The 141,807-nt window shown below is 52.8% G+C and overlaps 1 protein-coding gene and 1 non-coding gene across 3 annotated transcripts; both read left to right on the top strand.

The window, feature by feature from the left end:
• The first annotated feature begins 18,091 nt into the window (after window positions 1-18,091).
• LOC125117842 (U6 spliceosomal RNA) lies at window positions 18,092-18,198 on the top strand. Its single transcript, XR_007132747.1, has one exon. It is a non-coding gene; the product is annotated as a U6 spliceosomal RNA (small nuclear RNA).
• An 11,530-nt stretch (window positions 18,199-29,728) lies between these two features.
• Window positions 29,729-107,182, top strand: VIPR2 (vasoactive intestinal peptide receptor 2). Of its 2 annotated transcripts, none has more exons than XM_047763482.1 (13): window positions 29,729-29,901; window positions 32,550-32,649; window positions 59,946-60,053; window positions 60,296-60,393; window positions 84,486-84,583; window positions 92,453-92,594; window positions 97,115-97,265; window positions 97,909-97,969; window positions 99,508-99,577; window positions 100,093-100,184; window positions 104,388-104,517; window positions 104,587-104,628; window positions 105,884-107,182. In XM_047763482.1, exons 1-13 carry the CDS (start codon window positions 29,839-29,841, stop codon window positions 106,055-106,057), a joined length of 1,329 nt encoding a protein of 442 aa, XP_047619438.1. In that variant the 5' UTR covers window positions 29,729-29,838; the 3' UTR covers window positions 106,058-107,182. The 2 variants fall into 2 exon arrangements, with proteins under 2 accessions (XP_047619438.1, XP_047619439.1); XM_047763483.1 differs by lacking the exon at window positions 29,729-29,901 and adding an exon at window positions 32,386-32,410.
• Window positions 107,183-141,807: the final 34,625 nt, after the last annotated feature.

Below are 141,807 nucleotides of genomic sequence, written 5' to 3' on the forward strand. Positions count from 1 at the left end.
CAAAGCAAACACCCCCCCAGCCACCCACCCACACACAATCCCACCCACACAGGACATCGCCCGCATCCTGAAAGCCCGGGGTCCTCAGCTGACCACCCTTGCGCCATTCCTCAAAGGACACCCCTCCCTAAGCCAGCACACTGGTCCAGCTTTGCCTGCCTTCGACCTCTGTGGGATGGACCAGCCTGCATGCTTTGGGGTCTGGCTTTCTTTCGGCCAAAGGGCTGTCTGCTGTGACCATCAGCTCAGATCTTTCCAGAGTCTTCCAGCTGCTGGACGTGCGGAGCCCAGGGAGGACCCACAACTATCAGCTCCACGCAGGGATTGCTTGGCAAGCCCGAGGTCACAGCTTTTCCCCAGGGCACCTCCCAGCTGTGGATGGACCCAGGGATGGGTTGGGAAAATGGAAAAGCCCCCACACTCACACCGGGGATACAGCCTTTAGGAGCTAGACAGCAAGACAAAATGGTCTGTGGGAAACAACTGCCTGCAACAATTAACCCCCTGTTAGGATTACCCACCCCGGTACATGGATTCCTGTTGCTATGCTTACAGGGTCATGAGACTCAGACCCACCCCATCTCCTCTCACTGATCAAGCTTTTCCCTTCCCTGATAATTTTCCTTGCCACAATCCTTCCCCACATTGTGGGACCTGCCTTGCGTTGTCCTGGCCACAAATTACCATAGGGCCCTTTCTAAGACTAACTTCTCCTCGCAGCCGGGGCTAATGCCCCCTGGAGCTCAGCCCATCCGTTTCGGATGCCTCAACAAATCTCTCTTGCTTTATTGACTTGGTCTCATGTGTTTCTGCTTCGATGACTCGAGCATCCAGGTGGGGTAAAAGTCCCATCTGAAGAGCTACTGCAGGAGTTCCCGTTGTGGCACAGTGGTTAGCGAAGTCGACTCGGAACAATGAGGTTGCTGGTTCGGTCCCTGGCCTCGCTCAGTGGGTTAAGGATCCGGCGTTGCCGTGAGCTGTGGTGTAGGTCTCAGACGCGGCTCAGTGGGTTAAGGATCCGGCGTTGCCGTGAGCTGTGGCGTAGGTCGCAGACGTGGCTCGGATCCCGCATTGCTGTGGTGTAGGCTGGTGGCTACACCTCCGATTGGACCCCTAGCCTGGGGACCTCCATACGCCACAGGAACGGCCCTAGAAAAGGCAAAAAGACAAAAAAAAAAAAAAAAAAAACAGAGAGAGAGAGCTACTGCAAAGGGTTCTTCCAGGCTCAGTGTCTTCCCGGGGTCAGCTGAGGCCTCTGTGGAGACAGCCCCCCAGCTCAGATTCTTCCTTGCCTAATCCTGCCTCCTTCCTTTCTGCAGGTGCAGACCCCAGACCACTCCCAATAAGGCTCCAGCATGACTGTTTCCATCTCATGGGCCACCCTGGAGCCCAATCCATACTGTTCATGCCAGCCGTGCTGAAAGACCACAGATCCTGGGGTAAAATTTTGGAGCTGAGGGACCTACCCCTAGGGACAGGTTGCTTATTTTGAGGTGAGGCAGAGAATGCCCCGTCCTCGGGGATCTGTGCCCTGGTGAAAGCCTGGACCAGGGATCACGTGCCTGGTACACAGGGCAGATGACAGAGCTGAGAATTCTCTAGAGAGTAATGAGAAGTAGGACAGTGGAACCAGGGAGTAACGTCTGGCTTCAATGCCTGGTTCGAGAAAGGTAACAAAAGGGAGTGAGCTGTCAGTCCCTCAAAGCTGACTGAGGCTTTTTACTCCAGGAGGCTCCCGGTGGCACAGAAATTGCTCTCATCTCCTGCAGGCGGAGAGCAGGGAGAGATGACCCAGCCCAGGACTCAGTCCCAAAAGCAGTGAACTCCCGAGAAGGTTCATTCTCACCCTCACCAGGTTTGCTCCGTCAAAGCCAGGGTGGGGATTAGGGAGAGTTTTTCGATTGGCAGGTGCGCTCATGGAGTCAAGAACCTCCGGGAGATGGTCGGATGCTGATGGCGCTGGCTCCTAGGAGCACGGACAGAGGGAAGGGACGTCAAAGTGCCAGAGTTGCCATGGACAAGGAAGAAAGGGATAGAGGGGCCCAGAGAGGCTGGCCTGCCAGTGCGGGAAGGCACAGGGGGTTTTGTCCTCAGGAGGCCCCGGGCACAGCGCTGCCCAAAGCAAAGGGGATTTGCTGGTGGAAGGAACAGCGGTGGGCTTCTGTGCGGGCACTGGGCTCTCTGACAGCCATGGATGGGGACCAGGCAGCTGCCCTTCACCTCCCAGAGCTCAATGCCATTCTTTCAGTCTGTGACGAGGCTGGAGGGGCCTGACTCAGAGAGCGTCGGGAGAGATGGTGACAGCCCAGAGTCCCTACATGCCCAAACAGACGGGCAGTCAACCGAAGTACCAACCACTCTGTGTGATCAAACCTGTTTTCTAAAGAAAACAGTTAAAACTTATGGCTAACATGCCCCGGGGGAGCATGCCTACATGGTTGATTATAAGGGCATCTCAAATAAGATGGTACTTGGTAAGTGACAGGAGAGTGACAGTACAGTATACATACTGTGAAAAGGAGACATTTAGGGTCCTGGACGTTCCCTGAAGGGCTAGTAGGAGAGGAAGGATTTGAGTTTCGCCTGGGAAGACGGATGGGAGTTATATACACAAAAAGGTATGAATGCAGCAATACGCAGATTCGAGACACGTTTATGATCAGGTAGCCAACCGAGGTGGCAGAAGAAACCACAGGATTCTATTTGGGGAACAGTGGGGAGATGTGGCTGGAAGAATTCTTTGCTATGCGATTGGACAGGCCCTCGAGAAGAAGCCACAATGACCAGACTCTATTTGCTGACAATGTAGAGACAAAGCGCAAAACGCATAACCACTCATTGTTCTGAGAAATGAAGTCACCCAGGGACATATCCAAGCCAGGAATCACCACCAGAGTCACCATAATCTAGTGTGCCCTGTATTAACACACCTGTCAAGAGTTTGAGAGGAGTTCCCCTCGTGGCTCAGTGGTTAACGAATCTGACTAGGAACGATGAGGTTGCAGGTTCGATCCCTGGCCTTGCTCAGTGGGTTGAGGATCTGGCGTTGCCATGAGCTGTGGTGTAGGTCACAGACACAGCTTGGATCTGGCATTGCTGTGGCTGTGGTGTAAGCGGGCGGCTGCAGCTCCACTTCGACCCCTCGCCTGGGAACTTCCATATGTCTCAGATGTGGCCCTAAAAAAAAAAAAATTGAGAACCAAGATAAAGTGTTTCCAGATCATGATATATGAAAACAGCTCATAGGAATCCCTTAAGAGCTGAAAATTGATGAGAAAAACAGTCAGTGGAAACTCTTGCCTTAGGGGGAGTCAGACACCAAACCAAAAAAATTTTTTTTGATAGGCAAGAAATAGATTTATTAAGATAAGACGCTTGTGAGAGATGCAAGCCGGCAGGCACCGAAGCTCTGCCCCAAATTTTTGATGCAGAGGAAAATTATGGTTATTTAACCTTTTTTTTTTTTTTTTTTTTGCTATCTCTGCAACAGGTTTTATCTTAACTTTGCCAGATGGAAAAAGTATTCACCACAAAATGTTGCTTTTTTTCCGAAAAGGAAATTTCATGAACGGAAACCTGGCTTAAGAGAGGCAAGGAGAGACAGGTCTGCTCATCAATTTTCCTCCAAGCATCATCTCCCATCACTCACGATAACTGTAAAAAGGGCGCCATAAGGAAGCCAACTCTCCACATAAAATATGTCTATTTTATGGAAAGAATTTCAGCCTGGGGTAAAGCGCTAACAGAGAAAGAAACGGAGCCTCAAGAGAGGAGGGCAAAGTCCACACCAGGACGCCAGTGGGGAGGGAAGCCAGGGAGAAGGTGAGGACGCCTAAGGAGCTCTGAGCTCCCGCCATGCTCCACAGCCTCTCAGAGACTCAGTTTACCAGCCAGCTCCAAGCCCTCCAAGCTCATGGTCCGCAGGAGAACTGCAAAGCTGGGGAACTATGGAAAGACCAAAGCTCGGTAAAAATGCCGGTTTTTCAAGTTTGCAGCTGTGAGCCCTTTACTGTTCGCCGTTGCTCCTGAGCTGGAAGAGCTTAGCCTGATGATGTGGGGCAGCTCGTGTATAAATCCGTTTGGCTGGGAAATCCAAACATCAATGAGACCTTTATGGAAAGCTCCCTCTTCCAAAAGAAATCCGCACTTGCACCGTGGGTTCCTCTGACAACCCCTGTCTAGAGGACAGCAGCTCAGACACCGTCTATCCCAGAACAGAGGACGGGGCAATGCTGCTGGAACCGACGGCTAGTGGTGGGGCTGAAAGAGTATCAGGGAGTTCCCGTCATGGTGCAGTGGTTCACGCATCCGACTAGGAACCATGAGGTGGCGGGTTCGATCCCTGGCCTTGCTCCGTGGGTGAAGGACCTGGCGTTGCCGTCATCTGTGGTGTAGGTGGCAGACAAGGCTCGGATCCTGAGTTGCAGTGGCTGTGGTGTAGGCCGGTGGCTACAGCTCCGATGAGACCCCTAGCCTGGGAACCTCCATATGCCGCGGGAGCAGCTCAAGAAATGGCAAAAAGACAAAAAAATAAAATAAAATATAATCTTAAATTAAATTAAGTTAAATTAAAATAGTGTCAGGACCCAAACTGCAACCCCGGCTAACCCGCCTTCTCAGTCTGGTTGGCTGAAAGGCCCTTGACTCTCATGCCATTTTCCTAACATAAATTTGTCAGGCGGTCTGGTCTCCTTTGATTGCAGCCCATATGGTTTAAATAGAGCTTGAGGTCTGCTTTTCTTCTACGGTTCCGTCTAAATGAAATTCCACTTTTATTCAAGTGAACATTTCCTGGCAATCAGCTGTTCCAAAGATGACCTTCCCTGCCCAGAGATGCCATAGGTGGTCTCGCCTGGAAGTGGGGTGTTAGTGGGTTTCCCTGTGGGGTCCCTGAGCCTTCCAGGCGAATGCTTCAGTCAGATCTTGTAGGTTGTTTCTTTTCAACAACTGGGGAACAAGTCATCCCGGGTTAACAAAACAAAATATCCTGTTCAGACCACTTACTTCCTTGACTTGATGACAACCGTGTCTGTTTTCTGATTCAATAGCATAGTCGGTTTTCCTTTAGGCAAAAATGCTTTTTTTTTCCTTGCTATGCAATATTGTACATATAGTCAATGGTGACGTGTTGTGACTTAAAAACATATTAAAAGGGTAGATCGCATGTTAAGTATTCTTATCACAATAAAATAACATTTTCCTTTTTTTTTTTTTGCCTTTTCTAGGGCCGCTTCTGCGGCACATGGAGGTTCCCAGGCGAGGGGTCGAATTGGAGCTGCAGCCACCGGCCTACACCACAGCCACAGCCACTCAGGATCCAAGCCGCGTCTGCAACCTACACCACAGCTCATGGCAATGCCAGATCCTTCACCCATGGAGCAGGGCCAGAGATCAAACCTGCAACCTCATGGTTCTTAGTCAGTTTCATTAACCACTGAGCCATGACGGGAACTCCAACATTTTTCTAAATGTTTTTTTTTTTTTTTCAACTCAATGGGAATGTCTACCCTTCTCTGTCTTTAAATTTTCTCAGAGTAAACTCGGGAGCAACACATAAATGGCTTTTGGCTTTTTTGGAATACAATCAAATCTAGATTTTGAACTCTATCCCATGACAGTGAGATTTTGCAGCTGACTGAGCACTTGAAAATGCAAATGTGATGTACATGCAAACTACACACCAGACGTCCGAAAACGTCATTTTTATTATAATGATTCCATGTATGTATGCCTTCCTTAATTTCTATCGCTATCTTTTGTAGGTTTCGTCATACAAATCTTCACCTCCTCAGTCGAGTCAGGTTCTACATATTTAATACTTTTCGATGTTATTGTAATGGATTATTTGGTAATTTCCTTTTCAAATTGTCCTCTGTTAGTGTACAGAAATGCAGCTGATGCTTGCGTGTTGCCTTTTTATCCTGCTACTTTAGGGAGTTCAGGAATTCATTCTAACAGCGTTTTTTGGTGGAATCTTTAGGGTTTTCTACATATCATGTCATGTCAGCTGCAAACAGAGATCATGTTACTTCTTCTTTCCAATTGGGTGGGCTTCTATTGTTTTTTCTTGTATAACTGTTCAGGCTAGAACTCCGAGTACTGTGCTGTTCACACACTGTTTTCCTGACTTTTTCCATAGCTTCTTTTAGTTCTTTGAGCACCTGTAAGGCCATTATTTTAAGGTCTTTGGTGTGTCTGCCCTCAGGTAAAAGTACGGTCCATTCAGGGATGGTTTCTGTTGATGTTTTTCCATTTGAATATACCACACTTTCTTGTTTCTTTGCACGTCTTGTGATTTTTTTTTGTTGAAAACTCAACATTTGAATCTCATAATCGTGTAACTCTGAAAATCCGACTTTCCCCTTCTCTAAGGTTTGCTCTTTTTTTTTTTAAATCGTTTTTACTTAATGCTTTTGTTTAGTTTGGGTTGTTCTAGGCTGTCTCGGTGCCAAAGATCAACTTGAGATGCAAACTTAAGATCTTCTCGGCATTCCCGTCGTGGGATTAACGGATCCGACTAGGAACCATGAGGTTGTGGGTTCGATCCCTGGCCTCGCTCAGTGGGTTAAGGATCTGGCGTTGCCGTGAGCTGTGGTGTGGGTTGCAGATGCGTCTCGGATCCCTTGTTGCTGTGGTTCTGGCATAAACCAGTGGCTGCAGCTCCGATTAGACCCCTAGCCTGGGAATCTCCATGTGCCGCGGGAGCAGCCCTAGAAAAGGCAAAGAGACAAAAATAAAAAAAAAAATAAAAAATAAGTTGATCTTCTCAGATCTTTTCTGAGCCTGTACGTTTCCCTAGGCACCTGTGGTCACCTTCCAACTTACCCTACATATGCAATTGGTTTTGAATGTCCTCATCTTTAATATGTCTCCCAAAAAGGGAAAAAGAAAAAAATGTTCGAACCTTCAATGGCCCCAGAGCTCCAAAATAGTTACCTCAGACAGATTCTGCCAGAGCAGCTGAGGTCCAGGTGGGAAGGGCTTCTTGGTGCTTCCTGTTCTGCCTTCTTCCCAGAATCCTCCTTGAGTCGTCTCTGACACTTTAAGTCTTTCTAGGAAGTTGATAATGTCCCCTGAGCAATCAGTTGCTCCTAGCACCTCTCATTTCATAGAGTCACTAGTGCTGTCCTCTCTTTCCTTCTCGGTGTCAGTAATTTGCATCGTCTTTTTTCCTTGGTCAGTCTAGCTAAAGGCTGGTCGCATGGATGTTTTCAAAGATCCAGTGTTTCCATTGTTTTCCGTGTCATCTGGTACTGCCCTCATCTTTGTCATTTCCTTCCTTCTGCTTCCTTGGGGTTTATTTTCTCGTCTTTTCCCAGTGTCTGAAGGTGAAAGTCCAGGTTATTGTTCTAAGATCCTTCTTTTTTAATGTAGGCATTTACACCTGTAAATTTCCCTTTAAGAAGACTTTTAGCTGCATCGCCTAAGTTTTGGTATTTGGGGTTTTCATTTTCTTCATCTAAAAGTGTTTCCTAATTTACCCTCTAACATCTTTCTTGATCCAGTGGTTATTTATTTTTTAATAGTTATTTCCCCAATACAATTTTTTTTCTACTGTACAGCATGGTGACCCAGTTACACATCCATGTACACGTTCTATTTTCACACATGAACTTGCTCCATCATAAGTGACTAGACGTAGTTCCCAGGGCTACACAGCAGGATCTCATTGCTAATCCATTCCAAAGGGAATAGTATCAATGTATCTATTAACCCCAAGCTTCCCAACCACCCCACTCCTTCCCCTGGCAACCATAAATCTATTCTGCAAGTCCATGATTTTCTTTTCTGTGGAAAGTTTCATTTGTGCCTTACATTAGATTCCAGATATAAGTGATATCATATGGTATTTGTTTTTCTCTTTCTGACTTATTTCACTCAGTATGAGAGTCTCTAGTTCCATCCATGTTGCTGCAAATGGCATTATGTCATTCTTTTTTATGGCTGAGTATTATTCCATTGTATGTATGTATGTATATATATATATATATATATATATATATATATATATATATATACACCACATCTTCCTAATCCAATCGTCTGTCCTGGACACTTGGGATGTTTCCATGTCTTGGCTATTGTGAATAGAGCTGCAATGCACATGAGGGTGCATGTGTCTTTTTTTTTTTTTTTTAGCATTTTCTTTTTTTTTAATTTTCCCACTGTACAGCAAGGGGGTCAGGTTATCCTTACATGTATACATTACAATTATATTTTTTCCCCCAGCCTTTCTTCTGTTGCAACATGATTATCTAGACAAAGTTCTCAATGCTACTCAGCAGGATCTCCTTGTACATCTATTCTAAGTTGTGTCTGATAAACCCAAGCTCCCGATCCCTCCCACTCCCTCCCCCTCCCATCAGGCAGCCACAAGTCTCTTCTCCAAGTCCATGATTTTCTTTTCTGTGGAGATGTTCATTTGTGCTGGATATTAGATTCCAGTTATAAGTGATATCATATGGTATTTGTCTTTGTCTTTCTGGCTCATTTCACTCAGTATGAGATCCTCTAGTTCCATCCATGCTGCTGCAAATGGCATTATGTCATTCTTTTTATGGCTGAGTAGTATTCCATTGTGTATATATACCACCTCTTCCGAATCCAATCATCTGTCGATGGACATTTAGGTTGTTTCCATGTCCTGGCTATTGTGAATAGTGCTGCAATGAACATGCGGGTACACGTGTCTCTTTTAAGTAGAGTTTTGTCCGGATAGATGCCCAAGAGTGGGATTGCAGGGTCATATGGAAGTTCTATGTATAGATTTCTAAGGTATCTCCAGACTGTTCTCCATAGTGGCTGTACCAGTTGACATTCCCACCAACAGTGCAGGAGGGTTCCCTTTTCTCCACAGCCCCTCCAGCACTTGTTATTTGTGGATTTATTAATGATGGCCATTCTGACTGGTGTGAGGTGATATCTCATGGTAGTTTTGATTTGCATTTCTCTTATAACCAGCGATGTTGAGCATTTTTTCATGTGTTTGTTGGCCATCTGTATATCTTCTTTGGAGAAATGTCTATTCAGGTCTTTTGCCCATTTTTCCATTGATTGATTGTTTTTTTTTTTTTTTTTGCTGTTGGATTGTGGAAGTTGTTTATATATTCTAGAGATTAAGCCCTTGTCAGTTGCATCATTTGAAACTGTTTTCTCCCATTCTGTAAGTTGTCTTTTTGTTTTCTTTTGGGTTTCCTTTGCTGTGCAAAAGCTTTTCAGTTTGATGAGGTCCCATGGGTTTATTTTTGCTCTAATTTCTATTGCTTTGGGAGACTGACCTGAGAAAATATTCATGATGTTGATGTCAGAGAGTGTGCATGTGTCTTTTTTAAGGAAAGTTTTGTCTGTACATATGCCCAGGAGTGGGATTGCTGGGTCATATGATAGTTCTATGTACAGATTTCTAAGGTACCTCTATTCCATTGGTTATTTTGATATGCGCTATTTCATTTCTACACATTTGTGTGTTTCCCAAATTTCCTTCTATTACACTGATTTCTAATTTTATTCCATTGTGGTTGTAAAATATAGTTTCTGTACAAGTCAATGCTTTTAAATGTGTTGAGGCTTGGGTTAGGGCCAAGCATGTGGTCTATCCTGGAGAATGTTCCATGAGAAGAATGTGTGTTCTGCTGTGGTAGGTGGTATGTTCTAAAAATGCTGTTAGGACCAGTTGATTTATACAACTGTTCAAGTCTTCTGATTCCTTGTCCATATTCCACCCTGATGTTCCAACTATTATTTTTGAGTTGTCTCTTTCCCCCTTCAGTTCTCTCAGTTCTTATTTCACGTATATTTGGAGATACTCTGCTAGGTGCATATATGTTATATTTTCCTGGCTGGTTGACACCTGAATCATTTTGCGATATCCCTCTAGAAACTTTAATATCTAATACCTTTTTCTCTTCGTTTTAAAATTTATCTTGTATAATATTAGTATCACTTCTCTGGTTATTTTATGTTTATTCTTTGCATGGCATAGTTTTTCCATTATTTTACTTGTAGTCTGTATTTTTCAATCTAATGTGTGTTCTTATGGACAACTTATAATTGGATCTTTTTTTAAAATCCAATCTGATAATTTTTGCCTTCCAACTGGATTATCTAATCTATTTAATTTGAGTGCAGTCATTAATATTGTTAAACTTACATATGCCATTTTGTTTTTTGGTGTTGGGTTTTTTTTAATTTTTTGTTTGTTTTTATGGGGTTTGTTTGTTTGTTTGTTTCGCTTTTTAGGGCTATACCCGAGGCACATGGAAGTTCCCAGGCTAGGGTTCGAATCAGAGCCACGGCTGCCAGCCTACACCTCAGACACAGCAACGCAGGATCTGGGCCAAATCTGTGAAATACACCACAGCTCACCAACGCTGGATCCCCGACCCACTGAACGAAGCCAGGGCTTGAACCACAGCTTCATGGATACTAGTCGGGTTCGTTTCCACTGTGCCACGACGGGAACTCCCCGTTTTTTGTTTTTATATGTTCCATATTTTTTGTTCAGGTATTCCTCCCTTACTGCTCTCTTTTGCATTAGTGAATACTTTAGAGTGTAACATATTTTCAATTCTTTTAATTATTTTTTACATATAGTTTTTATGTTATTGTCCTAGTGTTTGCTCTAGCATTTATACATCTTTACTCATCAAAATCTGCTTCAGATTTGTACAACATTTATTCCAATGACATATGGAAGCTTTATTCCTATATAGCTCCCTTCCCTCCCCTTTCTGTGGTATTACAAGCCCCACAATACATTTGAATAATGATTGCTTTATGTCTTTTATCAAAGCTGAGAAAAGAAAGGAATGTACTTGTGCATTTGTTGAGTCGGTCACATTAACCTTTTAATTAATTCCTTTTTGTTTTCTTAGGTTCTTCCTGAGGAGCGGAGTTAGTACCTTTTGTTCCACATGCTCCCTCCAGTCCATCACGTATTTATAGTCCAAAATATTACATTTCGGTGCATATTGGCCTCAAAATGTACTATATGCATATTGTTTTATGTAATTATTTTTTAGCCAATTAAAAGAAAAATGGATAAAGTGTGTAATATTTTTTAATTAACTGCATAATTATCATCTCGGGTGCTCCTTTTATGTGTGTATGGATTTGAAATGCTGTCTGGTGTCACTTGTTTTCAGCCTGAAGAACTTATGTCTAGATAGGCAGGTCTTCTAGCAAAAAATTCTCTCAGTTTTTCTTTATGCAACATCTTTGTCAAATCTTTATTTTGAAAGATAGTTTTGCTAAACATTTTCTAGTTTTCACTCTTTGAATATGTCATTTTGCTTCCTCTGGCCTGGATTGTTTCTGATGGTAAGTCATCTGTTAATCTTAATATTTTATGATGAGTTGACTCTCTCTTGCTGCTTTCAACATTTTGGCTGTCTTTGGCTGTCAACAGCTTGGCTATGATGTATCTATATTGATTTCTTGGCTTCAGTCCTTTCTTTTCCTTTTTTTTTTTTTTTTTTTTTGATGTGTAGATGAATATTTTTCATCATGTTTGGGAAGTTTTCAGTTATTACTCCTTTGAAAAATTTTTAATTCTTTTTCTCCTCTCCTTGGGTACTTCCCTTGCATCTATGTTGCGCACCTAATGGAGCCTCAAATTTTTCTACATTCCCCCCACTCTGGCCTACAGTTATATGATCTCTATTGCGCTTTCTTCAAGTGTGTCGCGTCTTTCTTCTGCCAGCTTGGATCTTGTTGCGCCTCTCTACTGAAGTTTTCATTTTGGTTGTTGTAATTTTCGTCTCCAGTATTTTTACTTTACTCTTTTCGGTAATTTCTCTCTTTATTCATATTTTCTGTTTAATGAGACTTGTCATCATACTTGCCTTCAGTTCCTTAGGTATGGTTTCATTTAGTTCTTTCAACATCTTTATAACAGCTGCAGTGAAGTCTCTGAGACCCTTCAAAGGCAGTTCCCTTGCCTGCTGTTTTCCCTCTGTACGGATCACATTTGCATACCTTGGAATTTTTTGTTAAAGAAGAGGATTTTTGGAGTTTCCACTGTGACTCAGTGGGTTAAGGATCCAACTGCAGAGGTGAGGGTTCAATCCTTAGCCCAGCACAGTTGGTTAAAGGATCTGGCATCGCTGCAGCTGCATAGCTTAAAGCTGTGGCTTGGATTCAACCCCAGGCCTGGGAACTTCTATATGCCATGGGTGCAGACATACATTTTTTTAATAATTTTTCTAAAGAGACTATTTCAGATACTATATTTTAGCAACTCTGAATATTGATTTCCCCCTCCGTGGGGTTGCTTGCTTGGGTGGTTGTTTGTTTAGTGCCTTGGCTAAAGTCTGTCTCCCTACCAGCTTGCCCCACGTATGCAACCCCTGATTGCACTATACAACATTGTCCCTAGTTTTATTTCTGTCGTCTATGCTGGCTTCCTAAGTTCCACCTCTGGGTCAGTTCACAAGTCACTTTTTGTCAAAGGCTGTGTTTAAGCCCCTTAGTCAGTTGAGATTTTTTTACCCTTTAACGTGCTGTGTGTGGGATGCTTGGAGGCACCTAGGAACGTTCAGTAAGTTTACCTTTTTGCCTCACATTCATTCAGAGAGCAGAGCTTATATGTCCCCTTCTGATCCTGCCTGAGAGACACGGCACAGGGCATGATTGCAGTCTTCCAGATGCTGGGATCGACTTGCTATTACTTACAGGCCTGGCTCCCTAGGAGTTACCCCTGGGCCAGACAGCTTGCTGTTTGGTCACTTTGGGCCACAAGTCCCACCAGCCTGTGTGACTTCCTCCCTGCATCAATGGTCTGTGTGGCTGGGAAATGCTGTCCCATCGGCTCTTCTGCTGCCCTTGACCCCAAGGAGTTGCAGCCTTGACAACCCAGCGTTGGTGTGACCCCAGCAGAGCCCGTTCTCTTCCCGGTTCTCCCCTCAAAACATCTGGCTGCTCTGCCACTTTGCTTACGTCCTGGAGCTCCCCTCAGACGTCTTCCTTTCTCTCTACCAAGATGTCCCTTGTCGTTGACAGCACCCTTGGTCACAGGGTCTGCCCCTCAGCAGGACAGCAGAGCTCCAGCACTGTGTCCTGCCCTCCTCCTAGGAAAAGCACCTGCACCATCTCACCAGAGCAGGGTGGGGGGCAGGGACCCTCTTTTCCTGAGTGATACTTAGGCTTTACAAGGGCCTGCGGGATGGGAGGAGGCAGGCCCTGGTCTTCCTGCTTGGCTCGCCCTCTCAGCATGGCATCTCTGCCCTCGAGTGAGCTGGGGCCCAGCACCGTCAGCCTGCTGTGCCTGGGTGGAGCTGCCCTCCTACAGATGGGCACTGAGGGGAGGAGAGACCAAGTCCTCTTGGCTGCACCTGCTTCTGCGACACGGTGCAGGAGGGAGGATGAGAAATGCCAGCAGCTGCTCCTTCCTAGGATGGGGCCACAGCCTGGAGCTGGGTAGAGGGCAGGATGCACCTGCCTGTGTGGAAGCTGGAGCAGATCGTGGCTCAAGTGCCTGTGCATTAACACGGTAAGAAGAAGGCAGAGAAAGGTTGAGTCATCATGGCCAACGTCAAATGAGGCTCAATCAGAAGTCATGGTTATTAAGTCCCTATGGTTGTACCTCAGTAACCAGTGTTTTTGCAGAGCTTTAGTAAGCTAGTCTCAATTTTCTAAGGAGATGAGAGTTTTGACAGAACACCAGAGAGGCAAGAGGGAACATGCAGGGCAGGGCAGGCTTCCCTTGGAGACAGTCTGAGGCCCCCAAGGCGACTCTGTGTGCACAGGGGTCCCAGACACTCAGAGAGGAAAGGCAAGAGAGCCAGAAGTCACAATGACCTCTTCAAAAGTGTGCCTATGATTTGACTCCTATAAATCAAGCTTCTCCTGCATTCTTAGACAAAAACGAAACAAAACAAAACACCCTGCAAATGTTAAGAAGCTAAAATTTCTTCTGTCTGGAAAATAAAATCATAAATCCTGGTCAGGTATCTCTGTCCACCCACAGGAAATTCAGAAGCACTCTCTCAGCTTGGTGTGTGGGAGCTTCTCGCTTAGATGAAGCTTCAAGCCCAGGAAGAGATTGCTTTTCAGGGAAGATGGAAAATACCAATGCCTGGGCCTCTTGTCTTATTAACAGGGCCCAGAGAGGTGAAGAGATTAGCTGACCACACCCCAGTCACAAGGGACAGTTCCAGCTCTGGCCCCTCTAAGACCAGAAGCTGGAGGACACAGCATCCTGCCAGCAGCACGCGGCCACGAGGCTTGAACGTTGAGAGGTCTGCTCTCCAGCAGAGGCTGTGTTGAACTCAGGTGAGCTTGCTGGTATGAGAAGTTTTCCAAGATCAAAGAGAACTACCATATGATCCAGCAATCCCACTCCTGGGCATCTGTCTAAAGAAAGCCATAAGGCACCCCAGTGTTCACCACAGCACTATTTACAAGAGTCAAGACATGGAAGCAACCAAAATGTCCATCCACCAAGGAATGAATAAAGATGTGATACGTATGTACAATGGAATATTACTCAGCCATGAAAAAGAATGAAATCATGCCATTCGCAGCAACATGAATGGACCTGGAGATGATCATATGAAGTGCAGTTAAGTCAGACAAAGACAAACATCCTATGATACCACTTATCTGGGGAATATAAAATATGATACGAACGAACTTGGTTTCAGAACAGAAACAGACTCACAGACTTTGAAAAAGAACTTGTGGTTACCAAAAGGGATTGGTGTGGGCGATGGCCTGGGTGTGCGGGACTGGTATATGCACACCGTGGTCTATGGAGTGACTGGCCAATGGGGACTTGTTCCATAGCACAGGGAACGCTATGCAATATTCTGTGATAATCTATGTGGGAAACGAACCTGAAAAACTATGAAGGTTGTACATGTACAGCTGAATCACTTTGCTTTACGGCAGAAATTATCACAACATGGTACATCAACTATGCTTTCATAAAACTTTAAAAATAAAAAAAAATTCCAAAGCATAACACATCAGCAACGTCGCCACATACTCTCCCCCCCTTAGGTTGAATTTTTTTTTTTTACTCACGCCTTTGGCCTAAACCCTTGGAAGCTGATGTGAAAAGCCCAAAAGGCAGGTCACCGGAGCGGCTTGCCACATTCACCCATGACCGCCACCGTTAACAGCTTGATGTCTAATGCTTCAGTGGATCGAAGCTTGCCTAGCTGAGGAACATTCGACAAAAGGCTCAGTGGGAGGAAACCCCAGGCTGGGTGGTCCACGTGGACGACCCTGAGCAGGTGAAGAGGATGCAGGGGGCGGGGAGATAGAGTAGTGCCGTGAGCAGAAGCAAGGCCACCTCCAGCAACTAGCTACTGCCGAGTGCCAACGCCGTGCCTGGAGCCATTCGGCATGATCTATGTTTCACCTTCTTTAATCTTCACAGCAACCTATGTCAATGATACTATTATTATCCATATTTTATAGCCCACGACCTCTGCTGCCAGGTAGTATTGGGAAAACACTGAGGTTAAATTCTGGGTCAAAAGCTATGCTCCACCCCGCAGCCAAAGCCAAGCAAACACGGCGATTTTCCCTAATAGCAACTGCACGGATTATTACCTCCCAGAGAAAGATCTTTATAAAGGACTCTCGTGGAGCTCCTGTCGTGGCTCAGTGGTTAACAGATCCAACTAGGAACCATGAGGTTGCGGGTTCGATCCGTGGCCATGCTCTGTGGGTGAAGGATCCGGTGTTGCCGTGAGCTGTGGTGTAGGTCACAGACGCGGCTCGGATCCTGCGTTGCTGTGGCTGTGGTGTAGGCTGGTGGCTGTGGCTCCAATTGGACCCCTGGCCTGGGAACCTCCATAGGCCACGGGAGTGGCCCGAGAAAAGGCAAAAAGACAAAAAAAATAAAAAATAAAAAAATAAAGGACTCTCAAGCCCCCCGCCCCCAAGTTAGAGCCAATAGCCTAAGAAAGGCAAGGTGAAGGAATATATTTGACGGTGTGCAAATCCACATCCACCACTAGAAAACTGTACTAAGACCCAGGCTTAGCATCAGATCCCTGGTTTCATTCAGTAGGTGGAATGGAGCTTTATCCTTCCCTCAAAGTTTATCCCAGGATATGACAATGTCACTTTGGGAATCGGTGACAGCAAATCTCCCAGAGCCAAAAACTGCACCCCTGTACAGTTTCCAGCCAGCCAAACAGCTTCTGGAAATTGGCCCGAAAGATGGGAATTTTAGATCAGTTGCTTGTCGTTCCTGGTCTTTTGCCCTCAGCCTGGCTCCCAGCCAGACCTTCGGCAAGGAGGGCACCGGTCCACACAGCGTGTGTGTTGGCAGCCTGAACCGAGTCTTGGCTGTAAGAGCATTTTATAAAATCGGAACATTTTTTTAAATTTTCAAAAAGTTTCTCAAACCTGGAAATAAATGAAACTTGAGCGTGAGAGGAGGTCTCCCCTGTGTCCTAAGAGTTTCCCCTTGTCTTGAAAAAAAGGGGAGAGAAAAGCAATCCCCTCCCACCCCATAAATGGAAATTTATGAAATTCAGAAAAGGCTTCATTTTTGCACCAAAATCTCTTACCTTTTCACATCAGGAGTATTGCCTGCAAAACCTCAGTAATTATCTGACTCCATTTTAGTGGGGTTTTTTTGGGGGGGGGTGTTGCTTTTTAGGGCCATACCAGAGGCATAGGGGAGTTCCCAGGCTCGGGGTCGAATCAGAGCTGTAGCCGCCAGCCTACACCACAGCCACGGCAACCCCAGATCTTTCACCCACTGAGCGAGGCCAGGGATCGAACCCGAACCCTCATGGATCCTAGCCGGGATCATTAACCACTGCGTCAAGAAGGGAACGCCCTCCGTTTTAAACACCTCATGTGTGACCCGAGAGTAACTGCTGAAGGGAAAGGAGTCTAGTTTGATTTTCAGCTGTGACTTGGGACCACTTCTGGAGTCTGAGGACAGGGGGCCTGGGGAGCGCTGTTGCATCGCACTGCACCCCCTCGGCACCCCCTCTCCAGGACGTGCCCACTCCAGCCACGCCTCCACCTGGGACCTGGCAGAGGAGTTATGGCCCCAGGAGCCTCCCCGTCCCATGGGCACTGGAGAATGAAGGCTTTGGCATTTGAGCCCCTCAGATGGGACAATTCTGGGGCACGTTCTGTATCACCTCCCAACAGTCCACAGCGATAATCTGCTTATGAATGAGACTCCCTTCCTCGTCTCTCCTCCCCACGGCCCCATCAGCGACGCAGGGGCCACCTCCCAAATAAGCCCCTTGCTCAGGATCAGCTGCATAGCGATTTAAGACACAGAAAGAAAGGTTTCCCACTGATGGAGCCCAGACTGGTATGGGTAAAAAACAGCTGTTTTCTTCAAGGAGTATTTTCGATTGGCTTTGTAGCATTTTCACTCTCCCTTAAAGTCATGTGACATGTCTAAAAATTTATGAAATACAAAAATATTTTACAAATCCATCAACACACTGGCAGAAAAAAAAAAAATCCAAAAAGTTGGAGTTCCCGTCATGGCGCAGTGGTGAACGGATCCGACTAGGAACCACAAGGTTGAGGGTTCGATCCCTGGCGTTGCTCAATAGGTTAAGGATCCGGCGTTGCTGTGAGCTGTGGTGTAGGTCGCAGACGCGGCTTGGATCCTGTGTTGCTGTGGTTCTGGTGTAAGCCAGTGGCTACAGCTCCAACTAGACCCCTAGCCTGGGAACCTCCATGTGCCACAGGCGTGGCCCTAAAAAGACAAAAAAAAAAAAAAGAGTATCATTCTTAAAAATTCTTAAGGTGATAAACTCACATGCACTCAAATGAGCAGAACTGTTGCATTACTGCATCCAGTCAGGCAGCTCCTCCCAGGCCGGACTTCTGGACCGCACTCCGGACGGTCACGGACAAAGGCTCCGTTGGTGCAGCGTGAGACGGCTAGATCCTGCTTTGCTGAACCCCACAAAGGAGGCACCTCGGAAGGAACAGGAGGAAGCATGAGGCAGATTTGAGTTACGGGCCTGAAAATCAGACACTGGGATTCCACGGCCCCCACCTGGCTCCTCGGTTCCTTGTCTGTTCCTGAAACAGGAACGGTGGTCGTATCCTCGGTAGGGGTTTCATAAAATAACCAGGCAAGTACCTGAGGGCAGCGCTCACGTTGGTAGCACATGTACTAAAACAGAAGCAATACAGACAAGAGTGGCACGGCCCCTGCCCAAGGCTGCCATTTAAATTGGTGAAGCATTGCAGATTTTTTCTGGGTCACTTTGGCGAACCTCAGAAATTGGCACAGCCTTGTAGTCAACTAGACTTGAAAGAAACAAAGAAAGGGAGAGAGAAAAAAGGAAGGAGAGGAAGAAGGAAGGAAGGAAGGGCCTCCCAGGAGACGGGAGCTGCTGTGCCTCCAGGCAGGGGCCGTGGTGCAGGAGGGATGGGTCCCGTCTCGGAAGCTGCAGCCCCTCCGGACTCTAGCCTCTCCCGGAACCAGGAGCTGGACTGGACCAAGCTCCCAGCCCTGATGGAGATGAAGATGGGTGACCCAGAGCAGTCCTGCTGTCCTGGGATTGCTCTCCAAATCCTTTCAACACAGACAGCGGGGCAGGAGGCAGGCCTGGGGCGGGAGGGCACGAGGCCGCAGCACTGCCGGTGGGGAGAGGCAGCGCAGCCCCCTACCCCAGTCCCGTCTGCACAGTGATGAGGTGGTACAGAGAACACCCCAGCCCTGCGGTAATCCGGGAAGTGGGGGGAACCGTGCCCAGGTGACGACACCGTGCAGCCCACGAATCTCACGCAATCCCAGTCCGCCGCCCACACCTGTGCCAACCCATCACCTCCCATGGCCCCGGCGATGTCCCCCTGCCCCCCACGTGGCGCTTTCCACTTCCTGTTCCAGTCCCACGTTCCCGTACTTGACACGCTGGAAGGAGAGCACAGGCCTAAAGAATCAGAGCAGGATATGCACATTGGAGAAACAAACTTCAGCAGCCGTCAGCTAGGCACCCTCGATCACAACAAGGCAGCAAGGCGGCCTCCCTGGAGGAAACGTGGGCTGCGCGCCGGCTTTGCAGAGGCTCGCGGGCAGCCGTCGCTCCAGGTCCCATCTGATGTGGTTACTCTACGTGGACCCACACAGGCATTTGAGTTAAAGCTCGGTGTATTTCATGGGGGATCATCTGTATAAGCTCTGTGTGATCGGCTGGTCGAGTTTACGAGAACAAAGCAGGACATAGATTTTCCCATCATGCCCGGATGCCGCCTCCCCACGGGGAGGCTGATGACATGTCTCCAGGTGTCAGGGATGTTTCTTCTCACAGGTCAAGCCTGCCCTGCAAGCACTGGGTGCTGACGGGTCCCTAACCATCAGCTGAACATTCTGGTTTTCTAAATTGCAGGATACTCTGAGGATGGGCTGCAGGTGGAATGATGCAAAGCAATACGCAGCAAAGACTGCACAGGCCTGACCCTCACCCCAGGGCATGGCAGAAATGTGGGTCACCCCCACATGCCCGCCAACCTTTTTCCCAGCTGAGAGGGGCAGACATAGACCAATCAGACAGCTGCCCAGATCGGCATGCGCCTAACTGTCCAAACAGCCAGGGACCGGCCATCACCTCTGCTGGCCGGCCAGTCAGACCAGGTCCTAACCCTGGTCTCTTCATGGTGTGTGGCTTTGACACAGGGGTTTGGGGCAGTGAGATGGGACAGGGATGGAAGGGGACCACAGAGCCCGCAGGCCCTGGAGGTGCCCTAGAGCTGGTTGTGTATGAAAAACACAGCAGCTGGACGCTTGTGCACTGTGCCTTTGCTGTGTGTGGTTTATGCCTCAACTTTTTTTTTTCATCATCTTTCTGCCTTTTCTTGAGGTTCCCAGGCTAGGGGTCGAATTGGAGCTGTAGCCACTGGCCTATGCCAGAGCCATAGCCACGTGGGATCCAAGCCGCGTCTGCGACCTACACCACAGCTCACGGCAACGTCAGATCCTCAACCCACTAAGCAAGGCCAGGGATCGAACCTGCAACCTCATGGTTCCTAGTCGGATTCGTGAACCACTGCGCCACGACAGGAAGTCCTATGCCTCAACATTAAAACGTGAAGAGAGAAAGGTTTTTTGAAGCACAGCCACGTGCACCCTTTAGTGGAATCTGGAAAGCTGTGTCTTCCTGGCACCCAAATCCTCCCCCCAGCAGCAGCAGCATCCTGAGCTGGAGGAGGCGGGAGGATAGAGGCCAGCCTTGACAATGCATAGCCAGGCCAGTGGCTACTTGTCTGAAAAGCTTGCATTTGTTTTTCTCCTGTCCACCTCTTTGTGGTGTGAATTTTCCCTCTGATATTTTAAACCTCAAACCATGTCACACATGCAGTCATGAAATGCTTGAAAGGTGAGTCTGGTGAGGTCTCATGCACTGTTCTGTGACCCTTTTCATCCACGCCCTCATGTTTCACACCGTTTGAGGCTGAAGAGCAGGGTGTCGGTAGCTGAAAATGGATGCCCTGAAGTCGTACAAAAATCTTGGCACAAAAACGAGGGAGAAAATTGTCTGTCTTCTCAATGACTATGTTGTGTGCGTGTGCGTGTTCGTGTGCGTGTGCGTGTGTGTGTGTGTGTGTGTGTGTGTGTGTGTCTTTTCTTTAAAGACGCAGCCACACCAGGCTGCTGGGTTGTTCCTGTCTGCTCGGACCTGGCCCAACACCTGACACCGTGGATGTGTGGGTACGTCTGAGGCTCAGCACAAGCAGAAACTACAGGAAAGAGTTAAACTGGAGAAGATGGACTTCGACAGACGTTCCATTAAAAACCAAAAAATGACTTTCTTGTTTATAACGTCATGGCCGGCAAATTTTAGCCAATGCAGAAAAACAGAAGAAACCTACAAACGAGCCACCAGAAAATCAGGTGATCCAGCGTCACAGCATGTAGAATGGAGCCAGTGGAGCTGCACAGAGGCCATGACTGGCTTTCCCCACGGTCACCGTCCTGGAGGAGCCACCCACCCACCCCCACCCTGGGAAGGGACTGGCCACGGCCAGACACGACTTCTTTCAGGTGAAGCGCTGACCCTGGATCACAGGTTGTGGGTCAGATCACACCCTGAGGGTACGACCCTGCTTGGATGACAGGCTTTTTTCTCTGCTTCCAGGTGTGACAGCAGTTCCAAGCTGTTGTCTTTTAAAGATGCATAGGAAAATAAAGTATAATAAAGGAACTATTTTTTCCAGCTTTGACAGTCTAGCCGTTTAAAAAAAGCTTCATTTTGTTCTTCTAAAGACAACAAATAAATATGAAAATGCAGCTACATCGAACTCGCAATGTGGGTTTAGCTTGCTTCCAGAATGGCGCAGATGGTCAGAATTACCTGTTAGCCTATCTGCCAGCTCACTGTACAAAGGAGGAGGCTTTTGCATCCAAGAGGTAAAATGATAATGCCAGGGTCACGTGGTAGGACCCGCAAATGCCTAGATTCCAAGGCCCTCTTTTCTCAGCTCCCACGGACCACTTAGGGGGTGGGCAGCTTTGCCAGAGGAGGAAGCGCCAAGAAGTCACTGGCAGTACGAAGTCTCCAAAGAGACGTACCTGGCTGTCAGCCCTGAATATCACCGAAATATTCTGGGTTCAGCACGAGACTCGCAGGGCCCCCCCGCCACATCCCCAAAGAGCCCTGGAAGGACCTCATGAAGGAGATCCGAGGGTAGGAAAAAGGACCGAGGGACAGAGAATACCCAGCAATCTTTTCATGAAAGGAACTAGGGCAAACCTTTCTGATGTTTTTATTCCTACCTCTGGTTTTGTGCAGAAAAGGCGCCAGGGATAGAGACTAACTCGACACAAAACCCTGCACGGGGCCTTCAGCTGCTCCTGAGAGAGCAACGTTAATTATCCAGCGGCTCTTGGGTCCTTAATTATTCTCCCGTCTTCGTTGGAGAAGCCAGCTTCTAAACCAAGACCCGTTTGCCAACTTACTCCTCCAATTCTCATTTCTGCTAATGATGCGGTTACAAACAGGGGTCCTTTGTTTCGTGTGCCTTTAAACTTGTGCATTTGCTTTTCTTCTCCGTAAAAACCAAAAACAAGCTATTCTGAAAGGTAGCAGTGGGAGTTCCCATCTTGGCTCAATGGAAACAAATCTGACTAGCACCCATGAGGACACAGGTTCGATCCCTGGCCTCCCTCAGTGGGTTAAGGATCCAGCGTTGCCATGAGCTGTGGTGTAGGTTGCAGACGAGGCTCAGATCCCGCATTGCTGTGGCTCTGGCGTAGGCTGGCGGCTACAGATCTGATGAGACCCCTAGCCTGGGAATCTCCACATGCCGCAGGAGCAGCCCTAGAAAAGGCAAAAAGGCAAAAAAAAAAAATTAAAAAATAAGTAAAAATAAAAAGAATTAAAAAAAAAATAAAAGTCAATAAGGGAATTCCCATTGTGGCTCAGCAGTAACAAACCCGACTAGGATCCACGAGGATGTAAGTTCGATCCCTGGCCTCGCTCAGTGGGTTAAGGATCCAGCGTTGCCGTGAGCTGTGGCTGTGGCCAGCAGCTGCAGCTCCACTTTCACCCCTAGGCTGGGAACTTCCATATGCTGCACATGCAACCCTAAGAACCAAAAAAAAAAAGAAAAAAGAAAAAAAAGGTCAGTGGAATATCTGAATAGACCCTCTGCCAAATTAGATAGGCAGATGGCAAATAAGCATATGGGAAAATGTCCCACCTCAAATGTCCTCGGAGAAATTCAGGTTGAAAGAGTGAGATAGTACTACGCAAATGTTGGAACATTCAACATCCAGAACACAGACAACAGCAACTGCTGGCGAGGCTGGAGCAGTAGGAGACCTGCACTCTTGGCTGATGGGCGTGGGACATGGAATAGGCTCTTTGGAAGAGTTGGAAAGTTTCTTTTTATAAAACTAACCATGCTCTTACTGTATAACCCAGCAGCTACACCTCCAGGCATTTACTCAAATGAATTGAAAACTTATGTTCATATAAAAACACGCTCACACATGTTTTTAGCAGCAGTGCAGTTACTTTTTTTTTTTTGTCTTTTTGCCTTTTCTAGGGCCGCTCCTGTGGCACATGGAGGTTTCCAGGCTAGGGGTCGAATCAGAGCTGCAGCCACCAGCCTACACCACAGCCACAGCAACACGGGATCTGAGCCACATCTGCGACCTGCACCAGAGCTCACGGCAATGCCGGGTCCTTCACCCCCTGAGCGGGGCCAGGGATCGAACCTGCAACCTCGTGGTTCCTAGTCGGATTCGTGAACCACTGCGCCACAGCGGGAACTCCAGCCGTGCAGTTACTTTGTAATGTTGTGTTGGTTTCTGGTGTACAGCAGTGATTCCGGTATACACATATATATATTCTTTTTCATATGTTTCCCATTGCGGTTAATTACGCCAGGTTGATATGGACCCTGTGCCGACAGCAGATCTTTGTCCTTTATCTTAGCAGCTTTATGTGTAATTGGAAGGAACCCAGATGCCCCTCAGAGGGTGCGTGGATACGGAAGCTGTGGTATTACTCAGCGCTGAAAATAAATGAGCTGTCAAGCCTCCAAAAGCCAGGACGGAACTTTAAATGCATATTATTACGTGAAAGAAGCTAATCTGAAAAGGCTACGGACTGTCCGAGTCCAACTTCATGCCACTGCGGAAGAGGCAAAACTGCAGCGACCAGAAACCACAGGTGTTAGTTACCAACACGGGCTCCTCGGTTTTCCCTTGTGCTTGTGCAGATCAAGATGTTAATAAAGGGCTAATGTGCGGGCGTTCCCGTCGTGGCGCAGTGGTTAACGCATCCGACTAGGAACCAGGAGGCTTCGGGTTCAATCCCTGGCCTTGCTCCGTGGGTGTTGGATCCAGCGTTGCCGTGAGCTGTGGTGTAGTTTGCAGACGCGGCTCAGATCCCGCGTTGCTGTGGTTCTGGCTTAGGCTGGCAGTTACAGCTCCCATGAGACCCCTAGCCTGGGACCCTCCATATGCCATGGGAGCAGCCCTAGAAAAGGCAAAAAGGGAGTTCCCGTCGTGGCGCAGTGGTTCACGAATCCGACTGGGAACCATGAGGTTGCAGGTTTGATCCCTCGCCTTGCTCCGTGGGTTAAGGATCCGGCATTGCCGTGAGCTATGGTGTAGGTTGCAGACACGGTCGGATCCTGCGTTGCTGTGTCTGTGGTGTAGGCCGGTGGCTGCAGCTCCGATTGGACCCCTAGCCTGGGAACCTCCACATGCTGCGGGAGTGGCCCTAGAAAGGGCAAAAAGACCCCAAAAAAATGTTTTTAATAAATAAATAAAGGGGTGATGTGCGTGGCAGGACGAGGGATGTGGGAACTCAGTGAACACGCAGTGCTCTCAACCGTGAAGTCCTCTTAGAAAGCCACAGCTTTCCAGATGTGTCTTACTTTCCCCACCTCTCAGGAGCCCCGGAGACACAGGTCTCCCTCCAGATGTTTCCAAAGGCCTCCAGCCCCGAGACTGAGAGCTGTGTCACAGACAACGGAGGCACCGCAGCTGGTTAGGTCAGCACATAAGCCCAAAGGCCGTCCCACTGATGATCTGGTCTCCGAATGAGCTAAACGGTCACCCAGAGTGTGACCCACCTCCAGGCCAAGGCAGAAAGGGCTGCAGGAAGGGCACAGGGCAGGGTTGGGGGGGGTTCCCTCCCCCGAAGCAAGCCACACTGCCCCAAGGTCAGAGATGCGCTCAAGCTGGGTCCTCGGAGGGCAGGAAGGGCTCTGCCTCTCGCTGGGGGTCTGAAGGTGAGGCCGCCGCTGATCAGCTGCCCCCCTGCAGAGTCTGGAGACTCTGTGCGGGCAGCCGCCTGTTTCTCCAACTGGCAAAGCAGAGGATGGATCTTTACTCGCATGGGCCTGATGCTGACCATCTAAAAGTCTTCTCCCAAGAGGACCACCACCAGGAAAGAGCCCAGGACCACGGTGGTCCTGCCGCGTTACAATCGCAAGAGAACTTTGCCCTGGTGAATCCATCTCCCTGGACAGGTAGGTTGTGGCTGAAAACAGGAGGGACGGGAAAGCACCAGAGTGGACGTGCCGGTGGGACCAGGGCCCGGGCTCTGCCTGTGTTTGCCCGGCAAGGGGCACCTCCCCAAGGCAGCCCTTCGCATCTGTGTATTTTAAAAATGTGTGTGGAGTCTTTCCGTGGCTGGCGTTTGGTGTTATCGTCATAATCAGCTGGAGAAGTAGGCCAAGCACATATTAGGAAGTCTACACCACAGCCTAGGGAACTAATTCAATCTTATGTAACCAGCTCTGTGCCGGGGGCGCCCAGGGGCCAGGAGGCCACGTGCCCATATAGGCGCAGGGACGCAACCTCGGGAGACGTGCTCTGAGTTTGCTTCCAAGAACCCGCGAGGCACAAGGCTGGGGTCCAAGCTCCCGAGAGTGCTCCCCTGGCCACCTACGGCTCCCCCAGCCAGAGCCATGTGTGGGTGAAGGCCTGAAACCTGACAGCATCTGCCAACACGCCTGGCTTTGTTAGGGGAAGGAGTAATTTTTTTTATTGAAGTCTAGTCTCCATGCCTTCAAAAGACATGAAAAGAGGGACACAGGCAAATGCCACCTCTCTTTATTTTATATATTTTATTTATTTATTTTTTATTATTTTTTAATAGTTATTTCCCCAAAACAATTTTTTTTTCTTTTTCTTTTTTGTTTTTTTTGCCTTTTCTAGGGCCGCTCACATGGCACATGGAGGTTCCCAGGCTAGGGGTCCAATCGGAGCTGTAGCCACCAGCCTACGCCAGAGCCACAACAACGCAGGATCCAAGCCGTGTCTGCAACCCACACCACAGCTCACGGCAACGCCGGATCCTTCACCCACTGAGCAAGGCCAGGGACCAAACCCGCCACCTCATGGTTGCTAGTCGGATTCGTTAACCACTGCGCCACGACAGGAACTCCACAATTTTTTTTTCTACTGTGCAGCATAGTGACCCAGTTACACATGCATGTACATGTTCTATTTTCACACATGATCTTGCTCCATCATAAGTGACTAGACGTAGTTCCCAGGGCTACACAGCAGGATCTCATTGCTCATCCATTCCAAAGGCAAGAGTTTGTATCTATGCATTGCTTCACAGGTTTTAAATGGCTTTGGGGGCTGTGGGCAAGGCCCCTCCAGCCAAGCAGATATGGTCCCAGCATCCCCCGTCTAGACAGATGAGCCCAGAGGGTCCTGGACCTGAAGTTTGTGTCCTCTTCTGGGCAAAGTATAAAGCACCAGCCTGGCATTTCTCTCCGAAGCAACTTCACTCTCCACTGAGCACCAAGCCCCAAGGCCCCCCTCCCTGGATCACCAGGTTTCCCAGCTTCTGACGGGGGAGGAGCCCATCAGCTTCCATGTCAGAGATCTGATTCCCCCCACTCCCCTCTCAGAGGTTGACCACAGGTGTGGGAGCACCTGAGAACTCGTGGGTGCCCAGGCGGGAGGATGGGGAGGTAGCTTTGCCCACGGCTGTGTGGTCCTGGGCAGAAGAGCCCCCAGGATCAGGAGACAGAGGTGGGGTCCTTGTGACCAGAGCCCGGGTCAGGGACCCAGGCTGCTTGCAGAGGTGAGCCCAGCAAAGCCAGGGGGAAGCCCAGCTTGGGGGCCAGTGCCGGGGTGCAGATACAAGACCACCAGCCCTCCCGCATCTGGCACCAGCAGAGGAGCCCCCTCTCCCCAGCCCTGGGGACACAGAGGTTCGTTCCCTGCAAGAGGGAGTGAACAAATTCCTGGAAGAATGGGCATTTAATCAAAAGACACAGGGGAGCTTAATTGACAATATAAGACCTGCCCACCGCAACGTGAGTGGGAAACGTGAAAAAGGAAGGACGTGAGAGTATGTTGAGACCCTCGTGCTGTGCATCCACAGCGTGTTAAATTAAAAAAAAATTTTTTTTGTCTTTTTTAGGGCTGTGCACATAGAGGTTCCCAGGCTAGGCGTCCCATCGGAGCTGCAGCTGGCAGCCTACGCCACAGCCACACCCGATCCATAACCCACCGAGCGAGGCCGGGGATTGAACCTGAGGCCTCATGGACACTAGTCGGGTTATTTACCAAGGAGCCACAACAGGAGCTCTGAGATGTGTGACATTTTTACCCTTGTGTAGTCTGCCCTCCCCTGGGTCCGGATCGTTTGTCAGGCCATCAGGTCTCCAAACTGGGCATCTTCCTTGCTCTGATGCTTGAAGGACAGTCCTATTCCTTGGCACTTCTGCCAAGGTCTTGTCTCTGGTTGAGACGCTTTCACCCCCCCCCCCGAGTTTCATCATGATTTGTCACTGCTACCATTTTCCAGCCCCATGGGGACATTCACTCTTTCACGATCGTCCCAGGAAAAACGGGCTCCCCCTTCTCCCGCTTGCCTGTGTCTTGTTATTGCCTAGCTCTTCCACCACGTGGCAGACCCCAGCTGCTGGCCTACGAACTCCCACTGTGGGAGAGAGACCCTGGGTCTTGCCTGCTCCCATGAAGCTAAAGTTGAGAACATAGGATTTGCTGAAATGATTTTTGGAGTCTTTTACTTTTGGGTTTTTTTTTTTTTTTAGGGCTGCTCCCGTGGCATATGGAGGTTCCCAGGTCACCTCGGAGCTACAGCTGCTGACCTACATCGCAGCCACAGTAACACAGGATCTGAGCTGCGTCTGCAACCTACACCACAGCTCACGGCAACGCCGAATCCTTAACCCCCTGAGCGAGGCCAGGGATCGAACCCGCCACCTCATGGTTCCTAGTCAGATTTGCTTCTGGGGAGCCACAAGGGGAGCTCTAGGATTTGTCTAAATGATCTTGAGTCCCTCGGTGATCCGCCAGGTGAAGGGTTGGCATCGCAATTCTCATTTACAAGGCCCTTGGCTCAAAGTTCATTGTTTGTCCAGCTTCAAAGAGTAAGTCAAAGAAATTGTTTGTTAAGGTGAACTCAGAGTCAGTGAGCTTCTGGATCCCAAGCTGCATACTCAGAGCCCTGATCTCACCCAGGGTCCAGATCTTACTCAGGGGCTAGATCCTGTCTCTACTACTGTTCCCACCAGAAAGACTGATGATAGACAAATGAGTAATAGGTGATAATTGATGGATAGACAGACAGACAGACGGATGATGGACAGATGATAGATGGTTGATAGAAAGATACTAACGGATCTTTTGGGGGGTGAGGTTGGGCAGAGAGAATACAAATGATAAAGCCAGGGAGGTAGGAATTCCCGTCATGGCGCAGTGGTTAACGAATCCGACTAGGAACCATGAAGTTGCAGGTTCGATCCCTGGCCTTGCTCCGTGGGTGAGGGATCCGGCGTTGCCGTGAGCTGTGGTATAGGTTGCAGATGCGGCTCGGATCCCGCGTTGCTGTGGCCCTGACATAGGCCGGTGGCTACAGCTCTGAGTCGACCCTTAGCCTGGGAACCATATGCCACGGGAGCAGCCCTAGAAAAGAACAAAAAAAAAAAAAAAAGCTAGGGAGGTAAAACTTTAAGAGCCGAATCTAAATAACTTTTGTCCTATCCTTACTCTTATTCCTCTTCTATCTATTCCTATTCTTATTCCTATCCTATTCTTACTCTAACTTTTATGTTAGTTTAAACTTATTTCCAAATACAAAGTTAAAACCGGAGTTTCCATTGTGGCACCAAAGAAATGAGTCCAACTAGAAACCATGAGGTTGCGGGTTCAATCCCTGGCCTAGCCTGATGGGTTAAGGATCTGGTGTTGCCATGTGCTGCAGTTGTGTAGGTCGCAGCTGCAGTTCAGATCCTGCGGTGCTGTGGCTGTGGCATAGGCCAGAAGCTGCAGCTCCAATTCGACCCCTAGCCTGGGAACCTCCATAGGCCGTGAGAGCAGCCCTAAAAAGCAAAAAAAAAAAAAAAAAAAAGTTAAAACCACAACAAAATGTGCTGTTTGTTCATTTTCAGTGCTTTTCCATTTGTTAGGTAACACTTAGCCCCCTCTGCTACACTGGGTCTTCCAAATGTTTTGAAGCAGGTGCAGGATGAGGCAGGGTCTGGGCTCCTGCAGCCCGCACCCACCCACCTCCCACTTCCGAAGCTGGGGAAGGATGAACTGCGGGTTTGACACAGGCTGGGGCTGCCCCCACCAGGATGCACGCCAGTCTTCTAAATTTTCACGCGTCCCAACAAATCCCACTGGCTTCCAAGGCTCCCCCTGCCTCCCCGCCCTTTCTGCCACCTCCGTGGGATCTTTAGGTTGTTTAACGAAGACACGGTACCGGCAAACCGGGGTCTCTGATCCCAAAGTGGGTCACTTCAGAGTCAGTCGCTCCTCTGGACCTGGGAGCCCACTTGTGCCCATCCCCTCACTCTCTCTGAGAGGCCAAGAGATGTGGGGAGGCGGGTTCGGGGTTGGGGGCTGCGGGAGGAGCGGAGGCAGGGGGAACCAGAGTGAAGCGGGATGGGGGAGGTTGGGGGGAGAAGGGAGCGTGGGGCAGAGAGACTCCGGATGGAGGGAGCGCGAGGGGAGGGGGGCGAAATGGGGAGGCGGGGGGCCTGGGAAGGGGCGGGAACGGGGGGGGCCCGGGAAGGAGCGCGGACTGGGGTGGGGGGGCCGTGGGAAGGGGCGGGGACGGGGGAGGGGCCTGAGAAGGGGCGGGGACGGGGGCGGGGCCTGGGAAGGGGCGGGACGGGGGAGGCCCGGGAAGGAGCGCGGACTGGGGTGGGGGGCCCTGGGAAGGGGCGGGGACGGGGGAGGGGCCTGGGAAGGGGCGGGGACGGGGGCCCGCGGAGGAGGAGGGGGCGGAGCAGCCGGGGCGGGGTGCATCCCCGCCTGGCGGGCGGGGGACCAGGCAGTAGCTCCTGGGCGCCGCGCGCAGAGCTCGGGAGCCGGGGAGCTGGCCGGGGAGCCGCGTCTCTGCGCACCGGCAGCCAGGCCCATGGTGGTGCCGCTGAGCCGGGATGAGGGCGCCCGCGCTGCTGCCGCCTGCGCTGCTGACCTGCTGCGGCTGGCTGCTCGCCCCCGTGAGTGCGCCCCGACCCCCTCCTCGTGGCGCCCCATCGCGTCGTCCCTCCCAAGAATGGAGCGCTCCCCGCGCCGGGCTGCGTGCGCTCCCGAGTCCAGGCGCGGGACTGGCCCTGGATCCCCACCTGCCGCTGGTCTCAGGGGAGAGGGGGCAGAGCCCCCGGGAAGCTCTGGACCCTCGCTGTCAGGGCGCAGAGAACAGAGCTCTCTCGGCCGGCCGAGTCTAAGACGGGTTGGAAAGATGCATCTGCCCCCTCCGCTCCGCCGTCCTGGGTTTGGTGGGAACGGGATCCAGTTTCTTGCTCGACGCCCTTTAAAGTGGAACCGGTCAGGTCGCCTCCTGCCGGAGGCTGTAGCCCGCGAAGCGGCTTCACGGGTCCTGGGACTCTTCCAGGGGTCGGCGACAGGGCTGTGGTCACCGGCGCAGGCTTCGCATTTCAGAGGCAAATTGGAGTTTGCTTGGTCCTTAAATACGGTCCCCTTCCACCTTCTAGTACTGTTACTGCTTTTTGTTTGTTTTCGCGTGTGTCAGGGAGATGGGATGTGGCTAAAGAAAGTTTTTTGGGGAAATAGTCTGCTTTGGTTTTAGGGGGTAGTTGTTTGGGGGTTTTTTGTTGTTGTTTGTTTTTAATCATTGTTTAAGAGCATTGGAGAAACAGAAGATTGTTGAATGACTGCATTTATAGATGCCTTCATCTCAAGACTTCTTCCTTTTATTTGAAGATCTTTAATAAAATACCAACCCTATTCCCTGCTTTCTTTTCTCAGGGACTGGAGACAGTGTTGGCCTGTGTGTAGGCGCACGCATTTTATGTCTTGGCCAAATCACTGCCTCTATTGACTCATAGCCTGGGTAAGGTTGCAGAGTCAAGGATGGAGCTATTTAGGGAAAGTTGTAATTGATGGGGATATTTCGGTTCTAGGAGCAGCAGCAGGGACCTAGCCCACCCCCAGGGCTGCCAAGCTTCTTTATCTCTTGTGAAGGCCCGCCAGGTCTTTCCTTCTCGCGGGAATCATTAGTGCCACCTAACTCATGCTTTGAAAGAGCGAGTTTAACAGCATCGGGAATTATTATGGTCCATGCTGCTCTAATTTCTAGGAGGCCCCCAAATACATCATATTCCAAGAATGTCAGGTATTACGGTGTCTCTCAATACCTTACCAAAAATCCGTTTTTCTTTTTAAGAAGTCTGTATAACTTCCCTAATTCTGTAAATGTAAGCTATTGCCTTTTCGTGTGTGCAAAATCTGGCCTGCCTGAAAACCAGGCGTGCGTGCGTGCGTGCGAGCGTGCGTACACCGCTGGTTGCCCGGGGATGAGCCCAGTGTGGGGACCCGAGCTTCAGATCTTTTTTAAAAAGGAGGAGGAATGTGGCAAAAGTCTTCAGCATTACGTTTCTTCTCTTCATTCCGTTAGGAAATGTTATTCCTGGTTAGCGTTCTAATAAGTCTAGGATAACTCAACCTAGAGGGCCAGGATATATGCACGAGTATGCTTTTCTTTAGTAACAGTAATATTTTGTTCAAACACGACAGTGGGGGGCATCGCTCCAGCCTCCAGTGTGCATGTGTCTTAGGGGTGGGAGGTGGCCATAAAAAGAGAGACTGTCAGACTTTGGTGAAAATAGAGACCCGAGAATATTATCTTTTCAGACGGAAACAGCATGCGGTTTTGTCTCTTGCAGGCATTCATAAACAATATTACTGATCGTGTCCCCTCCTCTTTACTACTGTGATGCATCCTGACATGAGGTCCCCCCCCCGCCCCAATCCAGTGCTGGGGCTCTCCCCCAGGCCCCTCCCTACAGACCCCTCAAAGCTTTTTGAAAAGCTCCTTCCCACCAGATTCTCAAGTTCAGTTTTGAATGTGACCTGCAGCCTCTAAAAATAAAGTTATCCTATTAGGGCTTTCCAGCGAAGTCAGAGGCTGCTCTTCGACAAAGTGTGCTGGCGTCTGGGCTTGTATGCAGTCATTAAGGGCCGTCCTGGACTAAACATGTATTTACTTTGATTAAATCAAGGGCTATGAAATGGAGGACTCGAATAGTGAAAGATTATTGCATTAAAGACCTCTATGGCCGCCAAATTAGTCCTCGCAGCCTACCGTGTGTTATGTGAATGTTTATTTTCCTGCCCCCCAAAAAGAGTCTATCAGGTTTCATACTTGTTTAGTAATTCCTATACAAAGTAAGTAGTGAAGCTTTTTTTTTTTTAAATCACCACACCAAAAAATCAAGGTGATACCTTTAATTTTTTTTTTTTTTTGGCTTTTTAGGGCCGCATCTGTGGCATATGGAGTTTCCCAAGCTAGGGGTCTCATCGGAGCTACAGCTGTCAGCCTACACCAGAGCCACAGCCACGTGGGATCCGAGCCATGTCTGCCACCTACACCCCAACTCACGGCAACGCCGGATTCTTCACCCACGGAGCAAGGGCAGGGATCGAACCCGCAACCTCATGGTTCCTAGTCGGATTCGTGAACCACTGAGCCAGGACGGGACCTCCAAGGTGATTAGTTTTAAATGAGAGTTAGTTTGGAAGCAGTTTGGGATGGTGAGGTTCGTTGGGCTTTTATGTAGAATTTTTGCCTGACTTTCCCCTTAGAGTGGCATTTTTCAGGATTCCTCTCTCTTTCAACCTTGACCAGGTGAACAGCATTCATCCAGAATGCCGATTTCATCTGGAAATACAGGAGGAAGAAACAAGATGTGCCGAGCTTCTAAGAGCTCCCACAGAAACCTACAAAGGTAAGGCAGACCCGTGATGAGTGACCTGGGCCCAGGACAGAGAAGCTGACCTGCAGGCAGCTTGCCCCTCCCTCGGGAAACCGGCGTGGAAGGTCACCCGTGTCTATAAAAGGAAATCTGTTTCCACTGTTTTTAATGAACTTCTGGCAAATAGCATCGGGAGGAGTGGGCATGGGGTTCGGGGGTAACAGAAACTTTTTAAAAGAAAGCCTCATCCTGAACAGAATTAGCTTCCGTGTTTTGAGATAATAGCAACAGTTACTAAAATAATTTCATGGGCATTGCTATAGTTTGCAAAAGCAACTCCCTTGTACACGCAGTGAATATTGATGTGATTTCTTACATTTTCACTTCGTAGTTACATTGTGGATCATTTTGATCCAGTTAAGCAGGGTGGAAATTTATTAGGACATGAGACTTTTGTTTTCCTAAAGAACAGACCTCATCTGAGTTCAGTGACAGGTGCTGATTTTATTTCTCCAGGTCCCAGAAGCAGGGCTGGGACAACACGCCCTCACCCTGGGCACCTTCACATGCTGTAAACGCTGAAGTTTCTGGGAAAACACCCAGATTATAAACAGTAGCAAACCCTTTTTGTCCTTTAGCTTTCTTCTCTGGTCTGTGTCATTTTTTTTTTTTTTTTTTGGTTCTCGCCAAGAAAAAAATTTCGAGTCCAAGTCCGATCATGTGTTCGAAGTGGGGTGTCCTGCAGAGGGCCTCGGGGAGCAGCCCCAGACGTGGGTGTTGTTCTGGACCAGTGCTGCCCGGTAAAAGCAGGATGCCAGCCTCCGGGGTAACCTTGACTTTCCTAGTAGCCACATTGAAACAGGTGAAAAGAAACAGGGGATTTCAATTTTAAAAGTATATCTTATTTATCCAGATATGGCCAAATTGTTATCCCTTCACCTTGAAGTCAATATAACATTTTGATGAGAAATTTTCTCTTTTTTAACTGCACATCTGTTAAAGCCAGTGTGCATTTTTGGGGTTTTTTGGTTTTTTTTGTTTTTTGTCTTTTTTGCCATTTCTTGGGCCACTCCCATGGCATATGGAGGTTCCCAGGCTAGGGGTCTAATCAGAGCTGTAGCCACTGGCCTACGCCAGAGCCACAGCAACTCGGGATCCGAGCCACGTCTGCGACCATCGGATCCTTAACCCATGGAGCGAGGCCAGGGATCGAACCCGCAACCTCATGGTTCCTAGTTGGATTCGTGAACCACTGCGCCACGACGGGAACTCCAAGCCAGTGTGCGTGTTGCACTCACATTCGGACCACATGTTTCAAGTCTTTCGATGCAGCTCTAGACCGGCCCTGAAATAGGCAGCCTGGGCCCCTTAATGTCATCCCCCCTGGAGCCTCCACTCCCTCAGCTGAAAATGCAGCCTCGGGCCCTAGGGCTCCTTCCAGCCCTCAAGATCTGTGGTTCTGCTGCACACACGTGTCCTGAAAGTCGTGTCTTCCAGAAGGTCTGGTGGGACTCTGTCCAGAGGAGGGCAAGCAAGGTGGCTCAGCTGCACCCCCAACACGTCCATCCTGTGCAAAGCCACACGGGACCCCTAGCCAGCTGCTCGTGGATAGACGGGTGTGGATCTTGCCATGGCAAGGACAAGACAGTTGGCATGGCCCCTGAGATCTGGTCCCTTCAGAGAACGTTCAGAGGCTTAGGGGAGCCAGATGCTGAGAGGAGACGGGCTGAAACCCTTAGAAGCATCTGGTCGGTGGCCAAGGAAGCTGGGTCCTGTCAGCACAGCCGGTAGCACCACCTGCGAGGCCTCGGCAGGGAGAGGGAAGGCAGGGCGCTGCCCGCCACATCCACAGTAGGTGACCGCCTCATACCACTATCGGGCAGTCACATCGTGGGCCCTCAGGCTTCTGCCCCCGTGGCATCTGCTCGGGGCGTGAACTTGCAGAAGCAGTGGACACAACCACCTCATGTGAGGGCATTGGCAGCTCCGCTTTTGCTCCCCAGGGCCCAGCACTTCCAATTCCCGCCACCCTCTTCAGGACAGGTGTCTCAGGCCCTCTGCCCCAAGCTCTGCATGCAGGCAGACACCCCCATGCCAGGCAGGGGAATTGTACCACTGACATTCTGACCTCAGACTGTAAGCGGGCAGTTTTATTAGTGATGCCCCTGCACCCCCACCTGGCCCTCCCCTGGGGAGCTGCTCCCAATCCCCCCCCCCCCGGCCCCGTGTAACTAGTGTTTTGGGGAAATGATCCGGAACTATTTATTGTCCTGGTGCGTCTGTCTTGTCCCCTGTTCATCAAGAGCATTTTGCTGACAAATAGAAAACTGGCACAGCAGGCTGCAGGGAGCACTTAACTTCTTGAAAACGGAGTTTGGCCCTGACTTTCCCTCCAAGGAGCGCCCTCGTGCTTGGTCAGGGTTGACTAGATGCACGTGGAGCACCTGCACGTTTGTGTCCAGGACTCACCTGGACGGCCTGCTGCACCAGGAGAAACAGCAGGTCCAGGGGAGGCTAGTTCTCCCTGTGACCCGGGAGGGCCTCAGCCAGGTCCCTTTGGTAAACAGATTCCTTGCTGCTGGTCAGCTCACAGAGGTGGACTGTGGCCTTAATTCGCTCAGACCGATGCCTTTTAGGAGTTCTCGTTGTGGCGCAGTGGTTAACGAATTCGACTAGGAGCCATGAAGTTGCAGGTTCGATCCCTGGCCTTGCTCAGTGGGTTGGGGATCCTGCGTTGCCATGACCTGTGGTGTGGGTTGCACATGCGGCTCGGATCCCATGTTGCTGTGGCTGTGGTGTAGGCTGGAGGCTACAGCTCCGATTGGACCCCTAGCCTGGGAACCTCCATATGCCGCAGAAGCGGCCCTAGAAATGGCAAAAAGACAAAAAAGAAGAAAAGAACAAGGCCTTTTAGTTCCACTTGTTCCAAAGGCATGAGTCAGTCCCTGGTCCCTGGCCAGTTGTTCACGAGTGTAAGCTGTTGCCCTGCGGCTGGACAGGGATGACACTTGGGTGGGGATGTGGGGGAAATGCAGGCACCGAACCTCCCAGCTCCCTGTTTTTACAGAACGTTAGAAACGCAGACTTCGCAGTTCCTCCTGGTGACTAATATCCATGAGGATGTGGGTTCGATCCTTTGCCTTGCTCAGTGGGTTAAGGATTCAGTCCTGCCACAAGCTGCAGTGTAGGTCACAAATGCAGCTCAGATCCAGTCTTGCTGTGGCTAAGGCATAGGCCAGCAGCTACAGCTCCAATTCAATCCCTATCCCGGCAACATCCATGTGCTGCGGGTGTGTGGCCCTAAAAAAAGAAAGAAAGAAAGAAAGAAAGAAAGAAAGAAAGAAAGAAAGAAAGAAAGAAAGAAAGAAAGAAAGAAAGAAAGAAAGAAAGAAAGAAAGAAAGAAGAAAGGAAGAAAGAAAGAAAGAAATGCAAATTTTAGGAGTTCCCATCATGCCTCAGCAGTAATGAACCTGACGAGTATCCATTAGGACATGGGTTCAATCCCTAGCCTCGCTCCGCAGGTTAAGGATCCGGCGTTGCCGTGGGCTGTGGTGTAGGTCGTAGACGCGGCTGGCTCGGATCCTGCGCTGCTGTGGCTGGGGTGTAGGCCGGCAGTTACAGCTCCGATTCGACCCCTAGCCTCGGAACTTCCACATGCTGTGGGTATGGCCCTAAAAATGCACACACACACACAAAAATGCAAATGTTATATCAAACATGCCACTTCCTAAAAGTCTGCAACTAGTGCTTTTTACAAAGTTCTGCGGGAGCCAGGCAGACCTCCCATGTGGGTGCTGCCTGGAGCTGCCAGGTTGCTTTCCGCGTGGGGGCTGCGCCAGGCTGCCCCCACCCCGTGGAGAACCACTCGAGATGCCGGATGGGCTGGGACATTGCGGACACTCACTGGGGTTCCTCGCAGGCTCTTCTGCCTGGTTGGTGTTCCTCGGGGTGACCTGCGTGTGACCCATTCTGACGTGCTAGATGACAGGACGGCAGGATCACTGGCACAGCCTGTGAAGATCTTGGCATCAGCTTGAGCAGAAAGAACTTGGGGGGTTAGATAAAGGCCACCCAATGACTGCCCTGCTTGGAGCCGTGGAGAAAGGTGCCAGTATTTTTTGCGATGACACATTTAGTCCTTGGACATTTTTTTTCTTTTTTCTTTTTTTGCCTTTTTGCCATTTCTAGGGCCACTCCTGCGGCATATGGAGGTTCCCAGGCTAGGGGTCTCATCGGAGCTGTAGCCACCAGCCTACACCACAGCCACAGCCACGCAGGATCCGAGTCGCATCTGCAACCTACACCACAGCTCACGGCAACGCCAGATCCTTAACCCATTGAGCGAGGCCAGGGATCGAACCCACAACCTCATGTTCCTAGTCGGATTCGTGAACCATTGCGCCACGACGGGAACTCCATGTCCTTGGACATTTTCTTATCGTGAAGGCTTTCTTAGTACCACGCTACAGCTAAAATACCTGCCCCCAAATCATGTCACCTTCGCCCCATAGGAAGAGCTGGCTGACACCCAGCAGCCCTTCAGAAGAAAGAGGCAAGAAACCAGAGCCTGGCCTGGCCACCCTCAGCTCTCGGCAGAGAAAGGCACCCTGGATCCTAAATTCCCTTTATTTCTTTTTGCTCTTTGAAATACGCGCCTGCTCAAATGCCAGGGATATAAATAGGCGTGAGTTCCCAGAGCGAAGACCCTGCAGAGGAGCTAAACTGGCCACGCAGAGGCGGGTGCTGGACACGACGAGTGACCACGCGACCAGTGATCACACCCTGTACCCTTAGCTTCGCGATGTTGAAGGCGAGATGAGCCCCTGCGGGTCTGTAGGAGCCACTTTTACATTCTGAAGGGTTAAGAATTTGCTGTGAAAGAGCATCAGAAACTCAGAAAAACTGGTTCTCGGTTCTAGTGAGGTGTGCGTCTCACACGGAATTCTTTTTATTACACGTTGAATCGAAAACAAACGGAAGGAGTTCCCGTCGTGGCGCAGTGGTTCACGCATCCGACTAGGAACCACGAGGTTGCGGGTTCGATCCCTCGCCTCCCCTCGCCTCGCTCCGTGGGTGAAGGATCTGGCGTTGCTGTGAACTGTGGTGTAGGTGGCAGACGTGGCTTGGATCCCTCATTGCTGTGGCTGTGGTGTAGACCGGCGGCTACAGCTCTGATGAGACCCCTCGCCTGGGAACCTCCCTAGGCCGAGGGAGCAGCCCTAGAAAAGGCAAAAAGACAAAACAAAAAAATAGAAACATGCAAACCAACACCCGACTTCAATTCTAAATCCCTCTAAGGGATTCACTTCGTAAAAAAGAAAAGCCTGGGAGGCAGTTAGGACTTTGTGACTTAGTATTGATTCATTGCTAAGACGGACTTAATCCTGCCAAGGAGAACAGCTAAGGCAGGCTGTCCCTCCCGGGGCTCTGCGGGAGGTTGTGAGTCAGCTCTCCAGCCCTTCCCCGTGTTCCCGCCTCACACAGGAACTGCCCTGGGACAAGACATCATTCCGACCTAGATCTGAGGGACGGTGGCCCGCACCCCCGGGGAGCAGGGCAGTGTCTGTGTTTCCTCGACGGTTCTGCAGTCTGAGCCGTGCGGTGAGGTGGGTGGCCAAGGTGGGCCTGACAGTGGACGCTGGCTTAGGACCAGAGCCCTGGGAAGGGCTACACTGCAAATTTCCTCTGCTTTGACCTTTTTTTTTTTTTTTTTGGCTTTTTGGCTTTTTGGCTTTTCTGGGGCCGCTCCCTGGGCATATGGAGGTTCCCGGGCTAGGGGTCTAATCGGAGCTGTAGCCACCGGCCTACGCCAGAGCCACAGCCACACGGGATCCGAGCCACATCTGCCACCTACACCACAGCTCACGGCAATGCCGGATCCTTCACCCACAGAGCAAGGGCAGGGATCGAACCCGCAACCTCATGGTTCCTAGTCGGATTCGTGAACGACTGCACCACGACGGGAACTCCTGCTTTGACTTTTTAAACCAAGGGTGCTGGGCTGATTTTGATCCACTTGTCAAGAGCTGTGATGCCTTTGGATTTTTCACGCCCCCACCCCCACCCCAAGGGGACAGGTTCACCTGCCCCAGCTTCACGGGTGCCTGCAGAGGACACAAGACCCTGGGTTAGAGACTGTCAGTTTTATTGCTCCTGGCAGAGTAAGCGCTGCAGGCTTCCCTTCCCCGAGTCCACAGGGGCTGTGCAGAGAGACCCACCGTGCGTTTGTGTCCTAGCTGAGGAGATCCCAGTGTCACCAGAGGCTGCCGGTGCTCCCGCCCAAGCGTGGGTCCCGAGAAAGTTGCTGTCTCTGTCCCCGAGGTCAGCCCAAGGGCTTCACTGCCTGTCTGCCAGGCTGTTGGCTCTACAGACATCCTCCAGAGGCATCTGAACAAAGCAGTCTGTGCCTCTTCCCACGACACGGCCGTGCAGTGTCCCCAGCCCCGGGAGGATGACTCTCAGTAGGATTGGACATCCTTCTCCTCTTGTCCAGGGCTTGCAGTGGCCCCTGGGCCACAAGTCCCTGCTGTGTGCTGTTGGTCCCTTTACCCCATTGTCCACTGTCCTTGGAGCTGCAACATCCTACACCGAACTTGGCAATGAAAACACACACCAAGGACGCTTTGGCTAAACAAATCGATGAAAGATGTCACAGCAGGTATCAAAGCAACCTAGGCACAGAGAAAATATGCCATACATGACGGCAGGTGTGTCCCCCTCTTAGAGTCCTGTGTGCATGTGTGTGTGTGTGTTCCCCGCCCCCTTTCACTGTGCAAAGGGAAGCCAGCTCTGATCTGCTCTTTGGAGTTTGCTTTTTTTTTTGTCTTTTTGCCTTTTCTAGAGCCGCTCCCACAGCATATGGAGGTTCCCAGGCTAGGGGTCTCATCAGAGCTGTAGCCACCGGCCTACACCACAGCCACAGCAACGCGGGATCCTTCACCCACTGATCAAGGCCAGGGATCAGACCTGCAACCTCGTGGTTCCTAGTCGGATGCGTGAACCACTGCACCACGATGGGAACTCCTGGAGCTTGCTGTTTAACTTTAGCCATGGATTTGCAAACTGTTCTGTATTGGTGTACATATTACCTTTAAGAGCTGTGAGGTATTCTAACCTGTTCCCTTAGCCCGTCCGAGGCGCCTGGGCTTTTAGGGAGCAAGCGCGTTATGCTCTAGCGGCTGCATTTCTTCATGCGAATAAAATATTTCACCAGCATTTGAGGGTTGACTTGCAGCCACTAAAAATGAAATCAGAGCACCCTTCTTGGGGGACCCAATCGCTGCGTTTTAAGCGACGGTCTTGTCTCTGTGACGGTGATGTCACCCAGAATCCACTTGCCTCCCCCTTTATGTCGCGTCCTGCATCTCGGCCACAGCGGGAAGTCAAGGACCTGCCTAGTCCTTTGCACCCGGAGCAAAGCCCCTCCTCCCAGATCCTCCTCAGGCTGCAGCCTGTGCCCCAAGGGCGTGCTGCTGCCGCTGGGTGCTTATTCCTCTCCCGGAGGCCCAGACCCGGGCTCTCTGTTCCTGGTCGTTCTTCCCTTTCGGGTTTCTCTCGGCTGGGGTGGGTCCTTGTTCTAATCCAAAGATCTCTTTGGGCTGGTAAGGTAAACAGCCTGATCTGTTGATTTCCATAGGATCGGTGGGGCATTTTGTTTGTCTGTTTGTTTCATTTCTGGCCTCACCCGCAGCATATGGACGTTCCCAGACCCAGGATTGAATCTAAGCCAGAGCTGTGACCTGTCCCACAGCTGCAGCAATGCCAGATCCTTAACTCCCTGTGCCAGGCTCGGGTTCAAGCCAGAGGCTCCACAGCCACCCAGCCTGCTGCAGTCAGAGTCTTAACACACAGTGCACAGTGGGGACTCCAAGATTGGTGGGTTTTGACGAGATTTCTTCGACGTTCTAAACTCAGTAAGATCAGCGACTAGCTTTGGATGTTTAAGTCATCAATAATTATTGGTTTGAGTTTTATGAAAGTAATAGCTTTCGCTTTACTTTTTATAGGAGACAACTTTCACTTAAAAAAAAAAGTTCCACCTTGAGTTAAGTTTTTATGTGTCGACTCATAAAAGGACTCTGAGTGAGAAGGCGGTTCTCAGCAGGTGGGTGTCAGCACACAGGGAGGCCAGTGGGTTCGCCACCGTGGTCGAGCAGAAGACTGTTACCCCATGCTCTGTTGGGTCCCAGGAAGTCGCTGCGTGGTGGCTCCCGTGGCTGCTGAGCGAGGACCAGTTCCCTTCTCCTGTCCCCCTTTCTTTCTTTCTTTCTTTTTTTTTTTTTTGTCTTTTTGCCATTTCTTGGGCCGTTTCCGCAGCATATGGAGGTTCCCAGGCTAGGGGTTGAATCGGAGCTGTAGCCACCAGCCTATGCCAGAGCCACAGCAACATAGGATCTGAGCTGCGTCTGCAACCCTACACCACAGTTCACAGCAACGCCGGATCCTTAACCCACGGAGCAAGGGCAGGGATCGAACCTGCAACCTCATGGTTCCCAGTCGGATTTGTGAACCACCGCGCCACGATGGGAACTCCTCCCACCCTCCCTTCTATGCTGTGCTGAGTCTCTGGTGCTGGTGACCACAGGACGCGGATCCACTGCTGCTCATGCTCTCCTCTGAGCGTGCCCTTCTGTCTTCTGTGTCCCACTTGGTGTCACACGGGCCATGGCCTGAGAATGTCCTGCCGCTCCTCCTGCTGCTGGGGCTGGTTCTGAGCTGCCGCACCTCTGGGCAGGGCTGCAGGGGAAGGCCCAGCCCGGCCTTGGGTACCATCTCCCCGTGATGGGGAAGCACAGGGACCCCTGCGCCCGAGCTTCCTCCAGGGACCCCAGGGCACTGGCTCACGACAATCTCTGGTGCTGCCCAAGGGGGCAGGGTTCCGCGCATCTGCCGTGCACGCGCACCCTCCCTCCAGTTCCTGGTGCTTTGGTGGTGCCGGCTCTGATTGTTTGGGCCAATTGCAGCCCTTTCTGGCCAACTTGGGCAGTTAAACCTGTTGGCTTTTGAGGTTCTGTAGAGTTTTGTGGGTCCATCACGAGGTCTGGGGTTGCCTTGGAGCCTGTGTGGCCTTGACCTGTCCTCGAGGTGGCACGGCGAGCTGTCCCTGCTGCGGCATCGGCTGGTTCTGCTGGTCACAGACTTTTCCTTACACGAGTTTCTTGCATTTACGCCAGGCTGGAAGGTGATGAGAAATTGAGTGGGACGCGCCGTCCTCTCTGGGAACCAGGAGTCCAAGTCCCTGGGGGTGAGCAGGCCCAAGGGGACTTGGCGTCCACGGCCAGCAGTAACGGCATTCTACCTGGAACAGAATCGGACAGTGGTAGAAATCTGGCTGCGGGCTTGTTCTCCCTTTCCTTGGAGATGAGACAGAATAAAGCTGAACGCGAGGGGGGAGGCCACCCAGAGGAAGGGAAGTGCTTCCATCCTAAGCTTATCGGGGGTCGGTGCTTTCATAATTTCCTATCACCTTGGCATGCATTGGGTTTTCTTCTGGGTCCCTGGTCTCAGTTGGCACACCTGTCCTGTGCTCTGCTCTGGAACGGATCGGCTCCATCCAGCCCGCCCTGTTGTGCCTGCAGCTGACTGCTGCCCCTCCGGGCCAGGCCCCCAGCTTCCCTGCCCTCTGCACTTGGTATCGCTCCCCCCCCACACTCCTCCCCTCCCGGTGGTGGTGTATTCCAGGCAGCGGCCCCTGGGGACCAAGACATCCGCGGAGGGACCCTCCCGTCTGGCACCTGCCTAGCGAGGAGGAGACGTGCAGTTGACTTCATGAAATCAGCACCTTCTCTCTCCACCCCACAGTGAGGGCTCTGATTTCCGGGCTGTCATGTTTGTCACCACATGCCTGGTTCTCTGCGTATCAAGGGAGACCATCGGAGGTGGCCATCGGCCCCTGCAGGTGGGGACCAGAGCATCCATCCCCAGACACCTGCACCCTGAAACACCCCCCTTATTGTAAGCCCCCCGGGGCCAGGCTCCCACAGCAGAGAGCTGACCCCTTCAAGGCCCCTCCCTCCACCCCAGGAAGTTCCTACCGCTTTTGAGGTGATTGGTGACTTCTTATGGCTCCTTCCTCCCCTGCAGGGGAAGGGCTGAGGCCTCTTGAGTGGACACTGAGGGTGCGGCCAGGCTGCCCGGCTGCCTTCTGGACCCTGGTGAGAGGACATACGACCCGCCTGTGCCCACTCCACACCCCCCACCCCGCCCTGGGTGAGGCTCCAGGGCACAAGCTTGGAGGAGCCGGGCCGTATTTCCTCCTAGGGCCCATGCTAACTTCTTCCAGCGCTGGGAGGTGGTGGGGCCGGACCTGCGGGCACGCAGCAGCTTGGCACAGGGAGGCCTGGGGACACGGACCCAGAATGAGAAGGCGGAGGAAGGAAGCAGCTGACCCACAGCCTGGAGCTGGGGTGCAAGGAGCCTGCCGCGGAATTCTGAAAAGTCTGGAAGGAGCTCTGTTTCAGGAGGGGTCGTGGAGCAGATGCATCTGCGAGGAATTACAGGGGCCCTGGAGGGAGGTAAGCTCGTGAGCGCGTCACCGGGCAGGTGGCGGTGCCGCAGGTGCTTATCGTCTGCACAGGCCTCGTGGAGCACAGGCCAAGCTGCAGGGAGCCGGCGGCTGAGACGTACCCGCGGCTGCACGGTGGGAGTAGGCCACCCCGGAAGTCAGGCCAAGGAAGACCACCCAGGAGGAGCTGGGATCTGGGGAAAGTGCCTTAGAGTGGAGGCCGTGGAGCCTGAGCGGAGGCCCCAGCAAGGCCCGGGAGGAAGCTGGAGGCTGGAGGCAGCCAGCTAAGCGGGCCCATTTGGGGGCAGCAGGTCCTGGAGGCAGGAGTGACCCGGGCAGAGCTGAAGGGCTTGGCCCTGGATGGAGGAGGAGGGAAGGGAGCGAGGCAGGGATGGAGAGGTCGGCGGGACTGGACGGGCCAGGGACCCCTGGCATCCTCTCATCCTGCAGACCTTGCCCACAGCCTGGGAGGAAGGGGGGGGCACAGATTTCCATGTGAGGCCCATCTTGGCAGGGAGTTGTGGACAGCATGGCCAGGCCTTCTGCCCTCAGGGTCACACGCAGCTGTGTGCCTGCCGTGGGGTGCGAGGATGCTTTGTCATAACACTGGGCGATGGATGTCCTGGAACGAGCCTGGGAAGTCGCCCAAGTCCTCATCATAAATCCGCAGATTATCCCAGGAACAACCTGGCAGGATTCCCCAGCATCTCAGCGGGAGCCTGGCCTTCCTGAGGACAGGGCTCAGCTCTGCGCGCCCGGGCGCTCGGGTGGCTCCAGCAAGGTCCCAAGGGGGCACCGACGTCGTTCGTCTCCGTGGGCCAGAGGGCAGCGTTCTGCCCATGGCGTCTCTCCTGCAGCGGTTTTCCCACATGGATCCCATTGAGGACCTCGAGGGGTGTCCCGTCGTGCGGCCGCGGGGTGGCCCTGATGGCCAGACCCCAGCCACAGGCGCTGGATTTGCTCGGCTCAGTAGGAGGACGTTCTGAGTCTGTTGGACTCCGCGTATTTTTTAAAGAGGTTCAGACTGGCTCTCTCTGTGTCTGAAACAGCCCTTGGTTCAGTTAACTGCATCGATGCGTTTTGGGGTTTGAGTCTTAGTTTAATCGTCCGTCAAGGGCGAGAATATGACCCCACCTATGGAATCCGCATGAACCGAAATTAAATTTTGCTTTTTCCATCCTCAGGATGCCAAAGTGATCTGATTTCAATATGCCGTCCAGTGGCGGTGGCCCCCAGGGGCACATCCCAGGCCTTCGTTCATAGGTCACCTGCTGCCCAGCAAGGGTGGGGTGACCGTGGCCCCCTCGTTAGACAGAATCGTCTGAAGCATGAGCTCCCTGTGACGCCCTCCTTGGAGCAGCCTCAGCACGGCGGGAGTCGGAGCTCTGCTGTGGGGCCTGGGTTTGTCCTGTGTTCTCGCACAGGTGGCCTGTGTCGGACACAGCGTGGCCTGGGCTGAGGTCCACACCTGCTGGGCTGTTTCTCTCTGGGATCAAAGGCTTGACCTGCTTGTGGACTCAGTAATAAGCCCCAGGGGATGTTGAGCCCGCCCCAAGTGGGGGCCTTTGTCGGCTGGCGCATCTGCAGGGTTCCTGCAGCAGGAAGACTTGGCGACAGCCCTCCCGGCCCAGGTACCTCCATCCAGGGCAGCCTCTGGACCTGTGGATGCCCAGCGAATGTCTGTTGAGGAAATGAATGCTTGTTGCTGCCGGTTTTAAGAGGGCATGGCTGCGCTGGTCCAAAAGCCTTGCCGTTGTGAGCAAAGTATAGTCTGTTGCTCAGACAGGGAATTGCTGGTCCCTAGCCCCACCAGCAGCAGGGCTGCTGTCACGCCTGAGCTTGTTCAGTTAGGTTGCCTTTGAAATCCCTCCTGCAGCTTCCGGCGGCAGCAGCGCCTCTCCCAGCGTGAGGCTGTCTTTCACCTGCACCGACCGTCTGAGAAGGTCACGTCCCAGACACCGGCTGTGGCAGTGGGTTGTCACTGTGGGCGTTCCCCTCCCACGTCTCCTTCCACTGCTCTGCCTATCGCAAGAACGGCCATCGCTCCTGATGGCAGCATTTCTAAAAGGCATTTGGCTCCGTACCCAGCCCGACATGGATGCAGCTCTCCTTAGCTCACTGCAAGTCTTTTAAGAACAAACGACATCAGCATGCATCCCGAGGACAACAGAAGGAAGGAATCTTCCATTTGCTAGGTTCTGATCATCAGTCTTAATGTTCAGATGAACTGCATTCCGTAGGACTCAGAGAGACGGGATATTTGTGACTGGGCACCTGGACGGACATCATCAAAGATGCCCAAAGAGGAGTTCCTATCGTGGCTCAGTGGTTAACGAATACAACTGGGAACCATGAGTTTGCGGGTTCGATCCCTGGCCTCGCTCAGTGGGTGAAGGATCTGGCATTGCTGTGAGCTGTGGTGTGGGTGGCAGACGCGGCTCGGATCCCACGTTGCTGTGCCTGGGGTATAGGTCACAGGCTCGGCTTGGATCCTGCTGTGGCTGTGGTGTAGGCTGGTGGCTCCGATTGGACCCCTAGCCTGGGAACCTCCATGTGCCGCAGGCGTGGCCCTAGAAATGGCAAAAAGACCAAAAAAAAAAAAAATGCCCAAAGAGTAAACCCAAAGCTGAGGGACAGCCTTACAGGGAGCAAAGGCTAGTGTTTCAGAGCCTCCAGGTCCATCAGAGGGTCCACCAGCCATCGTGTCCCCGCCTGTGGGGCTTGGGGGTCCGGACGCACCCAGCACCTGTCCACTTCCTGTTCACAGATAACCTGGGAGCAGTGGGCATGGGGGGTATCTTCCACATCTCAACCCTGCCCACCCTGAGGCCAGGAGACAGATCCTGGGGTCCTTCCTCTGCTGTGGGGCCAGCTCAGGCTGCTGGAAAGCATGGCCAGAATGTCCAGGAAGGGACTGGTGGTCTTTCTGAGGGGTGGTTTCTGAGCAGAAAGTCAAAACAAGGTGGCAGCCTATTTCAAGGCTTCTGCCAGGCGTAGCTGCAGCCACCCTTCCAAGGGTCCCAAAAGCAGGCCCTGGGCTGAGGGTGGGAATTCCAAGTAGCTCCATTTTCGGCCACGGGCATAGAATACATTTTACAGGGACCGGAGGCCCCGAGGTGGTGTGGCTGCTTCGGGCTGCTTGGTCCTCTGGCCCCTGGGAGAAGTGAGGGGGCCGGTGCTGCCCGGGGCGCCTCTGCGGGCTTTGAACCCCGGGCGCTCAGGGGTCCCGGGAAGCACGTTGGTCAGGCTCCCCCCGGCCTCAGGGTTCTTGAAGACTGGCTCATGTGTTTACCTGCAGAATCTGTGGATTGTGTCCTCAGTGAGCCTGAGCAGGGCCCTGGGACGGGCTCCGAGAGGCCTGGTGGGCAGGCAGGCAGGTAGGCAGCCAGTCTGGTGATTCAGGTCAGAACGAATGGCTGGGAGTTCCCATCGGGGCTCAGGGGTTAACAAATCCGACTAGGAACCATGAGGTTGCGGGTTCGATCCCTGGCCTTGCTCAGTGGGTGAAGGATCCGGTGTTGCCATGAGCTGTGGTGTGGGTCGCAGATGCGGATCCCAAGTTGCTGTGTCTGTGGTGTAGACCGGTGGCTACAGCTCCAATTGGACCCCTAGCCTGGGAACCTCCATATGCTGCAGGAGCAGCCCTAGAAAAGGCAAAAAGACCAAAAAAAAAAAAAAAACCACACCAAAAAAACAAACAGCTGGGTTCACAGGAGAGGAGAGAGCACTTTTTAAAAAGGATTTGCCCGACTCAATTGATGAACCCGTCTATCAAGCTTTTAGTCGTTTCACTGATACTCGGCCTGGGAGGAAGCTGGGGACAAGAAACTGATCAATGGCTCTGATGGCCATAATGAAGACAGTGCCTTTCTTTTGAAACTGTGACATCAGAGTTTTCAGGCTCGGAGGCTCCCCGGGAATCGCCTCAACTAGCACAGCCCCTCGTAGAGGAGGTGACGGCGACAGAGCCGGGCCTGTACCGGGCGGCGGGGGGTTAGCGTCACAAACGCAGTTAATACCTGCAGACCAGCCCGGTGCCAAGCATTGCTGTTCTGCTGCCCTGTCGGTGTTCCTTTGCTTTGGTCTTTTCCTACAAGAACACAGGGCAGAGTCCTGGCCTTTGGGGAGTGATCATGAGTGAGTTACGTGGAAGCGAAAGCAGGCAACTCTCTGGGCAGCATTTACCAGGCTGAGCCTGGTCCCACAGTGCATCCCTGCTACCTCGTCCCTGCCCCACCAGGCACAGCTTCCCTCTCTTCCGTGTGCTCTCCTGAGGCCTGGCCGGGCAGCCTTCCCTACCAGGGGACCCTGGGCCACCTCCCTTTTGACCCAGGCTGGGATTCCACGTTGCACGCGGCTACTCCAGGCTGGACGTGGCTCTGCAGGTGGAGGACCCATGGCTTCCATTACGATCTCAGTGAGTGGTTTTCTAACAGAAAGCTCGCTCTTTGCTGTGTGATCAAACATCCGTATATTCAAAATATTGGGAGGGGGAGTTCCCGTCGTGGCTCAGTGGTTCACGAATCCAACTAGGAACCATGAGGATGCAGGTTCGATCCCTGGCCTTGCTCAGTGGGTTAAGGATGCAGTGTTGCCGTGAGCTGTGGTGCGGGTTGCAGACGCGGCTCGGATCCCGCATTGCTGTGGCTGTGGTGTAGGTCGGTGGCTACAGCTCCGATTGGACCCTTAGCTTGGGAACCTCCATGTGCCGTTAGAGTGGCCCAAGAAAAGGCAAAAAGACAAAAAAAAAATGTTGGGAGGAAGTTGCTCGGTGCCACCACCAGGCCCAGCGCGTGCTGTGACAGCTTGTACAGGACACATTCGGTGGCCCGTTTTCCCGTCGCTGCAGTGCCGTGGCCCCTGTGCCTGCGTCAGCAGACAAGTCCTTACCCTGCAGAATGTCGCACAGTCCGGGTGTCTCAGTGGTCCCCTCGGGGTGGGGTGTCCTCACCCCATGTTTCCGTGACGCTGCATTGGATGCGGAGGCTTGGCTCGACCCAGGTGGCCCCTTGGGGAAGAGTGGGTGCAGGTGATGTGTGCTCCGTGGGGTCACCACACGCCACACTGGTGCCCTCTGTCCCTTCACTTCCCTGATGCTCTTTGGTCACTAGGTTAAAAAGCGACCTCCCGGAGTTCCCACTGAGGTGCAGTGGAAACGAATCAGACTAGTATCCATGAGGACGCAGGTTCGCTCCCTGACCTCGCTCAGTGGGTCGGAGATCTGGTGTCGCCGTGAGCTGTGGTGTAGGTCCCAGACACGGCTCCGATCCTGCGTTGGATCCTGCGTTGCTGTGGCGGTGGTGTAGACTGGCGGCTCCAGCTCTGATTCGACCCCCAGCCGGGGAACCTCCATATGCTGCGGGTGCAGCCCTGGGGAAAAAAAAAAAAGCGACCTCCAGAATCTTGAATAGAAAGATTCTGGCTTTTCTCTTCGCTCCTGGCAGGGGGTCTGCGGGGTTGCCGGCCTTCCCCAGCCTTCCCACTCATGGCTCCAGATTCGGATTCGTGCCTGGATCAGCCTGTCTTTCGGGCTCCAAGAGGCTGACTTTTCTCATTCTTCACCATTCTGTACACATTTATTCATTAGCATTCTCTGTAGAGAAGGGCTTTTCCGCATCATTTGGCAAAGAACCATAGTTCCTTCCAAAAGGACAGAATAAAAGTTCGAGCGCTTCGAGGGGACCTGTGGAGTCCTTACGAGAGTTCCCATCAGACAGTGTGAGACGGCCGTTTAAATTGATGGCACGTTACACCCAGAATGTGAAAAAGAGAAGATATTAAACGAGAAAACAAGGAAGACTTCAGTGGGTGGGATATTCTGTTTGGTAAACAGAACTCAGGACAGGTGTATAGGATGACGTCAGGAGTTCCTGTTGTGGGGCAGTGGTGAACGAATCCGACCAGGAACCATGAGGGTTCGATCCCTGCCCTTGCTCAGTGGGTGAAGGACCTGGCGTTGCCGTGAGCTGTGGTGTAGGTTGCAGACGAGGCTCGGATCCCGCGTTGCTGTGGCTCTGGCGTAGGCCGGTGGCTACAGCTCCGATGAGACCCCTAGCCTGGGAACCTCCATGTGCCATTGGAGTGGCCCTAGAAATGGCAAAAAGACAAAAAAAAGCGGGGGAAAGACGTCAGGCCCTGGAGGGGGCAGGAAGCAGATGCCCTGCGAGGGGCCAGGAGGACTCAGAGGGCTGCTCCCAGCATCCTCAGCACGAGAGGCGAGGGGGCAGGGCTGTTCGGGAAGAGAGTCCTTGGGATATCCTGAGATTTCCGCTCCCCCAAACCCAGGCACAGGTCTCTGTACAGCGGGGTGAGAGGCCCCAGGGTCTGTGACGGGCCTCTGCCCAGGAGGACCCCCGGCAGGGCAGGGGCCAAATAGGGACAGGGCTGCGGCAGGGGGCGACATCCCCGGGGCCTGTGGGAAGGGGAGGTGCCGGCTTCCATTCAAAGCTCCTGTGCCAAGACCCCAAAGTGCCTCTGCGGTCAGCTGGGGAGCCTCTGGAGCCCCAGAGACCACCGCCAGCAGCTCTGGACCCCAATCCGCCAGGCGAGGCTTGCCTGCCCTGCGGTCCCCCACGGCAGGTCACCAACCTGAAACCAGCCTGGCTGGGGGAGGCGGTTCAATAAGGAACCAGACTGTGCCTGAGGCCAGAGTGGCCTGAAGCAGGAGGGGCCCCGCCTGAGTTTCCTCCGGGACCCAGGGTGCCTTCGAGTGAGGGAGGGGTGGGGAGGGGGCCGCCTCCCCCTGCAGCACAGACTGTAGTGTCAGCAGCAGCAGCACGTGTGCGTGTGTGCTTGCCCGCTCTCAGCAGAGGTCACACGTACTCCTGCCTGGCCCCCGGCACCAGGTGCACATGCGTGGGGCGCGCGCCACCTTGGTGATTTCAGATCGCACACCCCGAGATGCCGGGACACTTCTCCAGGCTTCTCAGTGAGGGACTCCTATTGTCCCCCTTGGACGCCGAGACATCCTGAGTGACAGGGGCCGGTGCACGGGTCGTGGCGAAGGCCCTGATGTGCGTGCGTCTGAGGGTCTCGTGGCCTCGGAGGGTCCCTGAGCCTCTTTAGGTCTGGACCCCAGTCTGTGAAGAGAGGGTTTGCCAAGAGCCAGAGGCCCCCCCCTCTGGACTCAGCAGGTGGGTCTTTCAGTGACCCCCTCAGCTGGGCCCAGAGCTGTGTTCCCCTGGCAGGAGGGAGAAAACGCAACACTCATTCTTTTTTTGTTTGTTTGTTTTTTTGTTTATTTATTTATTTATTTATTTTCCCGCTGTACAGCATGGGGATCAAGTTATCCTTACATGTATACGTTTTTTTTCCCACCCTTTGTTCTGTTGCAATATGAGTATCTAGACATAGTTCTCAATGCTATTCAGCAGGATCTCCTTGTACATCTATTCTAAATTGTGTCTGGTAAGCCCAAGCTCCTGATCCCTGCCACTCCCTCCCCCTCCCATCAGGCAGCCACAAGTCTTTTCTCCAAGTCCATGATTTTCTTTTCTGAGGAGATGTTCATTTGTGCTGGATATTAGATTCCAGTTATAAGTGATATCATATGGTATTTGTCTTTCTGGCTCATTTCACTCAGTATGAGATTCTCTAGTTCCATCCATGTTGCTGCAAATGGCATTATTTTGTTCTTTTTTATGGCTGAGTAGTATTCCATTGGCAACACTCATTCTTAAAGGGCTTTCTTCCTGTTCAGAGATGTCCAGCAATCAGTGTGGCTTCCCCATCCTCAGCCTGCCAAGGGGCTCTTGGACCCCACAGCATGGAGAGTGGCCCTCCCAGGGCTGCCTTGCTGAGGCTCCAGGGTCGGGGCCCATGGGGGCCTCACACCACGCAGGAGGTGCAGGGGGTTGGCAATATTCCATCCTGCCCACCTCCACCCCACCCCACTGAGCCTACCTGCCTGGTGCTCCTCCCTGGGCTGGGCGCCTGGCGATCCATCTACACCCCAGCCACCCCCAATAAGTCACCACAGACGGCAGGGCGGACAGGGGCTGTGATGGGCCTCTGGCAGTTCAGTCAGGCTCTCTGCGCCTCTGTTCACTCATCCGTGAGGTCAGATGACGCTGAGGACACCCCAGGCCACAAGCACTTACGAGGGCAGAGGACACCCAGGCCACAGGTGCTCACGAGGGCAGAGCCCGGCCCCCAGTGTCATTTCTGTCGGTGGCTGCAGCTGCCAGCACATCCCCGGAACTGCATTTCCCTCAGCAGGTGCAAAGCGCTGGTTGTCTACACCGCCTCCTGCATCAGGGGCTGGTCACACGCAGAGTCCAGGGACCGCTGGCCCTTCAGTGTCATTGTGAGACTGTGAGGTGTCCTGTCAGCCACACAGGACTCCCTGTGCCAAGTGGCTCCCGTGATGACACCACGGGGGGCTCACAGAATGCACCTCCCCTCTGCACAGGAGGAAACCAGGCTTAGCGGGGTGGCTCCGTGCATCCTCTCAGTCAGAGCTGCAGGGGCCCTGAGCCCACCCTCCTTCTTGCGTGCAGTGGAGCCCTAAGCCGCGCAGGCTTGGGGCCTGGGGTGGGGCCAGGAACTTTCTAACAGGTTCTAAGGGCTGCTCTGGGCCCCCATTAGCACCCACACTCATGATCCTTCAGGTCCAGCCTCACGCCGACACCCCCAGACTGGGTCTCAGCCCCGCTGCACGTGGAACCACCAAGAATTTGAAAAGTTGAGAAATACTGTCTAGAAGATCAGACGAGAATCCCTGGATGTGGGTGTTAACAGCGGGTCCCTGGGGTTTGGGGGAAGGGCCCAGGCTGCCATCTGGACACCCCCCTCCCCCACTGCCCCTCGGCCGCCCCCCACCAGGTCTGTGCCCGCAGCCTGGCCCCAGAGTGGGATGACCTGTGACGGGGTCGGTGGTGTGAGCACACGTGGTGCTGCCACAAGCCTGGCCTCCTCCCCGTCCAGACAGCTGACCCGTGTGGTTCTGGCCACTGCGAATTCGATACAAGGAGAGACTGGCGGAGTGCCTGTCATGGCGCAGTGGTTAACGACTCCGACGAGGAACCATGGGGTTTCGGGTTCGGTCCCTGGTCTTGCTCAGTGGGTTAAGGATCCAGCGTTGCCGGGAGCTGTGGTGCAGGTTGCAGACACGGCTTGGAACCCACGTTGCTGTGGCTCTGGCATAGGTCAGTAGCTACAGCTCCAATTCGATCCCTAGCCTAGGAACCTCCATGTGCTGCAGGAGTGGCCCAAGGAATGACAAAAAGACCAAAAAAAAATTTTAAAAAAAGGAGCGACTTTCCCCAGTGCTGTTTTTCTGGTCTCTCCTGAGCAAGGTTAAAAAATAGAGAGCAAATAAAAATCACCATGGGAGTTTTCATCATGGCTCAGTGGTTAACAAACCCGACCAGCCTTCATGAGGATATGGGTTCAATCCCTGGCCTCGCTCCGTGGGTGAAGGATCCAGCGTTGCCGTGAGCTGTGGCGTAAGTTGCAGACGCGGCTCGGATCCCACGTGGCTGTGGCTGTGGTGCAGGCTGGCAGCTAGGACATGTGATTATCTGGAAGATTAATTGATGTTTAGATCATTGAAATAATGAGAACGTAAATCCAGGACTGAAAACAACACATGTACCATCACCTGTGGGCATGTGGCTGGCCTGGCAATGTTTTGGAGAGAAAGTTGGCTTTTCGGGTAAAGGGGTCCATTTCTTTCCGTTGCAGTAGGTCCCACCCTCCCTCGTAAGACTCCCCCCACCCCCCGCCAACTCCCGGAGAGACTGGGCTGCAGCTGTCTCTGCAGTGTTGAGAATAGTGATGGGAGCCTGTTGGACGAGCAGCGCTTTCCATCCAGGCCCGAGGACACTGTCTTCAGGGGGCTAAACTGCCTTCTCGGGAAGCACTTAGGAAGCCCCCAGCATCACTTTACACCAGGCTCCTCACCTGTCTTTTCCCATGAAACCCGGCTGGTTGGAGGTGGCTCCCTGGCCAGGCTCCCGGGACCAGGGCTCCCCTGCCCACCCGCCAGCACCTCCCACAGGCTCTGGGGGGGGACACGTCGCCGCGCTTACAGCGCATCGCTGCCTCCTGAATCCGCTGCTCACCCAGCTGCTTGATGAGACAGGATGTGAGCTGCCGGAGTACAGAGAAAGCACTGGTTTCTGGGGAAACCAATGTGTGTGCTTTGGCAAAACCAAAAGCAGTGAGTGTCAGGTGAGCATGACAGCCGGGACCGGTTCTGAAAATGCAGCTTTGCAGGCGCCCAAGTCAGCCGCTTCAATACTCGGAAGCCGAAAATGCAGATGACAGGTCAGGGTGTGATTTGCACGGGAAAGGAGTGAGGAGGCGGGTCAGCAAGTCCACGCACAAAGGAAAGGCTTTGGCTCTATGTTCTGTGTTTAAGTGGTGAAACCACGTGCTGTGTTTTAATGGATGGAAGATACGTGAGGCATGTTTCTGCTTCCCTCCCGTGCCCTTCAAGCCTCTGACCATCTCTTTGGATAAGAGGCCTTCTCCTCCTCCTGGTGGGTGGATTGGGAAGAGATTTGTGTGATAAGTAAAAAGGAAATGTTTTACTAAAAAATTATCCAAAAAAAAAAAAAGTTTGTGGGAGTTCCCATCGTGGCGCAGTGATTAACGAATCCACCTAGGAACCATGAGCTTGAGGGTTCGATCCCTGCCCTTGCACAGTGGGTTAAGGACCCGGCGTTGCCAGGAGCTGTGGTGTAGTTTGCAGACGTGGCTCGGATCCTGCGTTGCTGTGGCTCTGGCGTAGGCCGGCAGCTACAGCTCCGATTGGACTCCTAGCCTGGGAACCTCCATATGCCGCAGGTTTGGCCCTAGAAAAGGCAAAAAGACAAAAAATAAAAATGAAAATAAAATAAAAAATTATCCTTTGCGATTTATTCCTGAACTATTTCAGATGATTTCTATGAACGTGTTTAGCTGACAGATCACAACCTGTAGAAAGTTTCTTCTGTCTTGGCTCCTTTACCCTCGACCATAGTTGATGTATTGTAAGGATGGGTTTGTTATCTTCTCTCTTTGCTTTAAGTTTCTTGATAGCTTGTTAAGATTGGCTTTTAGGAGTTCCCGTCATGGCGCAGGGGTTAACAAATCCAACTAGGAACCATGAGGTGGCGGATTCGATCCCTGGCCTCGATCCGTGGGTGAAAGATCCGGCATTGCCATGAGCTGTGGTGTAGGTCGCAGACGTGGCTCGGATCCCGTGTTGCTGTGGCTCTGGCGTAGGCCGGTGGCTACGGCTCCGATTGGACCCCTAGTCTGGGAACGTCCACGTGCTGCAGGTGTGGCCCTAGAAAAGGCAAAAACAAACAAAAAAAGAGAGAGAGAGAGATTGGCTTTTAATATTATTTTGTGCTTGTTTGTTTTTTGTTTTTTGGGGTTTTTTTTTTTGTCTTTTTGCCTTTTCTAGGGCTGCACCCGTGGCACATGGAGGTTCCCAGGCTACAGGTCTAATCAGAGTTTTAGCCGCCAGCCTATGCCAGAGCCACAGCATCGCGGGATCCGAGCCGCATCTGCGACCTACAGCACAGCTCACAGCAACGCTGGATCCTTAACCCACTGAGAGAGGCCAGGGATCGAACTCGCAACCTCATGGTTCCTAGTCAGATTCATTAACCACTGAGCCACAATGGGAACTCCCGTGCTTCTTTGTTTTAACTACAGCACTAGCACGGTGCTGTCCAGCCAGCAGAGCTTTCTGTGATGACGGGAATATTCCATGTCTGAGCTGTGAGGTGAGACCCACAAGCCACACGTGGCCACTGCAACTGAGGAGCTGAATTTTTAATTGCACTTAATTTCAGTGGATGAGGATTGAAACCCAAACGGCCACTTGTGGCTGCTGGTGGCCACATTGCAAAGTGCATGTCTAGGATTGTTTTCTATTCTTTGTATCAGCATATCTGTTTGGTTCATTTTATCTATTGTTTTATCGAAAGCTCTGACCTCCTGTTGAATGTGACAGCCAGTGTCTGGTCACATTCCAATTTGCATTGTACACTGTTTAACCACTTCTAATGATAGTTATTTCTTTTAACAAATGGTCTTTGCTATGTTAGGGCAATTTCATTGTATCATTATTTTGTTTAGAGCTTTTAAACATTAGAATGGTTGCTAAGGAGTTCCCGTTGGGGCTTAGTGGAAATGAATCTGACTAGCATCCAGGAGGACACAGGTTCAATCCCTGGCCTCACTAGCGGGTTAAGGATCACAGTTTTCTGTGAGCTCAGGAGTAGGTCGCAAATGAGGCTCTGATCTCACGTTGGTATGGCTGTGGAAGAAGTAAAACTATCCCTATTTGCAGATGACATGATACTCTACCTAGAGAATCCTAAAGACTCTACCAGAAAACTGTCAGAGCTCATCCATGAATTTGGCAAAGTCGCAGGATACAAAATCATTACACAGAAATCAATGGCATTTCTATACACTAACAATGAAAGAGCAGAAAGAGAAATTAGGGAAGCCATCCCGTTTACCATTGGATCCAAAAGAATAAAATGCCCAGGAGTAAACCTACTTAAAGAGACAAAAGACCTATACTCTGAAAATGATAAGACACTGATGAAAGAAATCAAAGATGACACAAATGGATGGAAACACATACCATGCTCATGGATTGGAAGAGTGAATATTATCAAAATGACTATACTACCCAAGGCAATCTACAGATTCAATGTAATCCCTATCAAATTACCAAGGACGTTTTCCACAGAACTCAAACAAAATATTTTAAAGTTTGTTTGGAAGCACAAAAGACCCAGAATAGCCAAAGACATCCTGAAAAAGAAAAATGGAGCTGGAGGCATCAGGCTCCTGGACTTCAGACTATACTACAAAGCAGCAATCATCAAAACGGTATGGTTCTGGTAGAAATCAGTGGAACATGAGAGAAAGCCCAGAATTAAACCCACACACCTACAGCCAGCTCATCTATGACAAAGGAGGCAAGAATGTACAACGGAGAAAAGACAGCCTGTTCAATAAATGGTGCTGGGAAAACTGGACAGCCACATGGAAAAGAATGAAATTAGAATGAAATTAGAACACTCCCTAACACCATACACAAAAATAAACTCCAAATGGATTAAAGACTAAATATGAGACCAGACACTATAAAACTCTTAGAGGAAAACATAGGCCAAACACTTAAACGACAGCAACATCTTCTCAGATCTACCTCTTAGAGTGATGACAGTAAAAACAAAAATAAATAAATAGGACTTAATTAAACTTAAAAGTTTCTGCACAGCAAAGGAAACCCTAAACAAAATGAAAAGACAACCCACAGAATGGGAGAAAATCTTTGCAAATGAATCAACTGACAAGGGATTCACCTCCAAAATTTATAAACACCTCCTACCACTCAACACCAAAAGAACAAACAACCCCATCAAAAAGTGGGCAGAAGATCTAAACAGACAGTTCTCCAAAGACATGCAGATGGCCAAGAAACACATGAAAAGATGGTCAACATCACTCATTATTAGAGAAATGCAAATCAAAACCACTATGAGGTACCACCTTACACTGGCCAAAGTGACCATCATAAAAAGTCTACAAACAATAAGTGCTGGAGAGGGTGTGGAGAAAAGGGAACCCTATTACACTGTTGGTGGGAATGTAAATTGGTGCAACCACTGTGGAAAACAGTATGGAGATGCCTCAGAAAACTAAACATAGAACGACCATGTGATCCAGCAATCCCACTCCTGGCTCTATCCAGAGAAAACCATGACTCACAAAGACACATGTATTCCGATGTTCATTGCAGCACTATTTGCAATAGCCAAGACGTGGAAACAACCTAAATGTCCATCGACAGAGGAGTGGATCAAGAAGCTGTGGTACATATACACGGTGGAATATTACTCAGCCATTAAAAGGAACAAAACACAGGCATTTTCAGCAACATGGATGGACCTAGAAATTATCATGCTAAGTGAAGTCTGTCAGACAATGAGACACCAACATCAAATGCTTTCACTGACATGTGGAATCTGAAAAAAGGACAGGATGAACTTCTTTGCAGAACAGATTCTGACTCACAGACTTTGAAAAACTTCTGGTTTCCAAAGGAGACAGGTTGGGGGGGTGGGAGGATGCACTGGGAGTGTGGGATGGAAATCCTATAAAACTGGATTGTGATGATCCTTGTACAACTACACATGTAATAAATTCATTGAGTAATTTTTTAAAAAGTGTGGTTTGTTAGTAAGATCACAGCTGACCATGTAGCAGGCACGGTCTCCTTTCTTTATACCTCTCTGTGTTTCCTGGAACAAGAAGTGGGTTTTCTGTGTCTCTATCAATAATTAACATCAAACTTTGTACCGGAACAACAGATGCTCTTGTGACAACCAAGTGCACCGCGTGATGCCAGAATGCGTTCTCAGACCCACTGCCGCACGGTCCACCCTGTCCCCGTGACCTGGCTGGTCCAGGGCCTCCCATGGATGCTGCTCCAGCAGGTGGCGTAGGCGGAGCTTCTGGAAAATCCTAGCAGGGCCAGGAAGGCTGGTGCTCTCAGTGTTCAGCATTCAAATGCCCCGTGACCTCTCGAATCTAGTCTGCCTGTGCCCAGTGGCCTGGCATCCAGGGCCCTTCTCACCTCCTGCGGGCTGGGCTGCGGTCCCCCCTGCTCTGCCTGGGTATTTCACGCGCCCATGCTCTGCCTTCATCTCGTGCACCTGCCCTTTCAAGTTTCTCAGCTCTTATTTTCATGCTCTTTGGGAAGTGGAGAGCAGCTCACCTGTTCCCAGTCAGCTCTCTTGAGCCTCTGACTCACCACATAAGTGATCCCCCAGCCACCTGGTCACCCACACGGCCCCCCAGCCTGCAGGCTGCGCTTCCCACCCCACAGCAGGTGTGTTTCTAGTGATGCTTTTGGACTTGATGCCTTGTTCTGAGTCATTTTTCAAAGAGCAGCATTTCTTTAAACACACAAGAACCTTGGGAGTTCCCGTCGTGGCGCAGTGGTTAACGAATCCGACTAGGAACCATGAGGTGGCGGGTTCCATCCCTGGCCTCGCTCCGTGGGTTAAGGATCCGGCATTGCCGTGAGCTGTGGTGTAGGTCGCAGAGGCGGCTCAGATCCCGCGTTGCTGTGGCCTTGGCGTAGGCCGGTAGCTACAGCTCCGATTAGACCCCTAGCCTGGGAACCTCCATATGCCACGGGAGCAGCCCTAGAAATGGCAAAAAGACACACACAAAAAAAGTACACAAGAACCTTAATATAGTATGAATGTATGGACTCAATCTTTGGTATGTAATTCAGTTCTAGGATGACTATATTTTAAAAGCCTTTAAAACGTATTTTCCTCTTTTCTGCAGAACTTGGCTTTTAGCCAACTTTTCAGGATCTGTGTTCTTAGAAATAAAACATTCCCACGTTTGCACCAAAAATGTACAGCTCTGTTGCTGTGTGTGTGTGCGGTTTCCTTACAGATGGCACAGCAGAGAGCAGAACTCTTGTTTCTTTCTTAGTTTTTGCCGAGGCTAGTCCACTGCTTCTCCCATACTGAAGTTAAAATGAAAGATAAAATTTTATAGGTTACAAGATATAGTAGGAACATCTTGAGCTTGTAGTTAAAATCCCTGGGTTCAAATGTGGATTCATGAGTTCCCGTTGTGGCGCAGTGGTTCACGAATCTGCCTGGGAACCATGAGGTTGCGGGTTCGATCCCTGGCCTTGCTCAGTGGGTTAAGGATCTGGTGTTGCCATGAGCTGTGGAGTAGGTCACAGACGCAGCTCGGATCTGGCTGGCGGCTGTAGCTCCGATTGGACCCCTAGCCTGGGAACCTCCATGTGCTGTGGGAGTGGCCCTAGAAAAGGCAAAAAGACCAAAAAAAAAGGCAACAAATGTGGATTCATTTTCCGTTTGCTGTCGAGAGGTCCCTGAACCACCTGACTCTTAGTGCTCTTTGTGAGGCAGTTACTGTGTATTTGTATGAATTACCCTCATGGGTGGTTATTAAACCAAATAAGAGCTCTGAAAAATGTTTTAGGCACTAACATTATGCAAATTAAATTATTTGATAACCCCAAGAAGGTAACCTAAGATTTCGTCACTGCTAAAATCAACTAATTCTTGGAGTTCCCATTGTGGTTCAGTGGTTCACGAATCCGACTAGGAACCATGAGGTGGTGGGTTCGATCCCTGGTCTCTGGCAGTGGGTTAAGGATCCGGTGTTGCCGTGAGCTGTGGTGTTGGTCGCAGAGGCGTCTTGGATCCCGCGTTGCTGTAGCTGTGGTGTAGGTCGGTGGCTGCGGCTCCTATTGGACTCCTAGCCTGGGAACCTCCATATGCCACAGGTGCGGCCCTAGAAAAGGCAAAAAGATAAAAAAATAAAATCATCGAATTCTTATCAAATATTTAAATTTGCTAATTACCCTTGAAGTCAGACTCCGTGAAAGCACAAGTGTACGTTCATCCGGGGGCGGCTCTCGTTTCCAGGACCTCTGCAAATACGCAGTGGTGCCCGTCTTAGCACACTGGGGGATGCACGCCAGCGGGAAAAAATCATGACCTATTCAAACTCAAAAGTGCGCAGAGCACACTGGGTTACCCAAGTACTTTCTGCCACGGATCTGCTCGTTTCTCCAAAAGTAATTGCAATGCACACGTGCCAAGTATATTCTCAGCAACATTGCGGTGCGAGTTTGTTTCACCGAAAAGCAATCTGCAAGATGCTCATCTAATGAACAGGCTTCCTCTTTGCAAAGCTTCTGGGCAGATCTGGTACCCTCACCCCGGGCCTCCCCACGCGTGGCCCGAGGGTGCTGTCCCCGCCGTAGCCTGGGGTCTTCTCTCACCACCCCCCCATCTCCCCCTCCAGCCTGCAGCGGTGTCTGGGACAACATCACATGCTGGCGCCCCGCAGATGTCGGAGAGACCGTCACAGTGCCCTGCCCCAAACTGTTCAGCAATTTTTACAGCAAACCAGGTACGGGGCCATTTCTGAGCCTTCTTTTGGGCGGGGGGGGGGATGTTCATTGGAGAATCCGGCTTCCCATTCGGGCCAAAGAAGCAGGGTGTCTGCTTCCTTGATGGAGTGTGGAGCTGGCCTTGGGCAGAGGGAGCCCAGAAAGCTTCATGCCAGGCGGCTGCCTCAAAGCCCACGTGGCGGGGCACAGCCAGGAGAGCGCAGCCGCCGCGCGGAGCCAACACCTGGCCTTTAACTTTCAGGGAACATAAGCAAGAATTGCACCCATGACGGGTGGTCGGAGACATTCCCAGATTTCATGGACGCCTGTGGCTATAGCGACCCGGAGGACGAGAGCAAGGTAAGGGCTGCGTGCGTATCACCTCCTGCGTTTCCAGAGGTGCACGATGAACCGTGATGCTTTGAGATTTCCTTGCAGTTCTGACCCAATCCAGCCAGGTCTCTGTTCCGTTCAGCTGCTGGGCGCTGGGAGTCACGTGGAGGCAGAAAGGCTGGCCTTTGCCTGCTGTGGGCATGTCTGGAAGGTGACCCCAGGAGCGCTTTAACGAGCTGCCCTTTCTGCCCTGAGGGTTCCTTTGTTGCCTTTAAGATTCTGCCACAACACCGGAGGCTGTGGAGAAGCCCTACGGTAGTTCTCTTAGCCCCGAGCCAGCAGCAGGTGGTGGAAGCAATGTGGTCGGAGCCCTGGGCAGCCTTAGAGATGGGTTCCCCCCTCAGGTCGTGGGGACTCAGGCTGTGACAGGCATCCCGCAGGGCCCCCCACTGGCCAGCGTAGTTTAAGGAGGGGCATGTGCCATCTCCAGCTCCGCCAAACGCTGCCCCCACCTCCCGTGAATGTTCTGGCCCCCGCACACCCACCCAGACATGGGGCTCTGCTGTGTGACATCTGATCTCATAACCAGATCACTGCCTCCCCTGCGCCCTGTCATTGGCCCGGTGACCATGTGTGGACAGCTAAGAGCCTGGGGAAGCTGAAATTGAGCTGTTGCAGACACGTGCTCCCTGCAGGCATCAGGAGTGGTGCCCATTTACGGAGCCCACTGCTCATGCCCAAAGCCCACGAAACGGGTAAAGTCTTATGTCACCGATGCCCGCCCCTCTCACCTGCCCCTGGGCCCCTGGGCCCACCCCACGCAGGTCCCATTCCCACTGTCCCTGGGATGTCATGCCGAGGTCAGATGGCTTTTCCTGGATCCTCTCGTGATCCTTTCTCATAGAGGCTCTCTTTGCTGTCCTCACCGAGATTTATCATTGGAGACCAGTTCTTTTCCTAGCAAATTAGTAAACGCTAGAGAGGAAGTATCTTGTATTTTAGCCAATATCCCCCTAATAGGAAGGTACGTCCGTGGCCTGTGATGGGCGGTCAGTGACACTGGCCGTGGTGGTGCTGCTGTGAGCGGCGTGTTAGCTCACGTGTCTTTGCTGCCCAGGGAGCTGCTGATGTTTCCGTCAGTGTCCCCTGGGCAACGGCTCCCCAGCCCGCCCCCCCCCCACGCTCCCTGTGTTTCTGGGGACACACGGAACGTACTCATTGCATCAGCAACAGCCCCCTGTCTCCCCAGCCCTCAGCTCACTTAGTCCTAGTGAAAACCTACTTTGTAGTTGGAGAGACGGAGGTTGAGAGAAATGATGCGACGTGGCAGGGGCCCCGTCTGTCTGACTAGAGCCAGACAGAGCCCCCGACCCCCGGGGGGGGGGCGCTCCTGATTGCACCGCTCCCCCCATAAGGTGGAGGCAGCAGCCACGGGGTGGACCCTCCCAGCCAGTGCAGAGATGCCTCAGTGCCTGCCGTCCTGGGGGCTCGGGGGAGACGGTCGGTGTCAGGATCTGGGCTTTGGGTCCTGCGTGCAGAGCGCCCTGGGAAGGGGTGAGGAGTGGGTGTGGGTCCTTCCTGGGGGAACGTGTAGTCAGACTCTCAGGCAGGGGGATGAGAAGAGCGTCTGAATGCCCTCGCCAGACATGGGGCTCTGCTGTGTGACATCTGATGCCGGCAGTGGGGTCCCAGCTAAACTTCCAGAAAGGGCATCCCGGGAGCGAGGCCCTGCTCCCTGCCGTGCTGCCTCTGCTTTGCCACGTTGCGGGTATTCACCTCCCTTTGGTCGCTTGGGTGGCATCCGAGGCCAGCGGAAGAGCCCCGTCCCAGAGGCACCAGGTGGTGGTTTATGGCCCAGAGGCTCGCAGACGCAGGAGAGCAGCCCCAGGGCATCCCGGTGGCGTCCTGTCCCTTCCTCCCCCTCTGCCCACTCGCCGTGGCCCCGGGTTCCAGCTCTCCTGTTGCTTCACATCACTGCTCTGGTCCGGGGTCCTTGCTGATGCGTGTGGCCCAAATGCCTGATATTCTATGGGATCTGACAAAGGAGGCCCAGCTGGCAGGTTGCACGTGACCCCTGGGCAGCAGCACAAAGGGGGAGCAGATCCAACCCCCCCGCCCCCCCCCCCTCCAGCAGCTCTGACGGCGTTGAGCCTCCCCGATCTCCAGCCCTTCGTCTGCGGAATGAGGGGAAGAGCCACTGCCCCACCTGCTGCCCGTGGCCCAGCGCACAGCCTGGGCGGAGACGCCTCATGAGATCCAGGCCGACACATTTTCATGGGCGTGGGAGCAAATCTCAAGTTGCAGACTCGTTTCAAATCTCTGTTCAGCTGTTTAATCCTGATGCCCAGGAGTTCCCATCGTGGCTCAGTGGTTAGCGAATCCGCCTAGGAACCATGAGGTTGAGGGTTTGATCCCTGGCCTCGCTCTGTGGGTTAAGGTATTGCTGTGAGCTGGGGTGTAGGTCGCAGACGCGGCTTGAATCCTGCTTTGCTGTAGCTGTGGTGTAGGCCGGTGGCTACAGCTCCGATTCGATCCCTAGCCTGGGAACCTACACATATGCCGCGGGAGCGGCCCTAGAAAATGCAAAAAAAAAAAAAAGAAAAAAAATAGTAATGCCCACACCAGGAAACCATCCTGCGGGAGTCCTGGGAATAAGACCTTCAACTGTGTAGAATCGGACCCCAGTTTCCAGACAGTTTCTGTAGAGATGCGTCCCAGGCCCTGTTCAGAGGACCCTGCATTCTGAGCAGTCGTGGGGACATACCCCACGATGAGCCATCCAGCAGTGGCTCCCAGGGACCTTGTCACGTCTCGCCTACCTCCACGCCTCCACGTGGCCCTGCAGGACATGGGGGGGTCATTTTAGGGAAGACGGGCCTCGGCGCCTGCAGAGTGTCTGGCCTCCCGCAAGCAGGGTGGGTGGGTGGGGTCCTGACGCCGCCTTTGATCCCCCACATCTCTGCTGACCCCCCACCGTCAGCAGCCAGCCCCGCATTTGTCCCTTCCGAGGCTTCAGGACACGCAAAGGGGTGATGAGCTGTGTGCAACTCACCAGCAGCATTTATTCCGGGCCCTCATTTGCAAGCCTGGGCCTCACGCATTCCACAGGAAAACATTTCCTGGGGACCCCGATGTTCTGACACTGTGCTCGGGTTACACAGAACCCGAGGTGCTTGGAGAGGGCGCTGCCATGGGGCCTGTGTGGGATACGGCCCCGTGAGGACACAGAGCCTGTCGTTTTGGGATGCTCTCCCGCCCAGTGTGAAGAGCTGTTTTTGGTCTCCATTAAACATTTCAGAGCTTCTGCACGAATCATGAATGCATAGTCCCTGCTAGCAGATTAGAAACTCAAAATATTTCAATGTGAAAAGCAAAAGAAAATAATGGCACGAAATCAAAATGAATGCTTTTTCTTCCTGGTTGCAGCTTTAGGGGGTCACTCCGAAGATAAAAGCCGCAGGGCGTTAGGCTGCACGGGGGTGGGGGTTGGGGGGCTCCAGGACGTCCCCGCATCCCCACCCCATAGAGGGACCAGCGGCCCCTGCATCAACCCCATTCTCCCGCCTCAGCAGCTCCTGCCTCCCTGTCATTCCTCATCTCATCAGGGGCTCTTGCTTCCCCGTTTTGCAATTTTAATTGGATTCCCTGCTCTCGCGCAGCCAAACTCTGCCCTGGGTGCTCTGTGTGCAGGCTTTATTGGTTTCAAAATTAATTAAATTCGAGTGGAAACATTAGCCTCCACAAAAACCACACATGGTGGAGGAATCCAGAGATAAAATGGTCAGGAGTGGGAGTTGTGAAGGAAGGAAGTTTGAAGACCCCCCCCCAAGGACCCTCGACACCAGCAAGAGCTGTTACCCCCCTTGGATGGAGGGAGAGGCCCTCAGGATGGCAGGGATGGGCAGTGGTCGCACCCAGGCTTTCTGGTGCCGTGAAACCCTGAAACCAGCCGTGTCCCCAATTTCCATTAGACGGCTCTTCCCAGTCTGTGAATTTCCCAGGAAAATCAGCCTCAGGCCTGTGTGTCTTCACCTTACGCCTCTTCATCATTGGAGAAAGGGTTTACTCTCATCGAGGGGACTTAAGGACGCTCTCACTCCCCACCCATACCCACCCCAGATCTGGGCTCACACCCGCAGCTCCTCTTCCTCTTTTCCCAAACCCCATGGAGAGCTCAGGCAGCTCGACACCACAAGGCCCTCTCACTGCCCCACCCCCACCAGGAGCTGAGGGTCTCCTGAGCCACAGAGGGTGTCCTGCCATCATGGTCTCAGCCTCAGGCAGGACCAGCCAGTGCTGGTCGTTCCCCACACACCAGGTTACCTGCCTGGTGCCCTGTCTCCACCCGTCTTGCCCCCGAACTGTCCGGCGTGGCTCCTGCCCCAACACGTCGTCTCTGGATTCTTCGCCTCCTCCGAGGCCGTGTGCAGGCTCGGGTCAGAGCACTCAGGGGCAGTCCCCCCTACCCTGCCCCCCCCCAACCCTGCCCCCGCCTCAGTTTCCCACCTGCTTCCATGGTCCCTGCCTCCCCGAGCTCCCAGGGATGCTGAGAGCAGGCAAAGCACAGAAATGGCTAGAGAGGAGTTCCCGTCGTGGCGCAGTGGTTCACGAATCCGACTAGGAACCATGAGGTTGCGGGTTCGGTCCCTGCCCTTGCTCAGTGGGTTAAGGATCCAGCGTTGCCGTGAGCTGTGGTGTAGGTTGCAGACGCGGCTCGGATTCCGCATTGCTGTGGCTCTGGTGTAGGCCAGCAGCTACAGCTCCGATGAGACCCCTAGCCTGGGAACCTCCATATGCCGCAGGAGCGGCCCAAATAAATGGCAAAAAGACAAAAAAAAAAAAAAGGAAATGGCTAGAGATTACCCACCTACGTCTCTGTGGGCCCCAGGGTGGTCTCCTTTCTCCTGTTAGTGGGAGTCTTCCAGATGAATCCAAAAGGACCCCAGGGCTGTACCCCGATCTCGGCTGCCACATGTGCCTCAGCCACATGTGTGATGCCACCCTTGGCCCACGGCCTGGCCCCTCTGCCAAAGGACAGCAGCCCCTGCAACAGGCTGGTGTTCTGTGCGGGTGGACCCACGAGGCCGTGTGAGCCATAAGTCTCCTGTGACCATAATTCTTCAATAAAGACACTCCAGCTAAATTTAGCCACGAGAACTGTTTGGCATTCCGGCCTCCCGAGCTTTAAGTGGACACATTTCTTCCATGTTATGCCGTATTCCTAAAAATATTTCTGCGTCTCCTCTCAGCTTTCTGACCCCTGCGGTAACTCCTCCCACCTCCCCAAGGGTCCCCGGCCCTGGTGTGTGAGGTCCCTCCCCATCGGGCACCCTCGGCCTCTCACGTGGTCCTCCCAGGCCCCCCAGGCCCCCCAACACCCCCATGTCAGAGGAGGGGGCGGCCTGGGATGTGCTGAGCAGCCGCGGGCCTTGGAGGCCAGGGCCGGAGCCTGAAGCGGCTCCAGAACGTGGGCCTCGAGGTCGAGATCTGAGTGGGACCCACCCAAGGGGCTGGCTGCACCTCCCACACTCACTTCCATTCCAGCGGCTCCAGAAGCCGATTCCGTTCGGCTTCTGAACAAGCACGAGGGGCAGTGTTTGGCTTCATTTTGCATCTGCTGGCGCGAGGAAGCTTTTCCCATCGTAATTTTCAGGGGCACTTGAGGGCCATTCTCGCCTCATGGACTGCTTATCAAATAATGGGGTGACACGGGGTCAGGGGCAATGAGGGAGGCAGGGCAAGACCTGGGGACCCCGCAGGGGATGGGCAGCACCTGCAGGACGAGGGGCATCCGTAAGTGCGGATGGTCCAGGTAGAAATCTGACCCCCAAAAGAAAGGTGATTCCGGAGATTCACGTAGCAGACCCAATTATTAGCTCTTTTTATGCTGGTTTTACTGGGCCTGGGAGCATGAGGCTTAGTGCTTGCTGAGTAAAGGAATGAGTCTTTCCAGAAGCCAAAGGAGAAACAGAGTGACGAAGAGGAGGTTAACAAGGAAATCTAGAGAGACACTCGGGTCCCAGGATGGCTCCCCCGGTCTAGAAGATTCTCCTGCAAGGAGACAAGGGTACAGAAGTGAGGCTCAAATAATGAAGAAGAAACACTCAGGAAGCAATGCAGGCGAGTCGAGGGAAATGCAGAGGAAAAACTTGTCACCAGGGAAGGAGACCCAGTGCGCCTGAGATGCAGGTGACCGCAGCCTGGCAGGGGTGGGGAGGCGGAGCTGCGGGCCCACTGCAGCGACACCAGAGCCCTGCGCTGCTGAGTGGGTGCCTCTGTTTCTCTAAGACAACCGTGGGGACCAGGTGTGTCCACAGGGCTGAGGCCTCGGTTGGGGGACTCAGGGCTACAGGCTGGGCCCCTGCAGAGGGTCGGGCAGCCCCAGGACAGGTCTCGGGGATGCAGGCTGCCCCAGTCGGGCCCTCGAGGCGGGGACGGGTGGGAAGGCTCCACTTCTGGGGCAGACTTGCGGGGCCCCAGGATATTCGCTGGGTGATGCTGCCCGTTTCCATGTGGTGTACAAGTTTCAGGACTCTAAGCCTGTGGTCCTGAGAAATAATTGAAGCAAGTATGGAAATGAGTGATATTTGTTTTACTGGGTACCCACGATTGCTGTTGAAACCTGAAAAAAAAAAAAGGAGTTCCCGTCGTGGCGCAGTGGAAACGAATCCAATTAGGAACCATGAGGTTGTTTGTTCGATCCCTGGCTTTGTTCCGTGGGTTAAGGATCCGGCGTTGCCATGAGCTGCAGTGTAGGTGGCAGAAGTGGCTCGGATCCCGCATGGCTGTGGCTGTGGTGTAGGCCAGTGGCTGCGGCTCTGATTGGACCCCTGGCCTGGGAACCTCCATGTGCCTTGGGTGTGGCCCTAAAAAGACAAAAGACAAAAAAAAAAAAAGGCTAAAAAGAGACAACAGAGTTTTGGAAAGTTTCACCTGCTGTTGGGTCCACCTGTCACATCCGTGTGATTAGGGAGTTAGGGTGGCTGGAGGTGGGCATGGCGAGGCTGCTGATAAGGACAGAAGCAGGGGCCTTGGAACTGTACGTTCCTTTTTACAGTTTTGTTCCATGTCCTATTTTCTCCAAAATAAGCTTCTGCTACTTTTGTAGTCAAATAAAATCAAAGTTTAAGTCCCCCCAGAACACCTAAATGTACGTCATTCAACAGATCATTTCTCAGTGACATTGGCCCTCCACCCTGGACCCTGTCGGGACAACGAGGAGTCTCAGTTGTCAGCTTCCCTCTGTCTTGCGTCTCCTGAAACCTGTTCGAAAGAGATGCACCTGCAGGAACAGTGCAGGGCACAAGGCTGGCGAGGGCCCTCTCTCCACCTCCACTGTCTCTCTGCCAGCGGGGGTGCAGATGTGGGCACAGTCGCCCGCTGGGCTGGGTGGCACACTCCTGCCTGCTTAGCGGGTCAAACGCGAGGGTGTATTTCCTGAAAGAAAAACCCTGGCACCTTTAGTAAATTAGGAAATTTAGGATTTTTCCAAAGCTGTTACCTCATCTGCTATCCCCATCAGGGACAAGCCTGTGTGTGACACTGGTGGCCGTGACCCCAGCCTCTTCCTACCCCTCAGTCCTTCTCTGTCGTTCATGAATCATGTGTGAAGAACTTTGGCCTTGACCTCACAGACGGGGTCTCTGCAGGCTCTGTCTGATATTTCTGGGGTCAGGCCAGCTCCCAACCCCTGGGTCCATGCATTGTCCTCATAAATCCTTGCTCAGCATAGGTCTCTGTGGCAGAAAGTGCTTCGAAATAGCCAGGGCTGTTTCGCTACCTCAGAAACGTCATATTTGGATTTTAAAAGGCAGCCCATTTCTCCTCCACCCTGTCCACACCCACGAAGGAGTGTTCTGTGTTAGGACTGAACCAGGGGTGCTTTGCAAGCCAGCCAAGCGGTCCTGGGGCCTCTGCCAACAGCCCCGAGGCCCCAGCCCCCGCCCCAGAGCCTCCTGCTCTGAGATGTCACCACCAGGCCACGCTGCCAGAAGCTGTCAGACCCCTGCTCCGAGCTGAACAGCAGTGCAGCTTCTAGGGATTGGCCCTCTTCCAAGTGAGCAGCAGGTGTGACCGTCTGACCCCTCACCTTCTCCTTCACGAGGCATCAGACACTCAAGGGGCACCTTCCCTGTGCCCGGTGACCTCGGGGGCAAGGGCGTGTGACACCACCCAGGTGACCCAGCCTTGCTGTGAGGGCACCTGGTCACCTCGGCCACAGGCAGTGCTGTCCAGGGCCCACCTGCAGCCGTCCCACTTTCCCAGGCGTCCCCAAAGGCTGCAGCGAAGAAGGGCAGAGATGCTGGAACCCAAAGTTCAGGGCGCTTCCCACTGCGGGCACCTGTGGGGCCTCTGACCACCTACAGACCGAAGGAAGAACCGCCTGCATCCCTCGCCCTCCGCCCCGACGCAGGGCTGGGCCGGTGCACGGGCAAAGGGACCCACCCCAATCGAGCGCAGGGCTGGGGGTTTAATTTGAGATCCAGGGATGTGTACAAAGGAAGCTTGAAGGTATTTCTTTGTTTTTCTTTTTTTTTTCTGTCTTTTGTCTTTTTAGGGCTGCACCTGCGGCATATGGAGGTTCCCAGGCTGGGGGTCTCATCAGAGCTATTGCTGCCGGCCTATGCCAGAGCCACAGCAACGCAGGATCCGAGCTGCATCTGCCACCTACACCACAGCTCATGGCAACACCGGCTCCTTCACCCACTGAGCGAGGCCGGGGATTGAACCTGCAACCGCATGGTTCCTAGTAGGATTTGTTTCCACTGCGCCGCTACAGGCACTCCTAATTGAAGGTATTTCTTAACCTGACCGAGGAGGACTTGGGTCTCTGAATGAATAACCTTAAAAATCTCTCTCATTATAAAAAAGATTTTCGTTATAAAATCCAACCAAGGGACATAAATCGTTTATGGAGCATCTACTAAGAGCATCTCAAGCTCTCTACGGGGGTTATCTCATTTAAGCCTCCAACAAGCCCATGAGGTACAGCCTTCTTCTTAAGCATCATTTTACCATCAAGGGAAACTAGCCCGCGGTCTCTTGGGTTAATGGAATTTAAAGCACAAGCCCAGACAGACCCCACCCTCGTGTGGGCGCTGGATGTTCCTTTTGGCTCTGTGGTCCAGCCTGACCGCACGACCCAGGACTTGGTGTGCCGCATCTTTCCATAGGCCTTCTTGCACCTGGACCTGTCTTTGGTGAGGTATCTGTTAAGGTCTTTGGCCCCTTTTTAATGGGGTGGTTTGTTTTCTTCTTGTTGCGTTTCAAGGGTTCTCTGTTTTGAGCATCAGTCCCAGGTGGCAAATACTCTCTCCCATTTGGCGGCTTGTCTTCTCCTTCTCTGAAAGTCCTTCACAGAGCAGAATTTTTCAATGTTTTGTAAGATTTTTATTTTTTCTCTTACAGTTGATTTACAATCTTCTGTCAATTTCTGCTGAGAATGTTTTGATTTTCGTGACGTCCAGCAGATCAGTTATTTCTTTCATGATTGGCACCTTAGGTGTTGTATTTTAAAAAGCATCACCAGGAGTTCCCGTCGTGGCACAGAGGTTAACGAATCTGACTAGGAACCATGAGGTTACAGGTTCGATCCCTGGCCTTGCTCCGTGGGTTAAGGATCCGGCGTTGCCGTGAGCTGTGGTGTAGGTCGCAGACATGGCTCGGATTCCGCGTCGCTGTGGCTCTGGTGTGGGCCGGGGGCTATACCTCCGATTAGACCCCTAGCCTGGGAACCTCCATATGCCAAGGGAGTGGCCCTAGAAAAGGCAAAAAGGCAAAATAAATAAATAAATAAATTAAATAAAAAGCATCATCATATCCAAGGTCACCAAGACTTTTTTCTCTGCTCCCTTCCAGGAGTTTTATAGTTTTGCATTTTATATTTGGGTCTATGACCTAGTTTGAGTGAGATTTTATGGAGTGAAATTTTATGAAAGCCTAAGGTTTGTGTCCACATTCATTCTTTTTTAAATTGTATGATTGTATAGTTGATTTACAATGTTGTGCCAAGTGACAACGAAGTGGCCCGTTCACAAATATATATGTATGTACATTCCCTTTCTCATATTACCTTCCATCGTGATCTAGCCCAAATGACTGGATATAGTTCCCTGTGCTGTACAGCAGGACCTCATTGCTTCTCCATTCTAAATGGAAAAGTTTGTATCTGCTAACCCCACACTCCCCTGCCATCCCACTCCCTCCCCCCGCCGCTTAGCAACCACAAGCCTGTTCTCTATGTCTGTGAGTCTATTTCTGTTTTGTAAACAAGTTTATTGGTGCCATATTTTAGATTCCCCATTTAAGTGATATCACGTGATATTTGTCTTTCTCTTTCTGACTCACTTCACTTAGTATGAGAATCTCTAGTTGGATCCATGTTGCTACAAATGGCTTTCTTTTGTTCTTTTTTATGCCCGAGTAATATTCCACTGTCTATACATCCGACATCTTCTTTATCCATTTCTCTGTCGATGGACTTTTAGGTGGCTTCTATGTCTTGGTTGTTGTGAAGAATGCTGCTATGAACATAGGGGAACATGAATCTTTTTGAATGAAGATCATGTCTGGATGTATCCCAAGGAGCGGGATGGCTGGGACATAGGGTAGTCCTATGTTAGTTTTCTCAAGAACCTCCATGCTGTTTTCCACAGTGGTGCACCAACGTACCTTCCCACCAGCAGTGTAGGAGGGTTCCTTTTTCTCCACACCCCCTCCAGTATGTTTTATTTATAGTCTTATTAATGATGGCCATTCTGACTGGTGTGAGGAGACAGCTCGTGGCAGTTTTGATTTGCATTTCTCTAATGATTCGTGATGCGGAGCATATTTTCACATGCCTGCTGGCCATCTGTCTGTCTTCTTTGGAGAAATGTCTATTTAGGTCTTCTGCATACATTCGTTTTTTTGCACAGTATCTTGATTCCTGGAGCTTCACCATCAGCGCATGACTCTGCTCGGGGAACCCTCAGCTCATGCCGCTGCCTGTCTCTCTCCAGTCTTGGGGCAGCTGTTTGTCCCGTGTCCTCCTCTCTTGTGGACCCAAGAAAAGTGCTCGATCTTTCAGGCTGTCTAGTGTTTTACTCATTGTTACGATGAGTGGTGATTTATAACCTCCTGACACGCGAAACTGAGGGATTCCTCTTAAAGGAAAAAAACTGAAATGGACTGAATGGACAAGTAATTTTCCACGTGGAGGGAGCCTTCCTGGAGGCAGGTGGGAGGGAGCCTTCTTGGAGGCAGGACACTGGGGTTTGGCTGGGGTCTTAGCTCTGTACCTTGGGGGTCCCGTGTTCCTAAACCAGCTGAGCACCCCAAGCTCAGGCCCCTCATCCGTACAAGGGGGCGTGGCTAACACTCCCTCTGCTCCTTCACAGGCGGTTGAGGAAGTCAGTGAATTAACTTTTGTCAATCGCAGAATATGCGTCACTCTTACAGTCATTGTACAGTCTCCTAAGCAGAACAGGTGGGTCTTGAAGACGTTCAGGAAGAAATTCAACTCATGACACCTTCCCAGCACATGAGGCAAGCTTCATGCAGAATCCTGAGCTGGTGTGTGAGTCTTGGGGAGAGGCTTGAGGTCTGCACTTTGGACCACGGTCCCATGAAAACAGACTGGTGTTTCTGGTAGCCTCTAAAACATTTGTTTTAAAACAAAGAAGCTTCAGGGGTTCCTGTCATGGCTTAGCGGTAACGAACTCAGCCAGGATTTATGAGGACACAGGTTCGATCCCTGGCCTCTCTCAGTGGGTTAAGGATCCGGCGTTGCTGTGAGCTGTGGTGTAGGTCGCAGACGTGGCTCAGATCCCGCGTGGCTGTGGCTGTGGCGTGGGCCAGTGGCTACAGCTTCAATTTGACCCCTAGCCTGGGAACCTCCACATGCTATAGGTGCGGCCCCCCAAAAAGACAACAAGACAAAGAAGCCTCTGCCTTGCATTTTCGAGGTGAGGCTAGGAATCTCCTTGAACCTGAGACAGAGGCTACTCCTTGGCCTCTGGCGAGGACTGCTGGCCCTCGGACTCCCAAGTCCTGCCTCAGCCCTTCTCCAGAGCCACCCCAGGGAAAGGCCCCCAACTGGAGACTCGCTCAGCCTGTCCTGCGGCAAGACAAGCACTGCCCGCTGCCCCCCAGGACACGGCGTGTGTGAGTCTCTTGTGGCACCTTCTCAGAGGAGCCTGAAGCCCTGGCGGAGGAATGGGGATGAGGAGCTGCCCTGGGATGACGAGGAGCCGCCAGAAGCGGAGTGATTACCACAGAGACGACCGTGGCCCCCAGGAGCCCCACCCGACTGGCGACATGCCGGGTCTCCCCAGCAACGGGCACCTCACCTGCTCCTGCGCTTCCCCCAGCTGCCTTCTGCTCCTGCTCCTGCCTCGGCTGCACTATCCGAGGGCAGAGTTGGAAGCACAGGGCAGCACTTTTCTCATTCCTTTTGCGGGGTGCGGGGGGAGCTCGTTGAACCCACAAGCCCTTCTGTACCCCAGAAGACGGGCCATGCCTCCTAATCCAGAAGACCCATCTTTTTTTTTTTTTTGTCTTTTTGCCTTTTCTAGGGCCACTTCTGCAGCATATGGAGGTTCCCAGGCTAGGAGTCGAATCGAAACTGTAGCCACCGGCCTACACCACAGCCACAGCCACGTGGGATCCAAGCCACGTCTGCGACCTACACCACAGCTCACGGCAACGCCAGATCCTTGACCCACTGAGCGAGGCCTAGGATCGAACCCGCAACCTCATGTTCCTAGTCAGATTCGTTAACCCCTGAGCCATGACGGGAACTCCAAGGCCCATCCTTAGATGCTGGTGTCCGCAGTGGTTTCGCTTGCCTCCTGGAGACATGCATGTCGCCCTGTGACACCCCCCCCCCCACAACCAGTTCACGGAGCCACATTTTCTGTGCTACCTTCTTTCGCCTTGATTGCGACCCACAAAAGTGATTGCATAACCCACTACTGGGTTATAAATAGGACGGCTGTATAAAATATCAGCCAAATCTGGCCTCTCCAGAGAGAAAGGGGAGCTATTAATAGTCCCTTGGGGACAGCAGATGCAAACCAGTCCTGGCCCAGGCCTGCTGGAGGCTTTGCTGGCCTGGTTATGACGCACTGTTTGGAAACACTCGCTGAGTCTGCAGGCTCCCTTCAGCAGGACTCTGCCATGAAGCTCTGGACCACTCTCGAGCACGCGCCGTTGGAGCTGGAAGAGGCTTGGACGTCACCTGGTCCCACACACTCATGGCGATTATTAGGATGTCACCCTGGGGGACAGCCGGTAGGGTGGGACCTCCAGCCGAAGCTGGCCTGGGCCGTGCCTGTGGACTCAGAAGCGATTCGGCATGCGGGGGGGGGGGGGGGGGGGGCCTGTCCCTACCGTCCAGCGCGGGCCCCTGCAGCGGCTCAGCCTTGGGAAGAGAAAGAAGCATCTCTGCACTGTTTTCCTGAAGCACGTGATGGTGTGATGATGACGGCAGCTTTTGAAGCGCTGTTACCAGTAGATTGAGGTCTCCCACTTGTGATGGTAGCGTGTGACCCTGAGACCGTCTCCCCTGGTAAAACCACGAGGCGGCGATCCCCTGCTACCCGTGTGTCCTTGGGGGCTGCTGCCCAAGCCCTGGAGACCTGACCCCGGTCCCCCGCCCCCCAGGGCACGCTCCAGTCCCCACCGGTGTTGATCTTCCCGTGTAAGGAGACATCCGTGATTGCATGACCTCTGCAGCGGAGGCCCCTCAGGAGCAAGGGCCCCCCACACCCCGTGAGGCTGCGCAGCCTGGGCACCGTCCTGTGAGCCTCGAGCTTAAACAACTTGAGGCCTTTCTGTAAGAAAGAAAATACAAGGTCACGTGCAAACTGTTTGTTCAGGCTCAGAGATGAGGTCCCAGGTTGCTGGAGCCCCAGGCGTCCACACCTTTCCAGAGACCGCCTCACCTGGAGATGGGGCTGCGGGAGGGACCCTGGGCCCTGCCTTCCCCGGCTTCCTGGGCTCGATCACGTCCCCGATGGGGACGCCCGGGCCTCACCAGGCAAGGCTGCTTTGTTCCAGGGCCATACATGCAGCCCAAACTCTGTCTGTGCCTTCTGTTGTGCCCTGGGGTTTACCAGTCGCCGGGTCATTCTAGCCGTTGGATGGACCTCTGAGGCTGAATTAGCTGCCTGACTGGGTTTCTAGGTTGTCACCCTTTTGTTTGGGGATGACAGGCCTTTGATAACCCAGAGGAACAGCTCTGGCTGTCTGAAGTACAGCCAACACCCTCGCTTTGGCTTCCGCCAGCAATGGACATCTTCAGAGCAGAACTGCAGCCATGCTGGCTCGACCCGCTCATTGGCCTTCAGAGAACCTGAAGATGGATGAGAATCAGGATCTGAGGGGCGTGGAAGCCCCGAGGCATGATGGACCTTTGTCCTCTGGGGAGGGGGCAGCCGCGTCAGACAAAGGGGGGGCCCTGCCCCTTGGATGCCTCCCCCTCACCCACTGTTTTTTTGTTTTTTGGGTTTTCCTTTTTGTCTTTTTAGAGCCACACCCACGGCATATGGAGGTTCCCAGGCTAGGGGTCGAATTGGAGCTACAGCTGCCGGCCTACACCACAGCCACAGCGACGCAGGATCTGAGCCATGTCTGTGACCTACACCACAGCTCATGGCAACACCAGATCCTTAACCCACTGAGCGAGGCCAGGGATCGAACCCACATCCTCATGGGTGCCAGTCAGATTCGTTTCCGCTGCACCACGACGGGAACTCTTCACCCACTGTTTTTCCTGAGTTCACTCTGTTCACCCCAATGTAATCCCAGACACCTCTCTGAGAAGCCTCGGGAAAAGCCCCAGAGGTCAGGGCCTTCTACCCGTTAGGTGCCTGGGCATTGCTGGGAGAAGGGACATTGGATCTGAAACCCAATTATATAAACTTGAGCACAATATAATCTGGGGGTATAATTAGAGGTTTTCTGTTCGATGGTAGTGAGAACGTTATTCAGATTGCAGAAAAAAAGCAAACTCTGCGTTCTGTAATAGATTCCTCCATTATTTCACCCCACACCACCACACCCGGCTCCAAACATGCTCAGTAATCAGGTGGGGTGATGCAGAACCCTCAACATTGGAAAGGATCTTCAGACGGAGGTTGGCGTGTCACCAGAGGCTGGCAGCAACCACGTGGCTTGCCAGCGGTGTAGCCAGATGCAGGCTGTCTGACTGCAAAAGCCGGGCCAATAAAACCTCAGCTACGTCATATATTCTCTGAATCAGCTTTTCTTTTTGCTTTTTTTCTTTTTCTTTTTCTTTTCTTTTTTTTTTTTTGTCTTTTTGCCTTTTCTAAGGCCGCTCCCTCGGCATGTGGAGGTGCCCTGGCCAGGGGTCCAATTGGAGCTGTAGCTGCCAGTCTACACCACAGCCACACCAGATCTGAGCCACGTCTGTGACCTACACCACCGCTCACGGCAACGCCAGATCCCTCACCCACTGAGCAAGGGCAGGGACCGAACCCGCCACCTCATGGTTCCTAGTTGGATGCGTTAACCGCTGCGCCACGACGGGAACCCCTGAGCCAGCTTTTCATGGGCCTCAAGCATAACGGGTGCCCAAAGTAATGACAAAGAATTACAGAGGGTCCTACGTGCTCTTTGATTGCTCTTGTTGGCTTAAGGAAAACGAGTCCTTACTGATATCCGGTTATAAGACTTCCATAAGCGCCTAAAACTCATTAAGAGTGAGTTTGGGGAGGGGGCCAACCCATTATTCTGATCAGGTCAAAACTGCATATTAAATTCAGCCAGACATTCGGAATAAATCTTGTCTGCATCCAAAAGTGATGAAAACGGAACATTTCAAATAACTCGCTCACCTGAAGGGTAGCCGTGCCTTCTCACGTCAAAGACATTAGGAGGGAGGCGCCCCAGGACGGATGGTCTGCCCCCAAGCACATGCCCCTTTAGGTCTGTTTTGTGAAGGTTGGGGTACAGATTCTAGATGTTACAGGTGATAAAGAAAAGAGGCAGGTTCTCCTGTAGGAACATAACAGCAGTTTTGCTGAGAGCTCGAGACTGAAAGCCCTGCTCCCACCTCTGCGCAGCCACTGTTCTCACCTGCGCTATGTACCTGTCCCCGATTCTGCGGCTCTGATTACACGTGCACTGGTGTGTTGGGGGGGAGGGCTTCTGAGAAGAACTCAGGAGGAGACAATGATGGGTGACGGGTGGGTAGCACCCCCATCTCTTCCCCGTGCCTACGTATTCATTTCAAAAGTACCATGGTACCTATTTATGCACCTGGCTTGTTTTGTTTTATAAACAATTCTAACCATGAACCTTTCCTTAAATCAGTCCCTAGCCTTGAAAATGCGATTTTTAAGGGCAGCGGGATGTTCTCTTTTATGAATATGCCGAATTGACTCAACCGTTCACAATTTAGGTTGTTTCTGTTATTCTGGGGTTGTTTCTGTTATTTCGTTATTTTACTAAATAAACACACCTGAGCACAGATCTCAAATTCCTGGTCAGAAGATGTGAAATAGGAAAAGGATTTTTCTAGTGCTTTAGTCAAATGGCTCTCCAAAAAGATGTGCCAATGTGTATTTTCCCCAAGATGAGATGTGATGCCCATCTAGCTGATGCCCTCACCAGCAGTTTCATATTTTTTTTTCAATTTTCACCAATTTTTTTAAACCAGAAAAAAAGCTATCTTGTTATTTTAATTGCCCTTGATTGATTACGAATGGGCTCAGGCCTTTCCAAGGTCAGGAGCTCGTTTGCTTTGCCAGCTTCCCCGTTGGGGCACCTTCCTTCCCATCCACCAGAAAGCATCTGGTCCACTGAGGATGGAGTCCAGGTTTCTCACCAGCTGGGAGATGCTTCACATTTCATGTGGGATCACTGGGACTTGACCTCTTTCCTCTTCCACTTAGGCATCTGCACCCTAACAGCAGCACCCAGCCACTTGTATCGTTTCTTCTTAGAATGTGCATCTTGGGAGTTCCCATCATGGCGCAGCGGAAACGAATCCGACTAGGAACCATGAGGTTGCGGGTTCGATCCCTGCCCTTGCTCAGTGGGTTAAGGATCTGGCATCGCCGTGACCTGTGGTGTATAGGCCAGCGGCTACAGTTCTGATTTGACCCCTAGCCTGGGAACTTCCATATGCCACGAGTGCGGCCCTAAAAAAAAGAAAAAAAAAAAGAAGAAGAAGAACGTGCATCTTTAGCAGTGACCCTAACGTACTTGGAATTGACTTGCAGCAACTTTGGGAAGTAAGGACTGGCTTCTTCACCAAGAAAGTATTTCATTCTCCCAGGATCACACTGAATGGCCCATTCTTTCCCCATGGATCTGAAAGCCAAGGTCACGGTGCAGGAGCCACGGGTCTTCGCAAGGCCACGTCCCTCTGCTCGCCGAGTCCCCGCTCTGTTTAACCCTAAAAGCTGTCCACCCTTCCTGCTCCAGCAGAGACCCTGATTGTTCTCTTGTGGTTGCCTCATTCTCCTAAGAGCTGTTTGCAGGGACAGGTCTTGTCCACTAAGCTCGACAGGCATCGTGTGGCTCTTTGCGGGGCTCGCCAGGCTGGGTTCTGCGTTGCCCACGGTTGCTATGGGCTGTCGTGCACGCTGGTCTGAAAAGACCTTCCTGAGGCTGCTTGACCTCAGGGCCCTCAACCATCCTGGACTCTGCTCTGCTCCACTGAGGCCTTAGGGAGGCAACTTGCAGGTACCCAAACGAAGCTTCCTCAATGAGGAAGCCATGTAAAATCTAACTCGGGTGTAAGCAAACTAGATATAAACAGAAATGTTCTTTCTGCTGAACACAGAAAAAAAAAAAAAAACCCTCTAAATTAATCTAGTCTTGGTTCCTAAGTCACATGGTACCTCCTGGACAGTCAGTCCCCAAACAGAGATTCCACCGTGAGAGCAGGTCTGGGACCCCTGGTGTGGGCTCCCCTCACTCACCTGCCTCCGAGGCACCTGGGCCGTGTTCGAGTCCATTACTCTCTCATGTGCGCTGAACAGAAGGCGATGCATTCACCAATGCGACCAAGCATGTTCATGGGAAATAAGAATTTTCCGAGAAATTGGGGGTGAAAGTTCTGCAACAAATCACCTCGAGAGGCTAAATAAAGTACAACAAGGAAGCTTCTCAATGCATAGCTAAGAGTTCAGGAAAGTACAGAAATCTCAAAAAAAAAAAAAAAAAGGAAATGCTGAGGACCAGGGTGCCAGACAGCAGGGACAGTGGGTCCCTGCGGAGCAGTGGGGAGGGGTGGGCGGCTGGAGAGGAGGACTGGATGGACTCTGACGGTGGAAGTGACGGGGACAGTTTTCTTCACCCATCTTCGCTTTCCATGAAGGAATTTTAAGTCTTTCCCCAGAAGCTGTCACCCCGTGTACCCTTCTGCGAGTTGGGTTTTCTTGTGCTGAGCAGCACATAAACTCTGAGCTGAGACATCTGCTCAGGTAAACATTCCTGAGCTGGTAGCACAGGGTGCACTTGGCAGAACAAACACAGGTTCTCCTGGAGGAATTCTTTGCCGAGGCCTCACAAATTCCCATCAGCCAACTCCCACACAGCTACCAACTACACATGGAAGAAGCCATGGTAAACCAGGGAGCACATAACAAACAGTGAAATTACATCCCCAGAGCCGAGATAATGGATGCAACCAGCACAGAATACAAATATGTGCATTTTAACTGTTTTTTAAAAAAAGAAAATTGAAAATAACCGAAAGCAAGATACTCTCAAAAGGACCTGATCTGGGGGGAAAATAGACCTAAAAAAATGAAAATCTAAACAGACAGAAATCTGTTGCATTTCTTTACACTAGCAATGAACGATCGGAAAGTGTTTTTTTTTTTTTTTAATCCCTTTTAAAATTGCATCAAAAGGAATAAAATACTGGAATTCCTGCTGTGGCACCACCAGGTTAAGGATCCGGTGTTATCTCTGTGGCAGCTAGGGTTGCTGCTGAGGGTCGAGTTCAGTCCCTGGCCCAGTGCAGTGGGTTAAGGATCTGGTGTGGCCACAGCTGTGATGTAGGTCACCAACGTGGCTTGGATTCAGTCCCTGGCTCACGAACTTCCGTGTGCCAAGAGTGCCACCAAAAAAAAAAGAATAAAATACTTAAGAATAAACCTGACCAAGGAGGTGAAAGACTTCTATGCTGAAAACTATAACATGCTAATAAAGGAAATGGAATAAAATTTAAAGAAATGGAAAGATATCCTATGCCCTTGGATCGAAAGAATTAATATTGTTAAAATGGCCACACCACACAAAGTAATCTACAGACAATGTGATCCTTATCAAAACACCCATGACATTTTTCACAGACCTGGAACAAATAATCCTAAAATAATATGGAACCATGAAATACCCAGAATTTCCAAAGACATTCTGAGTCAAAAGACCAAAGCTGGTGGCATAATCCTCACAGATTTCAGAAAATACTGCAGGAGTTCCCATCATGGCTCAGTGGTTCATGAATCCGACTAGGAAGCATGAGGTTTCGGGTTCAATCCCTGGCCTTGCTCAGCGGGTTAAGGATCAGGTGTTGCCATGAGCTGTGGTGTAGGTTGCAGACATGGCTCGGATCCCACGTTGCTGTGGCTGTGGTGTAGGCTGGTGGCTACAGCCCTGATTGGACCCCTAGCCTGGGAACCTCCATATGCCATGGGAGCGGCTCAAGAAAAGGCAAAAAGACAAAAAAAAAAAAAGAAAATATTGCAAAGCTGCAGTAATCAATCAGTGGTATTGGCACAAAAAGTGACATATGGATCAATGGAGCAGAATAGAGAGCCCAGAAATAAACGCAAAAAGCTATGGTCAGTTAATCTTTGGCAAAGAAGGTGAGATATGCAATGGAGATAAGACAGTCTCTTCGGAAAGTGGTGCCAGGGAGGCTGGACAACTGCACGTAAATCAATGAAGTTAGAACACACCCTCCCGTCATGCACAAAAACAAACTCAAAAGGGCCTGAAGACTCAAATATAAGACATGACCCCATAAAACTCCTGGAAGACAATATAGTTAAAACATTCTCTGACTTAAATCATACCAGCGTTTTCTTAGATCAGCCTCCCAAGGCAATAGAAATAAAAGCAAAAGTAAATGGGACCTAGTCAAACTTACAGCTTTTGCACAGCAAAGGAAACCATAAATAAAACAAAAAACAAACAACCTACAGGGTGGGAGAAAATGTTCACAAACTATGAGACTGCCAAGGGCTTAATTTCCAACATATACAAACAGAGCATACGACTCAATAACAAAAAAAAAAAAAAAGGCACAACCCAAAAAAAAAAAAAGGGCAGAAGACCGGCATAGACATTTCTCCAAAGAACACTTACGGATGGCCAACAGGCACATGAAAATATGCTCGACGTCACTAATTATTAGAGAAATGCCAATCAAAATTACGGTGACGTACCAGCTCACACCAGTCAGAATGGCCATCATCAAAAAGTCTACAAATAATCAGTGCTGGAGAGGGTGTGGAGAAAAGGGAGCTACGCTGTTGGTGGGACTGTAAATTGATACACCCACTATGGAGAACAGTACGGAGGTTCCTTAAAAGACTAAAAATAGGAGTTCTGTTTCTGTCACGGCTCAGCGGAAACGAATCCAACTAGGAACCATGAGGTGTGGGTTCAATCCCTGGCCTTGCTTAGTGGGTTAAGGATCTGGTGTTGCCATGAGCTGTGGTGTAGGTCGCAGATTCGGCTTGGATCCCGTGTTGCTGTGGTTCTGGTGTAGGCCGGCGGCTACAGTTCCAATTCAACTCCTAGCCCGGGAACCTCCTATGCTGCAGGTGTGGCCCTAAAAAGCAAAAAAAAAAAAAAAAAGACTGAAAAGAGAACTATCATGTGATCCAGCAATCCACTCCTGGGCATATATCTGGAGAAAACTGTAATTTGAAGACACATGCCCTCCAGTGTTCACTGCAGCACTGTTTACAATAGTCAAGACATGGAAGCAACCTAATGTCCATTGACAGAGAAATGGATAAAGATGTGGTACCAGAGTTCCCGTGGTGGCGCAGTGGTTAACGACTACGACTAGGAACCATGAGGTTGCAGGTTCGCTCCCTGGCCTTGCTCAGTGGGTGAAGGATCCGGCATTGCCGTGACCTGCAGCATAGGTCAAAGATGCAGCTCGGATCTGGCGTTGCTATAGCTGTGGTGTAGGCTGGCGGCCACAGCTCCAATTCAACCCCTAGCCTGGGAACCTCCACATGCCGCAGGTGCAGCCCTAAAAAGACAAAAGACAAAAAAAAAAAGAAGATGTGGTACATATATACAATGGAATATACAGTGGAATACTACTCAGCCATAAAAAAGAATGAAATAATGCCATTTGCAGCAACATGGATGGACCTAGAGATTCTCATACTAAGTGAAGGAAGTCAGAGAAAGACAAATACCATAAAAACGATACAAATGAACTTATTTATAAAATAGAAACAGACTCACAGACATAGAGAATAAATTTATGGTTCCCAAAGTGGAAAGTGGGAGAAGAATAAATTGTGGATTTGAGATTAGCAGAAACATACTACTAAATATATATAGCTATAGCTAAACAACAGGACCTACTGTGTAGCACAAGGAACTATATCCTGCATCTGGAATCACCTGTAATGGAAAAGAATGCATATGTGTATATATAATTGAATCGTCTGGTTGTACACCTGAAACTAATACATTGTAAATCAGCTACACTTTGCTTTTTTTTTTTGTCTTTTTGCCTTTTCTAGGGCCGCACCCAGGGCATATGGAGGTTCCCAGGCTAGGGGTTGAATCGGAGCTGGAGCCGCTGGCCTCCACCGCAGCCACAGCAACGCCAGATCTGAGCCGTGTCTGCAACCTACACCACAGCTCACAGCAACACCGGATCCTTAAATGTAAATCAACTGGATACATCAAACAGCAAATCAGATACAGATGGACTGAGAATTCTGTAATGGGGAAGATAGATTCGAAGAAACTGCTGGAACCCAGCAGAGGGACACGGAGGCGTTTGGGGTCTGCCTGCAGGTCCAGCATCAATCTGATCACAGTCTGAGCAGGCGAGATGGAGACCCCGCCCACCCCAAGTGCAGCAAATAAAAGGAAATCCACAGGAGTCCCCGTCGTGGCGCAGTGGTTCACGAATCCGACTAGGAACCACGAGGTTGCGGGTTTGATCCCTCGCCTTGCTCAGTGGGTTGAGGATCCAGTGTTGCCATGAGCTGTGGTGTAGGTTGCAGACGCGGCTCGGATCCCCTGTTGTTCTGGTTGTGGTGTAGGCCAGCAGCTGCAGCTCCGATTGGACCCCTAGCCTGGGAACTTCCATATGCCCCAGGTGTGGCCCTAGAAAAGGCAAAAAGAAAAAAAGACAAAAAAAAAAAGGAACTCCACAGCCAGACAGCGGGGGTGAAACTGGGAAATATCAAGTTGGTGAGACTCAAAACTCGCAGAGAAGGAGGGGCGATTGCCCACCCAGGATGCAGCCGACGCACACGCTTCCCGAGTCGGGGAGTTGGCCTCGCTCGGAATCTACCTGCTAGCTGCTGCTCAGAGATGAAGGGAAAGAGACGGGTCAGAAAAACAGACAGCAGAATCCACGCCCAGCAGACCCTCATGAAACATGCCTGAAGTGCGCTTCAGGGGAAAGAATAAACCAGATGGAAGAGCTGAGCATCAAGAAAGGGTGTAAGGAAAAAAGATGAACATGGGAAAGCCCAGCAGAGATCATTTCGAGCCACAATAGAGGGGGAGGGTTACCTTGAAAACGGGGTGAAAGAGCGCCAGCCATCAGGGGCACAGCTGACGGTGGGTGGGGGTTACATGTGCAGAAGCATCTACCCCGTCAACCCGTCACCACCGCAGCGCATACACAGGCGAGAGGGTCTGAGAAGGGCACCCGCAGGGGGGATCCAGCCTCAGGGAGGTGGGCCCCGGAGCGCCTGGAGGTTTTGCTCCCTGGTGGGCTTGATTCTGGCATCGATCAGCGGCGTGTGGGGTCAGGACCCTGTGTTCCGTGCGTTCGGTGATTTGAAACACTTGCAGCTGTTAAGCCTGAACTGTCATCACGGTGAAGCAGCAGAGGTGGCGGCGAAGGCCAGTCCGCCCCTGTCGGGAGGGGACGCAGGGGAGGGACAGGACCTGAAACCAGCATTTTCCAGGCCACTGCAGAAGCCCAGCTGGCCACCTACTTTCTTCCCTGCAGGCTCGAAGCCACCAAGAGTGACAGGGACCCCACCCGCCCCGGCACACCTCTGGAAGCTTCGGAAAGGGGTCACCCCAAGGCAGGATTCGAGGTTCCTTTCATGCTTAGCTCAGCCGTTCGCAGACCTAAGACCCAAAGCCACCAGGAGTTCACGGGGACGGCGGGCATCTCTGTAGGATCTCTGTCTTCCTGGGCTCCAATGCCACTTGTTTCTAACTGGTACTGGCCATTTCTGTGGGGGTGGCACTCAGTGACAATGGCAGGGGCAGTGCCCAGTGCTCTGCGCGCGCCTCCACAAAGCCTGGTCTTGAAGGCGAGGCCCAGCTCGGTGGTTTTCTCTAGCTTACCCTCCGGCCCGCTGCCCAGGGAGGCACCCGGGGGCTGTGAGTGGTGGGCACTTTCTCCTTTGCTGGCCCTGCACACCCTCCAGACATGCTTGCTTTATGGAAACGATCCCAGGTCATTCACACGGAGTTATGAGGACAGGTGGGTGTTTGTTTATTTATTTATTTATTTAGCCTTTTCTGGGGCCACTCCTGTGGCATGTGGAGGTTCCCGGGCTAGGGGTCTCATCGAAGCTGTAGCCACCAGCCCACGCCACAGCCACAGCCACAGCAATGCCAGATCCGAGCCATGTCTGTGACCTACACCACAGCTCATGGCAATGCCAGATCCTTCACCCACTGAGCAAAGCCAGGGATCGAACCTGCACCCTCATGGTTCCTAGTCAGATTCGTTAACCACTGCGCCACGACGGGAACTCCAGGTGGGTGTTTAAAGAGGAGCGTCCTTCCTGGCTGAGGATGGAGCTCCAGCTTCTGCAGCCCGTAGCCCTTCCGGAAGGGAGGGCATGGGGGGGAGGTGGGAACCGGCCCCTTGTTCGTAGCTGGCCACCAGCGGCTTACAGAGGCGTTCCCCTCTCTTTCAGATCACGTTTTATGTCCTCGTAAAGACCATTTATACCCTGGGCTACAGTGTCTCTCTGATTTCCCTGACAACAGGAAGCATCATTCTCTGCCTCTTCAGGTAAGTAGCAGAAAGAAGCCATTCTGCCAAAAACATGGGAGGAGACGCCATCCATTTACGCCGTCTCGGCCCATCAGAGGAGGGCAGAAACGGCCGCCTCCAAGCCACCCCCTGTGCCAAGCCCATCAAATGCCCTTGGGAAATGCCAGCATGAAATATGACGTTAAGGTTGATGTGTGTATTTAAATGCTCTGCACGTCTTCTGTGAGGCTACAATACGGACTGGATCCAAATGCAGTGCGTCTATTATTTCCATTCGGCAGTGTGCAAATGCTTTGAAAATAAAGATGCATCCTGGGTATTGCCCTTGTGGCTCAGGGGTCGTGAACCCGACCAGTATCCAGGAGGATGCGGGTTCGATCCGTGGCCGGGCTTCGTAAGGTAAGGATCTGGTGTTGCTGTGAGCTGTGGTGTAGGTTGCAGACCCGGCTCGGATCTGGCACTGCTCTGGCTGTGGTGTAGGCCAGCAGCTGTAGCTCAGATTCCACCCCTAGCCTGGAAACTTCCATATGCTGGGGTGTGGCCCTAAAAAGAAAAAAAAGAAAAAAAAATGCAGCCTGGCCTTCCTCTTTCCACGTAGAAGCACCTACATCTGGGCCTCACGGTGGCACTCTGATGACACACAGTGAAGGGTACAGGCGCACGAGGACAGGTTGACATCCTGGGTCAGTCCCTCAGCCGCTGTGTGACCTTGGACAAATTGCTTAAGTTCTCTGTGCATCTCTAAAGCATGCAGGCTGGGGAGCACCCTTTGAATGCCGCCCCTCCTTCCTGCCTCTGGACCCTCGGTGGCGGGGGGGGGGGTTCTCTGTGATGAGAGATGTTGAACAGGGTTCATGGATGGGGGTAGGAATTTCTATCTAGGAAAAGCTTTTGGTTTTTAGGATTGAATCGGTGCCTTCAGCATCACTCGCATTTAAAAAGAACGGATGGGGTCCAGCTTATTTGAACAGGGTTTTGATGACCTGTCAAAAAACAATCCATAGAGAACAAAGAGCTTTATTTGGGGTCATAGGAATTGCAGTTCAGGAGACACAGGTTCCGGTGAAACTGAGAGGGTCTCCCCAGGAGAGAGTCCAGGGCTTAAAAAGGCAATGTTCTCCACAGGAATTACCATGGGCTCTGGCGCACACGTCCCGAGGAGTAGGCTGTCCCAGCTTATTTGGGGGAGGGGTCCCATAAGTACTACAGTCTCTGGAGCGGGGTGCAGATCCCCCGATACCTGTGCCAGGAAGGTACGTGATCCAGGGTCAGATTCCGCAGGGCTGAGACGCGCACACACCCCGCTTCCCCCGCCGCCTCCCGCTCCACTTAGAGGCGCTCGTGGCAACAGATTCATCTTGATTTCCCTTGCACACACCTCATACCCCACCTCTCTTTGTTAAAATATGGTGAAACGGGAGTTCCCATCTTGGCACAGTGGTTAACGAATCCGACGAGGAACCATGAGCTTGCGGGTTCGATTCCTGGCCTTGCTCAGTGGGTTAACGATCCGGCATTGCTGTGAGCTGTGGTGTAGGTTGCAGACATGGCTTGGATCCTGCGTTGCTGTGGCTGTGGTGTAGGACAGCAGCTACAGCTCCGATTAGACCCCTGGCCTGGGAACCTCCATATGCCACCGGAGCGCCCTAGAAAAGGCAAAAAGACATTATATATATATATATATATATATATATATATATATATATATATATGGTGAAACGTTGCCTGTGTTCTGATAAAATCAGTGGTGGAACACATGGAGTGTTTTTAGAACACCGGGAGATTCATACTTGGAAGAAAAATGAACGCGCGGAGGTGATGGGGAGAGAAGCCCAGACCTCGGCAGCCGTCAAGTGGTGCTTCTCCGGCTAAGCCCTCTCAGCTCTGTCCGGCAGCTGATAATTCGCAGAAAGAAGGGGGCAATGCCTTCAATCTGGAACTGCACTTTGGAAATTAGGGGGGGAGTGCCTGTCGTGGCTCAGAGGTCATGAACCCAACGAGTATCCATGAGGAGGCAGGTTCAATCCCCAGCCTTGCTCAGTGGGTTAGGGATCTGGCGTTGCTGTGAGCTGGGGTGTAGGCCAGCAGCTGCAGCTCCTATTCAACCCCTAGCCTGGGAACCTCCCTATGCCGCAGATTTGGCCTAAAAAGCACAAACAAAACTAAAACCATTGGTACTATATTAATATTTGTTCTGGAGTTCCCGTCATGGCGCAGTGGTTAACGAATCCGACTAGGAACCATGAGGTTGCGGGTTCGATCCCTGCCCTTGCTCAGTGGGTTAACGATCCAGCGTTGCCGTGAGCTGTGGTGTAGGTTGCAGACGTGGCTCGGATCCTGCATTGCTGTGGCTCTGGCATAGGCCAGTGGCTACAGCTCCGATTCGACCCCTAGCCTGGGAACCTCCATATGCCGCGGGAGCGGCCCAAAGAAAATAGCAAAAAGACAAAAAAAAAAAGACAAAAAAAATATTTGTTCTGCTGTCTTCTGTATTTTCCTATACTTTTTTTTTCTTTTTGCCTTTTCTAGGGCCGCTCCCGTGGCATATGGAGGTTCCCAGGCTAGGGGTTAAATCGGAGCTGTAGCCACCGGCCTACGCCACAGCCACAGCAACGCGGGATCTGAGCCATGTCTGCAACCTACACCACAGCTCACAGCAACGCCGGATCCTTAACCCACTGAGCAAGGCCAGGGATTGAACCTGCCACCTCATGGTTCCTAGTCGGATTCGTTAACCCCTGCGCCATGACGGGAACTCCTTCCTATACATTTTTAAGTCTTGAAATTGTTAACAATAAAAAAGGAAACGTTTAGGGAAGAAAACCAACACTGAGGAACTGGAATTAGGAAAATTTCAGTTCAGGAGTTCTTGTTGTGGCTTGGTGGTCGTGAACCCAACGAGTATCCCACGAGGATGCTGTGTTGATCCCTGGCCTCGCTCCCTGGGTTAAAGGCTCTGCTGTGGCCATGAGATGAGGCTCCGATCCCGCGTGGCTGTGGCTGTGGCATAGCTGGTGGCCACGGCTCCGATGGAGCCCCTGGCCTGGGAACCTCCACATGCCACAGGCGCAGGCTCTATGAGTGAGTGAGAAAGGTGCCCCTTTGTTAGTCTGCGGGGTCGTTTGAGGCAGATAATGTGTTCTCTCTTCTGTAGCAGTTGTGGAATTTGCCAGTGAAGCCATCTGGGCTGAGAGGTGTCTTGTAGGATGGTTTTGTTTTTAGGTTCCAGCTTTTTAAAACAGACGTGAGGATTCGGAGTCTCTGTGTCTTCTTGTATCCGCTGTAGGTTGTATTTGTCAAGGACTCTGTTCATTTCATGTACATTTCTGTATTCTCATCTCATTGTTCATGTAGGTAAGAGCTATACTGATAGTTCCTTTTTCATTCCTGGTGTTGGTGACTTGTATTTTCCTTCTTTGTATTTTGACGAATCTTCCTGTATAAAGTTTTATCGGTGTTTTCCAAGAACCAACTTTTGGCCTTAATTTTCTCTCCTTTAGGCTTATTTATTCATTACTGACTTGCTCTCTTATCTTTAGGAGCTCCGTCCTTCTGCCTTCTCCAGTTTTGATTTGGTGTTCTTTTTCTAGCTTCTTAAAGTTGGATGTTCAGCCTTCCTTTGTTTAAAATGCAGTTATTTGTATCTTTAAATTTCCCTCAGCCTGCTTTGATTCCATCTTTCAAGTTTAAAGATGTGTTTTCCCTTATAATTTCGTTTTAATTTTTCTAAACTCTTCTGATTACTTAACTCATAGGCTATAGACGTCTATGTCTTAATTTCCAATCTGTTATTAATTTTGTATTCAGCTTGGGGTTCTCCTTGTGGCTCAGAACATTACCCAACTAGTTTCCATGAGGATGCAGGTTTGATTCCCAGCCTTGCTCAGTAGGTCAGGGATCTGGCATTGCTGTGAGCTGTGGTATAGGCCAGCAGCTGCAGCTCCGCTTCTACCCTTAGTCTGGGAACTTCCATATTGCTGTGAGCGCAGCCCTAAAAAAAACAAAAAACAAAAAAATTCTTTTCAGCCTGTTTATGGTTTCCGATTTAATTTATGGTAATCGGAGAGCATACTGCATGAGTTAAATCCTCTGAAATTTGTTGAGACTTGATTTATGGTCAATTTTAGTGAAAGTTTCACTTGAAGACAGTGTAAATTCTGCAGTTATGGGTGTGTGTGACATGGAGATCATTTATATCAAGTTTGTTAATCATGTTATTTCAATGTTCGAAAGGTTACATTTCATTTTGACTACTTGTTCTGCTAGTTACTGAAAGACATGCATTAAAATCTCCAACAGGAGCTTCGTCGTGGCGAAGTGGTTAACAAATCCAACTGGGAACCATGAGGTTGCGGGTTCAATCCCTGGCCTTGCTCAGTGGGTTAAGGATCCGGCCTTGCCATGAGCTATGGTGTAGGTCGCAGATGAGGCTCAGATCTGGTGTTGCTGTGGCTGTGGTGTAGGCCAGTGGCTACCGCTCCAATTGGACCCCTAGCCTGGGAACCTCCCTATGCCACGGGTGCGGCCCTAGAAAAGACAAAAACAAAAAAAGTCTCCAACAATAATTGTGGACTTGTCCATTTCTCTCCTCATTTCTTTCACTGTTTGCTTTATATATTTTAAGGTTATGTTCTTAGGGGCATACTCATTTACTGTTTAATTTTCCTATTAAACTGTCCATGTTTAGTAATGCCCTTGCCTTCAAAATACGCTATTATATTGGGAGTTCCCATCGTGGCGCAGTGGTTAACGAATCCGACTAGGAACCATGAGGTTGCGGGTTCGACCCCTGCCCTTGCTCAGTGGGTTGAGGATGCGGCGTGGCCGTGAGCTGTGGTGTAGGTCGCAGACAAGGCTTGGATCCCGAGTTGCTGTGGCTCCAGCGGTGCAGGCCGGTGGCTATGGCTCTGATGAGACCCCTAGCCTGGGAGCCTCCATATGCCGCAGAAGCGGCCCTAGAAAAGGCAGAAAGACAAAATAAATACCCTGTTGTGTTAATGTAGTTGTGTTAACCTTCTTTTATTTAAGATTTGCAAGGTATGCTGTTTTCTGTGCTTTTACTTTGAATTCCCTATTTTATATTTAATCTGAGTATTTGGAAAGCTCCATTTCATCGAGATGTGCTTTTTTATTTCTAGTCTATTTTTCTTTTACGGGCAGTAACGTGCCCTCGCATTTAGACGTATGGACAGCTTAGAGTTTCAATCCACCATCTGTCTCTTCGCTTTCTATTGTCTCAGCAGTCTTGTTGCTCCTGCACCAGCTGGTGTTGCTCAGTTATCAAGGGTTCTTATTCCAGTTTAGATTGTTAGTTATATATTCTACTCTCCTTCTAGTTTCCACCCCGTATTTACAACCTGCATCCTGTCTCACAGGCCTTAACCTCCAGTTCCCAGTTTCAGCTCTTCGTTCTGTTCCCCCCCCAATCCCTTTAATGCCGTTGTTATGTGTTCTAATTCCACGTATAGGAGTTCCCGTCGTGGCACAGTGGTTCACGAATCCGACTAGGAACCATGAGTTTGCAGGTTCGATCCCTGGCCTTGCTCAGTGGGTTAAGGATCCAGCGTTGCTGTGGCTCTGGCGTAGGCTGGTGGCTACAGCTCCGATTGGGCCCCTAGCCTGGGAACCTCCATACGCCGTGGGAGCAGCCCAAGAAATGGCAAAAAAGACAAAAAAAAAAATCCACGTGTATTTTAAATACCGTGAGGCGTGATTGCTGTTGTCACTGTTGTTTGGAAGTCAGTATTTATTTAGAGCTGCCCGCCTGTCTTTCCTGGCTCTTCATTCCTTTCTGTATTTTCGTGTTTCCATCTGGGACCGTTTTCCTCCGGCCTGAAGCTCTCCTTTTAGTGTCTCCTTCTGCACAGGCCTCCTGGCCGTGAAGTCTCATGGCGTTTGATTGCCTGACATCCTCGTGATTGTGCCTTCATGCTTGAGGGTATTTTTAAGAGTGTTCAATTCTTTGTTGGCAGTTTTCTTTCTGGACGTTAAAGATATACATCATTTTTTCTTTTGCAAAAGTCCGCTGCCAGTCTCACCAGCGTTCCACTGACGGATGAGTCTTTCCCTGGGCGCTTTGAGGACTGTTTCCTTTGTCTTTGGATTTGAGCAGTCACCTTATCATGGGCCTTCATGTGCTTTTCTTTGTAATCCTCTTGCTTGGGGTCGGGGGAACTTCTTTCAGCTATTCTTGTATTTTCTCAGTTTTAAAAAGTCTTGAGGAGTTCCCGTTGTGGCGCAGTGGTTAACGAATCCGACTAGGAACCATGAGGGTGCGGGTTTGATCCCTGGCCTCGCTCCGTGGGTGAAGGATCCGGCATTGCCGTGAGCTGTGGTGTAGGTCGCAGACGTGGCTCGGATCCCATGTTGCTGTGGCTCTGGTGTAGGCAGATGGCTGCAGCTCCGTTTAGACCCCTAGCCTGAGAACCTCCATGTGCCACGGGAGCGGCCCTAGAAAAGGCAAAAAAAGACAAAAAAATAAAAAAATAAATGGCAGAGGCATTGTATGATATCTTACTACAGAGAGGCTTCCACTGTGTCTAGCCTGGTGGGCAGACCAGCCTGAGCCAGTCAGGGATGGCAGTGGTTGGCAGCCTTATTTCAGGCTCTGTGAAGGCTGCCTTATTTTTTTCCTTTTTTTTTTTTTTTAATCTTTTTGCCTTTCCTAGGGCCGCTCCTGCAGCATATGGAGGTTCCCAGACTAGGGGTCTCACCGGAGCTGTAGCCGCCGGTCTACACCAGAGCCACAGCAACTCGGGATCCAAGCCACGTCTGCAACCTACACCACAGCTCACGGCAACGTCAGATCCTTAACCCACTGAGCAAGGGCAGGGATCGAACCCGCAACCTCATGATTCCTCATCGGATTTGTTAACCACTGCACCACGATGGGAACTCCCTGAAATCCTGTTTCTAGGACTTTAAATAAACTAAGGAGATAAGTCAGAAATAAGGGGAAATATGTGTGTACAAAAATATTTATCATAATCCAAAACTGAAAATATCTGTGCTATATAATAAGATGAACTTCCATCAAGGAGAAACCCTAAGATTAAAGCCACACAACTTTATAGCACAGGGAACGATGCCTGGTATTTTGTAACAACCTATGAGGGAAAAGAACCTGAAAACGATATAGATGCGAAAACAAAGAAATAAAAGTAAAATCTGCACAAAATCAGTGATGCTCTCTCTCCTCTCCCTCCTCCCGCTCCCCTCTGTCCCCACCACCCTCCCACCAACCGCCCCCTCGTCTCCCCCCACCCTCCCCATCACCCCCACCCCGTCCACCCTTCCCCACACCCATCCACCACCCCCACCCTCTCCCCATCACCCCCACCCCCCTGTCCACCCCATCACCCCAAACCCCCCTCTCCCATCACCCCCACCCCCCTCCCATCACCCCAACACCCCCGTCCACCCTTCCCCACACCCACCGTCACCCCCACCCTCTCCCCATCACCCCAACCCCCTCTCCCATTACCCCCACCCCCTCTCCCATCACCCCAACCCCCGTCCACCCTTCCCCACACCTACCCATCACCCCCACCCTCTCCCCATCACCCCAACCCCCTCTCCCATCACCCCAACCCCCGTCCACCCTTCCCCACACCCACCATCACCCCCACCCCCCTCCCCATCACCCCCACCCCCTCTCCCATCACCCCAACCCCCGTCCACACTTCCCCACACCCATCCGCCACCCCCCCCACCCTCTCCCCATCACCCCAACCCCCTCTCCCCATCACCCCAAACCCCCTCCACCCTTCCTCCACCCTCTCCCCATCACCCCAACCCCTGTCCACACGTCTCCACACTCACCCCATCCTCGCCCCCTCACCCCCTCTCCCCCCTCCCGCGCTCCCCCGCCCCGCCTCGCCCCCACAGGAGGCTGCACTGCACCCGGAACTACATCCACCTGAACCTGTTCCTCTCCTTCATCCTGCGCGCCGTCTCCGTCTTGGTCAAGGACGACGTTCTGTACTCCAGCTCGGGCACGCTGCACTGCCCCGACCAGCCGTCCTCCTGGGTAAGGCTACCCAGTGGGCAGGGCCCTCTCGCTGGGGGAGGCGCCCGGTGAGCCCCGCCCCCTCCTCCTCACCACATCCCTCCTCTCTGGCCGCATCTCCCACCGGGATGCAGTCCCAGGGCCAGGGCGCAGGGGACCGAGGTCCTGGGCCGGACGAGGGGTCAGGCCTGAGCAAACGGAGGCCAGACCTTGGAGCAGGTCCAGGACAGCAGGTGTGACAAGGTAGGGACAGGGCTGCTGCCTGGGTGAGAGCTCACGGCCAGGAGTGCTGACCCCAGGCAGAGCCGGACTCCCGCGAAGGTGCTGCCCAGACGGAGCACAGCAGCCCCGGCTGGAAAACCCTGACACAGGTGGACACGCATAGTGCTGTTGTCTCGCCCGATGACCCAGATTCTGGGCAGTAGGTGCTTCCCCCGATGGCTGGGAGGAAGTCACCTGCGTGGTGGACGCATCCCCACGGCCCCCGCTAGGAGCGCAGTGCACGTCCTGACCGACCGCCGGACCGCTCTTTGTAGGAGACTCAATCACCTTAACTGCCAAGTGCAGGCGAGGCTGCTGGGTTTGTGGGGGATGTCTGTGGGCCTTTAGGACATAGTTCAGTTTAGTGCATTTATTGAGCTCGGAGATACAGGCCTTCTACCCCACCTTCCACCGCCACTGCACCTTGGTTCCGGACGTCACCACAGATCCGATGGCACTGCTTCCCCACGGAGCCAGAAGGCTGCTCTCCTACCAGGTTCCAGGCGGATGGATTCGTCTGCTGTGGGCACCATTGCTCTGGGCTGAAGAGATCTGAGTTCATGTCCTTTGAAAGAGCATGAAGCCTTTATAACAGCGGAGAACTTAAGCTGCTTGCGAGGCCTGCAGGTGGACACACTTCTGGGGAGAATCTTACCCAGGACACGTGTGCACTCAATGTGATAATAAATTTAGCAACGAGATCCCCTACCTGGCAAATCCAGCCCCCCCAGGAGGAAGCAGGGGATCTGGGGGGAGGTGCACTGGGCTCTTGTCCCCCAGGGGAGTCTCCTGTGCCCAGACTGTGCACCCGGTGCCCCGAGCAGGCAGACCCCGGTTCTCCTGCTGAGAGCCCTTCTGTCGCTTCTGCGCGTGTGTCAAAGCTCTGCTCGAAGGGGCCTCCTTGCTGAGAGCTTCCCAGAGGACACCCATCTGGGACATCGTGACCCTGATGGACCCACAAAACTGGAGCAGTGCTCTCCACTCGCTCCTGCTGTGTAGACGGAGGACCTGGCCTGCTCTCCACTCAGGGAGCTGAATGTCCCTGCCCTGAGCCCCACCTGCCTGGGGAGTCAGAGGCCTGGGGAGTCGGAGGCCTGAGCTGGGCAGTGAGGCCAGAACATCTGGACAGGGCTGCACAGCCCCAAGCGAGCACTGACAGGGTACTGCTTGCTGTCCCAGGGGTGCTGGGGGTGGAGGGGGGAATCGGCGCCCTGCAGGGTGTCCTGGGCCCCTGAGCTGCCGCCTCAGCCCACAGCGTGGATCCGAATGGCAGAGGGGCAGGAGGAGAGAAAGCAAGCAACACGCACGGGCACGCGTGCCCGCAGAGGGGCACAGGCACACACATGCCCCCTTCAGGCTCTGATCCACCACAAGTTTGGCTCCATCCCGGAAGGACGGCTCCAAAGGACAGGGCTTGTGGGCTGCTGGGTGAGCCCGTGTCCTCGAGTGTGGGCTGGCTGTGGACACGGGACAAGTGAAACCGCACAGCGGACGTCACCATGGCCATCGCCTCGGCTGCTCGCTGCGCAGTGAGGGCTCCAGGCATCGGACCCGCACGGGCGCCGAGGCCCCCTTCGTGCCCCGTGCCCAGGCCTGCAGCTGTTGTTTCCACACATTTAAATCAACTCTGCTGCCTACGCGCTCTCGATCCGCCCCTCCAGATGCTCTAAGTCTTCCTGGATCTCCGGGGAAACGCCTTCGGTCCTGCAGGCCCCTGAAGGACACAGACTTCCAGCTGTAACACGTGACTTTGCTTTCGACAGCCTTGGGGCTGGGGGCGGCCTTCTCATCCTTTTCCGGGAATCGGGTCTGACGGAGGCCAATGCGTTTAATGGATCAGAAAGCAGATCCACCGCCTACCCCCCGCCCCCAGGCCCCACCCTGCACACACAGCGCCTCCTTTGCTGGGCTGGTTGGTTTGGGTTTCACCTAAGTCCTGTGGCACCAGTGCTCTAGTCCAGAGAAAAGGAGCAGCCAGATGGAAGCTGATCTTCAGCAGGAGCCCCCATGGCCCACGGGCTCAGCCCCCTGGACGTGGGGCCGCATGCAGTGGTGGGAGGCTCCCAGGCAGGGAACAGGTCTGGCAGGGCACCCGCGGGCCTCAATCGGCCTCCTGTGTGGCGCGCTGTCCCCCCGCGTGGCCATTGGGCCCTCCGGCGGTGAAGATGATGGGGTCAGCGGACAGCTCAGCAGCCCAAGTCTCCCGTGCTCACGGCGGGTTGATGGCACACGAGCAAAAAGAGGCAGTGCGGACGCAGCACCGTAACTTTTCACCAGGAAAGTGGAATTGGACTCATCGTTTTCTGGGCCCTTTTCCCCACGCAGCCGGAAACCCCGCGTCCACCGGGGCCGCGGCTGCCTCCGCACGCATCGCGGAGGTGGGACGTGATCTGCGTGGCCACCCCACACTGACAGGCGCGCTTGGATTTTATATTTTCTGCACATCCGCCTTTGGGCGCGCGCTCTTACCTGGACAGGGGGCGCTGGGAGACTGCAGGGACAGCCGGGCACGTGTATTTAAGTTGCAGCAAAGAGCGCTGGACGAGCTTCCCAAAGGCAGAGGCGCCACAGGTGCCTCAGTGGTTTCCTCCGCAGGTGGGCCCAGAGTGCTTCTCCCCCTGACACCCACCTGCCCTCTGTCTCTGTTCCAACGAGAGCCGCTGAGCCCCAAGGATCCCAGTTCGTTCGCCTGTTTTCACGGCTGGTTCTGGAAGGTGTCTTTCCACCTCTGGGAGCCCTGCCTCAATGTCCACTGGGCCACCTCTCGTGCCAGACCCCCTCCCCACACTCAGCATCCGTAATCGGTAACCACCTGAGAAAGGAGCAGAGGAGCTCCCGTTGTGGCGCAGTGGTTAATGAATCCAACTAGGAACCAACCATGAGGTGGCGGGTTTGATCCCTGGCCTTGCTCAGTGGGTTAAGGATCCGGCGTTGCCCTGAGCTGTGGTGTAGGTTGCAGACGCAGCTCAGATCCCGCGTTGCTGTGTCTCTGGCGTAACCCGGCAGCTACAGCTCCAATTAGACCCCTAGCCTGGCTCCATATGCCACAGGAGCAGCCCGAGAAATGGTAAAAAAATAAAAAAAATAAAAAAATAAGGGAGCAGAACCACACACACCCCACTAAGATGAGAGAAACTAGTGCAGGGTAAGGGGATCAGGCATCCCCAAGAGGATGGAACCGCTGTACGTCAAAGTCTGAAAGGCCGCCGTGCGTTTCCTACAGGTGTGCCCCCCCCCCGCCCCACCCCATGCACGTGTCTGAGTGACAGGAAAGGGTATCTACACACACGTGCACATCCGCCACACACATGTATAGGTATATCCACACACAAGTAAGTATATACCCCATCCATCCGCACATAGCAGGGGAGGAAGCTGCAAAGATACAGAAGAATAGAAATACAAGTGCTGTTCTTTTTTCAGTACATTTCAGCTCAGTGATTAAAAGCCTCAATTTCATGTTTTCTCATGGCATGGAAATACCTGATGTGTTTCCTTACATGAAGATCTGAGCGATTAAAACATATTTATTTTATGTAATACATAATGTTTCCCTTTCAGAATTCCTGGGGAAGTGATTTATTTGTGGGTTTCTCTCGTTTTGCCTTTTATTTTCTCATCCCTTGTTAAGAGTGCACAGTGAAGAAGAACAGAAGGAGGAGAAAGGGGGAGTGATAGAGGGTGAGGATGCAGAGGGGAGGGTGCAGGTGGGGGGTGCAAGTGGGGAGAGGGTGCAGGTGGGGGGGTGCAGGTGGAGGGTGCAGGTGGAGGGTGCAGGTGGGAGGGAGGGTGCAGGTAGAGGATGCAGGTGGAGGGTGCAGGTGCGAGGGAGGGTGCATGTGGAGGGTGCAGGTGGAAGGTGCAGGTGGGGGGGAGGGCACAGGTGGAGGGTGCAGGTGGGGGGAGGGTGCAGGTGGGGGGAGGGTGCAGGTGGAGGAAGGGTGCAGATGGGGGGAGGGTACAAGTGGGGGGGAGGGTGCAAGTGGGGGGGAGGGTGCAGGATGGAGAGGGGTCCAGGAGGGAGAGCGAGGTCAGCCGAGCCCACCAGACCCCCACAGGTTCGCTCTCCAAGATACGCATCACCCTCAGGGATCCTGTGTACCTCTGCCTGGGACTTGGGTTACCCTCCGGCCAGTTCCGGGGCGTCGCCTGAACGGGCACCAGCCTCCTCTGGTGGCCACCTCTGCCTCGGGGTCCACGCGCCTTGCGCAGCGCACAAACTCGGTGGGACCTGGAGCGGCGCTGGCCTCGCCACACAGCCGCCCTCTGTGCCGTTCCAGGTGGGCTGCAAGCTGAGCCTGGTCTTCTTCCAGTACTGCATCATGGCCAACTTCTGCTGGCTCCTGGTGGAGGGGCTGTATCTGCACACCCTCCTGGTGGCCATCTTCTCCCCCAGCCGGCGCTTCGTGGCCTATCTCCTGATTGGATGGGGTGAGTCCACCCCCCTGGCGGCCCCTGCCACCCCCAAACCCTCGGGGTTCCCAATTCCCATCCTCTAGCCTATCAATGCAAGTTCTTTCAGCTCAGAAAAACACTGCGATGCCCCAGAAGTAAGCGCTTTCCTAGAGCAGCTGTGGGTTCCTGGAGCCAACACGTTCATATTTCTGAGAAACAGGACCTGGGTGAAAACTGCCCTGACTCTCATCCTGCTGCGCCCCAGTGGTGGGAGAGTCGGGAAGAAGGGGCGCGGGGGGAGAAGGAGTTGGGGGGCTGTCCATCGTGCCTCAGCCGGAGCTGGGGAGGGGGTGGAGCTGCAGGACCCCCACCTTCCCAACCAGGGCACCCCTTCCAGTCATCGAGTCTGAACACAGCCTCTCCAGCACCCACAAAACACGGTGATGCCTTCCAGGCCCACGAAGTTTCAGCTTTCAAACTCATATCCAGTTGTCTCCACTGCTTAGAAGACATGAGGACAGATGTGTGTAATTATGAAGCATTTCCACTTACTCTTTTCATCAGAAAGCCCTTGCCCTTGACTGTTGGGCCAACAAAGGCCCCACTGAGTCCCCCACCCCCACCCCGGGCTGGTCCAAGCAGCTGAAGGGGGTCATGGTAACCTGGGGTCTTCCTGCAGGGATCCCCACTGTCTGCACGGGGGCGTGGACGGCAGCCCGGCTCTGGTTAGAAGACACAGGGTGAGTGCTGAGCCTGTGCGGAGATCCAGTAACACTGACCAGGGTCCCGTGTCACTTGTCTCGGGAAACCAGAGAGAGGCTTCGGACCTGGTCGGGGAGGCAGCCCAACGGGGAGGATGCTGACCATGGCTGGGAGGAACCACGGGCTTGGAGCCCTGGGCGAAGAGCCAGGGCAGAGATGGCACTGAGCCAGGTCTGGTGGCACAGCTGAGACTGGGATGAACCAGGCAGAGATGGGCAGCATCCTAGAAGCGGGAGCGGTGGTCACCAAAGGGTGGGGAGCCCGGAGCCCAGCGAGGAGCCTGGGTGCAGCGGCCAGCTGGGGCACAGCAGTCCGAGGCCATGCAGCTGGATGAGGGCCAGAACATCTCTGCTTGTGCTGAGCCCGATGGTGGCCCAGATGCGGGCACGACGCTGGGCCTCGGGCGAGCCCCCGAGGGCTACCAGTTGTTCACACTAACAAGCCACCCAAAGCTTGGAGCTTACATCCTTGCAGTTTATCTGGTGTGTCTGTCGCTGGCACTCTGGGCAGCTGTCCCAGTCAGCCTGGCCCGTTCACACGCTGTAGGCACCTGCAGTGGGTCAGGGCTGCCGGTCTAGACAGAACATCCTAGAAGGCTCCTCTCTGCCCTGTGGGTTCCAAGGAGTCTGCATCCCACCGTCAGGATCCAGGACGGCTCCGCCCCTCCTGGGAGGGTGCAGGTGACCGAGGGAAGGAGGGAGGCGTTTTCCAAGCCTCCTGTGTCCTCGCTTCCTACCGCGAACAGCTCTTGGGCTAAAAATCAAAAAAGAAAGCAGATTGCTAGACAGGCATCCCTAGCTGCGCCTCAGTTATTCTATTCTGCAGACATTTCAAAACCTTCATTCAAGAAACTAAGACAAGGCATTTGGGAAGTGAGGGAAACTGATTTTCCAAAGGAAAACGTCCTTTTCTATGATGTCAGCTGGAGCAAGCCTGCGCCCGTCCCAAGTTAGGAGACTTTGCTGGGGCTCGCGCTGCCCCTTCTCCGGGCTATTGGAGTTTCCTCTCCATGAGTAGACTCTCAAGAATAAAACAAAACTGGAGTTCCCGTTGTGGCGCAGTGGTTCACGAATCCAACTAGGAACCATGAGGTTGCGGGTTCCATCCCTGGCCTTGCTCAGCGGGTTAAGGATCCGGTGTTGCCGTGAGCTGTGGTGTAGGTCGCAGACGCGGCTCGGATCCCGCGTTGCTGTGGCTCTGGCGTAGGCCGGCAGCTACATCTCCAATTAGACCCCTAGCCTGGGAACCTCCATGTGCCACAGATGCGGTCCTAGAAAAGGCAAAAAGACCAAAAAAAAAAAAAAGAATAAAACAAAACAAAATCACTCCAAAGGACAGGTCGGGTCGGGATGGATAACCACAGAGTCACTGTGCTTTTAGGGTGGAGCGCTAAGCTCTCGGAGGGACCGTCTCCTGGGCGGGCCGGCGTGTTTTGCAAGGACCGTGAGCGGGTGCATGTGCAGGGCTTGTCACTGGAACCCGTGGTGATACAATTTTCCTCCTCTCTTTTCAACAGCTGCTGGGATACCAATGACCACAGTGTTCCCTGGTGGGTTATACGCACACCAATTTTAATTTCTATCATAGTAAGTCACGTCCGTATTGAAACGGGAGCGCCCCCCTCCCGCCCCCCGGGTTGCACATCTGGGCGGAGAGCCAGCACGCTGTCCTCTTCGACGGCCCCGTGGCAGTGGGTCTTCTGATCGAAGGCCCCTGAGGCTGAGCTCTTCCGTGGGGGGCTGGGCCCACCTTCGGGACGAAGTCGCAGGGCAGGGGTGGGCGAGAAGGAGTCGCTCCTGCAGGGGACCATCAGCGGCCTCACAGCTGGTGGGGCAGGTGCCCGCCTGCATTTGCCATCTGGCTGCCACCCTCTCACCATCGGTTTTCTCAGCTGCACCGCCTGGCGTCAGAATGTGTGTGAGGCCCCAGACAGACACTGTCCCATTCCGACTTGGGGCTGTGGGGCAGGGGGTGCAGACCCAGGCTGGGCGGCCCGGGTGCCTCTGAAACAGGGTGCCTGGAGCCCCCCCTGGGGCAGGGCTGAGCCGCAGGCATCCGGCCACGCCAGCATCACACACAAACATGTCATCTCTTTGTGCAGGTCAATTTCGTCCTTTTTGTTAGTATTATACGGATTTTACTACAGAAGTTGACATCCCCAGATGTTGGCGGGAATGACCAGTCACAGTACAAGTGAGTATGTGTTTGGATCCAGCTCTGAGCTGCCCTCACCCACCCCACACAGCCTAGAAACCTCACGGAAGGGGGATGAAGCAGGTGTGCGTGGAACAGAGGGACCGGGGCGCAAGGACCCTGCACATGGCTCCCGTTCTTCTCCTTCAGTCTCCAGAGTGTGCTCTTGGCCAACGACAGGGACCCCGGAGATGGAGTGTCTCGTCCAGGGGCCCGTGTGGCCATGGCTGTTGCTCAAGCCAAGCCCCTGGCTTCCCCAGAGGGGCTGCTTACTGAGACCCGCCCATGCTCCTGTTTTTTTGTTTTTTTATTTTTTTTTTTTTTTGTCTTTTCTAGGGGTCGCACCCTTGGCATATGGAGGTTCCCAGGCTAGGGGTCGAATCAGAGCTGTAGCCATCGGCCTCCACCACAGCCACAGCAACACAGGATCCAAGCCTCGCCTGTGACCTACACCACAGCTCATGGCAATGCCGGATCCTTCACCCATGGAGCAAGGCCAGGGATCGAACCCGCAACCTCATGGTTCCTAGTCGGATTCGTGAACCCCTGCGCAACGACGGGAACTCCGAGGTTCTGTAACTCTGCAGAGGCACTGGAAAAGTCTCTAAATTTCTATCAAGAATTTATAAAGAAAAGACAAAGCTCCCAATTTTATATATAAAATGAAAGTATAAAAGAGTGTAAAATAAAACTAGTTTAGTGTGGTTGCTCCAGATGGTAGGAGCCTTAGGTTCAGACAGACCAGGGTTGGAATTGCAGCTATACTGAATGCTGTGTTACCCTGGGCGGGTGACACGACTGCCCGGGGGCGGGGGGGAGGGACCCTGCTCTCTCCCCCCTCCCTTCCTTTGGACAGCAGGGGGGACCTGGGGAGACGGACAGGTGCCAGCCTCCTGGTCAGCAGCCTAGTGCTGAGGTACGAACTAGCCGGAGGCCTGGGACCGGTAACCAAGCTGCTCACCTGTAAAGTGGAAATAATAATAACGGCCCCTGTGGTTATGAGGACTGGTTGAGTTAATAGCCAAATGGCAGTCAGCACCTGGCGCTCGTAAGCGTTGCGATACCGTTTGGTCCACACATAGCTGTGCTCGTGCAGGTGTGTGAGCCCCTCTGCCCAGCCCACCTCAGAGGAAGCTGTGTGAACGGTCAGGCCAGGAGACAGGGCTCCACACCCGACCACAAAGGGCAAAGTCGTGCAGACCTTCCACGGAGCATCGCTGCAGCTCAGGTGACAGCCGGGCGGCTTCCTGGACCGAGCCCACGCCTGCAGCTCAGGCTGCCTTCAGATCCAACTTCTAGTTTCTGCACGTTGCATTCGCAGCCATGCTGGCCTTGCCTTCAGGCTCTTTGGGAGTGTCGTTAAGTAGATCTAAGAGACGCATACTTTTATTTTGGAAACAAAATGAAACGCAGTTCATGGACCTTCTGGAGTTCCCGTCGTGGCGCAGTGGTTAACGAATCCAGCAAGGAACCATGAGGTTGCAGGTTCGATCCCTGCCCTTGCTCCGTGGGTTAAGGATCCGGCATTGCTGTGAGCTGTGGTGTAAGTCGCAGACGCAGCTCGGATCCCCTGTTGCTGTGGCTCTGGCGTAGGCCGGTGGCTACAACTCTGATTGGACCCCTAGCCTGGGAACCTCCATATGCCGCAGGAGCGGCCCTAGAAAAGGCAAAAAAAAACAGACAAAAAAATATACCTTCTCCTTTTCCAGGATAACCAGAAAGGCTGAGCACATCTGTGATGCTCGCCTGGTACATGCTGACATCTTTTCTGTCTCAGAACAGTAGTGACAGATCTCCCTGCAGGGGGCCCCAGGGGTCCAGCCTCTAAAACCTTTTCTAGAGCCTAGCGCCCTAGCAGATTCCAGATGGATCACTGATGGGAATCCTGCAGGTTCTCACTAGCATTTAACCAAAGGGCAGGTCCCTGCAGACTCCCAGCCTTCATTCACGGCTGACACTGAACCAAGGCAGTCGTGGGCACCATGCATGTTTTAAAGTCAAACGTTCAGGGAGTTCCCGTCGTGGTGCAGTGGTTCATGAATCCGACTAGGAACCACGAGGTGGCGGGTTTGATCCCTGGCCTCGCTCCGTGGGTGAAGGATCCGGCGTTGCCGGGAGCTGTGGTGTAGGTTGCAGACGCGGCTCGGATTCCGCGTGGCTGTGGCTGTGGTGTAGGCCGGCAGCTACAGCTCTGATGAAACCCCTAGCCTGGGAACCTCCATGCGCCATGGGAAGCAGCCCTAGAAAAGGCAAAAAGACAAAAATAAAGAAATAAAATAAAAAAATAAAGTAGAACATTCAGGTCTGCAGATGACGGCAGCTCCGTAGTCAGTGACAGCCTTTCCTGCAGAAGAGCTGGTCTCAGAGGTTGGGCAGGTGGCCTGAAGTACAGGACACTTTCTTCTGGTTGTCATGCCACAGGTCGTGGTGCAGGCGGTTCGTTTTGTTTGTGTGTGTTTGAGGGAAACAGAGATATGAACACACTTCTGGAACTTATATCTGAGGCTCTGAGGGCTGGGTTTGAGGTAGGTTCCTCAAAAATACGGAAAGACAGTGGTAACTATGTCTCCCAGAGCCAGAGAAGGTGAGGGAGAGCAAGGAGCCCCTTTTCACTCGGTTCCCTCAACTCAGCATCCTGGACGAGCCTGGTTGTTGGAGTGTCGGCCGGTTTTCCATTTAGGGGGCTTCGGTGTGCCCACGCATCACCTGGCGTGGCGAGCCCCTGCCTTCCTGACTGTTCCCCAGGTGACCTCAATACTTCTGCTCCTCAGACCATGCTGGGGTTGCAGCATCAAATACAGCCACATTGGGAGTTCCTGTCGTGGCTCAGTGGTTAACGAATCCGACTGGGAACCATGAGGTTGTGGGTTCGATCCCTGGCCTTGCTCAGTGGGTTAAGGATCCCGTGTTGCTGTGGCTCTGGCGTAGGCCGGTAGCTACAGCTCCAATTCTACCCTTAGCCTGGGAACCTCCATAAGCCGGGAGAAGCGGGCCTAAAAAAGGCAAAAAAGACCCCCCCCCCCCAAAAAAAAATACAGCCGCATTGAATCACCTGGGAAGATGCTGGGCCACCTGCAGAGACCCAACTAATTGGATGAGGAGCAGCCTGGACTCAGAGAGGTTAAAAAGCCCCCTAGGTGATTTTTCTGTGCAGCCCTGACAGTCCCTGGCTCAGGCAGTGGTTCTCAAGTGGGGTTCCTGGCAGCAGCCATACTTCTCTAGGAACCTGATAGAAAAGCAAATTCTCAGGCCACAGCCCAGACTTTCAGAGTCAGAAGCATCTGTGTTTTAACATGCCCGCCAGATAGCTCTGGTGCAGCTGGGGCCTGAGAAGGCCTGACTTAGAGAAACTTGACCTGTAACTCCTTGGGGAGCAAGAGGGGCACAGGCGTAGGAGTAAGGCTTCCAGGAGGGTACAACTGAGTTCTGCTGCTTTGTTTTCAACACCAGTGCACCGAGAAGAAAATCTGCTTTTTGACGGGGGAGGGTAAGAGCGCTTTGAAAGAGACGTTAGATCCAGTCCAGGTCCCCAAGTCCTCAGACTTTGTGGGATCCACAGCCAGTCCCCTGCTGGGACCTGTAAACAGCCCTCTGTAGGAACACTCTCGCCTCCTTGTGCCCAGGGGACAACCCCTGCAGCATCTGCTCTTTGGATCTGAAAGTAAAACTTGCCCCATCCTTCAAAGGCTGGGGTTGGGTCTCCCCCCTCCCCCTTTTTTTTGTCTTTTTGCCTTTTCTTGGGCCTCTCCCGCAGCATATGGAGGTTCCCAGGCTAGGGGTCGAATCCGAGCTGTAGCCACCGGCCTACACCAGAGCCACAGCAGCGCGGGATCCGAGCTGCATCTGTAACCTACACCACAGCTCGCGGCAACACCGGATCCTTCACCCACGGAGCAAGGCCAGGGATCGAACCCGCCACCTCATGGTTCCTAGTCGGATTCATTCACCACTGAGCCACGATGGGCACTCCGGGTCTCCACTATTAAAATGAAACCATAAGACCCCCTCGGACCAAAGGCAGCTTTGGCCAGCTCCTGGAGATGTCCTATAGGAGCTGTGCTGCTTGATGAGGTGCTTGTCACCGTGTTTGCACATTCTGCCCATAATGGGCTGGGGGTGGTTTACACAGGGGCCCTGGGCTGGCCAGGGAGGACACGTCCAGGCACCCGCAGGAGCTCAGGGCCCTTTGTGTTTTGGATGCAGGAGGCTCACCAAGTCCACCCTGCTGCTCATCCCGCTGTTTGGAGTCCACTATATGGTGTTTGCCGTGTTTCCCATCAAAATCTCCTCCAAATACCAGATACTGTTCGAATTGTGCATCGGATCCTTTCAGGTGAGGCGGGAAGGGGCTGTGTGTCCCCCAGGTGGGCGACTGGCCTCTGACCGCCCTTCTCACTTGCAGGGCCTGGTGGTGGCTGTTCTCTACTGCTTTCTCAACAGTGAAGTAAGTGCTTGGGGGAAGCCTGGATTCTGGCTTGGGATGGAGTCCCTAAAACGCCCCCCACCCCTCCTGAGGGGTCAATGCCACCGCCCAGCGCCCGCAGCCCCCCCGGGGCCCTCGCGGTGCTCAGTTTGCCGCGCATCTCGGCCACCTCAGCTGACCAGCCTGGCTCCGGCCCAGGGTGCCCCCTGGGAGCCCCCTGGCCAGCCCACCTGCGTCCACCGCGCTCACCGCTGCCCTGCGCGCACGCCCCGCCCCTGCTTCGCCAGGCCCCGCCCATGCCACGCCCCCCTGCTCCCGCCACGCCCCCAGGCCCTCATCTAACGGGGAGGTGGCTGTTTTTTCAACTGCTCAGGCCGGTGCCAAGCAGCCTCGCAGGCCTTTCCTTTCCTACAGCGCGCGAGCTCCGTAGATTCCTCTCCCCGCCCTCAGTGGGGAGGTTTTTCCCAAGTTGACTTTACTCCCTTTTCACCAGGCTCCCAGCTGGGAGCCCCCCACCCACCCCCTCAAGCATCAGCCGTAGGGGTCATAGGAACCTCACGCCCGGGAGAAGCGCAGGCTCTGCTCTTTCCTCCGCTCTTGTCCCTGAGCGGCCCATCTGCACAGAGGTTATTCAGCTAGGGGAGGGGTCCGCCTGGAGACTCTCGGGGCCCAGAACCCCTCTTCTGGGCCAAGGGCGGCTGCGAGGCAGCCGGGGCGACCCCTGGCTCCTGCCGCACAGCCCCTCCGGGAAGGCTGACTGCTCCGCCGCGAGGCCCACTCCGCTGCTGTCCCGCCCCTGCTGTGTCTAGCTTTCTCTCCTCTCAGCACTGACCATCCCATCACGGCCCCTTGCCCTGTCCCTCCCTGTCCTCTATTGGGCTGAGGGGCTCCTCCTCCTCCGGACTCCCTGAAACTCTCTCACCAGGAAGGAGGAAGCAGAACCAGGGCTCGGGCAGCGCTTCCATGGGAGGTCTTCTCTGAAAATTCGAATCAGCCCTCTTGGGATCGGGAGTATCAGCCACTGTCCTTTGCAGATCTTAAAAAGCCAGCAGATCTTAAAAAATCAGACCTTGGGTTCTGTGGTCTGAACACTTTTCTCTGGTCCCCTGGTCTGGGTCTGTCCCTGCCCATCTGATGAGCAGGGCTGGGATGTCACACTCAGCAAAGGGTGGGGGGAAGCAGGCCATTCACTGGGTCTGCTGCAGGGGGCCCCTGGGGTCCTGGCTGCCAGCGTGCCCCTGACCCCCGTGGCACCTTGCGTTTCCCATCGGCCCAGGTGCAGAGCGAGCTGAGGAGGAGGTGGCGAGGTCTGTGCCCCAGCCGACCCTCCGGCCGGGACTACAGGCTGCACAGCTCATCCATCTCAAGGAACGGCTCGGAGGGCGCCCTGCAGGTCCCCCGCGGCTCCCGTGCCCCATCCTTCCTGCAGACGGAGACCTCGGTCATCTAGCGGGGCCCCCCTCGCAGCAGCAGCCTGAGCCCCCTGCCAGGAGTGCCCAGGATAAATCAGCGCTGACCCCCCACCACCACCCCCTAGCTGGTCTGGGCTCATCCCAGCCATGGAACCGCGGGACCTTGAAACCCCCTGGGATTCAAAGCTAATGATTGTTAAACTTCAGCATTTAGGCCCTTTTGTTCCTAATGTTTGGTTGTGTGGATGGGCCTGTTTTCACAGAGGATATAGGAAAGACCAAAGCCCAGGACTGGGGTCCAGGAACTGCAGGAGAAAATGGGGCATTTCCTAATCTCAGTGCTTGTTCTCAGAAGGTGCAGGCCTGAACTGGGGTGCAGGCCCGAACTGGGGTGCTGACCCTGAGTGATGTGGTTGCCCCTCCCTCTGCATGACCTGCATAACGGGCCCCCACCCCCAGGTCCAAAGGGGCCGCTCTCCTGTGTGCAGGACACGTCCACGCCCACTGAGAGCTGCCATGGAATTCTCCTGCAAGCCCAGGTGGACCTCGCCCCCCCAGCACCCCCCCTGTGCCCCACCTGCCCCGGTCCTGCTCAGCCACCGTCCAGCTCTCCTCTCTGCTGCTGCACCAGTTCTCCAAGCCTTGATGATACTGGGCCCTCCTGAACAATGAGGCCACAGAGCCTTCATCCTGAGTCATCAGAGACCTGGGCGGCAGTGCCAGTGACGGGGACAGCTGGCGCCAGGGAGTGGGGCACGGAGGGTAGGGCCAGGATGAGGAAGCAGGCTGGATGGCCAGCGAGAGGCTGCGAGGCTCGCCACCCTGCAGCATCCTTTCGGTGTGGGCGTCCGCACCCCTGTGAAAGGAGCCTGGCCAAAGCGCAGCCATGTCCAGAGACCAGCTGGAGAGCCAGCCCCCGGCTTCCTGGGGCCGTGAGGGCTCAGGTGTCAGATGTGCACCCGAGAGGTCCATCAGCCAGCGGGCACCAAGGCCTGAACTTGCCTGATCAAGAGCAGAGGGGAGAGGGAATTTCGCTCAGTCTGAGAAGAGGAGCTGGTGACCAAAGAGTCAACACATGTCATTTAAAAATGCTGTAAACGTGTGTGGAATGTCCCCAAGCCACCCTGCGTGACCTTGAATAAAACGCATTTCATGTCTGTTCACTGGGTGACTCTGAACAGCACATCCTGAGGCCCCAGGATCTCACACTGCGACTATTCAGAGGAAGTCCTCCCGTTTCTAAAATGGAGCTTGGATGGAGGATGGGGTGGGGAGGGGGGCGCGTGGCAGCTCACGGCCTCTGGATGCAGCCACCTTCCCGAGGGCACAGCTCTCGGCAGCCCCCAGGGCGGGGTAGGGCTGCAGCTCCTGACCCACCCACCCCCCAGCTCCTTAGACCCCGAGAACCTGCGAACTAGAGCCAGAGCAAAGCACGTGCATCCTTGCACATGTGCGCACGTGTGTGCATTCTGGGAACCCACCCCCACCCTCATTTGGCCACTGACAGAATCTGTTTCTATCCAACTCCATGCTCAGCGAAACTGCTCCGAGACGAATACTGCACACTGTGAAAGGCAGAGTCTTGAGAGGCTGAGTTAAAACGAGCCAGACAGACACAGATGCTTTACGTTCTAAGAGCGCAGCCCAGGCCCCAGGCGATGGCAGGTTGTCAGGTGTCTGCTGGTGAAAAGGGCTTTATGCGGACGTGCTTACGGCAGATCGTGTTCCAGGGAAGGGGACGCCGCGTGCGTTGACGAAGAGGCTGCCTCTCTGCAGATGGAAGTAGCAGGAGCTTCCTTTCTTAGTAAGAATGGCAATTGTTGGAGTTCCCATGGTGGTGCAGGGGGTGATGAACCCGACCAGGATCCATGAGGACACGGGTGTGGTCCCCGGCCTCGATCAGCGGGTTAAGGATCCGGCGTTGCCATGGGCTGTGGTGTAGGTCGCAGATGCAGCTCCAGTTGGACCCCTAGCCTGGGAACTTCCATATGCCTCGGGTACAACTCTAAAAAGACAAAGAAAAGAGAAAAAAAAAAAAAGAATGGCAGTTTTGTTTTGTTTTGTTTGTTTTTTTGTTTTTGTCTTTTTGCCATTATCTTGGGCCGCTCCCACGGCATATGGAAGTTCCCAGGCTAGGGGTCGAATCGGAGCTGTAGCCACCAGTCTACACCAGAGCCACAGCAACGTGGGACCCGAGCCGTGTCCACAACCTACACCACAGCTTACGGCAACGCCGGATCCTTAACCCACTGAGCAAGGCCGGGGATCGAACCCGCCACCTCATGGTTCCTAGTCGGATTCGTGAACCACTGCGCCATGACAGGAACTCCAAGAGTGGCAGTTTCTAAGTGATGCTTTTCTTTAGGTTTTCAAGTTACAGAAATTACACAGAGGAGTTATCAAACCTCAGATATGATAGGCAGCTATTATCTAGAAAGTGCAAAAGCTCTGAATTCCATTCTCCATCTGCCTCTCACTGCCCCCAAAGTAAATATGAGTGAATGATATGGTTCTGAGTATTTTCCTCTATGTCTACGCAAACCTCTCTCTCCCCCTCCCTCCCGCCCTTTCTTCTTCTTCCTGGAAAGGAGGTCGTATTGCATAGAGGTTGCTCCAGCTTTGCTTCTGCAGTTCAGACGGATTGTGTGGCTCTTGCCTGTGTGCACACAGGTGGCTCTGTGTTCAACAGCTGCGTGACACTCCGAGGCAGCTACATCCGTGGTGTATTCCATCCACCCCCATCAGGGAATGTTGGGGTACATGGGTCTGCTCAAGAGTCCCCACTGAACAAGTTCCCAGAAGGGGCAGTGAGTTCCAGGCCTGGGCATTTGGCCCCGGCAGAGGGGCCGCAGCGCCCCCTTGCTGAGGCTGCCGTGAACGAGCACGGCAGGGGTTCCGCCTCGCTGCATCCAGTCCGCCTGTCTTTAGTCTCCCCTTTAAGGGGAGCTTTTCTTTCGTTCTGATTCAGATCAGAGCCTAACACCCTGCTCCCCCAGGAAGCTACCCCACCAGAATGCAAGTCCTGCTGAAAGTTTACAGATTAGCTTCTTTATTCTTAGGAAATGGGGACGAGACTCACCAGAGGCTGAGGCCGGGGGCGGTTTTTGTCATTGTCATCTGCCAAGCACCAGGCCCTCGGAGAGGCCCCGCTTAGCCTGTGGCCGTCACAAAGGATTTAGGGCATCTTTTATGCAGACGCGTATTCTTTGGAAGGTGGAAAGAAATGGGCCTGTCACTTCCTTTATCTTCTCTAAAGGCTTAATGAGCAAAGTGGGGCAGGTGGAGGCAGTAGGTGGTCCCCGCTCTCCTGACAACGGTCCCACCTCCTCCTGCCCAGAGGCGTCTCGGACCCAGCCCCCGGGCAGCAGGCCTCAGTGTGTCACTGTCCCCAGAGCTGTCACTGGGATCCTTGTTACAGCTATTCATATTCAACCCCTGACACTGAAGAAACCATAGGGGGACCTAAATTAGAATAGAATTACAAAATAATGAGACCAGGTGGCACCAGTCTGTCTTTTGGAGATTGAGGGTTTTGTAAATCCTTGGGTGCTGAATGTTGTAGGTGATGCAGCATAAGCAGCAGCACATAGGAGTTCCCGTGGTGGCTCAGTGGTTAATGAATCCAAGAACCACGAGGTTGCGGGTTCGAACCCTGGCCTCGCTCCATGGGTTAAGGATTCGGCGATGCCGGGAGCTGTGGTGTAGGTTGCAGATGAAGCTCGGATCTCGCGTTGCTGTGGCTCTGGCGTAGGCGGGTGGCTACAGCTCCAACTGGGCCCCTAGCCTGGGAACCTCCATATTCCGCGGGAGCGGCCCCAGAAAGACAAAAAAAAAAAAGAAGAAGAAGAAGAAGAAGAAGAAGAAGCACATAAACTCAACGTGCCTGAAAAACACAAGCTTTCGTGGTTTTACTAAGTACGCTATTACGAGTCAAGAATACGCAACATTGGGATGTTCAAACCCTAAGTCACTGCAGTCCTTTCGGATCTGAAGAGACAGAATACACTAGAAGCCCATCATTCCGCAGACCTTCTCGGGCGTGAGTTCCCTACCTTCTCCCAGACCTGTCCGCCCGCAGCGAAAGCCCGAGGAGTACGTGTTCTGAGCTCTGAGCTCAGCCCCAGGTTCGGCACAAAACACACCCGTGGATGCACGAACCCCCCACACACCCTCAGCGCCTCTGCCAATGGTCCTGTCTGGCTTCCTGGTTTCCCTCCCCGCTTCTCCCGAGGAGAGCCCCTCCTCATCAGACTGAGAAGCTGAAGACATAGGTGGATGAGAGGGTTTCCTCTTGGGGCGATGGGGCCACAACAGAGCAGCACAGGAGACAGCACATCCTGCGCAGCTCAGAGACGAAGGGCAAGGGAGGCCACGAGTTAGCAACCCCCCGAGTCACCCATGCTGCATGCTGCACAGAAATTACAAGAGGCCTTGAGGTCCTGCGTCGCCCGTGACGTAGGAACTTGGCTGTGGCTCACAGATCCGCCCCGGGTCTGCCTTGTGCCTCCTTGTCCAGCCCTCCGTCTGTCCGTCCGTCCATCTATGTGTAAGACCACACAAGGCTTTGCAGAAGAGAATGCCGACAGGTCCGGAGGGGAAGAAGGAAGCCAGGCCTTGAATGAGGGCTGTGGGGTGCATGCACATACAGAGAGGGTGACCTAGAAGTAAGTTTTCTGTTTTGGGTGGTTTTTTTTTTCTTTTTGCCATTTCTTGGGTCGCTCCCATGGCATATGGAGATTCCCAGACTAGGGGTCAAATCGGAGCTGTAGCCGCCAGCCTACACCACAGCTCACGGCAACGCCGGATCCTTCACCCACGGAGCAAAGGCAGGGACCGAACCCGCAACCTCATGGTTCCTAGTCGGATTTGTTCACCACTGCGCCACGACGGGAACTCCTAGAAGTAAGTTTCAGTGCAGCACAGATGTGGTCAGTGTGGTTTATGGGGGCCTGGCCTCCACCCTGCAAGAGATGAGAGATGCAAGGTCAGGCCAGTCCTTGGAGCTGGGGGAAGCTTTGGCCGAGGAGGTGTTTCAGGAGGTGACAGATGGCGGTGCAAGTCGGAGGAGGGGTGGACAGGCATCTGGAGCTGGTGGGCCGAGAGGAGGGCCAGGCTGGGAGGGGCCCAGAGAGAAGAGAAGCCATGCACTTCCTTGGACAGTTTAGCAAGGAGGTGACATCAGGGTGACAGAGGAGCCCGGCCACCGTGGACATGATGCCGCTGTGCCTGCCTGAGCCCACACACCTGAGCAGCACCGCAGACCTCAAAAGCCTTTGCCTTTTGTTCAGATGCTTCTAGAATAAAACAGAGTCACTGCTTTTTAAACCATGAGTCTGACTCACGGGATTTCTGTCAAGAGCTGACGGCCTTCCGGGCCTGCGCTTCCCCTCAGCAAAAGCTGTCCCCTGCCGTCCACTTGGCTGTCTCGACGTAACTGCGTCTCCACCTGCACGTGCACAGGAAGGCCGGGAAGGACCGCGTAGCAGGTCGCGTGACCTTGCAGAACCTCCAACCAGAGCTATTCCAAATGCTCTTTCCTCTGACCTCTGAAACCAAGAAAGAAAGAAATTGAGGGAGTTCCCCTCATGGCACAGTGGTTCACGAATCCGACTAGGAACCGTGAGGTTGTGGGTCCGATCCCTGGCCTTGCTCAGTGGGTGAAGGATCCGGCGTTGCCGTGAGCTGTGGTGTAGGTCACAGATGCACCTTGGATCCTGCGTTGCTGTGGCTCTGGCGTAGGCCGGTGGCTACAGCTCCGATGAGACCCCTAGCTTGGGAACCTCCATATGCCGTGGGAGCAGCCCAAGAAATGGCAAAAAGACCAAAAAAAAAAAAAAAAAAAGAAAAAGGAAAAAGAAAAAAGAAAAAAGAAAAGAAAGAAAGACACGGAGGCATGAAATCTAGTTAACCTGATCCTGGCCAGAACAAAGACAAAGCATCCAGAGAATCTGAGCCAACGCCACTGGAAGGCACGGTCTCTGAGGGCTGCTGGGAGGCACCGCAGCAGGTGCCACCAGGACAGACCCAGCTCAGGCTGAGCTGCGAGTGAACGCCCTCCGTACCCTGCATTCTTGTCCAACCCAGATAAACAAGAGGGCCACGAGCAACGTCGAAATTGTTCTTAGGTGAATCCAACCGCAGAATCCCCTTTGGGGCACTGCTGGGACATGCAGGGCTGTGAGGAGAGGGGTCTGGCACTGACAGGTACCCACCGGGGCCAGTAAGTGAGGTTAAGGTCAGATGGCCAGGCCGACGTCACGAACAGCAAGGGCAGAGTCCGGGGCAGAGGCAGTGAGGGGGCTTTGAGGTTGTGGGTGGGGAGGGCTCTGCCCCCTGACACAGGGCAGCCTGGTCCCAGGTGTGAGGGTGGGTGGTGGGCACGGCAGCTGCACCCATAGGCCAGACAGGCTGCTGTTACGAAACACCATGAGGCTGCATCCAGGCTCCGGGCTCGAGAACCACAGTGGGTTCCCCTCTATGTCCACCAGCCGGGCAGTAGAAACGCGCATCCTGGGGCTGCCTCTGCCCAGGGCGTCCCCAGCTGGCCTGTGCACCTGCAGCCACAGGCAGGGGTCAAAGCAGATTACAGGGGACATCACCGAAAACCACCCCACGTGGCCCCACCCCATGCCACACCTGGGCCTTGGCTCACAACCCGCCAGCAGATCCCACACTGATGGTGGCCCTGCAGTGGCAGCAGAGGGTGGCCGTGAGCCTGGGAGGGCCTCAGCAGCCCGCCAGCCACAGGTAACTGCCAGCTGCCTTGCTGTGCTCTGGGTGCGTTGTTGGCAGAGCCAAAAATAAATGCACTGGCTCCCCCTGTCTACTCAGGGTCGACACCCCGCAGAGGGAGAGAGAAGGGCAAGCGGGGGGGGGGGGGGGGCTTCGGCTCCTTAGGAGTCCGTGCGGGGCGCCTCTGGGCAGGTCCGAAAGCAGGTGATGTGAGCAGCCTCTGAAATGTCTCGGCTGCTCGAGAACTGCCAGTGTCGGGGGTCAGGACGATACCCTCCTCTGATTTCGGGTGAATTTCCCGACCGGCCCTGTCCACGCGCTCGTGAAGTCCCCATGGAGACAAGTAGGCAGCTTATTCACCAGATGCAACGAGAGGAAGGCCGAGCCCCGGGCTGTCCTGCAGGTGACCACACGAGGCTGCCTGGGACCCTCGGACCTGGGTCCGTGTGATGGCAGGGAGGGTTGCCGTGCCCGCCACTGCTCCTGAAAGCACCACCGTGGGTGGGTGCAAGGAGAACTCTCTGGAGGCCAACACGAAGGAAGCAAGGTCCCCATGGCACCTGCTCAGCCCCAGGTCTGGCAGCACCTTTCTCCCACGGAAGCACAGGATGACCCCAAGCAAGGTCCCCCAGGAGCCAGAGGGCCTGGGAGGGAAGGTGACCTCGACATGCCTCTGTCTGCCCACCTGGGGCCAGGAAAGCATCTCTGAGGAAAATAATGTTTTAAGAGCAAGTTGGAAGGATGCTCGTTTGCAAAATATACGGATAAGATAATGACATCCCCGTGGCATCTGACTGTCAGTTCATCTGAGCAATTCCTGATGAGCCGGGTTCACCCAAGCCTCCGCCCTCACCCCTCTGGATGGGGCAAGTGTCCAGGCAGTAAGGGGGGGTCTATGCTCACCCCCAGCCCCATTCTGGCCCATGGCCCTCAGGAGAGCCGAGATATCACAGGTGCCCGAGCCCACTTCCTCGTGCCGACCAGCCGGGGGCTGACTTCCAGGAAGACAGTGCTCCCACGTGGGACAAGGATGGCCCTGTGCCCGGTCCGGGTGCAGACCAGCAGGCATAAACCCCAAGCCCATTCCCAGCCTCGCAACGTCCGGGGGGACAGAATGGGTCAACTGTGGATGCCCCAGAAGCAGCCCGAGGCCCCAGCAATTGCTACACGAGTGTCGGCAAGACCCTTGGCTACATAAGAAATCAGGCAAGGCTGATTTCTTCTTATGGAAGAAAAATACCAACTTTTAGAAAATTGACCAGCAGAAACAGATAATCAGTGTACAAGAATCATAAAAGACAAAAAGAATGAGGAAAATGTCACAGTCCCCCCATAAGTAAAATAAAAACCTGGATGCCGGAATTGCCTCTGTGCTAACGAGGTGAGGTTACAGCTATACTACGTGGTATGACACTGTAAACGTTAGTGGTTTTATCACATCATCGTATCATAACACAATATCACTGTCACATCCCCAAGTCAGCCAGAGACCACTGGGCACAGGACTGAGGCCCAAATTCTCGGAAGGAGAAACAGCAGTGCCATCAGAGAGGCCGTCCGGAGGTGGGTCTCCTGATGGTCAGCCTGCAGCTCCCACCGCCACACGTCCCTGCAGGAAGTATCTCTGCGAAGAAACCATTAATAGGGCAACACAAATTATGTGGTCCAGTTAATTAACTAACCAGGCGGAGTTCCCGTCGTGGCGCAGTGGTTCACGAATCCAACTAGGAACCATGAGGTTGCAGGTTCAATCCCTGGCCTCGCTCCGTAGGTTAAGGATCCAGTGTTGCTGTGGCTGTGGTGTAGGCCGGTGGCTACAGCTCCGATTGGACCCCTAGCCTGGGAACCTCCATATGCTGCAGGAGCGGCCCTAGAAAAGGCAAAAAGATAAAAAAAAAAAATCAACCAACAAGGCTCTTTAGGCATGAGATTTAGGACAGTCACTTTTTGATCAAATGCACTAGGGAAAGGAAAGAGCAAGCTCATCTAACATGGGGGGGCCACTTATATAAAGACAACCGGTGTGTCGGCACTCACAGCTTGCCATCTCCTCCCGAGGTCCAAACTCTAATTTCGAGTTGCACATCTGATACTGTCCCCTCGTCCTCCGTCTCTTCATGATGATAAATGGTTGATTTATCGGAAAGACGTAACAGTCCTACATGTGCCCACCCCTAGAACCAGGAAGCAAGGGACACCACTAAGAGAAGAAGTCAACATGCATACTGCCATAGCTGGAGAGTCTAACACGCTCCTCTGTCATGGAAAGAACAAGCCTACGAGAAAACCACTAAGGAGCAGAAAATTTGAACAAAATATTAACCAGGAGTTCCCATTGTGGCGCAGTGGTTAACGAATCCGACTAGGAACCATGAGGTTGCAGGTTCGATCCCTGGCCTCGCTCCATGGGTTAAGGATCCAGCATTGCCATGAGCTGTGGTGTGGGTTGCAGACGTGGCTCGGATCCCGCGTTGCTATGGCTGTGGTGTAGGCCAGTGGCTACAGCTCTGATGAGACCCCTAGCCTGGGAATCTCCATATGCCACGGGAGTGACCCAAGAAATGGCAAAAAGACAAAAAAAAAAAAAAAGTTGTAGAATGCAACTGCAGCAGTCCTTGGAGGAATTTTTACAACTTAAAGTACAGATGGAAAAAAGAGAAAATTAGAAAAATCAGTGACCGAAGCTTCAGCTTCATGAAAAGATTAGGCCAACATCTTCCTCCCCAAGCTGCTTTCCTCCTGCACCTTCAAGCCAGAAGCCCCAGAGCCATGCGGTCCTCACCACGGGTTTGTCAAAACGTCTCATCAGCTCCACCCACCATCTTCCACTCTGGGGCCCCTTGTGCCACCCCTCCGCCCCCGTCCCCTGGTCACAATCTCATTTTGTGGATTTAACCAGGAGTTCCTGAGTTGGTCTCTTAGTGAGTCGTCTGCCCTCGGATTCTTCCCAAATCACCCAGCGCGACCTTCCTGAGTTGCAATTCAGTTTACTCGGTGCCCACCCGAGCATGTTCCAGAGCCTTTGCCTCCCCCAGAGGCCTCTCGCCGTCACACGCCAGAGCTCCCCGCACGAGCCTTCGCAAGTCGTCACACGTCACCTGTTCCCACCACACCAGCCCCCCGCATTCACGCCGTCTCCCCCTGATCCGGGTGGGCAACCGCAAGGTACACTTTATGTCAAGAGTCAGCCTCCTGGGAAGCCTGCCACCATGCCCCCAGGGTGCTGAGGGCCTGTGCCCGGCTTCCCTTCCTCCTCCTGACCGTCTCTGGTCTCCGCCTGGGTACTTGGCAGTGAGTTTCACGGCCAACGCTCTTGTCCCTTCTTTTCCGCTGGACTCTAAGTCTCTGGAGACAAATGGTGAACTGAGAACTGAGACATCAGAACTGAGAGATCACTGCCAAAGGCAGGTCCCTGTCAGTGTGGTCCGTGTCACCTGCTGATGGGCTGCTGCCCACGGAACTATGTGGGGATCCGGCTCAAGGCAGAGGGATCGGACCCCCCTCTGCCCACCTCAAGGGGACTTGTAAACTCAGGGGATGGGTATTTCAGGACACAAAGACACAGGCAGGCAAGGGTCTCCCGCCCCTCGATGTCCAATGCTTAGACATTGCCCCTCTAGCTTTCCTTTCTGCTCAGAGTAGAAAGCTTAACGTAGTAACAGAATTTCTAGAGACTGTCTCACTAGACCTTTCCAGGGAATAAAGATCCAGGTGAATCTTAAGACAGTTTCTTACAAACGCGTCGCGTCTCAGCACGCACAGGCACTGCCTGGCTGCACACAGCGTGAATGGAAGGAGACAGGTGCCCGGGTGCCCTCGGGGCCCCGGGATGTGATCCCTGCCCAGCTGACTGGGGCTGGGCAGCCGTGCCTGAGACAAAAGGACGGCCTCCACTTAGGGAGATCAAGGCTGTAGGAGAGGCCGGCCGGCCCGGTACCAGGCACCTGGGAACTTGCATAAATTACCTGTCCTTTCTCAAGGCAGACAGAAGACAACCTGCCGGAAATAGCGATCACAGATAAATTAACATGCACTTGTGCCCTTAAGAAAGAACAGGAGTTCCCGTTGTAGCTCATGTAGTACCCAGGAGGATGCAGGTTCAATCCCTGGCCTCACTCAGTGGATTAAGGACCTGGCGTTGGGAGTTCGCATTGTGGCTGCAGTGGTTAACGCATCCGACTAAGAACCATGAGGCTGGGGGTTTGATCCCTGGCCTTGCTCCATGAGTCAAGGATCCGGCATTGCCATGAGCTGTGGTGTAGGTTGCAGACGCGGCTCAGATCTGGCGTTGCTGTGGCTGTGGTGTAGGCTGGCGGCTACAGCTTTGATTGGACCCCTAGCCCGGGAACCTCCATATGCCGCGGGAGCGGCCCAAGAAATGGAAAAAAAAAAAAAAGGATCTGGTGTTGCCGTGAGCTGTGGTGAGGGGTCCACAGCTGCAGCTCCGATTCAACCCTTAGCCTGAGAACCTCCATCTGCCCCAAGTGCAGTCCCAAAAAGCAAGAAAAAAGGACATACAGGCCTCTCAGAGGATTTCGTTACAGTTTCTCTAACAATGGGACAGGTCACAGGGAGGCACAGGAGGGCTGGCCGAGTGGCTGCGGGACTCGGGCCCCTGGAGGATCAGCAATGAACTGACCCACAGTTTGGCAAGTCTGGCCGACGTGGGCAGCCCACGCTTAATTAGCCCAAGACTATACAGGCCTTGGGTTTATTTTCCTGGAAATACACTTGAAAGTATTTATTTCTCTGAGAAAAAAACAAAACCCAATTTTTTTTTTTTTGCCTTTTCTAGGGCTGCTCTGGCGGCATATGGAGGTTCCCAGGCTAGGGGTCCAATCGGAGCTGTAGCCACCAGCCCACGCCACAGCCACAGCAACGTGGGATCTGAGCCGCGTCTGCGACCTACACCACAGCTCACGGCAAGGCTGGATCCTTAACCCACTGAGCAAGGCCAGGGATCGAACCCGCAACCTCATGGTTCCTAGTCGGATTCATGAACCACTGCACCACGACGGGAACTCCAAAACCCAATTTAAAATCCAGCGACTCAACTCTCCCTCGGGTCTCTTGGCTCCTGCCAGCTGCTCACGCAGGTACCTGTTGCCATAGCAACCAGGGTGGGCTGAGAAACAACCAGGCCAGACATCTCAGGGTTCTTCCTCAGAAAAATGTTTTGGGTTTCATTCCGATGAGATCTTTCCATGAAGGTGGTTCTGTTCCGACACAGCCCACGGATCTGGGTTGGTGCCAGGGTCAAAGGAAGCAGCTATTTTCCAGCCGCAGAGTCTGACCACACACAGCATTTCCGCCTCAGCGACCCCGCTGCCCCGCTGGTGAGAACGCACGTTTGCTGTCCCCAGGGATCGGGGGCGCCTCTGGGACTGGAGATCCAGGGTGGCCGTGCGCTGGCCAGGGTCCCACCCCTCATCCCCCCGCGTGAGGATGGAACCGTGCTGCCCAAGAGGCCACAGGCCCACCCAGCTCCTCAGCAGCCACAGAAGGTCCCACCAGCATCTCAGGGGCTAATGATGTGTCATCAGACCAGGGCTTCCTCGGGGTCCTTTCCAGAAAAAAAAAAAAAACAAAAAACCAGTTCATTTTAAACCAAAAAAGCAAACAATAAACACAGGCTAGTCCTTCACCTTATGGGTTAATATGAAACTCAGATGGATTAACAACTTAATAATATATTAAAATCGAAACCGGAAACATTACGAGGATATTTAAGTGAATTTTTTTCTATCATTAGTTCAGAAAGCTCTTCCGAAGCTCAAAGAAACATTTTAAAGTTCTGCCCATTGAAAAAAGCCACAGGAGTTCTGCTGTGGTACAACGGGATCTGTGGTGTATCAGGAGCCCTGGGACACAGGTTCGATCCCAGGACCGGCACAGTGGGTTAAGGATCCAGCATTGCTACAGCTGCTGCTTAGGTTGAAACTACAGCTTAGATCTGATCCCTGGCCCAGGGATTCCGGAAATATGCTTCAGGGCAGCCAAAAAAAAACAAAAAACAAAACAAAACAAACACCAAAAAGCCCTAAGCCAAATTAATTTATTTTTTATTTTTTTAATGATTTTTATTTTTTCCATTATAGTTGGTTTAGTGTTCTGTCAATTTCTACTGCACAGCAAAGTGACCCAGTCGCTCACACACACACATACACACCCACACACATATATTCTTTTTCTCCCATCATCTTCCATCACGTTTCATCACAAATGACTGGATACAGTGTCCAGTGCTACACAGCAGGATCTCATGGCTCATCCACTCCAAAGGCTACAGTTTCCATCTATTAACCCCAAACTCCCAGTTCATCCCACTCCCCTTGGCAACCACAAGTCTGTTCTTCAAGTCTGTGAGTTTTGCTTCTTTTCTGTAGAAAGGTTCATTTGTGCCATCTATTAGATTCCAGATATAAATGAAATCATATGGTATTTGTCTTTCTGACTTACTTCACTTAGTATGAGAGTCTCTAGTTGCATCCATGTTACTGCAAATGGCATTGTTTTGTTCTTTTCATGGCTGAGTAGTATTCCATTGTGTATATATACCATACCTTCTTAATCCATTCATCTGTTTGGTTTTTTGTTTGTTTGTTGTCTTTTTTGTCTTTTCCAGGGATGCACTTGAGGCATATGGAGGTCCCCAGGCTAGGGGTCTCATCAGAGCCATAGCCGCTGGCCTACACCACAGCCATAGCAACACCAGATCCTTAACGGAGCAAGGCTAGGGATCAAACCCACAACCTCATGGTTCCTAGTCATATTCGTTAACCCCTGAGCCACGACAGGAACTCCCCATTCATCTGGGGATGGACAAGTTGTTTCTGTGTCTTGGCTGTTGTGATTAGAGCTGCAGTGAACATACGGGTGCATGTGTCTTTTTCAAGGAAAGTTTTGTCCGGATGCCCAGGAGCAGGATTGATGGATCCTATGGTCGTTCTCGATTCAGTTTTCTGAGGTGCCGCCATACTGTTTCCCATAGTGGTTGTACCAACTTGCATTCCCACCAACAGTGGAGGAGGGTTCCCTTTTCTCCACACCCTTTCCAGCATTTGTTTTTTGTTGACTTGTTAACCACAGCCATCTGGACAGGTGTGAGGTGATACCTCATAGCAGTTTTGATTTGCATTTCTCTACTTATGAGTGATGGTGAGCATTTTTTCATATGCCTCTTGGCCGTCTGCATATCTTCTTGGAAGGGGCCCTGCACACTGGCCCCCTAGAATCACCTGCAGGCTCTTCCTCCCCCACCTCTCACCTTGAACACACAGACTTGCAGCCAAGAGGGTGTCTCGAGGCCAACAAATCCAGAGAAAGGGGGCCGAGTTACTCTGCTCCTGATCTGGGGAAGGAAAGGTCTGCCCAACCCTCCACCCCAGCGACTGTCACTTCCTTCTACCCCCTCTCTTCGCATCTCAGGAAAGCAGGAATTAGAAGTAACTAATTTCTATTCTGTTCAAATATTGAGTACATTCCTAGGATTCTGTGGTGTCGATTTTCAGATTCGTGTGCTAAGGCCGTTCTAAGGCTTACAGATGGTGTTTTGATCATGCCGATTTAATTAATTATAAAACACAGTGCCTTCCTCACAGATCGGGCTTCTCTGGGTCCAGAGGTGGCACACGTTTCGTGCAGTGGTGGTGATGTCTTGTTTCTGCAGGGCAGCGGTTCTTTCTGAACCGGGCGTCGCTCCCCAGCAAGGGAGGGGGCTGCGCAGCCCAGGGCACGGGAGCGAGGTGCCCCCAGGCCCAGGCTGGTTTGGCATTTCCAGGAAAGTATCACCTGGAGGGCAGGCTACTGGCTGCTGGCATCAAGGCAAAACACACGAGACACGCGTGAATCATCCGGGCACAGCCGCAGAACGCAGGTCAACCAGGAAATACCACCCCCCACTCTGCAGCCCGCTGTGCACAGGGCTCTTCCTAGGTGCTAACTCTCTATGGGATGATTTCAGTGTCAGCAGCCGTCTCTCCAGGACCACTGTTTATGTGAGACGACTACACCCCCTTTTCTAAACTATGGAGGAGTTCCCGTCATGGCTCGGGGTTAACGAATCCGACTAAGAACCGTGAGGTTGTGGGTTCGATCCCTGGCCTTGCTCGGTGGGTGAAGGATCCGGCATTGCTGTGAGCTGTGGTGTAGGCTGCAGATGCAGCTCGGATCCCGCGTGGCTGTGGCCGTGGTGTAGGCTGGCGGCTACAGCTCTGATTCGACCCCTAGCCTGGGAACCTCCATGTGCTGCGGGAGCGGCCCAGAAAATGGCAAAAAGACAAAAAAATAAAAATAAATAAATAAATAAATAAACTATGGAAACTTGTTCTGTTACTCGCAGCCAAGGAGAGTCGGGACCAGAGACTCCCGTGTGCACGAACCACCCCCACCCCCACGGCACCCCTTTGGTGGGGGGGCAGGGGGCAGCCCAGAGGCCCTGCCTGGGCCAGTACAACAGGAGGTTCTGCCCTTTCCAAGGTCTTGGAATCATCTGGAAACTGGGGGCTCTTGTGAAGCACCCCTCCCCACTGCTTCCTCTGGGGCTTGGCAAATACCAGCACGGCCAGACTCATCCAACCCAGGTCCCCTGTCACACGAGGTCGTCCTGGTCCCTCAGGAACTGTGGGCATGCCCCCTCCTCCAGGGGCTCCCTCCCTCCAGCTGAGCTCCCAAGCTTCTCACCAAAGTTAGGAAAGAGTTGACCAATGACCCTTGAGAATTCCTGGCATATGGGAAGTTCGGGTGACCAATGGGTGATGTTTCTACTGGTTCCTCTTTTTGTTGCTGACGGATCTCGGACCTCGGTATCACCGTGTCTCCTCATGCTCGAGTCCTGGGCCGGAGGTATGCCACCACCCAGGGTCCTGATAGAAACCTGGCAGAGGGCTGCCCAAAGCCAGGGCTGCCCCCGCCAGGAGCCACAGCAGCAAGGATACAAAGCTGGAAGTCAGGATACCTGGGTGCCCCAGCCTGGCTGTCGGTCCACAGCTCTCAGCCGCAAGGAGCTGGCGCCAAAGGCCTTGTGTCAGCCCATTGCAGGTGCCTCTCTGGCCTTGTTGGTTCCTGCAGAGCCAGAATTTGGGATGAATGGGCTGCTGAATTTTCTAAGATGGAAGCCTTCTATAATCCATCAAAAGGCAATTCCTCCCGCAGCAGAGGGGAATGTCGGAAATTCTGGGCCAGCCGTTTGGGACGACAGAATCATTTCAAAGAAAACCAAAAACCATTCCCAAGATCCTTCAGCTGCTGCAAGAGGCCGAAGGAAGAACATGGGAAAGTTTAGAAGGAGAGACAGCTTTTCCAGGCTGCTGCCGCGGCTAACGCTCTGCTGCGGCTCATCGTACAGGACGTCACAGCCCTTTCTACGAGAAGAGCAGCCCACGCAGGAACCCAGGGCAGGAGGCCCAGCTCGTGTCCCTGTCCCTGCAATCAGCTCCCGCTGCCTCCCTGAGTCTCAGCGGTAGGCACGTTTGCAAAAGGAGCTGCGGGAAGGGGGCGAGCCGGCCACATCGGGGAGTTCACCTGTCACGGATGCCCGGAAACATGCCAGCATGGCAGTCGTCCTCAGTGGGTAGCTGGAGTAGCAGCACATTTGTGTTCCTGGGACCCCCCCCCCTTGGAAAGAGGGGTGGGGTGGCCGGGAAGACACTGTTGCCAGGTGCCCCTGTGAAGGGAGGGGCTGGCCTCTCAAAGAGCCTTCAGGTTGAACAGTGTCTCCTCAGAAAAGCAACGCTGGTGCCATCCCAGCCTCAGGCAGCCAGACACCACTGGTCAAGCTACAGTCTGCACACCCCCGAGGGGCAGAAGCAACACTGGACTAAAAGCCAGCCGCCTGGTATTTTCATAAAGCGGCTCACAAAATGCATGACCAAATGGGATTGGCTGCAAAAAGTGAATTTTTATTTTATTTTATTTTTTAATTTTTTTGTCTTTTTGCCTTTTCTAGGGCCATACCCACGGCATATGGAGGTTCCCAGGCAAGGGGTCCAATCGGAGCTGTAGCCACCGGCCTACACCGGAGCCATAGCAATGCCAGATCCGAGCTGCGTCTGCGACCTACACCACAGCTCATGGCCACACCGGATCCTTCACCCACCGAGCGAGGCCAGGGATCGAACCCGCAACCTCATGGTTCCTAGTCGGATGCGTTAATCACTGAGCCAGGACGGGAACTCTAAAAGTGAACATTTTAATAAGAACAGGAAAATACATTTCTTTGGGACCATGGAGCCCACCATTTGGGTGGGAGGTTTGGTCGCTGTCGCTACAGCTCTGGCCCTGATCCTGAGCAAGTCATCCACGCCTGACGCAGGGTGCCAACCCACGACATGGGGACACCTTCCCACCTACTCAGCCAACCGGGAACATTCACGAGTGCTCTGAGATACGTGAGACAGACAGGGCAGCTGGGGCACAACGGCAGGAGCCGCCTCATTTGGCCGGAGGGCCGTGTGTCGAGAGCCTAAGGTCAGCTGGCTGGGCAGGAAGGACAGACCCCAGCCAGCTGTGGACTGGGAGCCAGACACGCAGGGAAAACCCAGGAGGACAGGAGGCTGGCTCCTGGGCCCGGGTCAGCTCAGGAATCCAGCCAGCCTTACCCCCACCTGACCCTGGAGCACGGCTCGTTAAAGATGCACGAGCCCCAGAGGGACGACGACCCCTGCTCTGTCACGAGGGGGCCAGCCTGGCCAGGGCTGCTGCCTCTCCTCTCCACCCCGACACCCTCATCTTCCTCGGGGCCCTGGTCCCAGGCAGAGAGGGTGTGATGTCAGCATGCCTCAACACCTTCTTTGGGTGAAGACATTTGAAATGGTGGATTCTCCAGAAACAGCCTTTATAAAGTAAACTTTAACGTCCTAAGCCAGCTCAGTCAGCCCATCAGAGAATTTCTAAGAGCGTGCCGGCCACACAGGGTCTGGCCTCAGAGCCTAAGGATCAGTGAAACTCCAGAGGGCCCCCTTCCTGCAGGATTCGGTGCAATGAGACCCTTCCGGAGGCTGCAGACTCTCTGCAGGCCTTGGCACCACTGCCTGCTGCTGCTCAGACTCACCAGGTCTGCTTTCACTGGCTGCCAACTGTTAAAAAATTGGAGTTTCCGTCATGGCTCAGCGGTTAACGAAACTGACTAGGAACCATGAGGTTGCAGGTTCGATCCCTGGCCTTGCTCTGTGGGTTAAGGATCCCGCATGGCCGGGAGCTGTGGTGTAGGTTGCAGATGCGGCTCGGATCCTGCGTTGCTGTGGCTCTGGCTTAGGCTGGTGGCTACAGTTCCAACTGGACCCCTAGCCTGGGAACCTCCATATGCTGTGGGTGCGGCCCTAAAAAGACAAAAAAAAAAAAATTGGATGAATGGCTGCTCTCAACCCGTCCCACTGAATTTTTAAGTCCAAGTTCAGGGCAAAGGTTTGAATAGCATTATTTAAACTTTCTCAGTCAAGTCCCATTGGCTGCCCCTACACCAAAGTCTAGCATTCATCCCTGCTTTGAAAATAAGCACAGTGAGGTGTTCCCGCTGTGGCTCAGTGGTTAATGAACCCGACCAGTATCTATGAAGATGCGAGTTCAATCCCTGGCTTTGCTCCGTGGGTTAAGGATCGGGCGTTGCTGTGACCTGTGGTGTAGGTTGCAGAAGCGGCTCAGATCCCGCGTTGCTGTGGCTGTGGTGCAAGCAGACAGCTGTAGCTCCGATTCAACCCCTAGCCCGGGAATTCCCACATGCTGAAAGTGTGGCCCTAAAAAAAAAAAAGAAGAAGAAGAAAAGAAGCAAAGTGACATTTCAGAGTGTGTATATCACATAGTCTGCATGTGGGCACAAGCCCGGCTGTTGGCTGAGCACAAACTATTCCAGAAGGCCCTCACTCACGGCACAGAGGTCATCAGCCTTGTCCCCCTCCAAGGGACCCAGCTTGGGGACCGGTCCACACTGGGCAGTCCCCGCCACCTGGCTCCTGACATCTGGATCACACAGAGAAGTCACTCCCCAAATGAAACCCTTGGGGGCATCAGAAGCTGGTCAAATTTTGGCCAGTAAGGACCCAAAATGGAGGTGACCATCTTTTATCATTAATATTTCAAAAAAATTAAAATTAAAAAATAAAAGACACTCAGAAATGAAAACATTTCTGCTCATCAGAGCTGGAGAATTCTGATCTAAAACTGCATCTGTTCCAGAGAAGCAGCGGCAGCTCCAGGACAGAAACGCCGACAGGTGCCCAGGCCAGAGGGTCTGCTCTCCCCAAACCAGACACGACATGGACCAGTGACCCCATCAGGGACGGAGATAAGACAGCACCTAAGGTGAGACTGGGGCCAGCTCCCCTGGTCTTGAGTACTTGAAACCAGCTGAGTGTATTCAGAGTGACCAAGGCCACCGAATCTGGGCCAAACGGACCGGCTTGCCTCCCAGGACCCTCACACAAGGACACAGCCCTAGGGCGAGAGTCCACACATCAGAGACAAGGTTGGGAGTGGCCGTTCTGGCCCACGGCTGGTAGGACTCTAAGGGACCAGCCGTTGGCAGTGGCCCTGTTTGGGCCCACCTCACATGAACAGGGTTCTGGGGTACCAGACAGGGCAAAATGTCCTGGAGTGGCAAGTCTCCATCCGAATCGCTCCCCTGGCTTCCATGCAAAAGCCGGTCGGGCCGCCTGGACCATCCCTCCCAGACCAGCCTGAGAAAGAGCATCGCAGAACGCAAATCCAACTCCCCGCTGCTCATGCAGGTGTCCTGTCCCCTCGCTGTGTCCACAGCGGTCCAGGGAACCTCCTGGTTCAGAACATACTGGCCTGCAGTCGATAATGGGTCCGCTAGAAATGTGGGTTCTGACCCCCAAGCCTCCATGATGCACGAGCCTGGCGGAGCTCAGAGCCACAGGCTCTGCGGATGCGAATGGAGCCTGTGGACAGGGAGGGCTCTTCGGGCCAGAGCAGCAGCCTCATGCACCTGTCAGGAGGAGGAGGGTGACTTGTCCATCCTGGGTGGCCAGATGATCAAAGCGCCCTCAGCCCATTCCCTCAAGCGCTGGCTCGGCGACAAAGGAAGCCAGCGTGTCCTCCAGGCGTCAGCCTTTGCAGAAGTTATAACAGCTCTCGAGCATGTAAACTCTTGGAAATCCAGAAGATTAGCAGTTCCCAAGTCAAGCAGTAGGAAGGTCTGGGGCCTCGAGGAAGATCGTGGCTGTCTGATGGCCCACCAGGGAGTCGCATGCCGGGGCACCACACTTCCTTCCGAGGGCCCCTCCCGTGCGGTTGAAAACTCATTTGATTCGGCTCTTGTCCACCAACGTGGCTCCGCAATGTATTTGCCATCAGCAAGTGCAGCGCCTCCAGCATTGCTCCTCTCTCTCAAAATTGCTTCGGCTATTCTGGGTCATGTGTGGTTCCCTATTAATGTTAGGAGTTTTTTTCAATTTCTATAAAAACACCACTGCGGTTTTGAAGGGGATAAATATGGAATCTGTAGATCACTTTGGGTAGAGTGGACATTTTAACAGTGTTACAGCTCCAATCCATGAACACGGGTTATTTTTTCCACGGATGTAAGCCTCCTCTTTCATTCCTGTTTTGTAGTTTTCAGTGGATCCATCTTTCACCTCCTTGGTTCATTCCTAAGGATTTCTGGGAGGAGGCATGCCCATGGCATATGGAAGTTCCTGGGCCAGGGAACAAACTCATGCCACAGCAGCAACCTGAGCCACTGCACTGACCATGCTGGATCCTTCACCTGCTTGTGCCACAAGGGAACTCCCTAAGTATTTTATTATTTTTATAATAAAAATAATCACTTGAGTTCCCGCCGTGGCTCAGTGGTTGACGAATCCGACTAGGGACCATGAGGTTGCGGGTTTGATCCCTGGCCTTGCTCAGTGGGTGGAGGATCTGGTGTTGTCATGAGCTGTGGTGTAGGTCACAGACGCGGCTGGGATCTGGTGTTGCTGTGGCTCTGGCGTAGGCTGGTGGCAGTAGCTCCGATTGGACAACCAGCCTGGGAACTTCCATATGCTGTGGGTGCAGCCCTAGAAAAAGACAAAAATAAAAAAAAAAATTTTTAATTGCTATTGTAGGGGAGTTCCCATCATGGCTCAGTGGTTAACGAATCCTACTAGGAACGGTGAGATTGTGGGTTCGATCCCTGGCCTCGATCCGTGGGTTAAGGATCCGGCGTTGCCGTGAGCTGTGGTGTAGATTGCAGACTCAGCTCGGATCCCGCATTGCTGTGGCTCTGGCATAGGCTGGTGGCTACAGCTCCGATTGGACCCCTAGCCTGGGAACCTCCATATGCCATGGGTGTGGCCCTAGAAAAGACAAAAAAAATTGCTATTGTAAATGATATGTTATTAACTCTCTTTTCAGATGCTTTATGCCAGCGTGTAGAAGTGCAACTTACCTTTGTACCCTGCAACTTTGCTGTATTTATTATTTCTAACAGTTCTTTGCCGTGTCTTTGGGGTTTTCTGCATATAGCTTCATGTCATCTACACACAGATATAATTTTATTTTTCCTTTCCGATCTGGAAGCTCGCTCTTTCTTTCTTGCTTGATTGCTCTGGCAAGGGAACACTCGTTTCGTTTCTTGATCTGAGAGGCAAAGCTTTGATTTTTCACCGTGAAGTATGATGTCAGCTATTGGCTTGTTATACCTTTTTTAGGGTAAGGTACATTCCTTCTGTAGGTAGTTTGTTGATCATTTTTATCGTGAAAGAGTGTTCGGTTTGGGCAAATGATTTTTACCTCTATTGAGACGATCCTGTAATTCCTGTACGGCATTCTGTTGATGCAATCAACTCAGTCACAGCGTGTGATCCGTTTGACGTGCTCCTGAATTGGGTTTGCTCTTTGCTGAACACTTTTGTACCCATGTTCCCCAGGGAGATTGGTCTGTCGTTTTTTTCTCGTAACGTCTTTGGCTGCGGCCTGAGGGTAACGCCGGCCTCATAAAATGCATTCGATGCAGGTGTAAAGATGCATATATAGGCCAATGGAACAGCATAGCAAGCCCAGAAATAAACCACACACACACACACACACACACACACACACACAGACACACACACACACACAGACACACACACACACACAGAGCCAACTGGTTCCTGGCAGGAGTGCCAAGAATACACCGCGGGGAAATGAGAGTCTCTCTAATAAAAGGCCTTGGGAAAATGAGATATCCACAAGCAGAGGAAGGAAATTGGACCCTACCTTACACCACACGCCAAAGTCAACTCAAAATGGATTCAAGACTTAAACCTAAGACCTGAAACTGTACAATTCCACTGGGGAAACGCTTCTTGACATTGGTCTTAGCAGTGACGCCAACCAAAGCACAGGCAACCGAAGCAAAAAATAAACCAGTGGAGGAGTTCCCGTCGTGGCGCAGTGGTTAACGAATCCGACTAGGAACCATGAAGTTGCGGGTTCGATCCCTGGCCTCCCTCCGTGGGTTAACGATCCGGCTTTGCCGTGAGCTGTGGTGTAGGTCGCAGACGCGGCTCGGATCCCTCAATGCTGTGGCTGTGGTGTAGGCCGGCGGCTACAGCTCCGATTAGACCCCTAGCCTGGGAACCTCCATATGCCTCGGGACCAGCCCTAGAAATAGCAAAAAGACAAAAAATAAAAATAAAAATAAAATAAACCAGTGGGACTGTATCAAGTTAAAAGTCTTCTGCACCTCGAAGGAAACAGTCACTAGAATAAAAAGGGAACCTATGGGATGAGTGAAAATGTTTGCAAACCATGTATCTGATAAGGGATTAATTCCGCCAAAGTATACAAACCCCTACTCTTCAAAAGCCACAAAAACCTCTAAACACCTGATTTTTAAATGGGCAAAGAACATGAACAGACATACAAATGACTGATGGGTATATGAAAAGATATTGAACATCGTTGATTATCAAACACAAATCAAAATGCAAACAAAACTACAGGGAGATACACCTCACCCCTGTAGCATAACTATTATCAAAAAACAAAAGATAAAAGTTTGGGCGAGAAAGAGGAGAAATGGGAACCCCCCGGCTGCGGGTGGGCCTGTGCACGGCAACAGCTGCCATGGAAACAGAGTCAATAAATTAAAAATGTAACCACCAGCGATCCAGCAATTGCACATCTGAGCACAACCCCAGTTCTGGCTGTGCATCCGTAAGAGCCGAAATCAGGATCCCAAAAAGTATCTACACCCCTGTGTCCCTTGCTTAGTTAGTCACGACAGCCAAGCTACACAAACAACCGAGTGTCTGTCCACAGATGAATGGATAAAGAAAGTGTTGGACAGGAGTCCCCGTTGTGGCTCAGTGGTTAACAAACCCGGCTAGGATCCATGAGGATGCGGGTTCGATCCCTGGCCTCGATCAGTGGATCGAGGATCCGGCCTTGCCGTGAGCTGTGGTGTGGGTCGCAGACATGGCTTGGGTCCCGTGTTGCTGTGGCTCTGATGTAGGCTGGGCAGCTACAGCTCCAATTGGAACCCTAGCCTGGGAACCTCCATATGCCAAGGGTGCGGCCCTAAAAAGCAAAAAAGAGAGAAAGAAAGAAAGAAAAAGAGAGTGTGGGATATACAGACAACAGATGATCATTCAGCCGTAAAAAAAGAGGGAGATGGTGCCATTTGTAACAACATGGTGACCCTGGAGGATGTCACACTGAGTGAAATAAGCCCATCACAGAGGAAATACAACAGGATTCCACCGACAGGAGATGGAATCATCAAACTCACAGAGGCAGAGAGGGTGGCAGGGGTGGCCAGGGGCTGGGGCCAGGAAAATCATGAGGGTTTGTCAAAAGCCTCATCCAGTGTCCCCTACAGCACAGGTCCTGGGCAGCCTCCGTCTGCTCCCAGGAAGGAGCAGCTGCCCGGAGGCTCTGGAGGGAGCTGACACCACGAGGGATGCTTCTCCGGTTTTAGCCTTTGCCGACTCGGGAAGTGCAGGATGGAGCCAGGAGCATCCTTTTCCCAGTGTGAACGGAAACCAGGTTCTAAGCAGCTGGGAATCCAGCCCCGGCTTCTCCTTGCATCCTCGGCCCCTCGGCCGCTCTCACCCTGCACCACCCACCGCCCCACCGCACCCCACCCCGCCACGTGACTTCCTGGGACCACGTGGCTTGAAATTCCACCTCTGTGTTGAGTCCCAACGCTTTCCCTCTCTGCCAGACTCGCAGGACCCAGATGTGCTGGGCTGACCAAAGTCTGCATTTGGACGCCTCAGAGGGGCTTCAAGTCCCCGACCTGCCCCCCCATCACCCCAAACGGCACGGCCCCCCGCCCATGCCTGACCTCTCGGACTTATCCTGGTGGCACGTCTCTTCCCCCTGCCCGCGAGCCACCAGCCCCCGCCCATCCCAGCTCTCCCTCTTGTCAGCCCTTCCCCACCAGCATGGACGTGACCCCCCCAAACACAACTCAAATCACGTCTGGGTCCTGCTGTCCCACTGGGAACCACATCCAGCCCCAGACAGTGCCCGGGAAGTGGCCGGCCCCGCCTGCCTCCCCACCCCTTGCGGCCACCCTCCCGCACACGTGGGTCCAGGCTCGCGCGTCCACACTCAGACCTGACAGCTGCGTGGCCTTTGCGACCTGGGCCTTGTGCACACACTGTCCACCTTCCACTCCCAAGATGCTTTGGCAGGTTTGTTGGAAAAAAGACTTAGGAAGCAAGCAGGGCTGATGGCCGGCGGGCCCTGCAGGGACCTGGGGAGGGCCAGGGAGGCCGGGCCGGGGCCGGGCCATAGCGTTGCCCTGGCTGCTGACCTCTGTCCACCCTCTCCACGCGGATTCCATCACTGAAGCCACAGCCCTTGATGCCACCCCAAATCCCCAAGTCCCCACGAAGCACAGAAACTCACTGCACCCACCTCTGAGGCCAGCTTGTCCCCGAGCTCCCTCCCCAGGCATGGCTGTTGGGGAAAAGAGGGGGACAGTGGGTGGGTGGGGGGTCAGCAGGAGGCCCTCGCAGAGCGGGTCCTGAAAGGACAGTGCAGGGACAGCAGACCGATGGCCCCCTGGGCCCCCAGAGCAAAGACTGTCCAACAGACAAAGCTAATGCCTGCAGGGCCCTCACTCTTTAGGTGGCCTCGTGCCACAGCGGAGGCAAAACTGAGCGGGACCCCAGGAGGTCTTCCAGAGTGGACCCCCCCACACTCATGTCCTCCACCTATTTTTTTTTTAAATCTACAGAAAAACTTTAGTCAAAGAACAAATTTCATCAGAGAAGGGAGAAAAGGGAAACCAGTAAAAATAAGTTAGTCATTCAATCAAGTCAGGGACCTTCAGGTCTTCAAAGACTATACGTGATATTCTGAGCCACGTCCTTGGAGCTGTTTGGCAGGTGCGGAAGCCCCCACCCGCCCCATGGATGAAGTCAACTCTGTGCTGCCCACTCGCGCGGAGACCCCAGACCAATTGGAACCGGAAGCTTGATGCCACTGACACCCAGTGGCATCCGTGACCTCACCACCCACCAGTCAGGAAGATGTGCACGAGCTGGCCATGCCCTGCTCCTCAAACCCTATGACTCCTTACTACCCCCTTCCAGGGGGCATGGCCCTTGGGGCACTGGTCTGCTGGGTGCCCTCTTTGCCTGGGAGTTAAAGCTGCTGCTTCTGTTTCCTCCAGCTCTGTCTCCACATTTCTATTTGGCATCGGTGGACAGAGGCAGGCGAGATTTCAGCCAGAAGGAGCTGGGACTTCAGGATCAGAACAACACGAGCCCCACTGAGCTTCTTCCTGACCCGTTCTGCCCCTCCAGGAAAGAAACCACAAGGGTGCCCTGGCCCGTGCCTGACTCCCCCCCACCCCAGTCCTATCACAGTCTGCGCCCTGCAGGGCAGCACTGACCACAGGAGCCGTGACCCGGGCCACCTTCCACTGGGGGAGCCCATCACCCTCCCACACGCTGGCTCTGGAAACAGGTCAGGAGCGCCTGTCCACCCCTTACCAGCCTCTTAAAGAGGCAAGGTTATCTTGGAGTTCCCGTCGTGGCGCAGAGGTTGACGCATCCGACTAGGAAGCATGAGGTTGCAGGTTCGATCCCTGGCCTTGCTCCATGGGTTAAGGATCTGGCGTTGCCGTGAGCTGTGGTGTAGGTTGCAGACGCAGCTCAGATCCTGCGTTGCTGTGGCTCTGGCGTAGGCTGGCGGCTACTGCTCCGATTTGTCCCCTAGCCTGGGAATCTCCATATGCCGCGGGAGCGGCCCTGGAAAAGGCAAAAAAAAAAAAAAGAGTCAAGATTATCTTGAAAATGCCCTGCCCACACCGCCGCCTGGTGTCCTGAACAGAGAATGGACAAGAGGGACAGAGGGGCTGACAGCTCCCAGGCCTGGCTGGTCTGCCAGGAGTCACACTGCTGGGTCCCCTGAGGAAGGAGGGTCTGTCGGGGTTCAAGGGCCAGGCAGGTGGGCTCTGGCCCCGAGGCTCCCTGAGGGCTGTGGAAGGTGGCCCGTCAGATGCCACCTGAGGAGTCTGCTAAAACAGGAGAAAAGTCCCAGCCATCCACGACAGGGACCTGGGAAGCCCAGTTAGGGGCCCAAACCCCCCCCCATCTCGCGCCCCCCCCCGGGGGGGGGCAGTTTCACTGGATGAAGCTGATGAAACTTTCCCGGGAGTTCAGTTGTGTAAACAAATGCAATCTTTTCCCCAAAAAAATGTAGAACGCAATGGGGCTCCAGTTCAAGCCAGTGTCTAAGAGGCTGGTTGCAGATGAATTTTGCCCTCCGTATCAACAAATAACATTTTAACTTCGTGTGACACATCCACCTTGTGATTTTGGATTCTCTCCTAATTTGAAAATGCAGACAGGGCTAGGCTGAGCTTCATCTCTGAAATAAAGGCGGGTTTGTAAAAATAAGGACCCTCAACAAATTTCCGACTAAGCCTCTGGGTAACATCAACGTGGGAAAACAAGGCTGATGGCTCCTCTCACACCCGATGGTATCGCTGAGAAATAACTTTGTTCCAAAGGATAAAACTTGAGTGCAGCTGGTCCCAGCGTGTGTGGCAGGAGCAGTGGGGTTCGGGCAGGAGTGGAACACAGCTTAGCTACTTGCAAATTTATATCTCATTTCAGTGCGTTCCGCTGGCATTCACACTGATGGCTCGATCAGAATTTCTCCCCCAAACCAAAAGTAGCAGACGTGCATTGCTTTGCAAATTGCAGCGGCAGAGTTTTCTCTCGAAAGCAGTGGTATGATGAGGCTGCGCCCCATGAAAAAGCGCTCCATGTCCTGCTAGTGGGAAGGACCCCAGCAGCCCCTGTGAGGACTGTCCCCCTGGTGGCGGCCGTGACTTTCAGCGTGACCGGTGACCATCTTCTACTAAAGAAACTGACTCAGGACTTATCCTCCGTTGGCCACCGTGACTGCAGGTAGCAGCTGGAGATGCCTTTAAAGATGCCAGTCGTTTCACGGGGCCGCGCCCAAGTGCCTGGCGTCCTGTGCCCTCGGCCCCACAAGGTGAGCACTGCTGGACCGCGACCACCCAACACCACAGCATCTTCTGTCCACTTCTCTTCTGAAAATAACTTCAAACACGAGCTCCTGGAATGCAGTCTGCCTCTGGTCTTCCACGAGCCCCTCTGAAGGCATCCTTGCTGGGGCCTGTGCGGGTCTGGGCATCCACCCGCCTCCCTGTGCCCAGGCTTCTGGGCTGCAGGTCCTCTGGGGCCACATGAGATCTGCCTCCACCTCCACGTCATGGTCCATGCCCGCAGCACCGTGCCCAGCCTGCAGCGTCTGCCCGCGACCTCACTGAGACAAGCCCTAGGTCCTGACCTAGGACCCCACCACTCTGCCTGCCCCGGGTACCTGGACCTCAACCACATGCTCCGCTTTTGTAACCAGCATCCTTTCCTCCATGGAGCTGGCAAACCGCCTTCACAGCAAAGCTTCCATCTGCTTCCTAAACGGGAGGCGTGGGGTCTGGTCTCTTTTCCTGACGTCTCACGTCTCTGCAGTCGACGTGAGACGTTCCTCCTCGATTCCACTCAGCAGGTGTGCGGGCCGCTCACTCAGGCACACGATCCACCACGCCCGTGCACACGCCTGCCTCCACACGGCTGGCGGCTCCCTGGGCACCCACAGCCCTCCTGATCCCCTCACTTCCCAAAGCCCAGCTCCTGGGGCTGTGGGTCCAGATCAGCCACCACCTAGAACCCTCCCTTCCCATAGGACCAGTGGTCTGCTCTGTCGCTTAGTCTCTCCATCTGACAACCTTCCTGGCCTCCTCTTGGACCAGTCTAACTCCATAAAAGAGGTTTTCTGTATCGAGTTATCGGAAACTCGCTTAGGACCTGGGCAGGGAGAGCCTCCACAGTGTGGGTGGGGCGGCTCAGAAGATAAGGAAAAATGGAATAACTGGTCAGTAAATAAGCATCCTTGCAGGTCATCAGTATAAAGATGATTTTACTCCATTGATATCTGTTGCGATCCTAGACGTTCGGCACAGTATTTAAAAACTAACAGGGTTGGGACTTCCCACCGTGGCTCAGCAGGAACAAATCCAACTAGTATCCATGAGGAGGCAGGTTCAAGCCCTGGCCTCGCTCAGTGGGTTAAGGATCCAACGCTGCCATGAGCTGGGGTGGAGGTCGCAGACGAAGCTCGGAGCTGGCATGGCTGTGGCTGTGCCTGTCGTGTAGGATGGCAGCCGCAGCTCCGATCTGACCCCTAGCCTGGGAACTTCCACGTGCTGCAGGTGTAGCCCTAAAAAGACAAAAAAAAAAAAAAAACCTAACAGGGTTTAGGAGCTACCATTGAATTCACTTTGTGAAAACAGACCTGAATCAAAGAGAAAAGGGGGAGTTCCCATGATGGCACAGCAGAAATGAATCCAAGTGGTATCCATGAGGACGTGGGTTCGATCCCTAGCCTCGCTCAGTGGGTTAAGGATCTGATGTTGCCGTGAGCTGTGGTGTAGGTTGCAGACTCTGCTTGGATCCCGCGTTGCTCTGGCTGTGGTGTAGGCCGGCAGCTGCAGCCCCTCGCCTGGGAACTTCCATGTGCTGTGGGTATGGCCCCAAAAAGAAAAAAAAAAAAAAGAAGAAGAAGAAGAAAGAAAGAGAGACAAGTAGTCCCTCTTCTGGAAATCCACTGCCTTTTTAAAAGAAATCCACTGCCTTTTTAAAAGAAAACCTCTTTAAAAAACCATGGTTGTCTTCCCAGATCAATGATTTATTATTGCATATAAGAATCCATAGAGGGAGTTCCCATCGTGGCGCAGTGGTTAACGAATCCGACTAGGGACCATGAGGTTGCGGGTTCGATCCCTGGCCTTGCTCAGTGGGTTAACGATCCGGCGTTGCCATGAGCTGTGGTGTAGGTTGCAGACTCATCTCGGATCCCGCGTTGCTGTGGCTCTGGCGTAGGCTGGTGGCTGCAGCTCCAATTCGACCTCTAGCCTGGGAACCTCCATGTGCCGCGAGAGCGGCCCAAGAAATAGCAAAAAGACAAAAAAAAAAAAAAAAAAGAATCCGAAGACTGGTGAGCAGACAGAGCTTTCTAGCGGCCATCCTGAACTGATGAGGGTGTCGGCTTTCTCTGTAATGAGGCAGGACGACACCCACATTAGACCAGACGCAAGTGCTAAGGTCCGTGGCATAAAAGATGCCCTGCATCTCTGCCCATAAAAGCTTCCAGGCTCACCTTCTTGGCCAGGAAATAGTCGGTCCTGGCTCCATCTAGAGTTATTTCAAGTAGTAGCTGGCATCTCCTGAAAACTATATTTGGCCTTTGGGGACTTATTATTTTCCTATGAAGCCTAACCTTTCCCACAAAGTCGCACATCTCCTGAGACGTTCCCCGTGTGACACGTCTTCACCCACTGCCATTTAGAGATTTGATATATGGGGGGTTGCCTGATTGTCAAAGACCACGCGAATAACAGGCTCAGCCCATCAAAAAGTCCTGTCTGTGAACTAACTGCAGATGGACACGTGCCATCTGCCTGTACGCGCCGGAGTCATGAGCCCGCAGCTGCCAACCCACAGCACCCCTGAAAGGAGCTCAGGGTGGAGACCAGGAGTGAAGCAGTCTGTGCTCTGGGAAGATGGGCAGAGCAGGTCTTCAGGTCACTAGATATTTTCAGGAGAACATTTTATGAGTACAATTCTTTTTTTTTTTTTTTTTGTCTTTTTGCGGCTGCACCTGAGGCATAAGGAGGCTCCCAGGCTAGGAGTCGAATCAGCCACAGCAACGGGGGATCCGAGCCGCATCTGCGACCTACATGACAGCTCACGGCAACGCCGGATCCTTAACCCACTGAGCAAGGCCAGGGGTCAAACCCGCAACCTCATGGTTCCTAGTCGGATTCGTTTCCGCTGTGGGAAACTCCTACGAGGGCAATTCTTGCACCTCTTTGTATCTAGAAAAGCACCAAAATCCTTCACAGTGATGTCTGCTCCTCACGACCAGCAGTGACCTCCTGTAAAATGCGAGCTTGGTTGCATGTAACCCCCCTTCATCAAAATCACATAGAGGCTGACCACCCCCCACCTCGCTGGAGCAGTTTTTCAGATGCAATTGGGTGCATTTAGGGTGGTATGGCCGTGGACTGGATTTTTTAAAGGCTCTCTGAGTGATGCCTCCTGGGCTCCCGTCCTCATTTTGACCCAAATAAAACTTAACTCTCACCTTTTAGGTTGTGCTTTTTTTTGTCTTTTTTTTTGTCTTTTTGCCTTTTCTAGGGCTGCTCCCGCGGCATATGGAGGTTCCCAGGCTAGGGGGCCAATTAGAGCTGTAGCCACCAGCCTACGCCACAGCCACAGCAACGCGGGATCCGAGCTGAGTCTGCAACCTACTCCACAGCTCACGGTCACGCCGGATCCTTCACCCACGGAGCGAGGCCAGGGATCAAACCTGCAACCTCAAGGTTCCTAGTCGGATCCGTGAACCACTGAGCCACGACGGGAACTCCTGCGCATATTTGTTAAGAAGACAAGTCACGTGTGAGCCAAACGGAAAACATTGCAATACTATCACAGCTCTTTCAGGTGAGGATGTGACGCTGGAGCTCTCGCCAGGTTCTTTTCAAGCTGAGAGCAGATCTGCGTCTCTTAACATCGTGGCTGGTGATGGTGATGACTGGCGACAGGCAAGGACCGAAGAGGGAAGCCACTCCAAGCCCAGAAGGGAAGCAGAACCCCAGCTCCTGCGGGCGCCGGGCAGGAAGCCTGAGGGCGGGGGCCCTGCCTGACCACAGAGGAACATGGGCCCCTCCGGCTCATCTCCCAGGGCTCCGGAGGCCGAGCTCCCTCCTGGAAGACCCAGCACAGCCTGGGCCCCCACCAATACCTGACGGCAGAAGTTCCTTTTCCGAATCTGAAGATTCTATCATGATATGAAAAGCACACAGTTTTCATTTTTGAAGACACTGGAAAAAGGGTAGAGAATTAAGCCTACTTGGATTGATACGGAAGGAACCAGGCAGGGTAGATTGTAACACTGAGCGTGCACGTCCCGTGGAAGACGCGGGTCCCTGAAAACAATTCTCTCCTCTACCAAGAGGCCGCAGATTTTCTTTCCTAAATGCACGTGAAATGAATGCCTAGGGTTCCACACTTCTAGACGTGCCTGATAAAAAAAATCAAGAAACTCTAGGAGTTCCCGTTGTGGCGCAGTGGTTAACGAATCCGACTAAGAACCATGAGGTTGCGGATTCGATCCCTGGTCTCGCTCCGTGGGTAAAGGATCCGGCGTGGCCATGAGCTGTGGTGTAGGTTGCAGACAGGGCTTGGATCCCGTGTTGCTGTGGCTCTGGCGTAGGCCGGTGGCTACAGCTCCGATTAGACCCCTAGGCTGGGAACCTCCATATGCCACGAGAAGCGGCAAAAAGACAAAAAAAAGAAAAAAGAAAGAAACTCTTCGATGAGTGTCTTTATTTTTATAACCTCCGGCTGCTCCTTGGCTCCTCCCTCTGAAATGCCAACCCACCCACCTCCCGTCCCCTAGCCCATAACGCCCTCCTTCCCTAGGAAGCTGGCCTCCCTGGAGCTGTCATGTCAGCCTGTACTGACCATGTGCCCAGCCCTGCCCGAAAGCTGAGGGCCAGTCTTACAGTCCAGCCACTCCCAAGTGTGCTGCGGTTAAGAGAATCCTGGGGTGTGTGCTGTCCCTCTCATCAGCACGTCCTTGTCCCACGAGCTATGGAAGCGATTATTACGTAAATCTTAAGAAAGGTGGCAGAGCAGATGCTGGGGTGGGGGGCTGGAGTCCTTCTGACTGACGAATTTATTCAAACAACGCCCCCCAGGGGCTTCCAAGCACCTTCCCTCTGATGTGCCTAGGGAGCTGCAAGGGTGGCACATGCTGCAAACATCTGTCCATCCGTCCCAGTGCTGAAGCCTATATGGTCACCAATGATTCCAACCTCTTCCTTCTTTCCAACATCTTTTTTTTTTTTTTTTTTTGCCTTTCCTAGGGCTGCTCCCACGGCATATGGAAGTTCCCAGGCTAGGGGTCCAATCGGAGCTGTAGCCACCAGCTTAGGCCAGAGCCACAGCAACGCAGGATCCGAGCTGTGTCTGCAACCTACACCACAGCTCACGGCAACGCTGGATCCTTAACCCATGGAGCAAGGCCAGGGATCGAAGCCACAACCTCATGGTTCCTAGTCGGATTCGTGAACCACTGCGCCACCACGGGAACTCCCCTTCTTTCCAACATCTGACCATGGTCACCAGGGAACTGCTTGTGCGGTCCTTCGCACCCATGGCCCTACCTGCTCGTCCTCTTAGGAGACCCATGAAAAGCTTAAAGAAAAAGTGTCAGAAGCTGAGCAGCCAAAGTTGGGAAGAAAAGTTACCGATAATGAGAGGGACAGTGAGCTTGTCAATCGGAGGCTTTGCGCTGCCCAGGTCCTTCATGGCATCTCTAATGGTTTTCAAGCTGGCAGAACATTGTGTTCAGATAACATGGAGTGCAGAACCCCAATCTGTCAAACGGATTTGTTGGTTCTGGTTGATGGACAGGAAGGGCTTCCCGCGGCCAACAAGCCACGAGCTTGGCCCCCTCCTGGCCCCTACCTGCAGAGAAGCTCAGAAAGCCACTTGAGACAAGCACATCTGTCCACCCCTCTTTTTACAGCAGAGACACAGAATGGCGAGCAAACTGCCAAAAGTGATGCCCGGAATTTGGGGCAGAGCCTGGATCAAAGCGCCATGTGTCTGACCTCGACACTAGCGCTCTCTCTGTGATGCCAAGAGAGCCATTAAGAAGATGAAGAGTCAGTACAGCACAGACCCTAAGGACAGGAGGGCAGCTGCCACGTTCCTCCGAGCTCCCCTCCCACAGCACGTTCAGAGATGTTAGCTTTGGGAACTCCCAGCCGCACTTTCTTAACGGCCTCCTGGCTCCACTTTAGAGAGCTCTCTTAGCAACGCAAATGCCATGTGCCCTTCCACACGGCCCCCTTCAGATGGAGATCTTTCTTTAGAAAGATAATCGACCCCTTGGTTACGTGGCGTGAGTGTCGACTGCCCTAAGGACTCACAAAAATCCACAGCCTTCTCTGCCTCTTGGCTGACCACATCGCTTGGCAGTGACGCTTCTCCAGGTCAGAAAGGAGGCAGCTAGCAGACCTCAGACCTTTATGCTGACACTTGAGGGACGCCCTGGTGAACACAGACACCTCCCTGACTTGCTTTGTGCTGGGACATTGGGGATGGAAACAGGTGTCACCTGTTTGAACCTGCCTGTTTAAAATCCAGGCAAGGCGTTCCCGTCGTGGTGCAGTGGTTCACGCATCCGACTAGGAACCACGAGGTTGCGGGTTCGATCCCTGGCCTTGCTCCGTGGGTGAAGGATCCGACGTGGCCGTGAGCTATGGTGTAGGTCGCAGACGCAGCTCAGATCCCACGTGGCTGTGGCTGTGGCGTAGGCTGGTGGCTACAGCTCTGATTGGACCCCCTAGCCTGGGAACCTCCATATGTCGTGGGAGCGGCCCAAGAAATGGCAAAAAGACAAAATAAATAAATACACACATAAAATAAAATCCCAGCCAACCATACTTAGCCAAACTCAGTCCCGGGACCAAACAGTTCAGTCTTGGGCCTCCCACCCCACCCCCGACCATCTCTTGGCGTCTCTTGGGGGGACAGGGATTGACACCCTCCCGCACTCTGACCTCTGGCCAAATGCTAGTCTCTACCTCAAAGCAGTAGAGGTGGGACCAGATGCTATGCAAACGCACAACAAATGAGACCACACTGGCTCTAAGCCCACCTCTGCTGGGGAACAAACAGCACCACCATCTCTGCGGACAAGCCCGGTCCAGCAGGTCCTCCCTGAGGGAATCCGAGCCTGTCATCTCGGTTGACACGCAGTGACTTTTTTTAATCTCCTTATGTTTTATTGGGGTAAAACTGGTTTATAACATAGGAGTTGCAGGTGTAATGCAATCCCTTCTTCACGCAAGTGATATACACATTTTAAACTAAGATGCACGAGTCCTTCTTAATGCCATCCTCCCCAGACACGGCCACACACAGTCAGCAGGTTGGTTCATAGCCAGATATGCACACAGTCCAGATACACCTGTGGCAGGTTAACATACATTTAAAAATGTTTTGCTCTGAAAACTCATTGAAATAATTTTTAAACTATCTCATGGTAAAACTGACCTTACTGGTATAGAGGTCTAGCGAGTTTAGCAATGTATATTTTAAGAAGTGCATTGAAAAATAAGAATGTTATTGCTTTTTTTCCCCTTTTTTGTCTTTTTTGCCTTTTCCTGGGCTGCTCCCATGGCATATGGAGGTTCCCAGGCTAGGGGTCCAATCGGAGCTGTAGCCACCGGCCTACGCCAGAGCCACAGCAACGCCGGATCCAAGCCACGTCCGCAACCTACACCACAGCTCACAGCAACGCCGGATCCTTCACCCACGGAGCAAGGCCAGGGATCAAACCCGCAACCTCATGGTTCCCAGTCGGATTCGTTAACCCCTGCGCCACGACGGGAACTCCGAAAAATAAGAATGTTATTTCTGAACAAACACTCTTTGCCCTTGGATCACGAAGCCACTCTGATTGCTTCCCACTTGTGGAGGATCGCCAGCCTGACTGCATCCCGCTGCTTAGTCTGTATTTGCCCCAACACTCCCCTCCTCCACCCTTAAAGCAAAGGCAGGCACCCGCTTCAGTTTTTCCCGCTGGAAGGATGGAAGGAAATTCATGCCTCCGTAAGACATGCAGATTAACTAAGTAATCTACCCTTTTAAACTCTCATTTCTTCTATAAATATGTCCAGATATTCAAAGCCACAATGAACTGCCATGCCACGTGGTGGGTACTTTTGACTGCCTTGCAACTATTGCCATTTTCACTCTATTTTATCTCTCAAAAAAATCTCAGCGACTAATCAAACGTTAAAACCAGTGCAATAATGGACATGGAACTCATCTCTGAAAGTAGGGCAGGGACCACGGTCTCCGCCGGTCTCCGCCGGTCTCCGCCGCCACCCAACCTCTTCCTAGAGATGTCAGTCAGTGGAGGCAGATGACGGAAAGCAGGGGTGTGGGGATGAGTCAAGGAGAAGTAACACCATCCCTTGGGGTGAGGATGTGACAGCACACCTGAGCGCGCGCGGAAGGGGCACCCCACAGCACACCTGAGCGCGCGGAAGGGGCACCCCACAGCACACCTGAGCACGCGGAAGGGGTACCCCTATAGTATACCTGAGCACATAGAACGGATACCCCCTCTTTTTTTTTAGGGCCACACCCGCGGCATATGGAGGTTCCCAGGTTAGGGGTCTAATTGGAGCTACAGCTGCCGGCCTACACCACAGCCACAGCCATGCCGTATCCTTAACCCACTGAGTGAGGCCAGGGATTGAATCTGAAACCTTGTGGTTCCTAGTTGGATTGGTTTCTGCTGCGCCACGACGGGAACTCCTACCCCCTATTCTTGAACAGAGTGATTCAAAATTACAAAGCTCTCCATATGTTCATTTATAAGCTTAACTCAATTCCAACAAAAAATACGAATTTATAGAGTTGGACAAGTTGATCCGAAATAAATATAAAAAAGTAGCCCAGGAGTTCCTGTCGTGGCTCAGTGGTTAATGAACCCG

This window comes from Phacochoerus africanus, chromosome 16 (genome assembly GCF_016906955.1).
Source record: "Phacochoerus africanus isolate WHEZ1 chromosome 16, ROS_Pafr_v1, whole genome shotgun sequence".
NCBI classification, from domain to species: domain Eukaryota; kingdom Metazoa; phylum Chordata; class Mammalia; order Artiodactyla; family Suidae; genus Phacochoerus; species Phacochoerus africanus.

What these genes read in the sequence shown, in the direction of transcription:
- VIPR2 (XM_047763482.1), top strand. Translation starts at nt 29,839, where the DNA reads ATGAGGGCGCCCGCGCTGCTGCCGCCTGCGCTGCTGACCTGCTGCGGC. An exon ending in TCCCACAGAAACCTACAAAG is followed by an intron (nt 32,650 to 59,945) that starts GTAAGGCAGACC and finishes CTCCCCCTCCAG; the next exon opens with CCTGCAGCGGTGTCTGGGAC. An exon ending in TGTGCATCGGATCCTTTCAG is followed by an intron (nt 104,518 to 104,586) that starts GTGAGGCGGGAA and finishes TCTCACTTGCAG; the next exon opens with GGCCTGGTGGTGGCTGTTCT.